General features: G+C 61.7%; 5 protein-coding genes and 1 long non-coding RNA gene across 24 annotated transcripts; 4 read left to right on the top strand and 2 right to left on the bottom strand.

The window, feature by feature from the left end:
• Positions 1-3963: 3963 nt before the first annotated feature.
• On the top strand, positions 3964-32642 carry CIC (capicua transcriptional repressor). 4 transcript variants are annotated; one of them, XM_043535244.1, is made up of 21 exons: positions 3964-4033; positions 9083-11628; positions 19571-19720; positions 20042-20255; positions 20601-20730; positions 21588-21770; positions 22082-22247; positions 22327-22514; positions 22823-23042; positions 23297-23397; positions 23814-24948; positions 25104-25291; positions 25368-25498; positions 25575-25759; positions 27132-27371; positions 27634-28082; positions 28632-28885; positions 29118-29272; positions 30388-30519; positions 30657-30788; positions 31494-32642. In XM_043535244.1, the coding sequence occupies exons 2-21, from the start codon at positions 9117-9119 to the stop codon at positions 31787-31789; spliced, it is 7161 nt and encodes a 2386-aa protein (XP_043391179.1). In that variant the 5' UTR covers positions 3964-4033; positions 9083-9116; the 3' UTR covers positions 31790-32642. The 4 variants fall into 4 exon arrangements, with proteins under 4 accessions (XP_043391179.1, XP_037738752.2, XP_037738750.2 ...); XM_037882824.2 differs by lacking the exon at positions 3964-4033 and adding an exon at positions 6462-6709 and having other exon boundaries at positions 29121-29272; XM_037882822.2 differs by lacking the exon at positions 3964-4033 and adding an exon at positions 6462-6709.
• An 823-nt stretch (positions 32643-33465) lies between these two features.
• On the bottom strand, positions 33466-36228 carry PAFAH1B3 (platelet activating factor acetylhydrolase 1b catalytic subunit 3). Of its 2 annotated transcripts, XM_043535245.1 has the most exons (7): positions 36074-36228; positions 35252-35346; positions 34808-34897; positions 34587-34703; positions 34180-34302; positions 33829-34101; positions 33466-33669 (listed from the first exon to the last, which is right to left on the bottom strand). In XM_043535245.1, the coding sequence occupies exons 2-6, from the start codon at positions 35330-35332 to the stop codon at positions 33835-33837; spliced, it is 678 nt and encodes a 225-aa protein (XP_043391180.1). In that variant the 5' UTR covers positions 35333-35346; positions 36074-36228; the 3' UTR covers positions 33466-33669; positions 33829-33834. The 2 variants fall into 2 exon arrangements, with proteins under 2 accessions (XP_043391180.1, XP_037739387.1); XM_037883459.1 differs by having other exon boundaries at positions 33466-34101; positions 36074-36227.
• Positions 36229-62512: 26284 nt separating this feature from the next.
• LOC114021795 (guanylate-binding protein 1) lies at positions 62513-87620 on the top strand. Of its 13 annotated transcripts, none has more exons than XM_043535096.1 (19): positions 62514-62665; positions 63437-63640; positions 64767-64870; positions 65668-65780; positions 66152-66339; positions 66732-66950; positions 67932-68017; positions 68476-68580; positions 68988-69044; positions 69162-69369; positions 80855-80982; positions 82154-82263; positions 82507-82709; positions 82860-83093; positions 83710-83990; positions 84270-84482; positions 84855-84957; positions 85431-85624; positions 86021-87620. In XM_043535096.1, exons 2-19 carry the CDS (start codon positions 63466-63468, stop codon positions 86138-86140), a joined length of 2841 nt encoding a protein of 946 aa, XP_043391031.1. In that variant the 5' UTR covers positions 62514-62665; positions 63437-63465; the 3' UTR covers positions 86141-87620. The 13 variants fall into 13 exon arrangements, with proteins under 13 accessions (XP_043391033.1, XP_043391027.1, XP_043391031.1 ...); XM_043535093.1 differs by having other exon boundaries at positions 62518-62636; positions 63433-63640; positions 68473-68580; XM_043535094.1 differs by having other exon boundaries at positions 62519-62636; positions 63433-63640.
• Positions 87621-93526: 5906 nt separating this feature from the next.
• Positions 93527-108082, top strand: LOC102940780 (guanylate-binding protein 1). Of its 3 annotated transcripts, XM_037883667.2 has the most exons (12): positions 93527-93754; positions 95945-96006; positions 97954-98157; positions 98382-98509; positions 101277-101386; positions 101802-102004; positions 102329-102571; positions 103868-104148; positions 105861-106073; positions 106702-106804; positions 106926-107119; positions 107380-108082. In XM_037883667.2, the coding sequence occupies exons 3-12, from the start codon at positions 97971-97973 to the stop codon at positions 107593-107595; spliced, it is 1878 nt and encodes a 625-aa protein (XP_037739595.1). In that variant the 5' UTR covers positions 93527-93754; positions 95945-96006; positions 97954-97970; the 3' UTR covers positions 107596-108082. The 3 variants fall into 3 exon arrangements, with proteins under 3 accessions (XP_037739595.1, XP_037739594.1, XP_037739593.1); XM_037883666.2 differs by lacking the exon at positions 95945-96006 and having other exon boundaries at positions 93528-93754; XM_037883665.1 differs by lacking the exons at positions 93527-93754; positions 95945-96006 and adding an exon at positions 97687-97821.
• LOC119564280 lies at positions 104653-109262 on the bottom strand. Its single transcript, XR_005223076.2, has 4 exons — positions 109201-109262; positions 106907-107056; positions 105854-105944; positions 104653-105331 (listed from the first exon to the last, which is right to left on the bottom strand). It is a non-coding gene; the product is annotated as an uncharacterized LOC119564280 (long non-coding RNA).
• Positions 109263-112189: 2927 nt separating this feature from the next.
• On the top strand, positions 112190-125602 carry LOC102940556 (guanylate-binding protein 1). Its single transcript, XM_037882851.2, has 10 exons — positions 112190-112702; positions 113963-114172; positions 114280-114407; positions 116049-116158; positions 117169-117362; positions 120289-120531; positions 121461-121735; positions 122139-122351; positions 123746-123848; positions 124453-125602. Exons 2-10 carry the CDS (start codon positions 113998-114000, stop codon positions 124881-124883), a joined length of 1872 nt encoding a protein of 623 aa, XP_037738779.1. The 5' UTR covers positions 112190-112702; positions 113963-113997; the 3' UTR covers positions 124884-125602.
• The last annotated feature ends 8555 nt before the right edge of the window (positions 125603-134157 follow it).

The following is a 134157-nucleotide window of genomic DNA, read 5'->3' as shown; positions in this document are numbered from 1 at the left end:
CTGCAGGTGTCTGGGAGCGTGTGTGCAATGTGGGGGTGGGGGTGCGTAGAGGTGGGGGGGGGTGCAGTGCCAGGTGTGTGGGGTGTGCAGGGAATCCCAGGTGTGTTTGACTGTGCAGTGGGTGTGGGGCATGCAAGGTGTGTTTGAGTGTGCAGGTAAAGGGTGTGAGTGTGCAAGGCTGGGTGTGTTTGTGACGTGTATCCATGTGTCCATCCGTGTGTGTGTTCGTGTCAGTGTCATGTTTCCCTGTGTCTGTCCATGTGTGTGTCCGTGTCTGTTTCGCATGTCTGGGTTGTGTGTGTGGCGCGTGTCCGTCCATGTGTGTGTCTGTGTTGTGTCTGTGTGTGTGTGTGTGTGCGCGCGTGTGGGTCTCCCCGGGCCCTCCCCCCTCACGTGGGGCCCGGTGGGGGTAATTATAAAGGTGTTTGTTTTCGATTGCCTCATTTAGACACAAGTGGCTTTTGTTTGGTGTGTGCACGTGTGTGTGTGTGTGCGCGTGTCTGATGCAACCACTCAACACTCACAGAGCAGGAAACGTTCCCCCCCTCGCACAGGGGGCGGGGGGAGCCCTGACCCCGCAGCCAGGGGTCAGAGGCCAGGGGATCTCACCGTCCTCATCTCCCCCCCCCCACCCCCGAAGTAAGGCCCAAATTACTGGGGGGGAGGGAGGGATTCTGGTTCCTAAATCAGGTGCTGGGGGGGAGGGGGGGGGAGGACACCTGCTCTGAGACAGAGACAAGATCACTATTAATTGGGTTGTTACCAAGGCCTGAGGCAGCTGCCGTGGAGAATTTCTACATGCATGTGCAAGCTACAGAGGAGTGTGCAAAAGGAGAGGAGGTGTGAGCAGGTGTGTGAGAGAGGGGGAATCTGTGTGAGTGTGCGAGGGAGTGAGTATGTATCCAGAGGGGATTTGTGTGTGCAAAGGGGGTGAGTGTGTGTGCAAGGGGATGTGTTAGTGGCTGTGCACAGGGGATGAGTGTGCATCCTAGGGGGAATCCATGGGTGTGTAAAGGGGGCAGGTGTGCATGCAAAGGGGCTGAGTGTGTATGCAAAGGGCCATGTGAGTGGGTGTGCAAAGGATGATGAGTGTGCATGATAGAGGAGGAGGAGGAGAAGGGATGAGTGGGTGTGCAAAGGGAGAGAGGGTGTGGGGCCAGCCATGGAATCTGTGTGTGCAATGGGGTGTGATGGCCTGGGGGTGCCCCCTCCTTTGCAGACGTGGGGGTACCCCAACCCACCCTTACCTTGCCCTCTCCAGGTGGATCCATCCTGTCTGTGCTCCAGGGAGGGGCACCTGCAGTGCATGCCACGGGCTGGGGGGGAGGGAGCTGGCGGGACAGAAGTGGGGGGGTGGTTACAATGCACAGGAGACCCAGGGCAACCCGCCCAGAAAACCCTTCCGCTGGTGCCCTAAAGAAATACCACCTGTGAAAACTCCCCTCCCTGGGCCCCACCTCAGTACGGCTGACCCAGCCCCCTGGAGCCAGGGCTCCTGCCCCGTCCCCCCACAATGCCCCCTGCTGCGGGAGGCTGGGGCTGGAGTAGCCGGGAGCTCCCCTGGGGTCCCCCTGTGTTGCCCTATGTCCCCCAGCCCTGGGGGAAGCGCCCCCTACTGGGTGGACACCTCCACCCTGCACTGCCCTTGTGCCTAGTGGGGGGAGGGGGCGGGGAGCAGCGGGCCGGGGCTGGTGCCGCTGGTTCTGGGCCCCAGGTATAAATAACTCTCTTATAAATAATGCAGCGTTATTCTCGCTATAATTATCGGCTGGGAAGCCTGTGGCCGGGCGGATGCATTAGGCGCAGTGCCCCTGCCCCTCCCCCTGTGCCCAAACACCCCCCCCCCACCAGCCAACCCCCGACCTGCTTGGGGAGCTGGCAAATCAGAGCCCAGGTACCTAGCAAAAACAGCCCTTCTCCCCTGCACCCCCAAACTGCACTGGAAGGAATGGTGCTTGTCAGGGCACTGCCCCAGGGAAGCTCCCGGCACCGGGTCCCCGGCTGAGCACTGCCCCAGGGAAGCTCCCGGCACCGGGTCCCCGGCTGAGCACTGCCCCAGGGAAGCTCGCGGCCCCGGGTCCCCGCCTGGGCACTGCCCCAGGGAAGCTCGCGGCCCCGGGTCCCCGCCTGGGCACTGTCCCAGGGAAACTCGTGGCCCCGGGTTCCTTTTTCATTCTAAGATTCGAGGGCATGTGATTTAATAAGAATCATTGTTGCTAATTATTGCTGCCCTCCCCCTCCGGCTGCAGGGGCATTTCCCAGCCCGAGGAAAGACAGCATCTCGCCCCCATTTTCTAGGTGAGAAACTGAGGCATGGACTGGCAAAAGGACTTGCCGTATCTCAGGCACTGAGTCAGTATCAAAGAACCGAGGAGTCCTGGCTCCCAGCCACTAGCCCCCACTCCTTCCCCAGAGCAGAGGAGAGAACCCAGGAGTCCTGGCTCCCAGCCCCCTGCTCTAGCCCACCAGCCCCCACTCCCCTCCCAGAGCCATGAGAGAACCCAGGAGTCCTGGCTCTCAATCCCGCCAAATACCCAATAGTAGGAAAAGCTCCAGGTCACTTACAGAGCGAGCGAGCGAGGAAGAGGATGAATGTGGCAGGTGTGAGAAGGCGGCGGGGGGGTGTGTGTGTTGTGTTATCGCTTTCCGATGCCCCCCACCCCACGGGGAGGAGCACCGCTTGGGCGAGTGCAGGGGGGGGTTCCTAGGAAGGAGGGAAGGACAGCGTGGGAATGGGGAGGGTGGGGCGGGGGGCACAGGAGGTGGGGAGGATGCGGCTGGTGCTGCAGGGTGGGCGCCGGCGGCAGAAATAGCCACGGGAGGCAAAAGGAAAAGTTTGTTCCTGCCGCTGAATTAGCAGGGGCTAAAAACAGCTGCTGTGAAATCTGGGCCCGTCCCCAGCCCTGGGCGGCAGCCAGCTGGCAGAGCCCCGGCCCAGCCCTGCCCTGCCCTGCCCTGGCTGCCAGGCTGTCGGCAAGGCAGAGTCCTCACACGGGCTCGCACCAGCCTTCTCACGCACAGGGGAGAGGCACATGCCTGCAGGGGCTCGCATGGGCACAAGGCTTGCCTGGCACCTGGATGTGCACCAGCGTGCTCTTGCACACATGTGCACTAGTGCCCTCTCGCACAAGCAGGGGCATGCACCAGTGTCCTCTTGCACACTTGCTTGCCCAAGCAGGTGCCACATGTGGTCATGTTGCACATTCACTGACACAATCAGGCAGAGTCATTCTTTCACCCTCTCATTTGAACAAGCAGGCATGCACACAGGCATCCTCTTGTGCATTTGCACATACACACTCATAGACCTACAGCCAGGCTCGCATAAGCAGAAACTTGGTCACTAGCTGGGGCACTGTTGGGGAGAAGCTCGAGCATCAGAGTTCCCAGCTGGGGCACTGCTGCAGGGAAGTTCACAGTGCCAGTGTTCCTGGCTGGGGGCACTGCTGAGGGGAAGCTCGCAGCACTGGGGGTGACCCTGGCTGGGGGCACTGCTGAAGGGAAGCTCGCAGCACTGGGTCCACTTCTTGGTCTGCAGAGAGAGGAGAGGTCTGGGGCAGTGCTGGAAGGGTGGCTGGGGGGACTGAAGGAAGTGGAGGGGCAGGCGGGAGCAGGAATACAGTTGAGGAGGGGGAAGAGAACCCAGAGAGGTTGGGGTTAGGGATGCCAGGTGCCTGGTCGAAAAGAGACCCTGGCGGCTCTGGTCAGCACCGCGGACTGAGCTGTTAAACATCTAGTCGGCAGCGCAGCGGGGCTAAGCCAGGCTCCCTGCCTGCCCTGGCTCCGTGTGGCCGCCATGTCTGGCTCCTAGGTGCAGGGAAGCTCTGTGTGCTGCCCCCGCCCCCAGCGCCAGCTCTGCATTCCCATTGGCCGAGAACTGCAGCCAATGGGAGCTGCGGGGGTGGTGCCTGCAGGCATGGGCAGTACACACTGCGAAGAGCCGCCTGGCCGTGCCTCTGCCTGGGGGCCGCTTCTGGGAACAGCGCAGAGCCTGGCTTAGCCCCACTGAGCCGCCAACCGGGAACCTCCTGAGGTAAGTGCTGCCAGGTTGGAGCCTGCCCCAGGTCGGAACCCCCTCCTGTACCCCCCCTTGCACCCCAAACTCCTGCCCCAGCCCTGAGCTCCCTTCGGCCCCACCTCCCAGCCTGGAGCCCCCTCCTGCACCCGAAACCCCTCATCCCCAGGCCCACCCCAGAGCTCACACCCCCAGCAGGAGCCCTCACCCCCTTCTGCACCCAACCCCCTGCCTCAACCCGCAGCTCCCTCCTACACCCTGAACCCCTAATTTCTGGCCCCACCCCAGAGCCCACACCCCCAGTTAGAGCCCTCACTCCCTCCCACACCCCAGCCTAGTGAGAGTGAGTTATGGTGGAGAGAGCAAGCGATGAAGGGAAGAGGGCTGGAGTGAGTGGGGATGGGCCCACAGAGAAGGGGCTGGGGTGGGGCAAGGGTGTTTGGTTTTGTGCAATTAGAAAGTTGGCAGCTCTAGTTGGGGTGGGGCATGGGACCCCTCCCCTTGGAATGCACTAGCCCCGATGACAATTTACCATCCGGGTTCTTAAAGGGCCAGCACAGTCGTGGAGCCCAGACCCCCATGGTAGCCACCCCACGGGGCAGAATGTACATTGCATTGCTTCCACTAACGCAGTGGTTCTCAAACTTCTGTCCTGGTGACCACTTCCACCCAGCAAGCCTCTGAGTGTGACACCCCCACCCCCCAAAAAAAATTAAAAACACTTTTTTATATATATAACACCGTTATAAGTGCTGGAGGCAAAGTGGGGTTTGGGGTGGGGTGGAGGCTGACAGCCCATGACCCCCCATGTGATAACTCTCGACCCCCTGAGGGGTCCCGACCCCCAGTTTGAGAACCCCTGCACTAAGGGGGGCATGTGCATGTGGGTGGAGGCAGGGTGTGAGGGAAGTAAGTTGCATTGTGCACATGGGGAACTGAGTTACAGTGCAACCAGCCGTGGCCCTATGGATGTGGAGTTGTCTTCACCCTGGGGTGGAGAGTGGCCTCACGTTCACTGGTAGCTGCGTGTGTATGAAGCAGCGGCGAGCAACCTGCAGTCAACGTCAGCAAAATGTCTTGCGGCCCGCAAGCAGATTAGCCACAGGTTGCCCACCACTGGTCGGGAGCATTGCATTTCCTGCACTGTGGGGGTCGCACTGCATGCACCAATGTCTCTGTGGGGTTGCATTCGGTCTGCATGTGTGTGTGTGTGCGTGCACATGACATATCACAGTTCCTCTGTGTGTGGATGGGGAGTTTCTGTGCACTGGGGCAGGAGGGAGTTGTATTCCATGCACCGGTTTCTCTGCATACGTGGATTTGCATTTTGTGCACTGGAGTCTGGGTGTAGGAGACTTTTGTGACCTGTGCTGGTGCTCGAAGTTGTGTTGCATGCATATACACGGGTGGGGGCAGCTGCATTTCATGCTCTGTGCCCGCGCAGGGGATATGATGCAGGCATCTGTATCTGTGTAGGAGGCTGCATTCCATGCATCAGTGTTTCTGTATAGAGGGGGTTGCAGTGTTTGAACACAGTGATGGGCATTTCTACCTGTGTGTGAAGGCTACATGGCATGGATTGATGAAAGGAGCTGTAGTCCATGAACCATTTCTGTGGAGCGGGGGAGGGTAGAGCAGCATTGCACCTGCCAATGTCTGTGCATGTGGGGGGGGGGTGGCATTGCACTGCATGGGCCAGTCTGTGTGGGCGTTTCTCTGCAGTCTATGCACTGGTGTCTGTGCAGGGGGAGGGGAGGGGGATTGCATTGCCTGCACCAGTGTCTGTGCACAGGAAGTGAATTACATGCATCTGTGTCTGGGAGGAGGCGTTGCATTGCATGCATCTGTGTCTGCACAGGGCGATGGTGTTGCATTCCATGCAACAGTGTGTACAGGGGTTGCATTGTGTGCAGCCATGCCTGCGCAGGGAGGGGGGTATTGCATAGCATGCATCAGTGTGTGCGTGGGAGGGTTTGCATTGCATGCAGCACATGTGTGCAGGGGTTTATTAAAATGCAACCCCCCCACACCCTTGCATGCAACGCGTGGACCAGTGTGTGGGTTGCATAGCGTGCCCTGGTGCACGTGTGGGGTTGCACTGACAAAAAGCAACCCTGCACACACCAGTGCATGTCATGCAACTCCTTTGCAGGCATGTCGGAAGATGCAATGCATGGCCCGGTGTGTGTGGGTGGGGGGGGCAGTGTATGCATCGGGGCACGCGCAGGTGTTGGGGAAAGGCGCTGCGTTGTATGCACCGGTGCGCGCGGGGTACGTATGTTGCATTGAACGCCCCGGTGGGCGGGGGGGTTGCATTGCATGCACCGCGGGCGCGCGGCGGGGGGATACCAGCGGCCGCGGCTCCCAGGCTCCAGCGTGTCACACACACTCCGCTCCGCCTTCCTCCCTGGCCTGCCGAAGGCGGCTTCTGATTGGACGAGGGCTGTGCCGCCCCTAGCCAATGGGAGCACAGTGCGATGACTTCATCCTTTGGTCGCCCCGGGCGCGGATTGGCTGGGGCCAGCCCCGCCCCCGGCCCCCACGTGGGGCGTGTGTGTGTGCTGGGGGCGGGGGGGTTCCCGGTCCGGGCGCTGATTGGCCGCGGTGCGGGCCGCGGCGGCTCCGCTGTTGCCGAGAGGAAGCGCGAGGGGCCCGGACGAGGCGCTACGGAACCGGGCCGGGAGAGACCGCCGGGTGAGCGCATGAATATGTTAATGAGATGCAAATGACCCTTCCCCAGGAGGGCGTCCGGAGGGGGCTCCTGTCCTCCCCCCTTGGAGTTTCGCTCCCAGGCCCTGCGGGGGGGGGGGGCGCCCGCGGAGCTGCCGCGGGGGGTGATGGGAGTTGTAGTCTTTCCGCGCGGGGGGGGCCGCCCAGTTGCTTCCGAGCGGCGGGTCAGGGCGGGGACTACGTCACCCAGCGCGCACCGAGCGGCGCCTGGCCTGGCTTGGGGCAGGGTCGGTCGCGGGGGCTGCTGGGAGATGTAGTGTGGGGAGTCCGTCGGCGGGGACTACGCCTCCCGGCAGGATCCGCGCCGGGCGGGAAGCGGCCGCGCTGCGTACCGGGACCCGTAGCCGTCCCGCGGAGAGGGGGCGCCGGGGCTCGCGCCGGGATGCGGACTACAACTCCCATGACACGCCGCGCGGCCTCGCGCTTCCCCCCTCGCTCCGCGCCATGTAAACAAGTCTGGGCCTGGCCCCGCCCCGCCCCTTCTCTGCTATTGGCTACTGTACCTCCTGTGCCGGCCTTATCTATCCGCTCTCGGCCTCTCATTGGCTACTGTAAGTGTCACTCGCTGGGAAGGGGCAGGATGAGCCTGGGATAGTAACCGCCTCTCCTCGCCTCTGTTTGGCCACTGCCACTGCTAATCTTGGGGGGCGGGTCATGCCCAGGTATGCCTCGTGTCCGTTGGTCCTCCCAACTGCCAGTCAGGGGTTTATGCGCGCTGATTGGACGGCGGCTCCAGCTGGTCCAGATTCATTCACCATTTTGTCTGTTGGAGTAAAAGGGGCTCGGAGGGGCCGAGAGGGGCTCGGGCTGGACCATCCCGTGGTGCGGGGGGGACCGGGCTGTACCAACCCCCTGGATAGGGGGCAGGGCTGTACCAGGCTCCCCCTCGGACGGGGGGGGCAAACAGGTAAGGGGGTCCCCGGGGCGATACCAACCCTCCGTCAGAAAATAGGGGGAAGCCCCCCCGGCGGTACCAACCAACCCCCCCGCTCTGAGAATGGGGGGAGCCCCCCCGGACGGTACCAACCAACCCCCCTATGAGAATGGAGGGAGCCCCCCCGGACGGTACCAACCAACCCCCCTCTGAGAATGGGGGGAGCCCCCCCGCTTGGTACCAACCAACCCCCCTCTAAAAAATGGGGGAGCCTCTCCTGGGCGGTATGTACCAACCCCCCCGAAAATGGGGGGACCCCCCAGGGTGGTACCAACCCCCCCGAAAGTGGGGGGAGCCCCCCTGGGTGGTACTGACCCCCTCTGAAAATGGGGGGAGCCCCCCCGGGCGGTACCATCTTCAGTAGTGTGGCAGGAAAGGGCTGCACCATTTTTTGCAGGCTGGGCAAGGGGGTTGCGTTGCTATTATGGGATGGGGTTTACCAGGTGAGAGGGACCCCCTGCTATTATGAGTTGGAGAGTGGTGAGCCACTCAGGAGACCCCAGCATGTGTGTGTGTGTCTGGAGAGCTGGGGGTGAGGGGGATCCTCTGGGCCTGACAGACTAGGGGAAATGGGGCCCAGGGCGTGGGGTGTCAGGATGTCCTAGGGGGCCTGGGCAGTCGGTGTTGAGGCGGGGGGAAGGCTGGAGCTGGGGAAGATGAGCTGGGGGGGGTGCAGAAAAGGCAGACGGGGCTGGCATTGTGGGGGTGGGGGCTGGCCCGGGGGGGTGTTGGGATTGGGGTTCCCTGGTATTGGCGGGGTTGGCGGTTCTGGCCCCATTTCCTTCCAGGGATGCTCAGAGGGGCCCTGCTAGGCCAAGTGGCCCAGGACTCCGGAGGATGCAGGCAGGGCCCAGCTGCTCTCCCTCCCTCAGCCCGTCTTAAGGGGGGAGGGGGTGGTGTTCCAGCCACTCTTGGGTCTCTGCCTGAAATTGGGGGCCAGGAATCGTCCCGGGGGATCTCAGCAGCTGGGACGTCCCACACACCTTTACACACTCTTGGGGGGGCTTTAAGATCTGCACATGGGCAGAGAGATTCCCCTTCCCCCCCACCTTGCTTAACCTCTCCCTGCCTGGCGTAGGTTGGGCCGGGCCAGGATTCAGGGCAAACAGGTATATGAGGGGCAAATTTAGCCCCGTTCCCAGAACAGGGTGTATTAGGGGATGTTCCTCTCCCACACAGGGGCTTACTGCCCCCCCGCAGGAACCCACTTTCCCCCATGGTGGACATGAGATCCCAGCACTCCCTCTGGCCCCCCCACCCCGGGACTATACACACAAACTCCCCCCTGGTAGTTGGGATGTGGGGGGAGGGCTGTGGGTCGGGGTTCAGGGGCCCCAGTAGAAGGTCTGGTTGTCCAGACCTCACCCCTTGACCTGGTCTCCCCCCCGCCCCTGCCCTCCCAGGTCCTGTGAGTTCACCCTGCCTGGAGGCTGGAAGATGAAACCCGCGAGGAAGGCTGCCAGCTCCTCTTCTTCCTCCTCGTCCAGCAGCAGCAGCAGCCGTTCTCCCCCGTCCACTCGGGCCAAGACCCAGAAGCGCAGGACGGCTGAGGGGGGGCCCAAGCCGGCAGAGGAAGAGGAGGGGGGCGGGGGAGGTGGGGAGGAAAGCCCTGCCCAGCCCCCGCCCTTGTCAGGCCCCCATCTCATGCCAGTGAAGATGGACCCCGGCTCGCGGGAGCTGCCTGGCCAGCAGAGTGATCCCTACGAGACACCCGAGGGGGAGCCGGGGTGCGACGACCCCCCAGGGGAGCCTCCTCTGAGCCGCAAGACGGCCACCTTCAAATCCCGAGCCCCCCGCAAGAACCCGGCGGCCGGGGAGGAGTGGAGCGGGTCCGAGGGCTCCGGGGTGCCAGGCGAGGAGGGCGCTGGGCGCTGCCCCTCCTCCAGCACCGACACAGCCAGCGAGCACTCGGCTGACGAGGACGCCAAGGGAGCTGGGGGGGAGCTGTGGGGCCCAGCTCCCGGCCCCAGCGACTATGACCTGCGGCTGCTGCGCTCGCAGCGGGTCCTGGCCCGGCGCCAGGGCATCTTCCAGCCGGCTGTGGTCAAGCACGTCCGTCGCGGCCAGGACCTGGGAGTTCAGTTCGCCGGCGACCGGGCCGTCACCTACTACGAGGGGGCGCTGGGCTCGGGGGCCCTGGACGTGGTCCTGGACACCACGCCCTCTGCGGGCGCCGTGGCAGTGGGGGCCCGTGTCTGCGTCTGCGTGGCCCCCGAGGAGACGACCTACTACGAGGGCACTGTGATGGAGGTGAGCCTGAAGCCGGCCTCCTACAAGGTGCGTTTCGCCGGCCCCAGCCCGGCCCCCCGCAAGGACACGGTTTGGGTGCCACGCTCCGGCCTGCGGCTGCTGCGCCCACCCTGGAACCCAGCTGCCGCCGCGCCCCCCAAGCCAGAGGAGGAGGAGCCCCCTGGCCCTGAGCCCAAGCAGCCGGAGGACGCTGAGGTTTCCAAGATCAGCGCTGGCGTGCGGGGGGCCGGGGAGGAGAAGCCCTCGGCTGCCCCCCCGCAGCTGCTGTCGCCCCCCAAATCCCCGGCCTTCGCCCGCCTGCCGGAGCAGGCCTCCCCGCTGCTGAGCCCCGAGGCGGGCGGCAGCCGCAGCAGCAGCGTGGTGTCGGTGGAGAAGTGCAGCACGCCGGGCTCGGGGCGCTCCCGCACGCCCCTGACGGCCGCCCAGCAGAAGTACAAGAAGGGGGACGTGGTCTGCACCCCCAACGGCATCCGCAAGAAGTTCAATGGCAAGCAGTGGCGCCGGCTCTGCTCCCGCGAGGGCTGCATGAAGGAGTCGCAGCGGCGCGGGTACTGCTCCCGCCACCTCTCCATGCGCACCAAGGAGCTGGAGAGCCTGTCGGAGGGCCGGGCCAGCGGGCTGCGGGAGGGCAGCGCCGAGTTCGACTGGGATGAGACGTCCCGCGACAGCGAGGCCAGCAGCGCCCGCGGCGACTCCCGCCCCCGCCTGGTGGCGCCGGCCGACCTGTCCCGCTTCGAGTTCGACGAGTGCGAGGCGGCCGTCATGCTGGTATCGCTGGGCAGCTCGCGCTCGGGCACCCCGTCCTTCTCGCCCGTCTCCACCCAATCGCCCTTCTCGCCCGCCCCCTCGCCGTCCCCCTCGCCCCTCTTCGGCTTCCGGCCCGCCAACTTCAGCCCCATCAACGCCTCGCCCGTCATCCAGCGGGCAGCCGCCCGCAGCCGCCACGTCAGCGCCAGCACGCCCAAGGGGGCGGGGGGCGGCGTGCTGAGCCCCGAGATGCTGCACCACGCCCCGCACCGGGAGCGGCACTCCTCGGGCATCGTGCCCACCTTCCAGACCAACCTGACCTTCACCGTGCCCATGAGCCCCAGCAAGCGCAAGGCGGAGGCGCCCCACGGCGGGCCGGGTGGGGGCGCCGACTTCCAGAAGAGCGACAGTCTGGACTCGGGGGTGGAGTCAGTCTCCCACACCCCCACCCCCTCCACGCCCGCCGGCTTCCGGGCCGTCTCACCCCCGGGCCCCGGGCCCTTCTCCTCCCGCTCCCAGCAGGCCTCGCCGCTGTTGCTGCTCTCCCCACCCGCCGGGCTGACCTCCGACCCCAGCCCCATGGTGCGCCGGGTGCCGGCCGTGCAGCGGGACTCACCTGTCATCGTCCGCAACCCCGACGTGCCCCTGCCTTCCAAGTTCACGGAGAAGCCGCGGGAGGGGCGGGCAGGCAGCCCCCGGCTGGGCAAGGTGGGCACCAAAGAACAGCTGCAGGTGCCGGTGCCCATCAATATGGGGCGGGCGCTCCCCTGTAGCCAGGCCAGCGCTGTCCCGGCCCCTGAGCAGGCACCCCCCGTCTTCAGCGTCTCCTCGCCCTTCCAGCCGGTCGCCTTCCACCCCTCCCCGGCTGCCCTGCTGCCCGTCATTGTGCCCAACGACTACCCTGGGCCGCCGGCCCCCAAGAAAGAGATCATCATGGGCCGGCCTGGCACAGGTAAGGGACCTCCGGGGCGCCCTCAGGCCTGGCCTCAGTGCGGTGCTGCAGGGAGTGGGTCGGGGCTTCGGAGGGGGCGCTCTGCCCTCTGGCATACAATGGTCTTGGACCTGTGGCTGCATATTTCTGCTAGGACAGGAGCTCCTCTATGAACAGCTCCTGCGCCCCACCCCAGAGGGGCTGCATCCCAGTGCCTGGCGAGGGGTCCCTGTTTAGACAGCCCCCGCTCTACCCCAGAGGTGGCCACATCCCAGCGCCGGGCGAGGGATGCCGGGTTTGGAGTTGTGCCTTTGTTGGAATACTAGTTTGTCAGCTCAGCTCTCGACATTGATCTCTAGCCTCGTTCAGCCTAAAAGGCAACCCCCCCCTGCCCTCTGGCTGCTGAGGGGGGCTGGGGTCAGCGGGTGGGACGGGAGTAACGTGGCTGCGTGTGATGCTGAGCATGCACAGCCTTGGGTGTGTGTGCGAGAGATGCCAGTGCCCTGAAGGGGACGCCGTGTGCGTGTCAGTGCTTCTGAGTGTGTGCGTGTGTCTCACGGTGCCTGGCCCTGGGGGCTCAGTCTCCCTCCGGTTCCCCCTGTGGCTGTCACCAAACCCTGCTGGCCCCCACCCCCATTGTCCGTTGCTGGCCATGCACACTCGCCTAGGCTGGATGTGGGGCTCCTCGGCGATTCTGCATGGGGCTTTTTCTCTTGTACGCTTGTTCTTACCCAGGCCTGGATCCCCGGTGCAGGGCTTGCATGTGGGACTCGTGTGCTCAGTTTTCACAGCCTGGGGCTCTTGGGGCAGCGTTTGCACCATGGGCTCATACACTAGCCCTCTCGTACGCTCATTCTTGCACTGGTTTGGGGTTCCCAGTGCAGGGTTCACACACTCTGCTCAGAGGCCCCCATCACCAGCCATTGTGGAGCTGGCTGTGGAATCCCTGGGGGGTGGGGCCTAGCTCCCTGCCCCAGGGGTGTGGGTGTGAACGGGCAGCTCACTCGCTCCCCTCCCATCACCATCCCTGCAGTATCGGGGATGTAGTTTGCCGTCTCCTGGCAACCGGTAACCAGAGCGACCATCTGCCTGTGCTCCAAGCCCCATCTCTATTTATATTGGAGTGAGAGGGGTGGGTGTGCAAGTGGGCGTGCGATGGGGTTGCACGAGTGCAGGGGACATGACAGAGCTGGCCTCTCCACCCTCCCGCGGATAATGCTCGTGCACAAGCTCTCCCACAGTGCCCGTGTGGCTGGCATAGATGAGCACAAAAGCAGTTGCACACATGACATACTTACACGGATCACACTCATGAACACAAGTGTGTTACGCCCAGTTCACATGTCACTTGCATGTTTCACAGACCCCCCCCACCTTAGTCACAGCCCTGGGGTGCACACGTGGCTCTGGCACACCTAACACACCCCAGACTTGGCACAAACACTGCGCTCACACCTTGCCCGCTGTTCCTGCACACTTGTGCACACCAGGCAGCTCCAAACTGTCAAACGTGCACAGTATGTATACAGATGCCTCCCCCTTCCCACAGACACGAGTGTGTTCTGCACACGGATGCTGGCCATGTTATCGACACCTGGGTCCCATAGCAGTGGGGCTGGGGGTTCGCCCGGAAATCTGGTTCTGGGCGGGCGCAGGCTCACGCCAGCCCTCAGCCACAGCGCCACGCTTGCCAGGCTGGAGCAGCTGCTCACGCGCACCGGGTCCTGGTGGCGCTGGGTCCTTCTGGTCCAGCTGAGCCCTGGCAGCTTCACAGGTGGTGGCTTTGTGGCACGCACGCATTGCACGTTCGTCTGCCATCTCACACTCTCTTGCACCCCTTTGCGATCCCTCTGTCCCTCCCCCATGCGCTGGCCTCTGCTTCTGCACGCTCGCCTCCCCTGCGGGGCGTCTCGCACCCTCACGCTGGCATTGCTGGGTGGGTACTTGGGCTCTGGGTCGCCCTGGAGACCCCACGGACTCCATGGCAACCCCTGGGGGGGGTGTGTGTGTGTGTGTGTGTCTGGGGTTGCCATGGAGACCCCATCCTTCCTGTGTGGGGCAGGGTTGCCCCAGAGTGGGCAAGGGGGAACAGGCTGCCCCCTAGTTCCTTTCGTGCTCTCATGGTCGCCGCCCCACCAGTCTTCCTAGCGGGCCCCCTGGCTGCGAGACTCATCCCTGGTGGCCACTGGAACATCCCACAGGCCATCCCGTGTTGCTGCCCCCCAGAACTGCATGGGGGGGAGTGGACCCCAAGACTGTGTCCCTGCCGCCCCCTGCTGGAGGGGCTGAGTCCTGCTCTCTGTGTGTGTGTGTGTCCCTCCCCCCCCCCCCCCCCCCCGGAGGGGATGGGCCCTGCGCTCTAGTCCGTCTCTCTTGCTGTGTGTGTTACGCTGTACATTGTGGGCGGTTCTGTGTGTGTTGTGGGCTGTCTCTTGCTGGCTGTGTGGTGTGTGGGTTATTTTTCTGTACAGGATGTGTGTGTTCTTATACGTTGGGTGTGTTGCCACGTTGGTAATTGTCTTGCTCTTGTTGTGTCTCTGCTCTTTGTGTCCGAGTGTATTAAACTGCATTTGCAGGTGTGCGCAGTGTGGTGTTACAGTGCATTGGCATGTGTGCGTCCCTCTCAGTGTATCTTGTCTCTTTTGTGGGGTGTAGGTGCGTGTGCATGTCTCCTACTGTACATTCGTGTCTCTCTCTGCGTGGGTGTCTCCTCTGTGTGTGTGTGTGTGTGCGCGCATGTTTTGGGGGGGTGTTTGGGAGGAGTTTTGTGTGTCTCTTGCTTGCAGCGTGTGTGTTGTGCATGTCTCTCTCACTGGGTGTGTTTGTGTTTCTCTCTCACATGTGTGTTTGTGCCCGCCCCCGTGAACTCTCAGCCCAGGGCTGGGGGGCATGGAGTGGGGTTGCTGGGTTCTCTCCGACCCCTACTCCATTGATCTCCCCGGGGTGTGAGCAGAGGCCGTGTTGACTCAGGCTGCCGGGCCCGGTGTATGTGGGGAGCGTGCACGGGCCCCGGGTTAGCAGGTCCCCGGGATGTGGGGGCCCACCCGGCAGGGCCGGCTCCTGCCCCTCGCCCCTGGGTGTGTGAGGGAGGTTATCCCAAGAATGCAGCTGGGCCCCCAGCACGGCCGGCGGGCAGCCAGCGAGGAGCCAGCGGCCCTGGGAGTGTGCGTGTGTGAGATAGAGAGCAGCTATGTGTGTGTCGGCCTGTGTGTGTCAGTGTGTGGTAGAGAGTGGGTGTGTGTCAGCATAGCCAGATACGTCAGTGTCTGTGTGTGAGCACGGGGGGCGTGTGTCTCCAAGTCCGTGTGTGAGCGTGTCAGCATGCCTAGCTGTGTGAGTGAGAGCGCGCATGTGGGCAGCAGCATGCCCGTGTGTGCGCACGTGGGTGTGAGGAGCGTGTATACATATGCACAGCTCTGTGGGGGAGTGAATGGGCACAGCTGTGTGTGCAGAAATGCTGGTGCACACCTCTCTGGGCACGTGTTCGTGCCTGTGTGTGTGTAAAGGCAGGTATCGGGGTGAGAACATGTGAGCATTTCGTGCCCAGGAGGGGCAGCTGAGCGGGATGCCTGGGTGGGCGTGTGGGTGAAGCGCAGGCGAGCGTGGCCAGGGAGCACACACTGCTGCGAGCGTGTCAGCTGCGGGGGTTTGGGGCAGGGGAATGTAAGACGCGCACAAGAGCGTGTGTATGACGCACGAGTGAGCGTGTTAGAGGTGCACAGGAGTGTGTGTGGTGCGGCTGCAGGCGTGTTAAGCGCACATGAGCGGGTGTATGGAGCGGGCGTGTTAAGAAGTGCACGTGAGTGGGCAGGCGTGTGCAGGAGTGAGCGTGCCCGCCCGGCCGGCCCACGTGACCCCCTGTCCTGCCGTGCCCGGAGGCCAGGGTGAGGGGCGCGGCGCCGCAGGACCCAGGCTGAGCAGCGGCCCCCCCCCTCCCAGCGCGGGCGGGGGGGCGGGGGAGCAGCCAATCGCTGGCGCCGCCGCTCCCGGCCAATCGGGAGCCGAGCCGTTGATTCGCCCCGCGGTGACGTCGGCGCGGCGGCCAATGGGCGGGCGGCGTGTGTGAGCGCCGCTCATTTGCATGTGAATGACCCGGGGCGGCGGCGGCCAATGGGGGGGGCGCTGGGGCCTGCGTGACGCGGGGCGCGCGCGGGGGGGGGCCGCCCTCGTTCCCAGGCGGGGCCGGGACAGGCGGCGACAGGCGGCGGCGGGCGCCGGGCAACGGCGACAGGCGGAGACCCCCCCCCCGCGCGCGCCCGCCCCCCCGCGCGCCCCGCCCCGCGCGCGCCCGCTCGCTCGCCCCCCGGCCCGGCGCGCGCCCCCCCCCGCCTGGGGGCGGCCCCGGGCGCGCGCGCAGGGCTGAGGCGCCCCCGGCCGGCAGAGGGGGCGGGGGGGGCATGACCCCCGCCGCCGCCCCCCCGCGATGTTCTCCGCGGAGCGACCCCCGGCAGCGCTGCCCCCCCCCGCGCCGCGGCGGGGGCTCGGCATGTTCGGTCAGTGGGGCGGGGGGGGGGCAGCCGGTGACCTTTGAACCCGGCGCGGTGGGACCCCGAGAGCTGCCCGCGACCGAGCCCCACCGGCAGCCCCGGGGGCGGGGGGGAGGAGTGGGGCGCGGGGCCCCTCCCCTCTGGGGGGCGCCAGGTCCTGTCTGGGCGCGTGGGGGGGGAGTGGCGGGGGGGCAGGAATGGGGCGTGTGGAGCCCCTCCCCTCTGGGGGGCGCCAGGTCCTGTCTGGGCGCATGGGGGGGGAGTGGCGGGGGAGCCAGGAATGGGGCGTGGGAGCCCCTCCCCTCTGGGGGGCGCCAGGTCCTGTCTGGGCGCATGGGGGGGGAGTGGCGGGGAGCCAGGAATGGGGTGTGGAGCCCCTCCCCTCTGGGGGGCTCCAGGTCCTGTCTGGGCGCATGGGGGGGGAGTGGCGGGGAGCCAGGAATGGGGTGTGGAGCCCCTCCCCTCTGGGGGGCGCCAGGTCCTGTCTGGGCGCATGGGGGGGGAGTGGCGGGGGGGGGCAGGAATGGGGCGTGGGGCCCATCCCCTCTGGGGGGCGCCAGGTCCTGTCTGGGCGCGTGGGGGGGGAGTGGCGGGGGGGCAGGAATGGGGCGCAGGGCCCCTCCCCTCTGGGGGGCGCCAGGTCCTGTCTGGGCGCATGGGGGGGAGTGGCGGGGGGGCAGGAATGGGGCGTGGGGCCCATCCCCTCTGGGGGGCGCCAGGTCCTGTCTGGGCGCATGGGGGGGAGTGGCGGGGGGGCAGGAATGGGGCGCGGGGCCCCTCCCCTCTGGGGGGCGCCAGGTCCTGTCTGGGCGCATGGGGGGGAGTGGGGGGGGGGCAGGAATGGGGTGTGGAGCCCCTCTCCTCTGGGGGGCGCCAGGTCCTGTCTGGGCACATGGGGGGGAGTGGCGGGGAGCCAGGAATGGGGTGTGGGGCCCCTCTCCTCTGGGGGGCGCCAGGTCCTGTCTGGGCGCATGGGGGGGAGTGGCGGGGGGGCAGGAATGGGGTGTGGAGCCTCTCTCCTCTGGGGGGGACCAGGTCCTGTCTGGGCGCATGGGGGGGAGTGGCGGGGGGGCAGGAATGGGGTGTGGAGCCCCTCCCCTGCCCTCTAGGAGTTGCCAGCTCCCATCCGGGTGCCTGGGGGGTCTTGCTGGGCCAGGACAGGAGTGGGGCACGGGGCCCCTCCCCTCTGGGGCACTGGCCCTGGCCCAGCGCTGGCCTGGGGGTTCGGGGCAGCTCAGTGGTTTGAGCATGGGCCTGCCAAACCCAGGGTTGTGAGTTCAATCCTTGAGGGGGTCGTTTAGGGAGTTGGGGATCGGTCCTGCTTCATGCCGGGGCTTGGACTAGATGCCTCCTGAGGTCCCTTCCAGCCCTGGTATTCTGTGGATGTTTGGGTCACAGCCCCAGCTCAATGGCTGAGGACTGGACGGGCCACTGGGGCCCCTTGCTCCCCCGCTCCCCAGCGCAGAGGGTCCATCGATGCTGGGGCTCTCCTTGCCCCCTCCCTGAGCTCCCCTGAGGCAGTCGGGCTCTGGGGGCAACTGAGGTGGTGCCGTCCCCAGAGCCTGAATTAACTTCCCAGCGCAGACCTGCCCCTCGCCCGCCAGGTGCAGCGCACAGGACTCCTGGGTTCTGTCCTGGTTCTGGGAGGGGAGTGGGTGTAGTGGTCGGGGAGTGGGGGGCTGGGAGCCAGGACTCCTGGGTTCTCTTCCTGGCTCACTGTGTGACCTTGGTCAGTCCCTTCCCATCTCTGTGCCTCAGGTTTCCTGCCTGATGCTGCTGCGTGCTCTCGGGGCCGTGACGCGTTTTGGGGGTGCGTGTCTGTGCCCCCGTCAGCCCTGCAGACCCATCCATGCTGGGAGTTCGGCGCCATCATGGGGGACGGGGAGGAGTGACAGGGGGCTGCAGCGACACCCCCTCCCTGCTGAAATCCTCTTCCATCCTGTCCCCCCGCCCCGCGGGGGATGTGGTCACCGGCCGGAGAACAGGAAGGCAGAGCCGGCTTCCCGGCAGCGCCCCACCGCCAGCCACTTAAGGGCTTTAATAATTGAGTTAGCCGCGCACGCGCCGTGCTCCCGGGACGGACAGCGGGGGCGCTGAGGGGGTTGGGGGACCCCCGGCGCCACCAAGGGCTGGCAGTGGGCGGCTGGGTTGGTGCCCTGGCAGGTGGCTGGGGCGAGGATGCTGCGTCGTGGGGGGGTGGCTGTGGCATGCCGCCCCATTGCCTGTGGGCAGCCCCCCGCCGTGGCACAGGCAGCTGCGGGGTGGGCTGGCTTGCTGCAGTCGCGCATGGGGCACCTGCCCCATCTAGGCTGGCCATGTGGGGGCTGCCCTGGGGTAGTTGCCCGTCTGGGGCCTGAGGGGGCTGTGCCCTGCAGGGGTCAGGCCGGGGCCTGAACAGCCAGGTGTGGGGAGCAACCTGGGCTCTCGCTGCTAGGGTGCGCAGGGGTGTCTGGTGGCGCTTTGTGCGATGCAGGTGGGGCAGGGCTCGGGTTGCCGTGGTGTGTTACAGGATGTCCTGGTGTATTTGTGTTTGCCAAGCTGTGTTGCACTGCAGGTTGGTCTGTGTGTGTTGTGTTATGTTGCATTGCTGTGTAGTGTTGCAGTGTGTGGCACAGCTCTGTGTGTGTTGGATGCCCCAGCTGCATTGTGTTGGGCCATCTGTGTGTGTCAGGGCTGTGATATGTTGTGGGACATTGTGTGTGTAGCATTGTGCTGGGGTATGTGGCAGGGCCTTGTTGTGTAGCTCGGGTGTGGCAGGGCCGCAGGTGCTGTGTGTGTGTGGTTGTGTCCCTGGCCTCCACCCCCCAGGAGGAAGTGCTGCTCAGCCTGAGAGGCCCCACAGGAAGGGGCGAAGGGGATCATCTGGGGCTGGGAGATGTGGGGGTGGGATGGACCTGGGGGTGACTCAGTGCTGCATGTTTTCTCTGTCCTGCGCCCTGAGCTACCCCCTCCAGGGAGTGGCATGGGGTGATGCCCTACTCTGGGGGGCATTGGGGGGCTGCTGGCTCCCCTTGCCCCCAGATCAGTGGTGGGGGGCTCCCCTCCCCCTGTACATCCCTGGGTTTGGCAGCTGCTGTGGGTCAAAGCAGGTCACCATGCCTGCTCTCCCCTCCTACAGCCAGCACCTCTGGGGCTCCTCCCCGCATTCACCCCCAGGTTGTGGGGAGGGAACCTGGTGCAAAGGAAAACTCCAGAGTCCTTCCCCATTGCTGGGGGGCATGGGGGGCTATCTGAGCATGGGGTAAGGCCAGGGAGCCCCAATACTGGGGGTACGGTACAGGGCAGAGTGACCCCGGGGGAGAGAACCCAGGCATCCTGGCTCCCAGCCTCTCCTGCTCTAACCCACCAGACCCCACTCCCCTCCCAGAACTGGGGAGAGAACCCAGGAGTCCTGGCTCCCAGTGTCCCCCCAGCCAGGAGAGAACCCAGGCATCCTGGCTGTGTGTTTAACCCTTTGTCTGCTCTCTCCCTTCCAGTCTGGACCAACGTGGAGCCGCGCTCTGTGGCCGTGTTCCCGTGGCACTCCCTTGTGCCCTTCCTGGCCCCCAGCCAGCCGGACTCTTCCGTCCAGCCCAGCGAGGGCCAGCAACCTGTCAATCACCCCGCAGTGTCCAATCAGAACAAAGGTGAGGGTGGGATAGCCCCATGTGGGCCAGTTGGGGAGAGCAAGGGGGGCCGTGAGCCCAGCCAGTTCCTTGCCAGCACAGGGGAACTGCTGGCTTTTGTGTGTGACCCACCAAAATGGTGCCCGCGCAGCAAGCAAGGAGTGCAGCTAGCAGGGGGAGCTCGTGTTGTTGCATTTCGGTGTGACCACAAAAATGGCCTCTGCTTTGCTGACGGTGGTAGGGGATGGGCATCCTTTGCATTTCAGTGTGACCCACAAAAACGGCCCCTCTCTGCCTGGTGTGTTCTCATGGGCTGTTGCCCTTGACCTTTGCCCCCACCAGAGCCTCCAGAATCAGCGGCTGTTGCCCATGACCTCCCGGGGGTAGCGTCAGGGGCTGAGCTGGGAAAACGGGAGGCTTCCCGCCCCGACAGCCCAGCCTCAGCCCCCCAGGCCACGGCAGCGACTGGAGGGGCAGAGGGCCCCTCCCAGCTCGTGGACGAGGCCCCAGGGCCCCCAAGACTGGACAGCGAGACAGAGAGTGACCACGATGACGCGTGAGTGGGGGAGGGTTGGGGGACATGGTGCGAGGGGGATGGGGGGACGGGGCTGGCGAGGGGGCTACGAGGGGGATGAGGGGACATGGGGCTGGTGCAGGGTTTTGGGGAGGAAGGGGAAACATGGGGCTGGCAGGGGAGTAAGGAGGGTTGTTTGTGGGCACATGGTCAGGTACGGCAGGGGGACGTGGGTTGGGGCCTTGGGGCTTGTGGGGTGGAGGCAGGGGCAGTACAGCTGGTGTTGGAAGGGTTGGGGGCAGGCTGTGGGGGGATCTGGGGCAGGGACCAGGCCGGGGGAGGATCGAGGGGCAGCAGGGTTACAAGAGTGACGTCCGCCCTGCACAGGTTCCTGTCGATCGTGTCCCCCGAGATCCAGCTCCCTCTGCAGCCCGGGAAGCGCCGGACGCAGTCGCTGAGCGCCCTGCCCAAGGAGCGAGACTCCTCCTCCGAGAAGGATGGGCGCAGCCCCAACAAGGTGAGAGAGACTGTCCCCCCGCCGTGTGCATGGAACAGTCCAGAGACTCCATCTCCCCCCCACTGTGTCCATGGAACGGTCAGTCCCCACACAGAGACCATCTCCCCACCCGCCATGTGACTAGAACAGGCCAGAGAGACACCCTCCCCCGTGCTGCCATGTGGATGGGATAGTCCAGTGAAATCCGCTCCACCCCCCATACGTGGAATGATCCAGAGAGGGCATCCCACAGTGTGCGTGGAACAGTCCAGAGAGACCAGCTCCCCCCCATCCCTGTGTATGGAATGGTACAGAGACAAGCGTGCCCCCCCCCCCCCGCAATGCTGCGTGCATGGAACAGTCCGGAGAGACTTGCACTTCCCCAAGGCCAAGTGCATTATTCCCTACATGGCATGTGGCACGAGAATTCACACCCCCCCCTTTAATTTCCACATGGAACGCACCATGACACCTCATGCCCCCCTTTATCCCCCATCTGGAACGCTCCATGGTAACTCCCTCTTCCCCTCCGTCCCCCACATGGAATGCTCCACAAGAACCAGCTCCCTTAATCCCCCGCATGGAATGTGCCATGAGAACTCATCCCCCCCTGTATTCATACATGGAACACTCCATGAGGACCCCCCATAGGCCCCCCTCCCTTGGGGCGGGGTATGATTGGCTGCGAGTGCGTTGCTTGTTTGCATACTGACCCCTCCCCTAGACCCCCCAGTTTCCCTGTTGGAGGGATGTGATTGGCCGTGGATGTGTTGCTCTTTTGCATACTGACCCCTCCCTTAGACCCCCTCCTGTTGGAGGGATATGATTGGCCGTGGGTGCATAGGTCGTTTGCATACTGACCCCTCCCTTTCCTGCAGCGGGAGAAGGACCATATCCGGCGGCCCATGAACGCCTTCATGATCTTCAGCAAGCGGCACCGGGCCCTGGTGCACCAGCGGCACCCGAACCAGGACAACCGCACCGTCAGCAAGATCCTGGGCGAGTGGTGGTACGCGCTGGGGCCCAAGGAGAAGCAGAAGTACCATGACCTGGCCTTCCAGGTGCGGGCACCGGGGCGGGACCTGGGCTGCGGGGTGGGGGTGGCAGCGGGGGGGCTGTACTGCAGGGAGTTGGACAGCAGGGGGCACCATGTTGTAGGGGGCGTCCACGAGGGGGTTGGGGAGCTCAGCATTGGGGTCAGCAGGGGGTGCTGCGGTGCAGGTGGTCAGTGGGGGGCTTGGGGGCCAGCGAGTCGGGCAGGAGGACTCGGGGGGACCAGCGAGTCGGGCCGGGGGAGCAAGGGACTTGGGGATCCAGTGAGCGGGAGGTCTGGGGGGCCAGCGGGGTGCCCCCTAACGTGGTCCGTGCGCAGGTGAAGGAGGCGCACTTCAAGGCACACCCCGACTGGAAGTGGTGTAACAAGGACCGGAAGAAGTCGAGCTCGGACACCAAGCCCTCGGCACCGGGGCCTGGGGGGGGCCCCAAGGAGGCGCGGGAGCGCAGCATGTCGGAGACGGGCACGGCTGCCGTGCCGGGAGGTGAGACCCGCCCCCTCCCCTCTCCCCCTCATGGGGCTCCCCCCACAGCCTGCTCAGCCCCTCTCTTCTGCCCCCATAGCCTCCTCGGAGATCCCGGTGCTGGCAGGGCCAGAGGGCAAGGCAGGGGGCACGGGGCACGTGCCCGGGGAGCGGCTGATCCACGTGGTGGGGACTGGGGCGCAGCGGCCCCGGGCCTTCTCTCACAGCGGGGTGCACGGGCTGGACACTGGGGAGCTGGACAGCCAGGCGCTGCAGGAGCTCACACAGGTACTGGGGGGCCTTGGAGTTGGGGGGGGGGGCTGGGAGCTCATGGTGGATTGGGTTCTGGAGGGGTGGTGAGGGGATGTATTGGGTCCCCTGTGGGGAGTCTGTGTCTGGGTTGGAGGTACCTACTGGGAGGGGAATGGGATCCCTGATGGGAGGGAGGGTCTCGGGTCTGAGTTGGGGGGTCCTGCTTGGGGGTGGGGGGGAATAGGATCCCTGATGGGGGGGAGGATCTCAGGTTTGGGTTGAAGGGGCCTGCTGGTGGGAGGTGCAGGAGTCGCAGCCCCCAGTTGCTCCCCTCTTTGTTGCAGATGTGCTCCAGCCCGTCACCCTACCCCGGCGGGAAGGGGCAGTATGGGGGGCCGGGCCCCTCTGGGACCCCATTCGCAGCTCCAGGTGAGGGGCCCCGGCCCCCCCTACTGCCGCCAGCCCCCCGTGCCGCCCGCTCCCAGCGCGTGGCCAGCGAGGACATGACGAGCGACGAGGAGCGTATGGTCATCTGTGAGGAGGAGGGGGACGATGATGTAATTGGTGAGGCCCCCCCCCCCGAACCCCTCAGAGCTCCCGGCTCCCTCGGAGCTCGTCTAGAGCCCCTGGACTCCCCACTGCCCCCCAGAACTCCCTTAGCCCCCCCCCCCCCCATGGCCCCGCTGTATGGCCGCACACCCCACAGATGTGTCTTCCCCCCCACCCCGGCACAGCTCTGCAGGGAGGGGGTTGGATCTCCGGGCAGTGAGGGTGGGGCCTCGGGGGCATCACTGACTCTGCCCCCTCCTGCCCCCCAGCGGACGATGGGTTCAACCCGCCCGACATTGACCTGAAGTGCAAGGAGAGGGTGACGGACAGTGAGAGCGACACCTCTTCAGACGAGGAGCCCGACGGCAAGGTGGGGGCTGGGGAAGGGGCAGGGGGGCTATTTAGAGGGCAGGAGGAGCTATATGGGATTGATGGGGGTAGGGGGGCTGATATGGGGCAGAGGGAGCTATGGGGGCAGAGAAAAGCAGGAAGGCTGTTTGGGAGTTGATGGGGGCAGGGAAGGGCTGTGGGGGGCAGGGAGAGGCAGAGGGGTTGTCTGGGGGTTGATGGGGGGCTGATGGGGGCAGGGAGAGGTGGGGGAGCTATGAGGGGCAGGGGGAGCTATGTGGGGGTTGATGGGGGCAGGGAAGGGCTATGGGGGGCAGGAAGAGACGAGGCTGTGTGGGAGTTGATGGGGGGCAGGGAGAGGTGGGAGAGTTATGAGGGGCCGGGGGAGCTATGGGGGGCAGTACCTAACCTCCCCCCCGTGTCTCTCTCTGCCCCCAGGACTTTGGGCGGAAGCTCTTCTCCCCAGTGATCCGCTCCCCACCGCTGCCCCCCTCCTCGGGTGCCTTTGCCCCCTGCCGCCCGCCAGCCCCCCCTGAGCTGGACCTGCCCCATGGCCCCGACCAGCCACCCCTGGCCAAGCCCTACAGCCCCTTCCCGCTGGCGCCCAGCCCGTTCAAGGCCCAGGACTCGCGGGGGGCCCCGCCCCCCGCGCCAGCCAAGCGCCCTGAGCCGGCACCCCCTTACCGCCGGAAGCGGGCTGACAGCGCTGGGGGGGCGGAGACAGGCGCCGCCGGGCCCTCGGTCATCTCCCCCCCCGGGGGGACGCTGCAGGCGCTGGTGCTGCCCGACCCGGGGCGCCTGTCCGCGGGCACGGTGCTGGTGCCGGCGCCCTCGCTCAGCGGCTACGGCGGGGCGCCGGTGCGCCCAGCCTCCACCGTGGTCACCAACGTGGTCAAGCCGGTGAGCAGCACCCCGGTGCCCATCGCCAGCAAGCCCTTCCCCCGGGGGGTGGGCGAGGGCGGGCCCCTGCTCAGCCCCCCAGCCCTGGAGCCGGCCCCGCCAGCCCTGGCCGTGCTGGGGGGCGCCAAGCCCGAGGCCGTGCCTGTGGGGCGCATCGGCCTCCTCTACGCCGACAAGAAGCCCCCGCCCCCTGCCAGCCAGGCCCCCTCCCCCCACCTGGTGGCCGGGCCCCTGCTCGGGCCGGTGCCCAAGGCCCCGGGCAACGTGGTGACCAACCTGCTGGTGGGGCAGGCGGGGGGTGCGGGGGCCGGGCCGGCCCCAGTGACCGTGCTGCCACCGCAGCCCTCGGTGCAGTTCATTACCCAGAACCCCTCGGGGTCCGGGCCCAATGGGCCGGTGCCCCTGGGCATCCTGCAGCCCCAGGGCCTCCTGTCGGGGGCCCCAGGCAAGGCAGGGAGCATCACCCAGGTGCAGTACATCCTGCCCACCCTACCCCAGCAGCTGCAGGTGGCTGGGGGCAAGGGGGCAGGGGCTGGAGCCGCCAGCATCCACTTCACCCTGCCCCCCACCAGCAGCAAGGTGCTTGCCACCACGCCCCACGGCCTGCCCATCCTCCAGCCCGGGCCTGGCAGCGCCAGCACCGCCGTCACCGTCGTCTCCACCGCGCCCAAAGGTGAGGGGGGCGCTGGCTCCAGGGCGGGGGGGGCTGGCTGGCTCGGGGGTGGGGGATGGGGGGGCGGGGCTGCCTGGCACGGGGTTGGGGATGGGGCGGAGGGCTGGCTCCCTCTCCCCCACCCCATCCTGATGCGGCCCCTGTCTCCCCCCCAGCCCAGTCAGTGTCTCCGGTGCAGGCCCCAGGCCCCGGAGGCTCTGCCCACCTGGTGCAGGGCAAGGTGCTGGTACCCGTGGCCGCGCCCCAGGTGACGGTGCGGCCCGGGGGTGGGGCCGGCCCGATGGCCCAGGTGGCGCCGCCCTTCCCGGTGCCCCTGCAGAACGGAGCCCAGCCTGCCAGCAAGGTGAGTGCATGTCTGTGCCGGGGGGGGCGTGGCGGCGGCTTGGGGGTCCCTCTAACCCCGCTGCTCTACCCCCCAGGTCATCCAGCTGACCTCGTTGACCCCTGCTCCGAACAGTGGCGCCCTGGCGCCCCCCCTGAGCCCAGCCACGGCCCTCGTGGGGCCCCCCGGTCAGGCCCAGAAGGTGCTGCTGCCCTCCTCCTCCACCAGGTAGGGACCAGGGTCGTGGAGGGGCAGGGCTCTGTGTCCCCCCGCCTGCCTGTAACGCTCCCCCCTCTCTGCCCAGGATCACCTATGTGCAGTCCACAGGCGGGCACCAGCTGACCCTGGGCACCTCGGCCTCCCCCTCGCAGCCTGGCGCCGCCCCCGCTGCCACCTACGTGCAGGCCCCTGTGGGGCCGGCCCCCATGGCCCTGGGCTTCACGGCCATCGGGCCCAGCGGGCCGGCTATTGTACAGCCGCTGCTCTCGGGTAAGGGGGGAGGGGGGCTGTGAATGCGGGGGGGTGGGTTTGCAATGCGGGGGCGTTGATACACTCAATCCAGACCTCTGCTCCCCTCGTGTGTTTGGCGGGGCTGGCCCTGGTGTGTCGGTGCCAGGGAGGGGCAGATAGCTGGGTTGGGAACGTAGCGGTGAGGGGGGCTGGGACTGGGTCAGGGCATGCGGGGACTGGTGCTGGGTGGGAGCTGGGACTGGGTTGGGTGACCTGCGGGGGCCAAGTGCCAGGCAGAGGGCTAGTTCGGGGACGCAGGGGGCTAGGTCAGGGCTGGAGCCGGGGGCTAGTGCCAGATGGGGGCTGGGTCTGGGTCGGGGGGCTGTAGGGTTGTCAGGTGTCCGGTTTCTGACCATAACACCCGGTCGAAAAGGGACCCTGGCAGCTCTGCCCAGCAGCCGGACTAAGACAGACTAGTCCCTACCTGGCCTGGCTCCATGTGGCCTCCGGAAGCAGCGGCAGGCCCCCCCCCCCCGCCCCCCCCCAGCTCCTACGCGTAGGGGCAGCCAGGGGGCTCTGCAGGCTGCCCCAGCCCCGAGCGCTGCTCCCGCAGCTCCCTTTGGCCGGAACCGTGGCCAATGGGAGCTGCGGGGGCGGCGCTTGCGGAAGGGGCAGTGTGCAGCAGAGCTGCCTGGCCTCCCCTGTGCCTAGGAGCCGGAGCGTCCCCCCCCCCCCCCCCCCCCCCATCCTCCTCCCGTCCTCCGAACCCCTCGGTCCCAGCCCGGAGCCCGCACCCCCAGCCGGAGCCCTCCCCCTCCCGTCCTCCGAACCCCTCGGTCCCAGCCCGGAGCCCGCACCCCCAGCCGGAGCCCTCCCCCTCCCACTGCACCCAACCCCCCCAGCCCCACCCTGGAGCCTGCACCCAGAATCTGTACCCCCTTCCGCACCCCAACCCCCTTGCCTCAGCTTGGAGCCCCCTCCCGCTTCCGAACCCCTTGGTCCCAGCCTGGAGCCCCCCCCAGCTCACTCCAAACCCCTCATCCCCCAGCCCCACCCCAGAGCCCGCACCCCCAGCTGGAGACCTTACCCCCCCCCCCCCCGCACCCCAACCCCCTGAGTGAGTGACAAAGGGAGGGGAATGGAGTGAGTGGGAGCGGAGCCTCGCAGAAAGGGCGGGCAAGGGTGTTTAGTTTTGTGCGAGTAGAAAATTGGCAGTCCCAATAGACGGGGGCAGGGGGCTGTGTCGGGGGTGGGGCTGTTGCCAGATGGGGGCGGGCGTGGCTGGTGCTGGATTGGGGTGGGGAGGGGCTGGCACCAGGCAGGGGTCAGGGGAGTGTGGGGGGCTGGTGAGGGACGGGGGCAGGGGGGTGGATCCATCCGTCCGTCTCACCCTTGGTGTTTCTCTCCCCAGGGCAGAGCCCCCTGCTGGCCCCGGGGCAGATGGGGGTTTCCCCGCTGCCCAGCCCCCAGCTGCCCCCCTCCTGCAGCGGCCCGGTGATTACGGCCATCTACCCCGGCCCCCCAACCGCCGGCCCCGCCCCGTCACCCGCCCACGGTCTCGTCTACAGCGTGGCCAGCCCCGCCCCTGCACCCATCCTGCCCAAGGGGAGCAGTGCCGGCAGCCAGGGCACACTGGGGCCTGGACCTATGGGTATGAATGGGGTGGGGCTGGGCAGGGCCCCACTCCCACCCACCTGGCTACAGAATGGGGGTGGGGTTATGGAACAGGGGGTGGGGCTGGGCAGGTCCCCAACACATGGCTACGGAACAGAGGGTGGGGCTGAGCTGGGCCAGATTCTTATGGGTATGGGGTGGGGGCAGAGCTTTGGGGTGGGGACAGGGCTTGGGGGGTGTAAGTGGGGGGGTCCCTGTGGCTCACCCAGTCCTCTATGACTATCTCTCTCCCCCCACAGGCCCCCTCGCCTTCCCCCCGGCGCCTGCCCGGCCCCCGCGCCCTCCGCCGAAGCCCCCCCAGAAGGTGAAGGCCGCCATCGCCAGCATCCCCGTGGGCTCCTACGAGTCGGCCCCGTCACCCGGCCCTGCCCGGCCTCCAGGAGGGCAGCAGACGGAGCCTGGGGGGCCCCCCCGCGTCTCCCGGGAGCTGGAGAGCCCAAGGGAGCCTCCGGAGCTGCCTGACCCCTCCCCTCCGCCCCAGCCCCCCAGACCCGGCCCAGCTCCGGAGCCGGACAGCTGGGATGGGCGCCCCCCCTCGCCCGCGCCCCCCCAGCACCCAGTGCCTGAGGCTGAGAGCGGTGAGGGCTGGAGCCAGCGGGAGGCCGTGCCGGGGGCCAGCGAGGAACGAACGCCCCGAGAGCAGGCGAGCACCCCCGGAGCTGCCCCGGGGGGCAAGGGGCCGGAGACGGTGAGTAACCCCACCCCATCATCCCCCTGTCCACCACCCTACCCCCGCCCCACCCACTGCTCCCAGGGGGCAAGGGGCCCGAGATGGTGAGTGGCCCCCCCCATCATCCCCCTGTCCACTACCCTACCCCCGCCCCACCCACTGCTCCCAGGGGGCAAGGGGCCCGAGATGGTGAGTGGCCCCCCTTCATCATCCCCCTGCCCGCCACCCTACCCGCACCCCCACCCCACCCACTGCTCCCGAGGGGCAAGGACCCTGAAATGGTGAGTGACCCCCCCATCATCCTCCCCGCCCGCCACCCTACCCTACCCCCACCCCACCCACTGCTCCCAGGGGGGCAAGAACACTGAGATGGTGAGGGAGCCCCCTGCCCCACCCTATCGTACCTCACCCGCCACCTCCCCTGAGGTTGCGCCTGGGGTTACGAGCACTGGGACGGGATTAGGGTTAATAACCCACCTCCTGTCCCCCATCAGTCCCCTACCCCGAACCCCCCCCAACCTCAGGGGCCTTTCCTGCCCCCGGTGCTGACGCTTCTCTTCCCCGCAGACCCCCCGGGTGCCTGTCTCCCCCGACTGGAGGGTCCCGGGTCCTGAGAGCCGCCCTGAAGTCCCAGCGCCCCCTGCTGGCTCCTCGTCCTCCTCTGCGCTCAGCCCCGCCCCTGCTGGCTCTGGGGAGGGGTCCCGGGGGGCAGGTCCGACCCCCGGTGCACCCGAGGGCCCAGAGCGCAAGGAGGGTGGGGGCGGCAAGAAGGTGAAGGTCCGGCCTCCCCCGCTGAAGAAGACCTTCGACTCGGTGGACAAGTGAGTGACGGGGGGGTCAGTGGTCTGTAGGGTTCTGGGTCACCTGGGGTCAGGGGTCACAGGCCCTTGAGGGGTCAGGAGTCACTCGGGGTCAGGGATCACAGGGCTCGTGAGGAGCTTGGCCTGGGGCAGACACCCGGGACCCCCACCCCTGGGCTCAGGCTGGGGGGAGAGGAGGGGACCCCGGTGTCCGGGAGAGCGGGTGCATGACGCGCCCCCGCCCCTCCCCCAGCAGGGTTCTGTCGGAGGTGGATTTCGAGGAGCGCTTCGCCGAGCTGCCCGAGTTCAAGCCCGAGGAGGTTCTGCCCTCGCCCACGCTGCAGTCCCTGGCCACGTCGCCCCGCGCCATCCTGGGCAGCTACCGCAAGAAGCGCAAGAACTCCACCGGTGAGCAGGGGGGTGGCGGGGCGGGAGCGAGGGGCACCGGGGGGGCGGGAGCGAGGGGCACCGGGGGCGGGGCTGCGGGGCGGGAGCGAGGGGCACCGGTGGAGCTGGGGGGCAGGGCTGCGTTGCGGGAGCGAGGGGCACCGGGGGGCGGGAGCGAGGGGCACTGGGGGGCGGGGCTGCGGGCGGGAGCGAGGGGCACCGGTGGAGCTGGGGGGTGGGGCTGCGGGGCGGGAGCAAGGGGCACCGGGGGGTGGGAGCAAGGGGCACCGGGGGGCGGGGCTGCGGGGCGGGAGCGAGGGGCACCGGTGGAGCTGGGGGGCGGGGCTGCGGGGCGGGAGCGAGGGGCACCGGTGGAGCTGGGGGGCGGGGCTGCGGGGCGGGAGCGAGGGGCACCGGTGGAGCTGGGGGGTGGGGCTGCGGGGCGGGAGTGAGGGGCACCGGGGGGTGGGAGCAAGGGGCACCGGGGGGCGGGGCTGCGGGGCGGGAGCGAGGGGCACCAGTGGAGCTGGGGGGCGGGGGTGTGGGGCGGGAGCGAGGGGCACCGGGGGGGGCTGTGGGGCGGGAGCGAGGGGCACCGGTGGAGCTGGGGGGCGGGGGTGTGGGGCGGGAGCGAGGGGCACCGGGGGGCGGGGCTGCGGGGCGGGAGCGAGGGGCACCGGTGGAGCTGGGGGGCGGGGGTGTGGGGCGGGAGCGAGGGGCACCGGGGGGCGGGGCTGCGGGGCGGGAGCGAGGGGCACCGGTGGAGCTGGGGGGCGGGGCTGCGGGGCGGGAGCGAGGGGCACCGGGGGGTGGGAGCAAGGGGCACCGGGGGGCGGGGCTGCGGGGCGGGAGCGAGGGGCACCTGGGGGGCGGGGCTGCGGGGCGGGAGCGAGGGGCACCGGTGGAGCTGGGGGGGCGGGGCTGCGGGGTGGGAGCGAGGGGCACCGGGGGGTGGGAGCAAGGGGCACCGGGGGGCGGGGCTGCGGGGCGGGAGCGAGGGGCACCGGTGGAGCTGGGGGGCGGGGGTGTGGGGCGGGAGCGAGGGGCACCGGGGGGGGCTGCGGGGCGGGAGCGAGGGGCACCGGCGCCCCATGCCGGAGGGGCTGGGGGGCTCATTAGCCCTTCGGCCTCCCCAGACCTGGACTCCTCCGCCGAGGACCCCATCTCACCCAAGCGGAAGATGCGGCGCCGCTCGAGCTGCAGCTCGGAGCCCAACACGCCCAAGAGCGCCAAGTGCGAGGGCGACATCTTCACCTTCGACAAGACGGGTGAGGGCTGGGGGCAGGGCCGGCGAGGGGGCAGGGCTGGAGGGATGGGGCGGGGCCTGCAGGAAGGGGGCGGGGCTCACCCTGGGGCGGGGCCTGCAGGAAGGGGCGGGGCGCAGTCTCACAGCCCCTCCCCCCAGGCGCGGAGGCGGAGGACGTGCTGGGGGAGCTGGAGTACGAGAAGGTCCCGTATTCGTCGCTGCGCCGGACCCTGGACCAGAGGCGGGCGCTGGTCATGCAGCTCTTCCAGGACCACGGCTTCTTCCCCTCAGGTCGGTGCTGCCGGGGCCGGAGCCAGCGCGGCGCTAGGGGTTCCCTAGGGGGTGCCATGGGGCAGGGAACGGGGGGAGGGAGTCAGTAGGGGGCACCGTGGGGCGGGGAGCTCCATAGGGGGTACCATGGGGTAGGAGGACTCTTCATGTGTAATGTAGGGATAGTTGTGGGCTCCCCGGTGTGTTGACTCCAGGAGTGGGGCAGGACCCCGGCCATTCTGTGGGCCAGCGTCAGGGGGATGCAGGCGTCTCCATCGTGTCCTCCGCCAAACTGCTGTGCAGCCCCACCCTGCCCACCCCCCAGCGCCGGGCGAGGGGCCCCCGTGGAACCAGCCCCTGCCCAGAGGGGCCGTGCCCCGGCGCTGAGCGAGGGGCCCCCGTGGAACCAGCCCCCGCCCAGAAGGGCCACGCCCCGGTGCCAGGCGAGGGGCCCCTGTGGAACCAGCCCCCGCCCAGAGGGGCCACACCCCGGTGCCAGGCGAGGGGCCCCTGTGGAACCAGCCCCCGCCCAGAAGGGCCACGCCCCGGTGCCAGGCAAGGGGCCCCCGTGGAACCAGCCCCTGCCCAGAGGGGCCGCGCCCTGGCGCCGGGCGAGGGGCCCCCGTGGAACCAGCCCCCGTCCAGAGGGGCCGCGCCCTGGCACCGGGCGAGGGGCCCCCGTGGAACCAGCCCTGTGTCGCTGACGCGGTGTCTCGTCTCCCGCAGCCCAGGCCACGGCCGCGTTCCAGGCCCGCTACTCCGACATCTTCCCCACCAAGGTCTGCCTGCAGCTGAAGATCCGCGAGGTGCGGCAGAAGATCATGCAGGCGGCCACCCCCACCGAGCAGGCGCCCAGCACCCCCGAGCCGGGGGGCCCAGGCGGTGGCGGAGCCGCTGAGGGGCAGCCCCCGGAGCCCGCGCCCCCCCAGGACTCGGACCCGGGGGCAGAGGCGGGTGGCAGCACCAGCTGGGACAATAGCCAGACATCTCCCCCGGGGGGCGCCGCAGGCAGTGGCAGATGAAGGGCCTTGAGTGGCACGGCTGGAAGCAAAGCATTCTGGGAGCTTCGCCCACCTTCCTGCTACGCCCCGGCCTGACCGGGGGCCCCGGCAAAGACGTTTCCTTGCTCCCCTGGGATGGTCCGCTCCACCATGGACTGCAGCGCCCCCCCGCAAGGATGGTCTGCTCCGCCACGGGCACCAGCGCCTGCCCCCTCCCCGGCTGGGATGGTCTGCTCCGCCATGGATTGCAGCACCCCCCCGCAGGGATGGTCTGCTCTGCCACGGGCACCAGCGCCTGCCCCCTCCCCGGCTGGGATGGTCTGCTCCACCATGGACTGCAGCGCCCCCCCGCAAGGATGGTCTGCTCCGCCACGGGCACCAGCGCCTGCCTCCCCCCAGCCAGGATGGTCTGCTCTGCCATGGACTGCAGCGCCCCCCTGCAAGGATGGTCTGCTCTGCCATGGGTATCGGCACCAGCACCTGCCTGCTCCCCCTCCGCCCACTGGGGTGGTCTGCTCCACCACAGATGCCAGCGCCTCCTCCCCCCCCAGCCAGGATGGTCTGTTCTGCCATGGGCACCAGCGCCTGCCCCCCCCCAGCCGGGATGGTCTGCTCCGCCACAGATGCCAGCGCCTCCCCCCCACGCTCCACAAGGATGGTCTGCTCCCCCATGGGCACCAGGGTGTGCCCCTACCCCCCTGCTGGGATGGTCTGCTCCACCATGATGCCAGTGGCTACCCCACCCCCACTGTGGCACCCAGACCGGCCCATTGCAGGCTCCCGGCCCCGCCCCTGTTGCCGTGGGGACTGCGGGGGGGACATGGACACCTGGAAAGTGACGACTTTTAATAATGTTAAATATTTTGAGACCTGATGCGCTTGTGGCTTGTGTCAGCCCCTGCCCCACCCTCACCTGCTCCGCCCCACTGTGCTGGGGGTGGGGACTGTGCCAGGCTCCGCCTCCTGCCCTGCCCCAGCCATGCCGGGCTCCACCCCCAACTACTCTGCTCCCAACACCCCCTCAGCTGCCTGGGGGCCCAGGGCTAAATCCAGGCCCTGCCGCCCCCCCCCGGCCCCATCAGGGGCTCTGGCTTGGCCCAGCCGGGGCATTGCACGGCTCAGGCCCACGCACCCGCTGCTGGATGCGCCACGAGCACCTGGCCCCACCAGCCACACGTGGCTCATCTGGGGTCTCTGCCCCCCGGCGCTGGCAACGCTGTGTCTGTCACCCCCTCCTTGGGGCCTGCTCCCTGCGTCGCCCCCGGCCATATTCACCCTCCCACTTGGCACCTGCTCCCCCCAGTGCCCCCTCCGTCTTCCTCACCCTGGGGCCTGCTCCCTGTATCGGTCCCCCACCTCCCTCTCCCCAGCACCAGCTCCCTGTGTCACCCCCCCTCCCCTGCTCCCCAGGTGCCCCCCCCCCATTCTGCTCCCTGTGTCACCTTCCCAGGGCCTGGTCTCCGCATTCCCCCATCCCACATTTTGGGCCTGCTCCTCCCCCAGGGCTCTGGTGATGGCAGCCCGCACCCCTTAGGCTGCTCCCCCAGCCCTGTATGTGGGCTCTCTTGACCCCATGTCTCAGGTCGATGTCACTTACCCCCCAGCGCCCCTCCTCTCTCCTGCCTTTGTCCCCCGCCCACGGGGCGCAAACCTCCCCCAGACCCGGGGGCCAGGCAGATAATCGGCTCCAGCCGGCAGACAGCAAATCAGCGTTTAATGCCCGTGCGGTGCAAGGGTTCCTGGGCAGTCGCGTGCCCGAGTGGGATGGTTGTGGTGGTGCAGTGATGGGGGGGCCATGGCTGAGCGCTGTGGGGTGTGGGGGGAGGGACAGTGGTGGCTCACAGCCCTGCACGGTGATGCAGTGGCACCCCCCCAGTGGCAGCAACAACTCAGGGCCTGGCCCAGTTACGCCCTCTGGCGGGGCAGCTCAGGGCCCGGCCCTCTGCCCCCCCCCCCCCGCCCCGTGGTGGTGGCAGCTCAGGGCCCGGCTGACCCCCCCGTGGCGGCGGCGGCTCAGGGCCCGGCCCACTGGGCCCCCCCCCCCCCCCCGTGGCGGCGGCGGCGGCTCAGGGCCCGGCCCGGTGGCACTCTCCCAGCAGGCGCAGCAGCAGCGCGTGCAGCCGCGGGCACAGGCGGGCGTAGCCGTGCCGGCTCAGGTGCAGGTAGTCGTACATGTCGTGGTGGCTGATGGCGCCGTCCGAGTGCACGAAGCCGGGGTCGGCATCCAGGAAGCAGGCGTTGGGCAGCCGCGGCAGCCGGGCCTCCAGCAGCTCGTTCACCCGCCGGTTCCTCTCCCGCAGCGGGTTGGGGCCCTGGCCCCGGGGCAGCAGGCCCTGGGGGGAGACGTGGCACCGTCAGGCCTGGGGGAGGGTCCCCCTCCCCCCACCCCCCCCGCTGTGCCCCCTACTCACCAGCACCACCACGCGCGCCTGGGGCTGCTGCTGCTGCAGGAGGCGGACAATGGCCTCAATGCCGCCCACCACCTGCTCGGCCGTGTGCCCGTGGTTATTGGTGCCCACCCAGACGACCACGATCTGCAGGGAGGCCAGGAGTGAGGGGGGCTGGCGGCTGCCCCCTAGGGAGTGACCAGCCTCCTATTCCCCAGGCCTCATCCCCCCAGGCCTCATCCCCCCGCCCCTCACATCCCATTCACCTGCCCTCTGTCATCCCCCCCCCCCCCCGCCCCCGCCCCTCACATCCCATTCACCTGCCCTCTATTAGCTCCCACTGCCTCCCGCATCCCTTTCACCTGCCCCCTATCAGTGCCCTATTCCCCTCACACCTCGTCGGTGCCCCCCGGCCCCCTGATCCCCCGCACCTTGGGCCGGATGTGCTGCAGCTCGCCCTGCTGCAGCCGCCACAGCACGTGCTGCGTCCCGTCGCCCCCAATGCCGAAGTTGAGCGCGTGCAGCGGGGAGAAGAGCTCACGCCAGATCTAGGGGGACAGAGAGTCAGAGCTGGGGTCCTCAGGGTGGGCCGGGGTCCCCGTACGGCCCCCACAGCCTGCCGGGGCAGGGCCAGGGCGAGTGTGGGGCTCACCTCAAACTGCTGGAGCAGCTGCACCAGGGCGTCCCCGATGAACACGACCTCGGGCTCCTTGTCCTTGCTGTCTGCGATGAAGCGATGGTGCTGGGGGGGGAGACAGGGTCAGGCAGGGCCGGGGAGCAGCAGGGCCTCAGAGCCTATGTCAGGCAGAGACTCTCCCTTACAGGCTGACGGGCCCGGTGCTGGGACGTGGCCCCTATGGGGTGGGGTGCAGGGGGTCAGCTGCATGGGGACCCCTCATCCGCTACCATTGCAGCCCCTGTGGGGTGAGGCAGGGCCGTGCGGTGCCCCTTATGGGGCAGGTGGTGGTGTTGTGCAGGGTCCCCATGGGATGGGGCAGGGGTGTCTATGCAGGGTCCCCATGGGGCAGGATGGGGGTGTCCGTGCAGCACCCCCCATGGGGCGGGGCAGGGCTGTCCGTGCAGTGCTATCCCTCACCAGCGCCAGCCAGCGCCCGTCCCCCTGCACGTCGGCCAGCGGCGTCGGGGTGCTGGCCGGGTTCTTGTCCCCGTCACTCATGGTCCTGGAAGCTCCTAGGAGGCAAAGCCAGCAGGTCAGAAACAGCAGGACTCCCCCGCTTTGATAATGGTTCTGTCCAGACCCAACCTCCCCTCATGTGGGATAATGGTTGGGTCTGCACCCTCAAGTCCCATGCACGGTGGATAATACCATTCCCTAGGATGGGGGACAGGAGTTTTGGCCCTTCTCCATTCTATCCATGCCCGTGAATAATGGTTGAATCCTCTCAGCCCACTGACGGACTGTACCATTGTGGGTACGTTTCTCAGCTACATCATTCCCCCTTACGTGGTATAATGGTTGGGTCCACCCCCCAGACTCCCATGCACAGTGGGAGATACCATTCCTTTGTGAGGGGGACTGATCCTATTAACCTCCCTTCCCCCCCGGTGTATATTGACTGATCCGTACTCCTCAGGTCCATGCAGGGCGGGGTCAAACTCAGTTTCCAGGCTCAAGTATGGGGAAGGCTGACTCCTTCATAACACCCCCCATGAAGACTAATGGTTTGGTCCGCCCCTTGAGGCGGGGGGCATAGGAAGGGGGTTTATCCATCCCCCCATGGGGACAATGGCTTGGTCGGCCCCTCGAGCCCCCATGTAGAATGGATAGGACCATTCGTGGAGGGGGAGAAAAGGGGCTGGTTCCCCTACCCTCCCGTGGGTATAATGGTTAGATCCACACTGAGCCCCCCCGATGCATGCGGGTGGTACCATTCCCCTGGGCCGGGGGGAGGCTCACCTAAGAGGCTGGCGGGGGAGGGGAGCGAACGGTTCCGGAGCCGCCGCAGCCGCCCGCACGTTCGCTCTGCGTTGGGCAGCAGCGGGCGGCCTGGGCGGAACCATGTGACAGGGGAGGGCTGGGAGGAAGTGCAGACGCTCCCACCGCCGCGCGGAGATGGTATGAGCTAGTCCGGCTCCTCCCCACCAGAGCCCGGCTGTTCCCAGCACCCCCCCTTCCCGGGGTCCGGCTCTTCCCTTTACCCTCCCCACCAGAGCCCGGCTGTTCCCAGCGCCCCCCCTTCCCGGGGTCCGGCTCTTCCCTTTACCCTCCCCACCAGAGCCCGGCTGTTCCCAGCGCCCCCCCTTCCCGGGGTCCGGCTCTTCCCTTTATCCTCCCCACCAGAGCCCGGCTGTTCCCAGCGCCCCCCCTTCCCGGGGTCCGGCTCTTCCCTTTACCCTCCCCACCAGAGCCCGGCTGTTCCCAGCGTCCCCCTTCCCGGGGTCCGGCTCTTCCCTTTACCCTCCCCACCAGAGCCCGGCTGTTCCCAGCGCCCCCCTTCCCGGGATCCGGCTCTTCCCTTTACCCTCCCCACCAGAGCCCGGCTGTTCCCAGCGCCCCCCTTCCCGGGGTCCGGCTCTTCCCTTTACCCTCCCCACCAGAGCCCGGCTGTTCCCAGGGTCCGGCTCTTCCCTTTACCCTCCCCACCAGAGCCCGGCTGTTCCCAGCGCCCCCCTTCCCGGGGTCCGGCTCTTCCCTTTACCCTCCCCACCAGAGCCCGGCTGTTCCCAGCGCCCCCCCTTCCCGGGATCCGGCTCTTCCCTTTATCCTCCCCACCAGAGCCCGGCTGTTCCCAGCGTCCCCCTTCCCGGGGTCCGGCTCTTCCCTTTACCCTCCCCACCAGAGCCCGGCTGTTCCCAGCGCCCCCCCTTCCCGGGGTCCGGCTCTTCCCTTTATCCTCCCCACCAGAGCCCGGCTGTTCCCAGCGCCCCCCTTCCCGGGATCCGGCTCTTCCCTTTACCCTCCCCACCAGAGCCCGGCTGTTCCCAGCGCCCCCCTTCCCGGGGTCCGGCTCTTCCCTTTACCCTCCCCACCAGAGCCCGGCTGTTCCCAGCGTCCCCCTTCCCGGGGTCCGGCTCTTCCCTTTATCCTCCCCACCAGAGCCCGGCTGTTCCCAGCACCCCCCTTCCCGGGGTCCGGCTCTTCCCTTTATCCTCCCCACCAGAGCCCGGCTGTTCCCAGCACCCCCCTTCCCGGGGTCCGGCTCTTCCCTTTACCCTCCCCACCAGAGCCCGGCTGTTCCCAGCGCCCCCCTTCCCGGCGTCCGGCTCTTCCCTTTACCCTCCCCACCAGAGCCCGGCTGTTCCCAGCGCCCCCCCTTCCCGGGGTCCGGCTCTTCCCTTTACCCTCCCCACCAGAGCCCGGCTGTTCCCAGCGTCCCCCCTTCCCGCGATCCGGCTCTTCCCTTTACCCTCCCCACCAGAGCCCGGCTGTTCCCAGCGCCCCCCCTTCCCGGGGTCCGGCTCTTCCCTTTACCCTCCCCACCAGAGCCCGGCTGTTCCCAGCGTCCCCCTTCCCAGGGACCGGCTCTTCCCTTTACCCTCCCCACCAGAGCCCGGCTGTTCCCAGCGTCCCCCTTCCCGGGGTCCGGCTCTTCCCTTTACCCTCCCCACCAGAGCCCGGCTGTTCCCAGCGCCCCCCTTCCCGGGGTCCGGCTCTTCCCTTTACCCTCCCCACCAGAGCCCGGCTGTTCCCAGCACCCCCCTTCCCGGGGTCCGGCTCTTCCCTTTATCCTCCCCACCAGAGCCCGGCTGTTCCCAGCACCCCCCTTCCCGGGATCCGGCTCTTCCCTTTACCCTCCCCACCAGAGCCCGGCTGTTCCCAGCGCCCCCCTTCCCGGGGTCCGGCTCTTCCCTTTACCCTCCCCACCAGAGCCCGGCTGTTCCCAGCACCCCCCTTCCCGGGGTCCGGCTCTTCCCTTTACCCTCCCCACCAGAGCCCGGCTGTTCCCAGCGCCCCCCTTCCCGGGGTCCGGCTCTTTCCTTTACCCTCCCCACCAGAGCCCGGCTGTTCCCAGCACCCCCCTTCCCGGGATCCGGTTCTTCCCTTTATCCTCCCCACCAGAGCCCGGCTGTTCCCAGCGTCCCCCTTCCCGGGATCCGGCTCTTCCCTTTACCCTCCCCACCAGAGCCCGGCTGTTCCCAGCGCCCCCCCTTCCCGGGGTCCGGCTCTTCCCTTTACCCTCCCCACCAGAGCCCGGCTGTTCCCAGCGCCCCCCCTTCCCGGGGATCCGGCTCTTCCCTTTACCCTCCCCACCAGAGCCCGGCTGTTCCCAGCGTCCCCCTTCCCGGGATCCGGCTCTTCCCTTTATCCTCCCCACCAGAGCCCGGCTGTTCCCAGCACCCCCCTTCCCGGGGTCCGGCTCTTCCCTTTACCCTCCCCACCAGAGCCCGGCTGTTCCCAGCGCCCCCGCTTCCCGGGGTCCGGCTCTTCCCTTTACCCTCCCCACCAGAGCCCGGCTGTTCCCAGCGCCCCCCCTTCCCGGGGTCCGGCTCTTCCCTTTACCCTCCCCACCAGAGCCCGGCTGTTCCCAGCGTCCCCCTTCCCGGGATCCGGCTCTTCCCTTTATCCTCCCCACCAGAGCCCGGCTGTTCCCAGCACCCCCCTTCCCGGGGTCCGGCTCTTCCCTTTACCCTCCCCACCAGAGCCCGGCTGTTCCCAGCGTCCCCCTTCCCGGGGTCCGGCTCTTCCCTTTATCCTCCCCACCAGAGCCCGGCTGTTCCCAGCACCCCCCTTCCCGGGGTCCGGCTCTTCCCTTTATCCTCCCCACCAGAGCCCGGCTGTTCCCAGCGTCCCCCTTCCCGGGATCCGGCTCTTCCCTTTATCCTCCCCACCAGAGCCCGGCTGTTCCCAGCACCCCCCTTCCCGGGGTCCGGCTCTTCCCTTTACCCTCCCCACCAGAGCCCGGCTGTTCCCAGCACCCCCCTTCCCGGGGTCCGGCTCTTCCCTTTACCCTCCCCACCAGAGCCCGGCTGTTCACAGCGCCCCCCTCCCCTGATTGCAGCCTCTGTGTGACTGTGGCTGTTCTCATCACGCCACCCCCCCATCCAGCTGCATTAACTGCCCCCCTCTGGACTTCGGCTTTTAAGTCATTCTCCCCCTAAGTCTGGCTGTTCCTTTTACCCCCTCCCCCTAAATCCAGGTGTTCTGTTCACTTTCCCCTCCCCGTCAGCTGGCTCTTGCTGTGCCATCCCCCCCCCCCCCCCCCAGCTGCCTCCTGGCCCAGAGGTGCCTCGTCCCGTCAGTGCTGCTGCGCCCCCATGGCACGATGCCGCCTCGCCCCCGCACGGCTCCCCAGCCAGTTTCTGCAGTGACCCCCAGCCCTGCCCCACACTGCGCAGGGTCTCGCCTGCTCTCTCTCTGCGTGGGAGACCTAGGGCCAGCGCAGCGCGAGGGAGGGGCTGGTCAATTTCTCATGGGGAGGGGGATCAGAGGCCCAGCTCAACCCCCCCCAAATCTCCCCCACCTGTGGTCTGGGCAGGAGAGGAGATGGCCTTTGGCTCCCTGTCCCAAAGTGCTGTGGGGTGTCGCCATTAACCAGTGGCCCTGCCTGCCCCAGACGTGGCCGCATCTCAGTGCGGGGCTAAGGATCCTGTATAAACAGCTTCCCCCCCAAGCATCATACACATAGTAACCCCAGAGGAAGGGACGCTGGGCCTGGGCCCACACTAGCTGGAAAGCTGCTGCAGACACACAGGAGTCTCCGGGAGAGGAGCAGCAGCAGGGACGGACCTACCCTCCTCTCCAGTTTCTCATGTTTGGCGATGCCAATGCAGTCCAATGGCACAGTGGGCACCGCTCCCTGTCTGCCGCGGAAATCACGGACCTCCCCGGACTGCTGTGTCAACTGCAACAAAACGTTGTCACTTGAGCCTGTTAAAATTCAAAGCACTTTTTAGAGCCGCGGCTGCAGCTCAGGGAAACTAGTAGTGCGAGGACCAGACGGCCAGGCGAGCTCAAGGGGCTTAGGGCAGAGGCATTTACAGGCCCCCAGATCATATTGAATCAAGCACCAGGCCAAGACAGGAAATACTGGGGTGGGAGGGAAGAGGGTCCCTCAACTCCCTGGGCCTCTTTTGAAACCCTTCACCTCAGGTCCTCATCGCAAGTTGGTCCCTGGAGGTGAGCAGCCTCAGGCCCCTGGTGTCCCTGCGTCCCAAGGGCTGCAAATCTCTCTCACTCTCGCAGTGGCTGTAAAACTGAGGGCGTGTCCTGCCTCTTGCCTTGCAGAGGGCAGGCCAGGTTAAGGACGCCTCGTTTATTTTAAGCTTGCCCAGCTGATGTTACTGTTGTAAGCTCACGGGGCAGCAGGCAGCAATGCAAAACCTGGGTCTCCCCGATCCCTGCTGCACCAAGGAAACCTCCAAACCCCAGCAGCGGGTGCCGGCGATGAGTCTCAACCTGCGGAGATCTCGCTCTGGCCAGCACGCGCCGCACTGCCAGCCAGGAGGAGACTGCTGAGCGTCTCGCCCGCCCTCCCACGTCACACAGGCCAGGAGTGCCCTGCATGGGTCCTTGTTGGAGCTAGAGCCGGGCCTGTCAAAAACATCCATGCAAAGTGTAAAATCGCTCTGTTGTCTCCATTCTGCCCCCCGAGGAGGCAGCTCCCCTGGCCCTGCCGCTTGTGGTCCCTGAGCCCTGCCCTGCCCCACTGGACCCTAGGTCCAGCTTGGCATGGCAGGGAGGTCTTGCCCTAGCTCCCTGTCCATGGGGCGGGAGCTCACTCCTGCCCCTCGTGGCAGCAGGCTGGCTTGAGTGGCTGCACACCCTCTGCCCTGGGGGTCAGCCTGGCATAGGGCTCTTGCTTGGGACGCTCACGCTGCAGGGTTGGCCCCGCTCAGGGGTCAGTCTCCCCCCAAGGGTCAGCCCTGCGTAGGAGGGGTCACGCTCCTCTCTGTGGGTCTGTCATGTTCTCCCCATGCGGGTCAGCCCTGCGCAGGGGGGTCACAGTGCCCCCAAGGTGGGTTGTCATATTTGGGGGTCATACTGCCCCATGGGGTGGGTGGGGCTTGCTTGGGGGTCATACTGCCCCATGGGCTGGGTGGGGCTTGCTTGGGGGGGCCACAGTGCCCCCGGGGTGGGTCAGTTGTGCTTGGGGGTCATGCTGCACCATGGGGTGTGTGGGGCTTGCTCGGGGGGGTCACAGTGCCCTGTGGGGTGGGTGGGGCCTGCCTGGGGGTGACACTCTGCCCAGTCCAGGCCAGCCTAATCTGGATCCAACCTGTCCAGCCCACGCCCTTCCCTACAGGCTCGCCCCGGCAACCGGCCAGCCAGTCAGGGTGTGGCTGCCAGAGCCGCGTGACCAATCACCGGGCGGCAGGGGGGCGGGGACAGAGCGAGCCCGGAGCGGCCGTTTCCCCTTCAGGCGGGGAGGGGGCGGGAGCAGCGCGAGGCACCGTTGGCGGTTGTTACTGCACGTGGCAGCCGCCTCCGCACATGGCCCCGCCCCCGGGGGCACGTAGGGGCTGGCCGCTTCTAGAATCTTCCAACGTCAATGCCCCCCCCCATGTCACGTGGGACAGAGACTCCCCAGTGTAACCCCCCCCCGGCACAGAGACCTGCCCCCCCCCGTAACCCTAGCACGTCTCCTGCTCCCCCCTTGCACAGAGACGACCCCCCTGATTGCCTCCCAGTGTAACCCCCGCCCGCATATCCCAGCCCCCCAGCAGAGACGGCCCCTGCTCACCCACCTCTGACTACCCCCCCAGTGTAACCCCCCAGCATGGAGACGTGCCCCCCAGTGTAACCCTAGCACATATCCTGCTCCCCCCTTGCACCCCCCAACCACCCCTGACTGCCCCCCAGGGTAACCCTCCACGTACCCTGCTCCTCGCAGCACAGAGACATTTCCCCTGACTGCCCCACAGTGTAACCGCCCCCCACGTACCCCACTCCCCCTGCACACAGACATCTGCCCCCCATGCCTAACATCCCCCCGGGCTGTTCCCTCTTCATATAAAGCAGGCTGCAAATGCCCGTCTACAGTCACAATGCTTCCCACTGCCCCCCAAATCACCGTGGGGCATGGAGAGGCCAAGTCACCCCACGGGCGGGCAGCACTCCTTGCTTCCTAAGCGTAAATAACCGTTAATAGGTACAGCAGCCCTCTGAAAGGAAGCACGTGGGATTAAGGCTGGCGCCCAGTATCCCCCACTCCCGGCAGCTTGACGCCTCCCATCGCCAGGCTGGGGCAGCGGGGTCGGTGACGGGGTGCACCTCCCACTGCCCAGCTGTCCCTTGGCAGTTAGCGATCAAATCCAGCTTAGCTGCAGACGTCACGGCCAGGCAGCTGTGGTCGGGCTTCGGTCGGACAACACCCAGAGAGGAACCCAAACCCTGCACCCGCCCCAGTGACGTCAAAATATCCAACCCTGCCCTATCCTGATCCAGATAGGAGCCTAATGCGATTTTCAAAAGCGCCATATGTGTTTAAAAATCTGGCCTAATCCCTCCATCCATGGACAATAACGCTCATGATTAGTGATGTTTCAAACTGTTTCACAATGTTTTATTGGCAACAAACAGCGGGACCCGCTCATGGTGTGAATTTCACGTCCGCTCATTCCCAAAAGAATAAACCCCACAAATTCCCTGGCAACTTGGACATGCCAGAAGGGGGATAAATCCTTCAGTGCAGCTCGAAAGCGGCTTTTAAATAAACAGGCCAGTCTTTAAAACCATACATTTCAATCCCTGTTAATTTCAGGAGGAACTCAAACTACTCAATACAATATTGTTAAAAACCCATGCCCCTAACGACATTAAAAACACACTGCTTTAACATGCCCGTGACAAACACAGCTGTGTGCCGTGTCTTCACTAGGGCCAAGGTTTGTTCTTGACTCACGTTAGCTAGCACATGGTAATGAATGGTGAAATCCTAGGCAAGACAAGACAGACCCTCGGCTCCCCTATCTTCGTACCTCAACCCACTACAGTGGGAAAACTCCAAGCTGCAGTGCCTTGTCTTCACTGGGATTTTACCTTGCACTAGCTACCTTGAGTTAAGGGCACACCTCTCTTCCCAGTGAAGATGCACATGGAGGGTCCCCGCACACCCCACACTGCAGTCCGTATGTTCCAGCATGGTGCTGGCCTGGCTTTTTACATTTCTACAAGGAAAGCAGGACAGGCAGTTTAAAAACCAACAAGTGGCCCTTCCCCCAAACCTCTTAAAAACAAACACCAGCAGGGAGGTAGGGTGAAATTCCCTCCCGCTCCCCATGATTGTCCATCTTGGTCCCCGTGGCCTTCCTCTCAGTGCCGTTCTCCTAAAGGCAGGGCCTGCTGCATCTCCAGTCCCCAAGGAGCTGGGGAAGGAGATGGAGCTCAGCTGGCTGATGCTCAGTGTGGCGGATGGAGAGGCGCTGGGCTGGAGGAGCAGGTGAAGCTGGGCAAGGCTCCCTGGATGGAGAAGCTGCATGTTTGCTTGGGGACGAGGAAGCCAGTCCCTGCTGTGGCGGGATCTAAACAAAACACACGAGTCAGCATTACGTTCCAGGACCTGATCCCTGCACTCCCTCCCCCTTCCACTGTTCAAATCCCAGGCTGGCCAAGCAGGCCAAGCTCTCCCCCAGGACAGGCTGGTAACTCTCCTTTGGCGCTGCCCAGGGATGAGGAATGGCCCATGGCTGTTGGGATTTCAGTGGCTGCACCTCCCCGCACAGGAGGCAAGCTGATACTGAGCAAGCCACAGAGAGTCCCCCTGACTTGGGGCATGAATATGGCCACTCACTGCCTGGCACGTGGGCAGGTCGGTTTTGTACCAGAGGACTGAGGGTATGTCTAGACTGCGCACTCAGCTCGGGCTCTGATTCAGGTTTGAGCCAAAGCCCCCTTTCCGTCCATACACATCAGTCTGACTTGGGTCAGTGAGCACTCAGGACCCAGGTCCTAGGACCCTGCTGGGGGGTGTATCAGAGCCTGAGTCCCACTGTGACTCAGGTCATTTTGCAGTATGAGCAGCTCAAGTCGCAGACCCCTGTCAGAAGGCCTGTGCAGCGTAGTGTGGACGCATTAGAATGGCTGTGAGGAAACCCAAGTCCAGCAACCGTAAACTCAGATGTACAGTGCAGGGTGGTGGCTAGAAATGGCTTGGAAACACCAATTCCACTAGCTGGGGTCCCACTGACTCAGGTTTACAGTGCAGGGTGGTTGCTAGAGCACGACTTTGAACCACTGAGTCCACTAGCCGGGGTCCCACTGACCCAGGGGTGACACTCCGCACCCCATATTCATCACAGTGGTAGGAGTATGATTATGACATAATTATGCTGCATCTTGGACAAAATATGTCCTGTGAGGCGTCTATGGAAAAGTGATGGGTTGCTGAATGTGATTATCCTATTTATATAAATGTATCATTTTTGTATCTGGAGTTATGAATATTGACTATGTAGGTGCTTGCACCTGGGTAACTAGCCAGCACACCATGAATGGCCTGTGTAAGTTGACTGGCTCATCAACAAAGACAAGGGCCATGGGAAACGCTTATCCTCACCTGGGGAGGTTTCAGTCAGCCCCTGGATAATGGCTGCCATGACTCAGCGAAGTACACAAGGCCATGTGACTAGATCACATGATACTGAACTCCATTTTGGTACCTGTATTTTTCCACAAACTGGGCTGGGACTTGGCTTGGAACAGAGGGGTTCCCGCCCTATGGAAGGAGCTATAAAAGGGGGACGTGACATCACCAATGGGCCTCACTCCCCACCCAAGAGAATGCCTGGAAACACCTGAGGATAGGGTTGCCCACTTTCTAGTTGCACAAAACCGAATACCCTAGCCCTGCCCCTTCCCTGAGGCCCCGCCCCTGCCCTGCCTCTTCCCCTAGACCCCTCCCCCTACTCACTACGTTCCCCCTCCCTCAGTGGCTCACTCTCCCCCACCCTCACTCACTTTCACTGGGCTGAAGCAGGGGGTTGGGGTTCAGGGGGGGTAGGGCTCTGGCTGGGGGTGCTGGCAATGGGGTGGGGCTGGGGATGAGGGGTTTGGGGTGCAGGAGGGCTTCCAGGCTGGGGAGTGGGGCCAAGAGATTTGGAGTGTGGGAGGGGGGCTGTGGGTTGAGGCAGGGGGTTGGAGTTCCGGAGGGGCTGGGGATGAGGGGTTCAGGGTATGGGAGGGAGCTCTGGGCTGGGGCAGAGGGTTGGAGTGCTGGGGGGAGGTGAGGGCTCTGGGATGGGGCCAGGGATGAGGGGTTTGGGGTGCAGGAGGGGTCAGGGCTGGGGTAGGGGGTTGAGGCTTGGGGTTGGGGTGTGGGCTTACCTTGGGTGGCTCCCGGTCAGCAGTGCAGCGGGGGGGCTAAGGCAGGCTGCCTGCCTGTCCTGGGATCGCACTGCACGCCCTGGAAGCAGCCAGCAGGTCCGGGTCCCAGGCGGGGGTGCTAGGAGGCTCCATGCACCACTATCGCCTGCAGGCACCCCCCGCCCCCAGCTGGTGCTCAGGGCCGGGGCAGTGTGCGGATCTCTGTGGCCCCCCCGCCTAGGGGCTGGACCTGCTGGCCGATGCCAGGGCACAGCGCAGTGCCAGCCAAGCCAGGTAGGGACTAGCCTGCGATAGCACCACAGCACTGCCGACTGGACTTTTAACATCCCGGTCGGTGGTGCTGACCGGAGCCGCCAGGGTCCCTTTTCAACCAGGTGTTCCCGTCGAAAACCCGACACCTGGTCACCCTGCCTGAGGACAAAGACTGAACTGGGGGAAGTGCTGGTCCCAGGCAGGAAAGAAGGAAGCCTGCCTGTGTAGAAAACCTTGGTGGACTTTTATACTATTTAACAGGGTGAGACGCTGCTTAATTCAAATCCTATCTAGTATAAGCTTTCGTGAGCTGCAGCTCACTTCATCGGATGCATACTGTGGAAACTAATTATAATGTCTTCTGCAGTTTCCACAGTATGCATCCGATGAAGTGAGCTGTAGCTCACGAAAGCTTATGCTCAGATAAATTGGTTAGTCTCTAAGGTGCCACAAGTACTCCTTTTCTTTTTGTGAATACAGACTAACACGGCTGTTACTCTGAAACCTATCTAGTATATTAGGCTTATATTGTGTTTTTGCTTATTTGCTAGGTAATCTACTTTGATCTGTTTGCTATCACTTTGCTGCTTGTCACAATGTCACAGTGTGAGAGGGAGCCCAGACTGGTAAAACAGGGGGCTCAGCAATCCCCCAGTTCCAGGTTGCACTCCGGGGTGGGGAGGGGTCACACCGAGTTTACAGTGCAGTTTGGTCTCTAGCATGGCTTGGAAACACCAAGTCCACTAGCCGGGATCCCACACACCTGGGTTTACGAGGCAGTGTGGACATGGAAATGGGATACAGGCATCTGTTTCAACCCAGTCCCAGGGGACAAGGCTGGCTGGTTCAAGGGGGGCAGGAAATGGGATATGCAGCTTGTCCCTTCCAGGGGGTGCTGGGTCTAATCCAGACTCCGGTCTAGGGTTGCCAACTTTCTAATTGCACAAAACTGAACAACCTAGCCCTGGTCCTTCCCCAAAGCCACTCCCCTTGTCCCCCCCTTCCTCAAGACCCTGTCCCCCACTCACTACATTCCCGCTCCCTTGGTGGCTTGCTCTCCCCCACCCTCACTCACTTTCACTGGGCTGGGGAAGGGTTTGGGGTGTGGGAGGGAGTGAGGGCTCCATCTGGGAATAGAGGCTCTGGGGTGAGACTGGGGATGAAGGATTTGGGGTGCAGGAGGGGGCTCCAGGCTGGGGGGTAGGGAAGAGGGGTTCAGGGTGTGGGAGGGGGCTCAGGGCTGGGGCAGGGGATTGGGGCTCGGGGTAGGGGCACTGGCTTACCTCCGGCGGCTCCTGGTCAGCGGCAAAGGGGGGGTAAGGCAGGCTTCCTGCCTGTCCTGATTCTGCGCTGTGCCCCAGAAGCGGCCAGCAGGTCCGGCTCCTAGGCAGAGGTATGGCAGGTGGCTCTGCACGCTGCTCTCACCCGCAGGCACCACCCCCGCAGCTCCTATTGGCCATGGTTCCTGGCCAATGGTAATGCGGAGCCGGTGCTCAGGGTGGAGGCAGTGCATGGAGCCCCGTGGGCCCGTTGTCTAGGAGCCAGACCTGCTGGCTGCTTCCAGGGTGCAGCGCGGAGTCAGGACGGGTAGGGATTAGCCTGCCTTAGCTCTGCAGCCCCGCCGACGGGACTTTTAACAGCCCGGTTGGCGGTGCTGACTGGAGTTGCCAGAGTAACCAGGTGTTCCGGTCGAAAACTGGACACCTGGTCACCCTACTCCAGTCCGGGGGACTGGCTAGCTCAGGGGGGTGGGCAAAGGGACATGGAGCTTTTTCCTTCTAGGGGGCACCAGTTTCAGTGTTGTCCTGGTGGGCTCAGGAGTGAATGCTGTTCTGATCTTACAGCCGTTCAGTGGCCTGAGTGGGAGCTGAGTGTGCTGGGTCTCTGTTCCTGAGCAGGCTGGACCCCTGGTGGGAAGGGTCAGGAATCTGACACGTGCCCTCAGTGATGGGAGCAGCCGAGTGGCTTGCACTGTACCTGCCAGGCCCCGGGTCCCAGGTGCCCTGCTTCTGCTGCTCTCCTCTGCCACCTGCCCCTTGCTTCCACTGCCGCTTCCCTGGCTTGCAGGGCCCTGCTGTATCTTGTGCCTTGGGGCAAGCACAGTGTCTGGGAGGGGCTGGTGGGTAACAAGGTATGGGCTGGGAGTCAGTAAGGACAGCCGGGGGAGTGTGTGCACTTCCACCATGACAGGGGGGATTTGTGTGGGCAGAGGGGAGATGGGCATTTCTGCGGGAGGGGCACACAAGGGCAGGGGGTGAGGGCTGCTGAGAGCAGAGGCAGCTCGAGCTGGATCCGGGGCGGATGCAGCTGTCTCTGGAATCCCACTGGGATCTGCAGCCTGTGCCATGCAGAGGGTCTGTGGACTGGAGCCCAAGGAGTCAGAAGGGGCGGCATCATGGTTGGGAATCCCCCGGGGGCTGGAACTAGGTTTGAAGACCTGGATGTTGGAAACCATCAGGGTTGTGGCTGCCTGGGGCCCCCAGGGTGGCGCTGTCGAGACCAGGCGAAAGTTCTTGCGAGGCTGAGGAAGAGTGCTGCAGCGCAGCAAGGGGGGGATCACACGTCCTGAGCCCTGCTGCCCACCAGCGCCAGCCACCTCAGCTGGCAAAGCTTTGTCCCCACGGGCCTTCAGGGCCTGCTGCTCGGTGGGATCAGATGCCCCCATGTTACCGGGGTCTCCAGGGGGAGGGGTGAAAGCAGGAAAGGCCAGCAAGGGGGGTGCAGTGCCAGTGAGGGGCAGGAAGTTTGGCATGGCAGCAGAGGAGGCCAGCTGGGGGGAATTTCTCAGGACCATCAAGGCCTCGGCAGCCTCCTTCTGCAGCTGCTCTTCGGAGACAGGAGAGAAGACAAGCCCCCTGCTGCACCTGAGTGGGAGATGAGCCGAGGAGAAAGGAGGCTGAAAGAGAGGGAAGAGACGATTCCCACATCAGGGGACGGACAGACACTCGAATCCAGCTGAAATCAGGACAGAACCACAGGCTGAGGCCAGGACATACGCACCCCAGCCCAATATTATCCCCCCATTACACAGTTGCTGAGGGTGGAGCTGGCTGCCTGGGATACGGGGCCCTGGTTCTAATCCAGCCCCGGGTCGGCGCTGGCTGAAAGATGCCCAGTTGCCTCTCTCTGTTCCAATCACTCTATGCCGGGGCTGGAGAACCACAACACAGTCCTGTGCAGCGGACTCCCATTCCTCAGGGACCGGCTGAGGCCCTGGGGAGCCATGGACACATATTGGAAAGGAAGAAGAGAGCCAGCCAAGTCCGGGACGGATGCCTGAGCTTTACAACCGTCCCCTGAGACCTGGAGCAGTGAGGGACCAAGTGTCAGCATCAGGAGGGACACAAAAGGGGGTCTCTCGGCTGCCACATCTCAGCCCTCTGAGGAGGACAGGTCTCAGAGCTACGCACCTGGGCTCCTGGCAGTGTCGACTCCAGGTGGCTGCTCAAATCCATGTTCCCATCCAAGGGACTCAGCACCATGCGGCTGGAACAGGCAAGAGACAGTGCATCAGAAAACACGGTGCTTGGCAGCTTGTCTCCCACTCTAAGAATGCTGAATCAAAAGCCACTGGCTGGGGAGCGTCATTTCAGTGTCTGTTTATGGCCCGTCTCCCATGCCGGGTCTCTGGTAGGCAGGCGCCCAGCACTGCTTGTCCTTGGGATCTTACCCACCTCCCATCCCTGGCTTTCCCATGACATTTACAAATAAACTGTCATGGTGGGAGCCACCAGTCAGCTCTGGCTGGGACACACATACGCAGAATCTTACAGGTTATTTTTTTCTTAATGTGTGAGCAAGTTTTCAGCCTTTGGAGAAATACTGTGGGGTTAGTTTTGTCTGTGCAGATGTCAGTGACAAGCTCGGTTCCAGGACTGGGTGCACACAGTGCAAATAAAAGACGTTACCCATAGAGAGTACTCAGACTCCTTGTCACTGATTTTTCCTCCACGAGGAAGGTGACCTGCAAAGCCCCAGGGTTTTGCTCCTGCTAGGCCGAGGGGTAATGCTGATATTGGCAATGAGACACCAATACTGAAAGAAGGGGCAACAGCACTCTACGGAAATCTTTCCAGCTAGATCCACATTAACCTCTGGCCCTTTAAGAGGAGATGGTTCCAGGTATGTGTGACACCCTTAGCTCACCTCCCCAGGTGGAGAAAATTAGCAAAGTTACATGATGACAGGCAGGTCATGTGGCTAGATCAGGCCTCTGGCAGAAGCCTGTGGAGAAAGAGAAGGGAGGCTCTAGAGCAGTGGTTTTCAAACTTCTTTTCTGGTGACCCAGTTGAAGAAAATTGTTTATGCCCATGACCCACCAGAGTTGCTCCTGACCAATGAGAGTGCGGAGCCGGTGCGAGGGCAGCGCAGAGAGCCCCGTGGCCCCCCTGCCTAGGAGCCAGACCTGCTGCTGGCCGCTTCCAGGGCGCAGCGTGGTGTCAGAACAGGTAGGGACTAGCCTGCCTTAGCCGGGGAGCACCACCGATGGGACTCTTAACGGCCTGGTCGGCAGTGCTGACAGAGCCACCGCGACCCAGTGCCTTCCATTCTGTGACCCAGTACTGGATCGCAACCCACAGTTTGAAAACTGCTGCTCTAGAGAGCCTTGGGATGGGAGCCCAGGGGAGAGAAGACAGACCCTCAGGAAGGAGTGCTGTGCCCAGCTTGAGACTGGACGGGGAAGACTTTTAGTGTTTGTCTACACTGGCAACTTTTGTCACCAAAAACTGCCTTTTGGTGACAATACAGCGATAGCGTATACACTGCAATGGGACTTTTGTAGAAAAAAACACCCAGTTTTGGCGACAAAAAACTTCCACCCCGCGAGAGACTTTTGTCTTTTCCCCTCCCTTTGTGGTCGACAAACAGCAAGTGGAGACACCAAGCCTTTTTTTTTCGGTTTTATTGGCCTCTGGAAAGTGTCCCACAATTCCCATGTTGCCACTCTGGTCAGAAGTTTGAACTCCGCTGCCCTGCAGCCAACCCACTCCTCCCCCTTGCAAGACCCGGGAATTTTAAATCTCATTTCCTGCTTGCTGGCTTCCCAGGTGAGCATAGCTGGCTGTCACACCTAACACGCTCCCACTTGGACCACCACAGAACTGTTGGATCTGATCAGTATAGGGGGCGAGGAGTCTGTTCAGTCGCGGCTGCGAGTGACCCATAGGAATCGGGACACATATGGGTACATTTCTCGAGGCTAGTGCGAAAAGGGCTGTGATCAGGACATGCAGCAGTGCAGAGCGAAGACAAAGGAGCTGAGGCAGGCATACCATAAGGCCAAACCATCACTCTGGTGGTGCACCTAGGACCTGCCGCTTCTAAAAGGAGCTGAATGCTATCCTCGGTGGTGACCCCAACTCCATCGCTGATTGTCCCGTGGATACTTCGGAGGCAGCAGAAAGAGGGGGTAATCCGGAGGCTGAAATTCTGGAGGAAGAAGTGGAGCTAGAAGAGGATGTGGAGCTCCCAGTGGGGTTGCCTGGTGGAGCAGGCAGCCAGGAACTTTTCTCCACTCCAGAAGTGCTCAGTGGGGAGCAGGAAGCAGATGAGACACCGGGTAAGTTGCTGTGGCTTGTGCAGGGAATCGAAAAGTGGGAGGCAGGTAGCATTTTATGTGAGCTGAACATTGCCCTGTGTAGCTAATCTGCATGGCCAAGCAGGGTGTTGATGGACATCAAGAGCTGCAGGGAATCCTCCAGAAGGAGGCTCTGGAAAGTTTCCAAGAGGTACTTGTTAATCCTCTGCCGCAGATTCCAAGGGATTGCAGCCTTGTTCGTTCCCCCATTGTAGGAAACTGTACCATGCCATTTAGCAATCACTGGTGCTGGGACCAAAGCAGCACACTGCTGAGCTGCCTATAGACTGGGTTGAAAGCTGCAAGCATTCAGCAGCTGTGCCCTGGTTTCTTCTGTCACCCGCAGCAGTGAGATCTCAGCCAGCAGGTTGGCTGCCTGTGAAAAAGTGTGGGATAATTTTAGAATGAGTTCCGTGCAAAGCTGCCCTGCAAGCTGTGACGGTTTTGTCCGTACGCACAACCGCCTTCCCCCCACTCCCGACACTCCCCATGATTGGGGTGCCCGCGGACCTGTGTGCCTGCCTAGAGTCAGTGAGAAAGTGATAGCTACTAGTTGCAAAAGGCCCTTGTTACTGAAATGTTTCAATCGTTTGCTGGAATGTAACAGTCCCTCTTCTGTGAACTGTCCACAGCAGCCAAGACGTTGTGGAATACACCACGCACCCCTGCTGACCGACTTCGGCAGATAAGGAAGAAGCTGAGACGCAGCAAAGACGACACGTTCAGGGACGTGCTGCAGCGCAACAAGAGACAGACGAGGGACAGAAAAGAGAATGCACCAGGCAAGCGACAGAGCAGATGATACAAGTGATGGAGGATCAGACAGAGATGCTCAAGTCTTTGATCCAGCTGCAGACTGAGCAGATCCGTGGTCGACCTCCACTGCAGCACGTGCACATGCACAAGTCTTTACCAACCCCACCCCACTCTACGCCCACACATTCCTTTTCACTCCACAGCCCTCCTGAGTTTCCCCATCACTCCACCCCTTCTCACAGCTTGGACAATGATCGCTGGAGCTACACCCAGTTGTGAGGTTTTACCCTTTTTAACAATAAATAAAGGCTGAGATATTTAATGGTACAGCATTTTTATTCTGTGTTCTACAAAAACACAGCAATCAATTCAGTCTCGGGAACAGGCTTCTAAATCATTTTGTTGCATGGATCTTGGGCCCCAAAATTGTACATGGATGCACCAGGGAAGCAACTCCAAATCAGACATGTGTTAGTGCCCCTCATTGTCAAAGTGATTCCTCAAAGCCTCTCTGATGTTAATAGCAGCCCTCTGGGCTCCTCTGACAGCCCTAGCATCTGGCTGTTCAAACTGTGCAGCCAAGTGCTCTGCCTCAGTGCTCCACACCTAAGCAAACATTTCACCCTTAGATTCACACAGATTATGCAAAGTGCAGCCTGCAGCTATGACCACAGGAATCCTCAGTAAGGTCTAGCCTGCCAATGAGACACCTCGAGCGAGCTTTCAAACAGCCAAAGGCATGTTCGACTACCATGCGGCACTTGCTCAGGCTGTTGTTAAAATGCTCCTTGCTGCTGTCCAGGTGTCCTGTGTAAGGTTTCATGAGCCAGGGCTGTAAGGGGTAAACCGGGATTACTATGGGCATTTCTACATCCCCCACTGTGATCTTGTGGTCTGGAAAGAAATTCCCCACCTGCAGCTTTCTATACAGGCCAATGTTCCTGAAGATGCGTGCGTCATGCACCTTTCCAGACCAGCCTGCATTGATGTCCGTGAAACGCCCCCGGTGATCCACAAGTGCCTGCAACACCATGGAGACGTATCCCTTCCTATTGATGTATTCTGAGGCAAGGTGGTCTGGTGCTAAAATTGGAATGTGTGTGCCATCAATCGGCCCGCCACAGTTAGGGAAACCCATCTCTGCAAAGCCAGCCACTATTTCATGCACATTTTCCAGAGTCACGGTCCTCCGCAGCAGGGTGCGATTTATTGCCCTGCACACTTGGAGTAATACAGCCCCAACAGTGGACTTCCCCACTCCAAATTGATTTGCAACTGACCGGTAGCAGTCTGGATTTGCCAGCTTTCACACAGCAATTGCAACACGCTTCTCTACCGAAAGGGAAGCTCTCAATCTGGTGTCCTTGTGCTGCAGGTCGGGGGCCAGCTCAGCACAGAGCTCCACAAAGGTTGCTTTACGCATCCTAAGGTTCTGTACCCACTGGTCTTCGTCCCACACCTGCATGACAATGCGATCCCACCAACCAGTGCTTATTTCCCTAGCATAAAAGCGACGGTCTACCGTATGCAGCTGCTCTGTGAATGCCACTGATAAGTTGCTGCTGTCCATATTACACTCGGGTGCCTGAGATTCATCCTCTGTCAGTAACTCTGCGAGTAACTCTGCTGCCATGCACGATGTCCTCACGACAGCTAACAGCGCATAGGAGAGAAGTGCGGGATCCAGCCTGTCTCACTGCAGATGCTGGTGTGCACTACAAGGACTGACAGTTGGAAAAACGGTGTGAAAGGAAGCCAGAAACCATTGGAGGGCTGGGACACAAAGCAATGCATGACAGGACATTTTGCATGTCCCAGGATGCACTGCGCTCCCTTTCCGCCTTCCCACAACACCTAAGGACAGATGTTGTCGCCAGGCACTGTGGGATACATACCCACAGTGCATTGCTCACGCCATTGACAACGGTGCCCCGAATGTGGACATGATCTGTTGACACAGAGGGCAAATGCAGACTTGCTTTGGTGCCTTTGCTTTTGTTGATTTTTTCATGTCAACATTAGTTTCATTGACAAAACTTGCCAGTGTAGACAAGCCCTTATTTCGAACCCCTGGAAGGGGTGGACTTGTTTCTTTCATGACTTAGCTGCAGGGTGAAGAGGCTGCAGCAGCCAAAGCAGGCTGGATGGTTGGGAGATCGAACCTGCATCAGGGGGAACTGAGGTAGCAGCTAGATCAGGCTGGTGGCACTGCTACACCTACCCTGAGGGTTTAAAGTTGATGGAGGCCCCCTGTCTTCACCATGGGGACCAATAGGTTGATTGCCTTAGCCTCTGGCTAATCCCCAAGCCCTCCCCATGTGTGATTAACCAGACGGGTGGTTATTGGTATGTGTAAACATGGCATCTCTCTCGCCATACAGCTCTGTTCCAGGGGGCAGGTGTTGGGTTTGCTGCTTACAGTGTAGGACGGGTCTAGGCTGGCGTTTAGTGGAACCAGGCAGGAGAGGGGATGACTCTGGAGTATCTTAGGCTGCCTCCAGCCCGCAGATATTGAAATACTCCAGTTCAGAAGTCGCTTCCCATGCAATTTCAGGTTGCTTCTTTTATACGCTGTGAGTGTGCTCCAGCCAGGGCTGCTGGCCCGGCAGAAATACACACCCAAGCAGTTCAGTGGATGCAGAGGCTGCTGGTGGAAACCAGGGGGGGCTTGGTGCCTGCTGGAACAGTCGTCCTGGGGCCGCCACGAGACCCCCTGGGGCATGTGTCACCTCGCCGCCATCACAACCTGCTAGACAAATACCAGCCGATGTCAGTCAGAGCTGAGCAGCTGAGGAGCCGGCAATGGAGGCAGCTGGGGCTATGCGGCACTGTTGACGCATTCTACTCCTGGCTAAGGGAGAGTTGCACAGCCGAGCTGTCACACTGACAGAGCCCACAGAGTCACCTAGCTCCGTAGCCCTCGCCCCGAAGCAGGCCAGTGGCCTCGGCTAGCCAGATATCACTCCCTTTTCTTGCTACGACTGGTCAGACCCACAGCCTGGTATCTTCCCACCATCCCCGCCACCTCAGTATCCCCCAGCACCTCTGTATCCCTGCCCCGCAGATTAGACCAGTGAGCCCTTCTGAGTCCTGCCCAATCCTCCCCGCCCAGACTGTAACCTTTCATCCTGCATCCTAAAGAGACAAGAAAACACCAGAGGGCACTTAGGCCCCGGGGCCATCCTGGAGATGGAGCTACCCACCTGGGTGAGCTGTGAAGCATAGGGGAGGCTCCTGGGGCAACACCTGGCAGGGGAAAGGTGGTGGCAGGGGAAGAGCTGGCAGGAACCAAGGTGTGTAGGGTGGCTGGCATTCTCCAAGGGGCCAGGGCAGCTGAGTCACCTCAGGCTGGTGGGGAAGAGGCAGCCAAGGGCTTTCCTAGAAAGCAATGCAGAGGACACATACATACGACTCAGGAAACAGGCAGCTGCTTGGAAACAGCAAACACTGGGCTGCAGCAGCCTGATCACACAGACGAGTTCAAACCCCTCTATAAGGGGATTTCGCCACGTCAGGGGACTGGCAGCATCAAGGGGAATTGAGAAATGGGATATGGGCCCTTTCCCCTCCAGGGGGCACCTCAGTTAGCAGGACTAGATGGTTCTTGGGGCATGTGGAATGGATTAAGGGGCCTTTTGCCTCTCGGGGGGTGCTGGTTCCAATCCAGACCAAGGTTAGTGGGACTGGATGGGCCTGGGAAGGTGATGGAATGGGTTATGGGTCCTATATATAGGTTATATAGCACAGTACCCATGGTACAACACCCTCTATGGGGCACCAACTCCAATCCATACTGGGCTTAGAAGGACTGGGTGAGTTGGGTGTCTGTGGAATGGGTTATGGGGACTTTCCCTCTATGGGACGCCAGTTCCAATCTTATCAGGGCCACATGCAATACTATTCCCCCTCGGCACCCTTCTGGCAGGTTGACTCTGACAGCCGGTGGGCCCTGCAGTCCCCTGATGGGTGTGTCTGTCCGTGGAGCCCGGCTCTGCGTTTTCCTTTTTGGCTGCGGAAGGAGGAGAGCGTGTGAGTTTCTCCAGCAAGAGAAGCTGGATGTGAGCTCTAAAGGGGCCATTAGCCCATCTGCAGGTGTTGGTGGGGTAGATACACACCTGCGGCTGCTTGCTCCTTTGGCTTGGCCCCTTCGCAGGGATTGGCCAAGCCCAGAGAGGCCGCGGCACAGCCATCCCTGAGCCGCAGCAAACCTCTGGCCAGCTGCTTCCTCAGCTCTATCTCCTGCTGCCTGCGCAGAGCCACCTGGGCAGCCATGACACGCCGGCGCTGCCTGTGGGGAGCAGAGTAAGGGAAGGGCCTTGGAGGAGCAGAGAGAAGACAGTGCAAGCCCAGAGCTCCCCCCACGAGTGTCTCCTAGAATTGGGCATTGGGGCCAGACTGACTGCCGGGGAGAGCCTCCCCACCCTGTTCCCTGCAGCACTGTACCACCCAGCAGCACGCTGGGGCATTGGGCCAGCCCTGACTGCTGGGGAGGGTGCCCCCTACTGAGCCCCCACCCTGCTCCCCGCAGCACAGTACCCCGAGTATTGGGCTCAGCACTGGCTCCGTGGGGAGCACGCCCCGGCACGTACAGAATGAGGATGCACTTGTCACACTGGCAGCCCTGGAACTGGCAGCTCTTCTTGTGGCCCTTGAGCAGGACCCGGATGCCGTGGTTGCGGCAGCGGGCACAGGTTGGGGAGCGGGCGGGGGCAGGCGGGGCACAGTCACCCTGGGCTCTGCCGTCGTCTGTGGTGGAGTCTGAGGGGCAGCACTGAATGCGTGGCCTTGCCGTGGCGCCAGGGTTGCCGCTCTCCTCCATGGTCCCTGAGCCTGAAGGGGGGAGCAGCAAGTGAACACAGGGGCCATTCCTGACCCCAGAGACAGAGCCCGGGCCCTAGGCAGCTCCATAGCTGCTCAGCTCAGATAAAGCAGGGGGCTGGGGCCCTGCCTCAGGATCTGCCCCCAACTCCCCTCATCTTGTGCACCAGGGTTATGGCTTGTATCAGGGTCACGATCATATATGGGCCATGCATCCTGCACTGGGCAGGGGCCTGGCTGCCCCGTTTTCACTCTGGCCCGAACACGCTACCCCCACCTCCCACGTAATTCTGTGGCAAAGGGGTGGGACTGTCGGGAAAGTGGGAGAGCAGGGAGTGATAGTTGTTATAGGGCGGCACTGTTGGCTGAACAGGAGTTGACGTCCCCATGCGGTGGCCAGGGTTGCCTTGACGTCACAGCGGGGCATCTGTTGAGGAGGCACACGTGGGGCTGGGAAATGGTGCCACCTGTGTCTAGGTGGGTGAGGGTTCTTCTGTGGGGAGGCAGACAAGATAAGTCACCAGAGAGTGGATGTGTAGTGGGGTTGCTGTTGCCATGAGGCCTAGCATGGCCTGGCATCACTATGAGGGAAGAATCTTTTGTAAGGCAGCTGTGGGGGGGTTGTTGTCAGAATGGGGCGACTGTTGGGGAGGGGGTCTCCTGTGGAGTAGCTGTGCGTGGCTTGGTGTCAGGATGGGGAGACTGTTGGGGCAGGGGTCTCCTGTGGAGTAGTTGTGGGGAGGTTTGATGTCAGGATGGGGCGACTGTTGGAGCGGGGGTCTCTTGTGGAGTAGTTGTGGGGGGTTTGATGTCAGGATGGGGTGACTGTTGGGGCAGGGGTCTCCTGTGGAGTAGCTGTGGGGGGTTGATGTCAGGATGGGGCAACCATTGGGGCAGGGGGTCTCCTGGGGAGTAGCTGTGGCTGGGTTGGTGTCAGGATGGGGCGACTGTTGGGGCAGGGGTCTCCTGTGGAGTAGCTATTGGGGGTTGATGTCAGGATGGGGCAACCGTTGGGGCGGGGGGGGGTCTCTTGTGGAGTAGTTGTGGGGGGTTTGATGTCAGGATGGGGTGACTGTTGGGGCAGGGGTCTCCTGTGGAGTAGCTGTTGGGGGTTGATGTCAGGATGGGGCAACCGTTGGGGCAGGGGGTCTCCTGGGGAGTAGCTGTGGCTGGGTTGGTGTCAGGATGGGGCGACTGTTGGGGCAGGGGTCTCCTGTGGAGTAGCTGTGGGGGGTTGATGTCAGGATGGGGCAACCATTGGGGCAGGGGGTCTCCTGGGGAGTAGCTGTGGCTGGGTTGGTGTCAGGATGGGGCGACTGTTGGGGCAGGGGTCTCCTGTGGAGTAGCTGTGGGGGGTTGATGTCAGGATGGGGCGACTGTTGGGGCGGGGGGTCTCCTCTGGAGTAGCTGTGGGGTTTGATGTCAGAATGGGGCGACTGTTGGGGCAGGGGTCTCCTGTGGAGTAGCTGTGGGTGGGTTGGTGTCAGGATGGGGCGACTGTTGGAGCGGGGGTCTTCTGTGAAGTAGCTGTGGGGGGGCAGCTCTTGGAGGGGTGTCTCTTGTGGGGGCTGACATCCCCTCTGTGTGAGGCGGCTGTGGAAGGTTTGGCACCACTGGCACTGGGTGGGTGTCAGTGGGGGTGTCTTCCGTGGGATAGCTGGGGGGTTTGACATCCCCTTGGGATGAGGCAGCTGTGGCAGAGTTCATGTCACTACAGGAGGCTGCTCGGGGGGACATCTCCTGTAGGACTCTGGTTTGTAGGTGGAGGGTGGCTTAAGGTCACCATGAGGAGGCTGTTTGTGTGTCTTCTGTGGCCAGGTTGACAAACTGCAGTGGGTGGCGGTGGACGTGTTGGCGTCACCACAGGGAGGTTGTTGGTGGGGGCGTGTCTCCTGTAGGCATGTCCCCACAGCACCATAGGGAGACTTTTGGAGAGGATAGACATCTGCTGTAAGGTGACTGGGGGTGGGGGGCCGGCGACGTCACTTATGGAGTGGCTGAGGCAGGATGGCTGTGGAATGATTGATGTTGCCGTGGGGCAGCTGTATGTGTGAGGAGGGGGGCATGTCCTAGGGAATGGTGTTGCTGTTGCTATGGGAGGTTGATGATCCCTGGGGGGTGGTTGCTGGGGGGATGTCTGTGGAGGGACTGATGTTGCTATGGGCCAGCTGTATGTGGGGACACTTCGCAAGGAATGGTGTAGATGTCCCTAGGGGAGATTGATGACTCCTGAGGGTGGTTTCTGTGGGGAGGACGGCTGTGGAGCAATTGATGTTGCTGTGTGTGTTTGTGTGGAGGGACTGAGTGTGTGTGTGTGTGTGTCCCCCAGAGAACGGTGTTGACAGTCCTGGTGTGTGTATGTTTGTCCTGGTGTATGTGTGTTGATGGTGCTGGGTGAGGTGTCCCAGAGAACGGTGTTGACGGTGCTGGGGTGGCTGTGGAGGGGTTGAAGTTGCCATGGTGTGAGGGCTATTTTCCAGGAATGCTGTTGACATCGCCATTGGAGACTGATATCCTCTTGAGGGGGATGGCTGTGGAGGGGATGACATTGCCAGGGGCGGTTGTGTGTGGAAGACTCCCAGGGACATCGCCATGGGAGGCTGATATCCTCTTGGGGGGGATGTCTGTGGCGGGGTTGACGTTGCCAGGGGGTGGCTGTGTGGAGATGTCTCCCAGGGAAGGGTGTTGCCATTGCTGTGGGGGGTTGATATCCCTGGGGCAGTGGCTATTGCCAGTCAAGTGCTAGCTGTGTGCTGGGGTTGACATGACTGCAGGGAGAACGGCCTAGCTCTATGGGGGGCAGCCCTTGGTACCTCAGGGCTCATTAATTTGCAAAGGCTCTATACCAGTCCCTTCCCCCTCCACTGACTGAACCTAACCAACCCTGCCTGCCGCAGAGAGCCAAGGAGCCAATCACAGCACCTCTTTCAGCCGCCTTTCCTCGGTGGACCAATCGCCCTTCTCCTTTCGTCTCACTTTCTAGCGGATGCCCAATCAGAGGCGATGACCCTTTTCCCGCCTTCGGGCAGCTAATCAGGCTCGCGCTCCCCACAGGGACAAGGGTGGCTCGAGCGGCCGCTCTATTCCCGCGCTCCCTGGGAGCCAGCCAATCAGCGGCGGATGCGCCTCAGACGGGCTAATAGGGGAGGAGAGAACCTTCTGCGGTCGGGACCGAACCATCTGGCAGAAGGAAAGGGGGAGCCAGTGAGCTGAACCATTGTTCATGTAGGGCGAGCTGCTTCCTTGTGCAAATGGGGACAGAACCATTTTTTTGGGGGGGATAAAAAGGTAGAGATGGGGACTGAACCACTGGTTAAATAGGGGGCTGAAACACTGCCCCACAGAGGTGCCATCCCCCAGGATGCACGTCTCTGGAGGGGCCCACCAAGGTAATAATTCCCAGCATGCAATGCGCCAGTGCAGCCCAGGGAGGTGGGGGCTGCCAGCAATCACTGCTCCCAGAGGCAATAGCTCCCAGCATGCAATGCTGCAATGTAGCCTGTGGGGATGACAGCTCCCAGAATGCACTGCTTCATCTGAGGTTTGCCCTTTGAAAGTGTCATACTCTGCAGGAACCCATGGAGGTAAAGTGTTCCCAGAATGCACTGCTCCTACATGACCTAGAGCAGGGACAGTTCCCAGCAGGCATTGCTTGTGTGGGGCTCATGAAGGCAACAGCTCCCAGCATGCACCACTGCAGAGCGGCCCAGGGAGGCGGCAGCTCCCAGCATGCACCACTGCAGAGCGGCCCAGGGAGGTGGCAGCTCCCAGCATGCTCCACTGCGGAGCGGCCCAGGAGGAGGCAGCTCCCAGCATGCTCCACTGCGGAGCGGCTCAGGAGGAGGCAGCTCCCAGCATGCTCCACTGCGGAGCGGCCCAGGGAGGTGGCAGCTCCCAGCATGCTCCACTGCGGAGCGGCCCAGGGAGGTGGCAGCTCCCAGCATGCTCCACTGCGGAGCGGCCCAGGGAGGTGGCAGCTCCCAGCATGCTCCACTGCGGAGCGGCCCAGGGAGGAGGCAGCTCCCAGCATGCACCACTGCGGAGCGGCCCAGGAGGAGGCAGCTCCCAGCATGCACCACTGCGGAGCGGCCCAGGAGGAGGCAGCTCCCAGCATGCTCCACTGCGGAGCGGCCCAGGAGGAGGCAGCTCCCAGCATGCTCCACTGCGAAGCGGCCCAGGAGGAGGCAGTTCCCAGCATGCTCCACTGCGGAGCGGCCCAGGGAGGTGGCAGCTCCCAGCATGCTCCACTGCAGAGCGGCCCAGAAGGAGGCAGTTCCCAGCATGCTCCACTGCGGAGCGGCCCAGGGAGGTGGCAGCTCCCAGCATGCACCACTGCAGAGCGGCCCAGGGAGGTGGCAGCTCCCAGCATGCTCCACTGCAGAGCGGCCCAGGGAGGAGACAGCTCCCAGCATGCACCACTGCAGAGCAGCCCAGGGAGGTGGCAGTTCCCAGCATGCTCCACTGCGGAGCGGCCCAGGGAGGTGGCAGTTCCCAGCATGCTCCACTGCAGAGTGGCCCAGAAGGAGGCAGTTCCCAGCATGCACCACTGCGGAGCGGCCCAGGGAGGTGGCAGCTCCCAGCATGCACCACTGCAGAGCGGCCCAGGGAGGTGGCAGTTCCCAGCATGCACCACTGCAGAGCGGCCCAGGGAGGTGGCAGCTCCCAGCATGCTCCACTGCAGAGCGGCCCAGGGAGGAGACAGCTCCCAGCATGCACCACTGCGGAGCGGCCCAGGGAGGTGGCAGTTCCCAGCATGCTGTGCTGCAGCCTGACCCAGCAGAAATGGCAGAGTTGTCCTGGCCCTAAGGCCAGGACCGTTTCCCCCGGGTTGGGGCGTTGACCTGAATTCTCCACTAAATCCCTGCTGGGGGACTCAGCTCAGCCTCTGACTCCCTTTGCACAGTCAGCGGGTAAGACATTGACCTTAACTTCCTGTCCCAAAGTGCTATTGGTCATGGGGGTACGTTGCTGCCGTGCCCCATCCCAGAGGGGCTGCATCACAGCACCAGGTGAGGGGTCCCTGTATAACCAACCCTGCCCCACCCCACAGGGGCCCCATCCGAGTATCAGCTGAGGGGTCCCTGTATAACCAACCCTGCCCCACCCCACAGGGGCCCCGTCCCAGCACCAGGTGAGGGGTCCCTGTATAAACAGCCCCCACCCCAGAGGGGCTGCATCCCAGCGCTGGGTGAGGGCTCCCGGTATAACTGACCCCTGCCCCACCCCAGAGGGGTCGCGTCCTGCGCGGGGCGAGAGGGTGTCTGCTTGAGGGGGGCTGCCCGCCTAGCGTTTGTTCACCAGCGGGGGCAGGGGAATCGTTTCTCCTTCTCGTTTAGTTCCTGACGGTGGCAGCAGCGACATGAGCAATAACGGTGCAGTGCTGAACACAGAGCTTCAAACTCCCCTCCCCGAGCCAGGGAGAGAACCCAGGAGTCCTGGAGCCCGCTCCCCTCCCCGAGCCAGGGAGAGAACCCAGGAGTCCTGGAGCCCACTCCCCTCCCCGAGCCAGGGAGAGAACCCAGGAGTCCTGGAGCCCACCTCCCTTCCCGAGCCAGGGAGAGAACCCAGGAGTCCTGGAGCCCACCCCCCTCCCCGAGCCAGGGAGAGAACCCAGGAGTCCTGGAGCCCACCCCCCTCCCCGAGCCAGGGAGAGAACCCAGGAGTCCTGGAGCCCACCCCCCTCCCCGAGCCAGGGAGAGAACCCAGGAGTCCCTCCCCGCTTCCTCCCATAGGATCATGGATTTAACACTGCTTCAGGGTGGGGAGGAGTCGGCAGAGAAAGTGAAAGCAAAAGCCTCACTTCCCCCAGCCCGGGGACACTTCAGTGCTTGCTGCACCCCAACTCTGCTCCAGCCTGGGGCTTCTGCCACGGCCCCAGCCAGGTTTGAACCAGGACTCCTGGGTTCTCTCCCCAGTTCTGGGAGGGGAGTGGGGTCTCATGGGTTACAGCAGCGGGGCTGGGAGCCAGGACTCCTGGGTTCTCTCCCCAGCTCTGGGAGGGGTGTGGGGTCTAGTGGGTTACAGCAGCGGGGCTGGGAGCCAGGACTCCTGGGTTCTCTCCCCGGCTCTGGGAGGGGAGTGGGGTCTAGTGGGTTAGAGCAGCGGGGCTGGGAGCCAGGACTCCTGGGTTCTCTCCCCGGCTCTGGGAGGGGAGTGGGGTCTAGTGGGTTAGAGCAGCGGGGCTGGGAGCCAGGACTCCTGGGTTCTCTCCCCGGCTCTGGGAGGGGAGTGGGGTCTAGTGGGTTAGAGCAGCGGGGGCTGGGATCTGTCCTCAGCCCTGCCCTTGTGTGGCTTTGGCCCAGTCTCTGCTCTGTGTCTCAGTTTACCCCTCTTTAAAACAGGTCTGTCAGCTCCTGCGGAGGGGCCGTGTGGCTGGAGAGCGGGTCCTTCTGCCCCCGTCTTGTGCAGAGCAGGTGCCCTGGGGTGGGCTTGGTTCTGGTGGTACCAGCTGGCCGAATGCCTACAAATCCCTCCTTCCGCAGCACAGGCCTGGGGATGGGGCCCTGGGCTGGTCCTGCTCCCAGAGAGAAGATGGGCCCGAACTGTTGGCCGGACGCCCTGGCGCTGTGGCTCCCAGATATGGGCCAGGCTCTGTGGGCCACAGGCATCTCCGCTGCACAGCCTCTGGTGTAACGCTGCCCTCTCTCCTCCAGCCCCGTGCTCCGGACCCCACACCGAGGCCATGGAGCCCGTTTGCCTGGTAGAGCCGGTGCCCAGCTCTGGCGCCCTGCGGGTGAACCCGGCCGCCCTGGGCCTGCTCCGGGGCCTCACCCGGCCCCTCCACGTCCTCGCTGTCTTCGGGCCCCGTGGCACCGGGAAATCCTTCCTCATGGACCGGCTGGCGGGGCAGGGCGAAGGTGATGGGTCCCCATTGCTCCCCCTTCCCTATGCCTGGGCCTCCACCATCCCCCTATGCCCTCCGCCTGGGCCTCCCGAACCCCTGCCTCCCCCGACTCCCCACCTGGGCCTCCCCTGACCCCCTGCCTGTGCTTCCCCCCACCCTCCGCTGGGCCTCCTGGGCCTCTCCCGACCCCCCGCATGAGCCTTTCGAACCCCTGCCTGCGCCTGCCCGTATTCACCCGGCCCTGGACAGAGCCGAAAGCTGGGTTTGGGGGGTCCCCGTGGGACCAGCCCGCCCAGCGTCTCCGATGTCTGCGCCCTGATGCGAGGAGCGTGGGGAACGCAGAGGGGGAGTCCTGGCAGGCAAACCGAGCTGTGGCTGAGCTGGCTGCCCGGAGCCGCGGCGGGATCCCTGGCACAGCTGGGGCGTTGGCCAGAGGGGTCCGGCCTGCTGTGGAGGGCCGGGCGGGGGGAAGGGAGTGAGGGGCAGCGTGCGGCATGTCGCTGTGGGAGGAGGAAAGGGGGAAATGGGCAACGCTAGGGCGGGCGCCTACACAGGCCCTCCCAGCTCCGCTCGCTTGGGGAGGAGCTGAGTCAGGTGAAGAGGGTCAGAGCAGAAGCCCGAGGATGAGACTTCAGAAGGGGGGACGCGACCCATGGCGGGAAGGAGGGAGGGGAGCCCTGGGGGAAGGGGAGCTCCGGGGGGAAGGGGAAGCCGGATGTATTCAGGCTGGAATAAGGTATCAGCTGTGACTGGTGCGGGGAATTAACCAGGGGAGCAGTGTGCTGAGCGTCTCCATTGCGGACGGGGCGGGTCTCCGGGTGATCGGCTCTGGGCTGGTTTGGGGGCCGGTCTCTGGGCTGGGCTGTCAGGGGTCAGGCTGGATGATCACAGAGTCCCCATTGGCCTGGGAATCGCAGCATTGGGGCTTAGACAGACCCTGTCAGGGCTGGTCTCGCTTTACTGGGCCCTGCCCCAGTGCCGGGGGATGCCGGCGACGGCCTCGCCAGGGCCCTGCCAGCCTGTATTGCTATGTTTCTATCCCACCGCTGGGCCTCGCTGAGCCTCCACCGATGCCAGGCTGACCCCCTGTCTCCCTGACCCCTCTGCCTGGGCCTCCCCTGACCCCCCGCTCCCCACAGGTTTCCCCTGCTCTCCGGGGATCTGGGTGTGGTGCCTGCCCCACCCGACTCAGCCTGACCAGGCCCTGGTGCTGCTGGACACGGAAGGATTCCCCGAGCAAGAGGTAGTGGGGTCCAGTGGTTAGGGTGTGTGTGTGTGGGGCGGGGCTGGGAGCCAGGACTCCTGGGTTCTATCCCCAGCTCTGGGAGGGGAGTGGGGTGCAGTGGTTAGAGGGGGGAGCTGGCAGCCCAGACTCCTGGGTTCCCTCCCCGGCTCTGGGAGGGGAGTGGGGTGCAGTAGTTAGAGGGGGGAGCTGGCAGCCCGGACTCCTGGGTTCCCTCCCCGGCTTTGGGAGGGGAGTGGGGTGCAGTGGTTAGAGGGGGGAGCTGGCAGCCCAGACTCCTGGGTTCCCTCCCCAGCTCTGGGAGGGGAGTGGGGTGCAGTGGTTAGAGGGGGGAGCTGGCAGCCAGGACTCCTGGGTTCCCTCCCTGGCTCTGGGAGGGGAGGGGTGCAGTGGTTAGAGGGGGAAGCTGGCAGCCCGGACTCCTGGGTTCCCTCCCCAGCTCTGGGAGGGGAGTGGGGTGCAGTGGTTAGAGGGGGGAGCTGGCAGCCAGGACTCCTGGGTTCCCTTCCCGGTTCTGGGAGGGGAGTGGGGTGCAGTGGTTAGAGGGGGGAGCTGGCAGCCAGGACTCCTGGGTTCCCTCCCTGGCTCTGGGAGGGGAGTGGGGTGCAGTGGTTAGAGGGGGAAGCTGGCAGCCAGGACTCCTGGGTTCCCTCCCTGGCTCTGGGAGGGGAGTGGGGTGCAGTGGTTAGAGGGGGAAGCTGGCAGCCCGGACTCCTGGGTTCCCTCCCCGGTTCTGGGAGGGGAGTGGGGTGCCACGCTTAGGCCCGCTGTTCATGTGCCTCTCTACGCCATTGCAGGGCGACAACACAAAGCTCTCCCAGCTCTTCCTCCTGAACGTGCTGCTCAGCAGCGTCTTGGTCTATAACACCAGGAGTGAGGGCGACCCCCAGAGGCAGCTCGACCGCCTGACGTATCCTTCCCAGCATGGCCGCCTCATGTCCCATTCCCTGCCCCTCTGTGCCAGCTGGTCCCCTCACCTTGGGGCTGGATCAGGGCCGGCGCCCCCTAGAGGGGAAAGGCCCCCTCTCCCGTTCCTACCCCCCTGAGCCAGCCAGTCCCTGCCCTGGGGTCAGATGGGAACCGGCGCTCCCTAGAGGGGAAAGGCCACATGCCTCATTCCCCATCCTCCCCCACAGCCAGTCCCCTGCCCTGGGGCTGGATGGGAGCCGGTGACCTGGAGGGGAAAGGCCCCATGTCCCATTCGCCCCGCCCTGCTCCACCCCAGCCTGGTTCGGTTCCCGTCGCTTGGCCCTGTCTTTTCCTTCACGGCACCCCCTGCAGGTACGTGAGGGATCTGCCCCGGGTGGTGCAAGTGCTGGACGAGTGCTCCTGGGAGAACAGCTTCCTCCTGAGCAGCGTGCTGCCCAACTTCGTGTGGTGCCTGCGAGACGTGGCACCCGACCCCTGCCTGGATGAGGTGCTGAAAGCCACGGGCCATGAGCTGGACTCGGCTCTCAGCTCCCCGCAAGGTGCATGGCCATCGGGGCCCTTCCCCCAGGGGAGGGGAACCCTGGCGTCCGGGCCGGTCCCCAGCCTGGCTTAGGTTCCATCCTGCCTCCCCAAGTCACCCCTGCCATCTCAGAGGGGTACAGGAGCCCGCTTCACTTCCTGTCCTAAACGAGCACTGGTTTGAAACAGCCTCTGTGTTCTGCCCCACAGGGGCCGCATCTCTGCGCTGGGCTAGGGGTCCCTGTATAAACATTCCCCACTCCACAGGTGGCTGCATCTCCATGCTGCATGAGGGGTCCATGTATCAACAGCCTTTGTGCCCCGCCCCAGAGTGGCCACATCTCTGCCCTCAGCATCCCCTGCTGCTCGGTGTGACCCCAGGATTCACCCGCCGCCCCCCTTTCTCTCGCAGATTTGGAGGACTCCCCGTCCAGCTGCGTACAGAGGTTATTCCCCTGCCGCAAGCTGTTCCGTTTCTGCTCCCCCCGAGCAGATGGAGGGCACGGTGAGCCACCATCTCCCGCAGACCAGCTGCACCCCACGTTCCAGGAGCAGATGGGGCGTTTTAAGGACTACGTCCTGAGCCAGAACCCTAAGACCGTGGTGGGGAACAGAGTGGTGGATGGGGCATGTAAGTGTCTGGCTGGGGGTGGGTGGGCAGCCTGTGGGGTGTCTGTACAGTGCCTAGCGTAACGAGGTCGTGGGCCCGACCGGGATGCCTCAGTGCTACCATAAGACACCTAATAAATAGCAATCCTAGTGTACAGCGCCTAGCGCAACCAGGGCGTGTGCCAGGACCAGGGCGCCTGGGCGCTACCGTAATACACCTAATAAATAGCAGAGATAATTCTAGCTGAAAACTCAGGAACGTGGGTACTGCTGGACGAATTTTTTTGGTGAAAAATGCAGCTTTGGCAGCAGAGACATTTCCCCTGAATTCCTGTCGGTTTCTCCATATTGTTGGTGTAGGGGGAAAAAACCAGAAAACTTCCCAAAACGGCAGAAGTCTGGTTTTTGGTTCAAGACAACTTTCCATTTTGAGATTTCCTATTTTATTTAAGCCGCAAAACTGTCCCCAAAGCCTTGGGCTCTCGGGGTGTTGGCGGAATGTTTCCTTTGACCTGAAACGTCGGGTTTTGGGCTTTTTCTATTGGCTGGAAGCTTTGAACAGTTTCACTCTTTTGTTCAACCCAAAACAATTTTATTTTATGTGGAATTGCCAGGACCTGAAAGCCCGTCAGTCGCCCACTTCTGGCCCCGTCCTTGGGCTGGAAAATCACCAGCCTCAGTTGCTGGGAACAATGGGCTCAGCTGCCTGTAACGATAACGATCCCTGGCTCTTCTCTAGTGCTTCCCAGCCATCCGTTTCCAAGAGGGCAGCACCTTTGTCCTCCTTGTACAGCAGGGGAAACTGAGGCACAAAGCAGGGCCGTGACTTGCCCTGGCTCCTCCAGCAGGCCAGCGCAGTGCCTGGACCGGAACCCAGGAGTCCTAGCCCACGCTGCAGCAGCAGCAGAAACCTCAGTACCTGAGCCAGAGTGGGGCAGGGGGGAGGGGGTGACTGGACAGGAGCCACCGGCCCACTGAGTCCTGGTCTGTCCTCTCTCTCCAGTCCTGGCTGATTTCCTGGAGCGTGTCGTGGACCTGCTGTCCCGGGACAAGCCCGTTCTCTTGAGTGAGCTCTGCAATGACCTGCAGGTGAGGGAGGGTCTGGGGGGAAGCGGGCCGGGTGCTGGGAGAGCAGAGGGGCTCATGGCGGGGCAGGGTGGGGGGTCCCATGGGATATGTGCGGGGGCCGGGTGCTGGGAGATGCAGAGGGGCTCATGGGGGGACAGGGTGGGGGTTCCATGGGATCTGTACAGTGGGTGAGGGCTGGACACTGGGAGATGCAGAGGGGCTCACGTGGGGATGGGGGAGGGGGTCCCTTGGGATCTCTGTCATGGTGGGGGAAAGGGGGTTGGGTGCTGGGAGAAGCAGAGGAGCTCACACAGGGGGAGGGGGTCCCATGGGATCTGTGCAGTGGGTGGGGGAAGGGGGCTGGGTGCTGGGAGATGCAGAGGGGCTCACGTGGGGGTGGGGTGGGGTGCCATGGGATCTGTGCAGTGGGTGGGGGCGGGGCAGGCTCCAGTTAATGCAGAGGTTTCTGCTCCAAGCAGGAAGGCGATGATTACTCTGTGGGGTACCCAATGGACCCCACGGGAGGCGCCCCACCCAGGAGAGCTGCAGCCAGCGTTGCCCAGCCTTCGGTGCCGGAGCCCAAGGTCAGTCGGGGGCAGCCCCAGGGACTGGGGGGAAGGGGCTTCAGGGGAGTGGGGGGCCTGTTCCTGGTTCCAGCAAGGCTTAGAGACAGCTGGGGGTTGGGCCGTATGGGGCGGGGGGGCTTCCTGCTAGGAACTGGGCTGAGACCCAGAAACTAATGTCACACATGGAACCACTTATAGCCATGGAGCATGTAGCTAAGTGGGAGCTGGTGTCCCATTCCCCGCCGCCCTGAGCCAGCCAGCCCCTGCCCTGGGGTGCCTCGGGGCTGGCGCCCCCTAGAGGGGAAAGGCGCTGAGCGGCTCTGCGGCAGGTGGTGGGGTGCGTCAGCCCTTTGCCAGGCGGTGGATCTGGCCATGCTCTTTCGCTCTCCGTGATGTGTCTGCCCCCCGTTGTCTTTCCCGGACAGAGGGAGCGCGTGGTCCCGCTGCAGGCGTCTCGACCCGCCCCGCCAGTCCTGGCCCAGGTGAGTGGCCCCTGTCAGTCCAGCCCCAACACCCTCCTGGCTGCCTTTGGGGGGAAGCAGAAATGGCCCCCTCCGTGCCCCCTGCTCCCAGCCTCATTTATCCCTGCTGTCCCCCAGGCTGCCCCCGGCACGGCACAGCCAGGCGCCATGGAGGAGCCGTTGTGCCTGATCGAGAACTGGTCAGGCGGGGAGCTGCAGCTGAACCAGCGAGCCCTGGACCTGCTCCAGAGCTTCCGCCAGCCCGTGGTGGTGGTGGCCATCGCCGGGCTGTACCGCACCGGCAAGTCGTACCTCCTGAACCGACTGGCCGGCAAGGACCGGGGAGGTGAGCACTGCAGGGTGCTCGGCCCAGCTGGGGAAATATTGGGTGGATGGGGCCATGGGGCTGATCCAGGGAGCGGGGAGGATACCAGGGTAGACAGGCCTGTGTGGCTAATCCCAGGGGAGGGAGGGGGCGGGATATCAGGCTAGATGGGCCTGTTACCTGCACAAAATTCTCTGTTACTCACCCACTCTAGGGGGCACCCACCCTTACCCAGTTCCTGGGGCTCAGGGCGTGGGTTTTGCAGGTCTGCAGGACCTTTTCCCAGTGAAAGAGTCTTACACAGTAATATCCTTCTCCTCTATTTATTAACAGTTATCCAGCAGAATACACATGCTAATCCTTATGGGTTTTTCAACATACCCTAAATGTAACCATGCTGCCCACCTCTTACGGAGCGTTTGTATGTGTGGGGCACATTGAGGCACGACCTTGGACACATTTAACCCGGTGAGGTCCAGCTCAGTTTGCTTTAGAGATCGTATTGGTGATATAATAACTGGTTCCATACGTGACAGGATCCCCAGGGTGCAGCCTGGGACCGTGGGACTGCTGTGCCACCCTTATTCTCCAGCCTGGGCTGTCTCCCACAATGCTTTGCTAGTGACCAGCAGCAACCCCTCCCTGCGCTGTGCTCGCTCAGCACAGTCGCACATGGAGCCCCACACCCAGCTAGGTTGCATGAATGCTCCCAGAGCCACTCATGGATCACACAGAGAAAAGCACCTGCCAAATCCCCCCAGCTCCCAGCCTTGCACCTCGGGAATATACCATCCAGCACTGCTCAAGACAAGCAGTGCAAATTTATTAATTGGTTCCCCACTTCAATGGAAAGTGGATGTACACCAGCCTTTGTAACCTGAGCAGATTTACCACACACTTCAGGCAAACTCACTGGTAAAGATAAACGGTGAAACAAATTTATTGACTACAAAAGATAGATTTTAAGTGATTATAAGTGATAGGGAAAAAGTCCAGAGTTAGTTACCAAACGAAAACAAAATATAAGCACACAGTCTAAACTTCCAATCCTGTTAGCCTGGGCAACATCTAGACCAGGGGTCGGCAACCTTTGAGAAGTGGGGTGCCAAATCTTCATTAATTTAAGGTTTGGTGTGCCAGTAATACATTTGACATATACAGGTGCTGGCGGATGGAACCCCAGACTGGCAGCGGGCTGAGCGGCGCCGGCGACCAGGAGCGCTCAGCCTGCTGCCGGTCTGGGGTTCTGTGCACCGGCCCTGCCAGGCAGGGTCCCGGCCGCCGGCCCCGCTCAGCCCGCTGCCGGCCCTGGGTTCCGTTCATCCAAGCAGGCAGCGGGCTGAGCGGGGCCGGTGGCCAGGACACTGGCTGGCAGCAGAATGCCACCAAAAATCAGTTCGCATGCCCAGGTTGCTGACCCCTGATCTAGACAAAGCAGGTTTTCTCACCCTACTGGATATTGCAGTTCATAGAACACAGCTTTCACCCTTGAAACCTGGGCCAGTCCCCTCTGCTGGAGTCTTCAGTCTTCCGAGTGTCCTTGTTGCTTGCAATGTAGTGTGGGGGAGGAGAAAGGCCCAGCATGGGGCCCCTGTGCTCTGTTTTATACCCTTAGTCCAGGTGCTCGGAGAACGCAAGTCCAGGCGTGTCTGGGGGGCATTGCTGAGTCTCCAGGCAAGGCTGAGCAGTTCCCCTGGTGTGGCCTCCTGCCAGTGAGTCACTGAATTGTAGCTCCCTTGCTGGACAACGGCTGTTGATGGTTTGACACCCACCTGGGCATTGGTTACTTTCCTTGACATTGTCTCTGGGGAGCTAGTACCTGGGTGCCTCCCAAACCCACAGCGTATCTTGGTGACAACCACACAGCACATTCTCATAACTTCACATGCATGGATGATACACATATTTAGATGGAACAATGGTTTTCAGCAGATCATAACCTTTGCCATGATACCTCATGTCACAGACTCACAGGACTCGTGCTCTCTCTTGGCTCCGTACGGTCCCTGTGGGGAGCCCCCTTCAGAGCGACAGCCCTTCCTGGGGGTCCACTCTTTCTCGTGGGTTAAGCCCCTCCACCTCCTGGAACTGCATCTCTCTGAGCCTCAGCACGCCTGTCTCTGCTGTGGGCTACCTCAGGGAGTCCCCTCGCTCTGGACCCCCATGGCCTCCACTCCCAGAGGGAATAATGCAACCCTGTTCTCTAGACCGGAGTGACACTCAGCCAGCGTAACACAGGAGGGTTTATTGAGCATCTGAACCCAGCATAGGAAACTCTCTGGCCTCAGGCCTGGCCTCCCTCAGCACAGCATACCTAGATCTGTCCTGCCTCCAGGTGGGCTCTCTCCTCCTAGCCCAGCAGCCCCCTCCTTCCGTCTGGGCATCCGATATCACTGTCCCCCAAGCGCCGCCTCTGTCCTTTGTCTTCTGTCCCAGGTAAACAGGGTCGCCTGGGTCTCCTCTCCTCTCAGCCTCTCCTCTCATCCGTCCTTTGTTTCCCCACTGGCTGGAACTGGCTGGTCCGGTGACCGGGATCCTCTCCCCACAGCCCATGTCCTCCCACTGGCCAGAACTGGCTGTGACTCCCGAGCTGGGCCTCCCGGTCACCAGTCGCTGAAGTGTCCATTCTCCAGGCCGTTCTCTGTCCCTCTGTAACAACAAACTCCCTCTCCCGCCACCTTGTTAAACTAGTAACACACAGGGAAACTCAGTCCTACACTCTGCACGCAAACCATTGGAAACAACAAGAAAACCCCCCGCTGCGTCACACCTCTCACATGGCATGTTTTATATGCAATATCAGCATTATATGTAAATGAGGAATATGGGGGTTACAGGATGCTCCCACAAGGTATAGTATGTCACACCCTATGATCCAATTTTACCACATGTGGTCCATTTATTGGGTGTCTTCTTGATTTTTGCAAATCCAGTTTGGAGGCAATTATTTTAAAATTTAATTTTACCTAGATGTTTTGCAATGTATATTCACCTAGTTGGGCAGGGATATTATGAAAATTAGTCAGACGCTGATATTGTAATGGAACTTTAGGTTGATTTTTAGTATATTCACTGCCCTGGGTTTCTCTAATCCATTCTGGGGGGTCCATCTCACCTATATCCCGATATCCACCTGCCCAGGCGCGTTGGGGCAGTTTCCTGATATTTGCAGTTGTTGCCCTGAGGGAATAGTCAGTGTGCTGGGCCTTGATTCCCAGATTTGAAGCAGGTGAGGCTCATTAAACCCCATTAACATCCTAATTTCAATGTCCCCTCCTGGCTGCCAAGCAAACCCCATGACCTTCAGTATTCCACATTTTGGGGTGGATACAGGGATACTAAGAGGATTGACCCCGTCTTGTTTCCGTGTGAGCTTAAGGCAGTCAATATTTTATATTGTGGCTTTTGGTCCCGTACAATTTCCCATCACAGTGTTAGAATATCCAGTCATTAATGACAAACTAGATTGGGATGGGGCTTCTGGTGACGGCCTGCCGGCTGTTACGTTATGATAATGAGCAAATCCCTTTTCCCAACACAAGCAATAGCTGGTGGGATTGAATACTGATGGATTAAGCCAACATTGTACCATCATCCAGCAATTGTTTCTCCATACATTTACTGCATGGATGTCAACAGGCCAGCGGATTGGGTTGGCTACCTGACAAACAACATGTAACATAAAACACGCACCCGCACACAGTCGCGACAGCAGCTTCTTTATCATGGTGCCCAGGGCACTTGTATTCTGCTGGCACCAGCCTTTTCTTGGAACTCTGAAAGACAAAATAAAAAATTTTAACGCCCTCCTTGGTGGGGCTGATTAGAGGTCACTGCTTGGAATCCCCTTTCCATGGTTTAAGCTGTGCCGAATGGAACCATTTTAACTTTGGCTTGTTTAGTCTTTCTGTCCAGATTTCTCCCTGGTATGCTGTTGGGCTGGCCTTTTTCCACAGTGTTCCCTGCGGCCTTCCCATTTCATTCCTGAAGAGTGAGCTTGTTCTGCACATTTCCGATGCGGCACCTGGCCTCCAACCTTCCCACTCAACGGGCTTCTTCACCCAGCCCAGACTTTTACCCACCTTTTTTATGGGAACACCCAATTGTTCTGCTACGTTCTTGTGGGTTTCCGTTAGTGCCTCTGAAAGGGACTGGATCCACTGGTCATTTAGCACTCTAGGTTGCCACCCATCTGGAATATCTACATCTAGCCACCACTGTTGGGGTGTTCTCATGTCCCTTCCCGTCATTGCTACAAAGGGACTATAATCATGACTCACTCAGACTGACTTTAAGGCCATTACAATCATAGACAATTTTTCATCCCAATCTTCTCCATTTTCTTTTACCATTTTTCTTAGAGCATCCTTTAGAGTGCGGTGAGTTCGTTCCACTTGTCCTGAGGATTGCGGGTGGCCTGCAATGAGGAACCTTTGCTTAATGTCGAGTATTTTACGCAGTTCCTGCAGCGTTTCCCTAATGAAGTGTGGGCCTTGGTCCAAATCAGTTTCCTTGGGCAGCCCCCACCGGCTAAACACCACATTAAACAATAGCCGGGCTGTACTCAAAGCTGTGTTAGTCTTTGCTGGAATGGCATCTATCCATTTTGTAAAGGGATCTACAATCCCCAAACAATGCTTGTTATTTCACGTGGTGACTGGTAGGAGTGCAATATAGTCTATCTGTAACCGGGCCCACGGACCCTCACTCCTTTGGTGAGCAATGGGACCCTTTTGTACCTGAGGGTCTGCATTGACCATAGCAGATTGCAAACAATGATTACAGCACCGCTTTACATCTTCCCTTATGCTGGGTCACCACCTTGTATATTTGATCCTTTCTAGAGTTTTGTCCACCCCCAAATGCCCTTGCTCATACACATATTGAATCAATTCAGTCCTGGTTTTCTGAGGCACTAGCCACCTTCTAGGCCGTTCCCCAGGGTCTGAGTCATGCTCCGTGACCCACACTTCCCCTCTGGGTTTTTTGTGTACATGTCATTTTCCTTGGATTGTTTCTTGCTTCAGTAATTGCTCCATTTCTTCATCCCCTTCCTGTAGGGCTTGCGGATCCAGCGTCTCTGGGCTGGTCACCTGCCTTCGTGCTCTGGTTACTACACTAACTACATTAACTTAGGCTTGAATAGAGACTGGGAGTGGATGAGTCATTACACAAAGTAAAACTATTTCCCCATGTTTATTCTCTCCCCCTCGCACCGTTCCTCAGACGTTCTTGTTAACTGCTGGAAATGGCCCACCTTAATTATCACTACAAAAGGTTTTCTTCCCCCCCCTCCCCGCCCCTCTCTCCTGCTGGTAATAGCTCATCTTAAGTGCTTCGGGGTTCGTTCTGGGAGTCACAGGAACCTTGTCAATCAATTCCTCTAACTGGGCAGCCCTCTGCAGTAACTCACTTGTGGGCTTTCCGTCCCATTTCTCTTTTGATTCCCCTGCCATCATGAGTTTCCTCCATGCCTCCCCTCTCAATGTACCTTTCCCACCTTCAGCCAGACATCCTCTAGTCTGCATCTGATACCCCCGTCCAGATGCATTTCTTCCTCTTGCTCCTCTGTTACCCAGTGCACCTCCCTGTCCTCTTCCTCTAACATGCCATTGTGCAGTGGGCCCCGAGATCTGTGGGCCCGTTGTTGGCAAAAGTTACCACCTGTACAGGTTCCATTCTCCCGTTCCTATTTCCTTTTCCCGTGTGTCCCTGCATGTCTTGAAAAACTACAGCTGCTTGAAAAATCTCCTGTTTCAACTCCGAGTATCCCCGAGCTGGATCTATGGTTCCTAAAATCACTTTCATTCTTGAATTCAAAACATCTAACAATGCAGTCTTAAAAATGGAAGTATTGAAATCCGGTGGGGTTCCAATTCCTACTGGCACAACCCCAGCAGCCATGGCCAGTATCTCCTTTTTAATAACATACACTTCTGGGGAGTCACATGGCCCTGTTCTGTTACATGGAACAGTTTCCCCAGTTGTCAGGCCAACATCCCTACCTTCATTACTTCCTTCACCCAGTCCCGTCCAGGGGCAAGAACACCGCTCGCACCTAACTGCCCCTCGGCACTGCGTATTGCTGCCCAGTCAGAAGCACTAGAACAGACCTGGGCTAGAACCTCATAATCTGCTGGCCTCCACCCAGTTCGTGCCAACACCTTCACCAGCCAGTCCAGACGCGTGTCCCTTTCTAGGGGTCCCAATAACTGAGCAGCTGCCTGTACCTGGTCTGGGGTAAAATCAGAAATCTCTGTAACATTTTGCCTTATTTCCCTTCGTTGTTGTGCATCGTTGGGTCAGTTCTGTTCTTGTTACCACCCTTGTGGTAACTGGAACCACAGGATTGAATTGTTGTGCTTTTAATTTCAAATCCTTCAAGTCCCTTTATGCGGGGGCATAGGACCCCTCAGGAAAAGCGCCAAGCCGTATGAGCATCCAGGATCTTTCTCTTCAGAATCCATCCAACTGTCCCACTCCAAGTGTCCTCCCAGGTGTCTGTATCCCTCATGCCCACACTCACGCCTCCCCTTACTACTGCTACTGTGCCCCTCTGGGCTCCCACCACGTTTTCCAGTTTCTCTGTTCGCTGCCTGCAGACTGTGTGGTCACTGCCTGTCTGGGCCCAATCCTTATTTTCTTGTAACACCGTTATGACAGCTGCCTGAGCACCCCCTGCTTCATTTGCAATGTAGATCCTCCCCATTCAGGTTTTCTACTTTCCGTTTCAGTTGCTCACACTCTCCTGTTTTCGCCTGTAGGGCTGTTACATTCTGTAATGCTGAAGCCGCACTAGCTCACTGAGATGCCTTATACTGAGCCAAATTATCCTTAACTACATCCAAATCGAGTCTGTAATCCTTCAGTTGTCTTTCCTGGAGTGCTACCAGGCTGGAGAGATTAGTGACAGCTTTGCACAATGCCCACCCAGCTGCTGCTTTGATAGCCTTTTCCTTTGGTTTTGGCTTCATGCACTCACAGAATGCTTCAAACCCCTTCCAGGCACACTCAGGGGCATCCCTCCCCTGGAAAGAATCTTGTCCCCATAGGCATGGACCTTGTTCTGCTACCCATTTAGCAAGGAGGGGGGGCTCTTCAGCTAACCCCCACCCCTCCTGGTCCCTTTGCTTTGTTTCCTTTCCCTCCTCTTGCTTCAGGGTGAACAATCTGCCAAGCAGGTAGCGACCCTTTTTGACAAATTATCACCGGTATTCTGCTGCTGTGTTAGGCTAGATCAATTCGGTCCTAACGACTTTAGGCTGCCCGCATTCTCCACCAACTCTGTTACCCATTGCAACTTGAGACCATTACTCCTCGTTCTGTCATCTGCTACCATTGAGAACAGTCTAGAGCCATCCTCTTTGGAACCCCCTTTCAGGTAGTTGAAAGCAGCTATCAAATCCCCCCTCATTCTTCTCTTCTGCAGGCTAAACAATCCCAGCTCCCTCAGCCTCTCCTCATAAGTCATGTGCTCTAGACCCCTAATCATTTTTGTTGCCCTTCGCTGGACTCTTTCCAATTTATCCACATCCTTCTTGTAGTGTGGGGCCCAAAACTGGACACAGTACTCCAGATGAGGCCTCACCAGTGTCGAATAGAGGGGAACGATCACGTCCCTCGATCTGCTTGCTATGCCCCTACTTATACATCCCAAAATGCCATTGGCCTTCTTGGCAACAAGGGCACACTGCTGACTCATATCCAGCTTCTCGTCCACTGTCACCCCTAGGTCCTTTTCCGCAGAACTGCTGCCTAGCCATTCGGTCCCTAGTCTGTAGCGGTGCATTGGATTCTTCCATCCTAAGTGCAGGACCCTGCACTTATCCTTATTGAACCTCATCAGATTTCTTTTGGCCCAATCCTCCAATTTGTCTAGGTCCTTCTGTATCCTATCCCTCCCCTCCAGCGTATCTACCACTCCTCCCAGTTTAGTATCATCCGCAAATTTGCTGAGAGTGCAATCCACACCATCCTCCAGATCATTTATGAAGATATTGAACAAAACCGGCCCCAGGACCGACCCCTGGGGCACTCCACTCGACACCGGCTGCCAACTAGACATGGAGCCATTGATCACTACCCATTGAGCCCGACAATCTAGCCAGCTTTCTACCCACCTTATAGTGCATTCATCCAGCCCATACTTCCTTAACTTGCTGACAAGAATACTGTGGGAGACCGTGTCAAAAGCTTTGCTAAAGTCAAGAAACAATACATCCACTGCTTTCCCTTCATCCACAGAACCAGTAATCTCATCATAAAAGGCGATTAGATTAGTCAGGCATGACCTTCCCTTGGTGAATCCATGCTGACTGTTCCTGATCACTTTCCTCTCATGTAAGTGCTTCAGGATTGATTCTTTGAGGACCTGCTCCATGATTTTTCCAGGGACTGAGGTGAGGCTGACTGGCCTGTAGTTCCCAGGATCCTCCTTCTTCCCTTTTTTAAAGATTGGCACTACATTAGCCTTTTTCCAGTCATCCGGGACTTCCCCCGTTTGCCACGAGTTTTCAAAGATAATGGCCAAGGGCTCTGCAATCACAGCCGCCAATTCCTTCAGCACTCTCGGATGCAACTCGTCCGGCCCCATGGACTTGTGCACGTCCAGCTTTTCTAAATAGTCCCTAACCACCTCTTTCTCCACAGAGGGCTGGCCATCTACTCCCCATGTTGTGATGCCCAGCGCAGCAGTCTGGGAGCTGACCTTGTTAGTGAAAACAGAGGCAAAAAAAGCATTGAGTACATTAGCTTTTTCCACATCCTCCGTCACTAGGTTGCCTCCCTCATTCAGTAAGGGGCCCACACTTTCCTTGGCTTTCTTCTTGTTGCCAACATACCTGAAGAAACCCTTCTTGTTACTCTTGACATCTCTTGCTAGCTGCAGCTCCAGGTGCGATTTGGCCCTCCTGATATCTTTCCTACATGCCTGAGCAATATTTTTATACTCTTCCCTGGTCATATGTCCAACCTTCCACTTCTTGTAAGCTTCTTTTTTATGTTTAAGATCCGCTAGGATTTCACCATTAAGCCAAGCCGGTCGCCTGCCATATTTACTATTCTTTCGACTCATCGGGATGGTTTGTCCCTGTAACCTCAACAGGGATTCCTTGAAATACAGCCAGCTCTCCTGGACTCCCTTCCCCTTCATGTTAGTCCCCCAGGGGATCCTGGCCATCTGTTCCCTGAGGGAGTCGAAGTCTGCTTTCCTGAAGTCCAGGGTCCGTATCCTGCTGCTTACCTTTCTTCCCTGTGTCAGGATCCTGAACTCAACCAACTCATGGTCACTGCCTCCCAGATTCCCATCCACTTTTGCTTCCCCCACTAATTCTACCTGGTTTGTGAGTAGCAGGTCAAGAAAAGCGCCCCCCCTAGTTGGCTCCCCTAGCACTTGCACCAGGAAATTGTCCCCTACGCTTTCCAAAAACTTCCTGGATTGTCTATGCACCGCTGTATTGCTCTCCCAGCAGATATCAGGAAAATTAAAGTCACCCATGAGAATCAGGGCATGCGATCTAGTAGCTTCCGTGAGTTGCCGGAAGAAAGCCTCATCCACCTCATCCCCCTGGTCCGGTGGTCTACAGCAGACTCCCACCACTACATCACTCTTGTTGCTCATGCTTCTAAACTTAATCCAGAGACACTCAGGTTTTTCCACAGTTTCGTACCGGAGCTCTGAGCAGTCATACTGCTCCCTTACATACAGTGCTACTCCCCCACCTTTTCTGCCCTGCCTGTCCTTCCTGAACAGTTTATAACCATCCATGACTGTACTCCAGTCATGTGAGTTATCCCACCAAGTCTCTGTTATTCCAATCACGTCATAGTTCCTTGACATCACCAGGACCTCCAGTTCTCCCTGCTTGTTTCCAAGGCTTTGTGCATTTGTATATAAGCACTTGAGATAACCTGTTGATCGCCCCTCATTCCCAGTATGAGGCAGGAGCCCTCCCCTCACAGACATTCCTGCCTGTGCTTCCTCCCGGTATCCCGCTTTCCCACTTACCTCAGGGCTTTGGTCTCCTTCCCCCGGTGAACCTAGTTTAAAGCCCTCCTCACTAGGTTAGCCAGCCTGCTGGCAAAGATGCTCTTCCCTCTCTTCGTAAGATGGAGCCCGTCTCTGCCCAGCACTCCTCCTTCATGGAACACCATCCCATGGTCAAAGAATCCAAAGCCTTCTCTCCGACACCACCTGCGTAGCCATTCGTTGACTTCCACGATTCGACGGTCCCTACCCAGGCCTTTTCCTTCCACGGGGAGGATGGACGAGAACACCACTTGCGCCTCCAACTCCTTTATCCTTCTTCCCAGAGCCACGTAGTCCGCAGTGATCCGCTCAAGGTCATTCTTGGCAGTATCATTGGTGCCCACGTGGAGAAGCAGGAAGGGGTAGCGATCCGAGGGCTTGATGAGTCTCGGCAGTCTCTCCGTCACATCGCGAATCTTAGCCCCTGGCAAGCAGCAGACTTCTCGGTTTTCCCGGTCAGGGCGGCAGATAGATGACTCAGTCCCCCGGAGGAGAGAGTCCCCGACCACCACCACCCGCCTTCTCCTCTTGGGAGTGGTGGTCGTGGCAGGTGGACTTTCCCTGTTGGTTGGGCAAGGTCGGTCTCGTCGGGATTCTGGCTGCTGCCCGTCACGGTCGTGCAGAGGATTCTTAGCAACTTTGAGCTTAGGCCATGTCTTGGGGGTGAGTTCTTCTTCTTCCTGGTCTTTCCTTCTTCTCCTTCTTCTCTTCCTTCTTTCCTGGCCTCCTTCTTGGACCCCAGTTTATATAGTGAAACTTGAGTCCTGCTTAGCTGTACTTTAACCAATCATTTTACTAAAATTTTACTAACCAATCCTAACATAGTGTAACAAAATTCTTTAACCAATCATCCCACACCACCTTAATTAATTTACACCTAGTCAAGTTAATTATACAGCAGACAGAAGCAATCAAAGAACCAGGCAGAGATCATCCAGACAAACAATAGGGAAGTGGGGACCATAAAGATAAAAAAATACAGAAATGAGGATTTCACAACCACAGCTGTTGATAAGTGGTTTCTTGCCAGACACACTGTATCAAACTACGTTTTCTTTAACCATCTTAAGATCTGTTTCTTTATGGGGTGATAGTGGGGGCCATTAGGACGGGGTCTCCTTCTTAACAGCCTGATGGAATGTGAGGATGTGACTTCCTGCTTCTTAGCTAATGGCTGCAGACAAGGGCCTTATCCTTACAGGCCCGTGGGGTGATCCAGGGTAGTGGGGAAGGGTCGACAGAGGTGACAGGTCAGCGCCAGCCAATTGTTCCCCTGGCCCCTCTCTGCCCCCAGCTCTGGGAGGTGAGTGGGGTCTAGTGGTCAGAGCAGAGGGGCTGGGAGCCAGGACTCCTGGGTTCTCTCCCTGGCTCTGGGAGGGGAGTGGGGTCTAGTGGTTAGAGCGGGGGGAGGGGCTGGGAGGTAGGACTCCTGGGTTCCATGGCTCTGCGTCTGTCCCAGCTCCACCCCTCTTTCCCCAGGGTTTTCGCTGGGCGCCACGGTGCAGTCTCACACCAAGGGCATCTGGATGTGGTGCCTGCCCCACCCCCACCGGGCCGGCCACACCCTGGTGCTGCTGGACACCGAGGGGCTGGGGGATGTGGAGAAGGTGAGTGGGGGGTGATGGGAGGGGCGGGGCTGGGTCTCGGCTCCAGGGATGTGGAAGGGCCTCTGGATGTGGGAAGGGCCTCTGGGCCTGGAGGTGGGTGGCCCAGGCATCAGCATAGGTCAGTCTCCCCTGCCCCATATCCCCCCACCCTGTCCCTCTGCAGTGGGGTCTGGTGGGCCATGCTCCCCACCCCCAACCTGCAGGGGAAGTTCCGGCTCTCTGCCCCATATCCCCCTGTCACAGACTCCCAGGCCTTGCGCTCTTTTTGGCTCCATACAGACCCTGGGAGGAACCCCCTAGTGTGACAGCCCTTCTTGGGGGTTCACCCTCTCTCTGGGGTTGGGCCCTCTGGCCTCACCGCCTTCTGGGACCGCACCTCCAAGCCCCCAGCAGCCTGGCTCTGCTGGGGCCCTCTCAGGGAGTCCCCTCGCTCTGGACCCCCGGGGCTCCCACCCCCAGAGGGAGCAGCGCCCCCCGATCTCTAGCTGCAGGGACTCCCAGTCAGCGTCACACAGGAGGGTTATTGAAGATCTGGACCCAGCCCGGGCAGTTCTCGGGGCCCTGGGGCCTGGCCAGTCTCAGCCCCAGCCAGCTCCCCATGGGCGGCGGCTGCTCCTTGTCCCCAGCCCCCTAAATCCCCTCCCCCACCAGCCCCTCCTCTGTCCTTTGTCTTCGGTCCCAGGTGAACAGGCCGCCTGAGCCCCTCTCTTCCCTCCTTTGTTCCCCTCTGGCTGGTCAGGTCCCCAGGCCCCTCTCTCCTCAGCCCATTGTCGTCCTCCCTAGCCAGAACCGGCTGGCTCCCAAACTGGGCTGGGCCTCCATCACATGTCGCTGGGTTCCCCATCTCCAGACAGTGTTCGGGGTCACGGCTGCTAGGCAAGGTCACACCTGGTCCCCTGAAATTACAAGCCCCCTCCCCCCACCACGTTACACATGCAGCACACAAGGAAACTGAGGCACACACAGTGTTCACATAAAACACTAAGAAAATCCCCCACTTTGTCACACCCCACAACCCTGCTTCTCTGCAGTGGGGTCTGGTGGGCTGTGCTTCCCTCTGTGACCTGCAGGGGGAGGTCCAGATCCCTGCCCTATATTCTACCCACCCCGCCCCTCTGCTGGGGTCGAACACTGATGCCCTGCGATTTCCCCCCCTCTACCTTCCCCGCAGGGCGATACGAAGAATGACGCATGGATCTTTGCACTGGCCGTGCTGCTCAGCGGCACCCTGGTCTACAACAGCCTGGGCACCATCGACCAGTGCGCCCTGGAGCAGCTTCAGTATCCTGCCCCTGCTGGGAGGGACCCAGGAGTCCGGGAGGTGGGGGCAGCTGGGATTCCCCTCCCATAACTGGGTAGCACCTGTCGCACCCTGATGGGAGCAGGGGTCTGGGGTGGGTGCCAGTAGCCAGTGCCACTGTTGGGTGCTGTTCCCAGGGGCAACAGGGTGAGGGCTGCGGGCGCTGGGCTCAGGGACCCCTTGCAGGGGGGCGCTGCATCTCCAGTTTCTTAGCTGGCCCCCAGCTATGTGACGGAGCTGACGGAGCGCATCAAGGTGAAAGCAGCAGGCGAGGGCGGCCAGCAGGAGGGGGAGGATTCGGCCGAATTTGTGCGGTTTTTCCCAGCCTTTGTGTGGGCCGTGCGGGATTTCACGCTGCAGCTGAAGCTGGATGGGCGGGAGATCACCGAGGACGAGTACCTGGAGAACGCCCTGAAACGCAGAGAAGGTGCCACATGTGGGTGGGGACTGGGCTAGGTGGGCCAGGGGTCTGATCTGGGAGGCAAGGAGGGGCTGTGGGTCTGAGGGGGCAGCAGGGCAGGGCTGGGGGTACCAGGCTGGCTGGGCCCGTGGGTCTGACCCTGGGGGTCTCTCCCAGGCCAGCCTGAGAAGCTGGATCTGCCCAAGAAGTACCTGCGCCAGTACTTCCCCTCCCGCAAGTGCTTCGTGTTCGACCGCCCGGCCCCGCGCCACGACCTGCCCCGGCTGGACGAGCTGCCCGAGGCAGCGCTGAGCCCCGAGTTCCTGGAGCAGGCACAGCGCTTCTGCAGCCACGTCCACCAGCATGCGGGCACCAAAACCCTCCCGGGCGGCCACGTGGTGACGGGCACCTGTGAGTGGGGATCGGGGCGCAGCCCTTGGGGGGGGATCAGGGCATGGCCCTCGGGGGATGGGGTGCGTCCTGGGGGCAGGGGATGGGGATTGGGGCATATCCCCAGAGCGGGGGATAGGGAGTGGAGCGCATTCTGAGCGGGGCTGGGGACAGGGGATCCCAGTGCGGGAGGAGGGATGGGGGCGCATCCCAGGCTTGGCATATGTGCTGCAGGGTCGGGTCAGGTCCAGGGCTGCTGGCCAGGGCAGGGAGCTGCTGGCAGATTGGAGGGGTCCAGGGCCAGTATGGGCAGGTCGTGGGAGGGGCTGGATGGGAGGAGGGTGCCCCGACCCTGACCCCTCTGGCCACGCTGGGCCCCCTGGCGCTGACCCTGCCCCTCCGGCAGTGCTGGGGACCCTGGCTCTGACCCTGCCCCTCCGGCCGCGCTGGGCCCCCTGGCTCTGACCCTGACCCCTCTGGCCACGCTGGGCACCCTGGCTCTGACCCTGCCCCCCTCTGGCCGTGCTGGGGCCCTGGCTCTGACCCTGCCCCTCCGGCCGCGCTGGGCCCCCTGGCTCTGACCCTGACCCCTCTGGCCACGCTGGGCACCCTGGCACTGACCCTGCCCCTCCGGCAGTGCTGGGGACCCTGGCGGTGACCTACGTCGACGCCATCCGCAGCGGGGCGGTGCCCTGCATGGAGAGCGCGGTGCTGGCCCTGGCGCAGATCGAGAACTCGGCGGCGGTGGGGGAGGCCGTGGCTGTCTACGAGGAGCAGCTGGCGCGGCGGGCGGCGCTGCCCACGGAGAGCGTGCAGGAGCTGCTGGAGCTGCACGCCCAGTGCGAGCAGGAGGCGCTGCGGGCATTCATGGCGCGCGCCTTCAAGGACGAGGAACAGCAATACCAGTGGCAGCTGAAGGTACTAGGGACCCTGCGATGGGGGCGCAACCCCCCCTGCCCCAGCCTGGGGCAACCACGGGAAGAGGGTACGGGGCATTTCCCCTCCAGGGGGTGCTGGCCCCGATCCGGCCCCAGGGCAGGATTCTGGTTGGCTCTGTGGAGTGGAGACTGGGGCACGGGGGCTCCAGGAGGCGCCGGCCCCCGGTCAGGGCACTGGCTGGCTCTCTGGGGCAGGAAATGGGGCACGAGGTCTTTCTCCTCCAGGGGACCCTGGCTCCAACGTCCCCTCTCTCCGCAGGACAAGCTGGACTCCAAGCGCTCTGAGCTCTGCCACCGGAACGAGCTGGCGTCGTCGGACCGGTGCACGGCCGTGCTCATGGAGCTGTCGCAGGAGCTGGAGGAGCGGGTCTGCGAGGGGAGCTACTCGGTGCCCGGGGGCTACCAGCGCCTCCTGGACGACCAGCAGGAGATGGTGGAGAAATACCAGCTGGTGCCAGGGAAAGGGATAATGGTGAAATGGCTGAATAGCATTAATTGGGGCTGGGAGCAAGGAGTCCTGGGTTCTATCCCTGGCGCTGGGAGGGCAGCAGGGTCTGATGGGTTAGAGCAGGGGGGGCTGGGAGTCAGGACTCCTGGGTTCTGTCTCTGGCTGTGGCTCTGAGCTGCACACACAGCCTGCGCGCACCCTGGCGGGGGAGGTACCGATGACGTCGCTGGATCCCGCTGCAGGTTTGTGGTCCAGGCTCGTCCTTGGCTGACGGGATGAGAGGGCAGCGCAGAGGCTCCCACTGGTCTGGGGCCCCCTCTGTACATGGGTCGGGGGAGGTTCAGGCAGGAGGGGCTGTGGGCTCCGGCTCACCCCCTTTCTCCCCGATTCCCCCAGGCGGCTGAGGTGCTGCAGCAGTTTCTGAAGTCCAAGGAGATGGTGGCCCAGGCCGTCCTGCAGACGGACCAGAGCCTCACGGACAGACAGAGGGAGATTGAAGGTGACTCCAGAGATGAGGCCCGTAGTCCTGTGACCCCCACGGCCCTATGGATCTGGTGATGTCTTGGCCCCAGACTCACCCCCTTGAACGCCATGGCCCCATAGCCCAGTGACCCCTGGCCCTCATGGCTCCATAGATCCTGTGACCCCTGAAGCCCACAAGTGCCAGGGCTCTTCAATGCCATAGATCCGGTGCCTCAGGGTACAGGCTCTATGGCCTCCCAGGCCTGGTGACCCATAGATCCGGTGACCCCAGCACCCCATAGATCCAGTGATTCCCAGGGCCCCATACATCCAGTGCCCCATGGACGCGGTGACCCCAGGGCCAGGGCTCTGGCTCCATAGATCTGGTGACTCCTGGGTGCCGATTACCCAGTGACCCCGGGCCAGGGCTCTGCACCCCAAGCCCCTGGTCCTGATCGTGTCCCCCCCCCCCCCCCCGTCCCCTCCTCCCCCCTGTCCCCCACCACTCAGAGGAGCGGACGCGAGCCGAGGCGGCCGAGCGGGAGGCCCAGCTGTGCCAGGAGATGCAGACCAGGACGGAGCAGCTGCTGAAGGACCAGGAGCGCAGCCACGAGGAGCATGTCCGGCAGCTGACGGCCAAAATGGAGGAGGACAGGAGGCAGCTGCTGGCCGAGCAGCAGAGAGCGCTGGCCTTGAAACTGCAGGTACCTTCCCCGGGCCCCTGGGGAGCTGGGACTGGGCTGCCTAGAGCAGGGGGGTGGGAGCCCCCTGGGTTCTGTCCCCAGCTCTGGGAGCTGAATGGGTCTGCGAGGGGAGCTACTCTGTGCCCGGGGGCTACCAGCGCTTCCTGGACCACCAGCGGGAGATGGTGGAGAAATGCCAGTGGGCGCCAGGGAAAGGGGTAATGGTGAATTGGCTGAATGGCATTAATTGGGCCTGGGAGCCAGGACTCCTGGGTTCTTTCCTGGTTCTGGGAGGGGAGTGGGGTGGGGTCTAGAGGTTAGAGCAGGGAGGGGAGGTGGGAGCCAGGACCCCTGGCCCCCGCTCCAGACCCCCACAGCTCTGTGTCAGTGGCGCTAACCCTCGGCTCTGTCCCCCAGGAGCAGGAGCGGCTGCTGCGCGAGGGGTTCCGGGGGGAGGTGGCGCAGTTGGAGCAGCAGATGCAGAACCTGAGGAGGGAGATGAGCCGGCCCCAGCGCTCCCGCTGCGTCGTCTGCTGAGAACAGAGACCCAGAGGGACTCGGGGAGCTGGGCTGGGCCGGCTCCCCTCCCACCAGCCTGTCTGACACGGGGAGGATGCTGGCCAGAGCCAACCACTAGGGTCGCTGCACGTTTGCGGGTGGGGGGCTTCTGGCTTTGCACTAAGTGATGCTTGTTGTTTACTGAGCATTTGATACAGGAAAGCTGTACACACTGGTGTGTTATTGTAGGGTCTCTCATAAACACCAGAGCTGCTGCTGGCTCTGGTTTGTTATTCTTAGAGACCCCAGGGCATGGCCACTAGTTAAGTGGAGGGGATAAAAGGCCACAAGTCTAGAGGAAGTCTCCCTGCTGAAGGCCTAAGGGCTTCTTCTCAACCCCCCTTAATAGAACTCAGGCCTGGCTGGTTTGAGTAAGCTGTTTTGCTCTTAAAACAATGTTGCAGCCGCAGATAAGGCCTCATCGTGTAAGGTTTGCTGACGCCAAGTTAAAGATAGTAGGAGAGAGCTACAAGGCCAGACAGAATGTGCTGGTTGTTTAAGTTGCTAGAAATGCTTGTTAGAGGTTGCAAAAAATAAACATTGTTGTAACCCATATAAAAAAGGCAGAGTATTTGCGCAAAGTTTTAATTGGCTGATGTGTAGTGCAGTAGCATTAAGGAATATAAAAGTGTGTGTAATCACCTGCTCTGGGGTGCAGGATTTGAGATTCTGTTCTCCCTGGACCTTGTTTGCAGCTGGAAATAAACTTTTCTGCTTCTCCACCCCGTTGTGATTATTGAGTGACGCACACCGGGCAGTGAACCCCTGCTGTTGTTTTGCCTCTCGGCACTGGGTGCCGGCAACATTATTGTAGGGTCTCTTGTAAGCCTGCTGTTGCTGCATGCAGTGCTGTGTTATTGTAGGGTCTCTCATAAACACCAGAGCTGCTGCTTACCCTAGAGTGTTACTGTGGGGTCTCTTATGTATTGGGCCCTACCAAATTCACAGTTCACTTTGATCACAGCCAGACCGTTTTAAAATTGGCCAGTTTCACGTTTTCAGCTGTTTACATCTAAAATTTCACAGTGTTATAACCATGGGGGTCCCAACCTAGAGGTACCCAGAGGTGGGTCTGATCTTTCCCCCAGAGTGGCCATGCAGGGGAAGGACAAGTCCCGTCCCACCCCAGCCAATCTCGGGTTTGCAGCGGGAGCCCCCCAGCTGGGGCGCTCCCAGTAGCCCGGGGGAGATCAGGGCTATTTCACGGTCCGGGACACGTTTTTCACGGCTGTGAACTTGGTAGGGCCCTACTTATGTATGCTGCTGCCACTGGTGTGTTATTGTAGGGTCTCCTTTAAACCCTGGTGCTGCCATGTGCCCTGGTGTGTTATTGTAGGATCTCTCCTGTGTTACCAGCTTTGCCTGTTACTTTGGGGTATGTTTATCGAATGCATCCCATGACGTGAGCTGTAGCTCACGAAAGCTTATGCTCAAATAAATTGGTTAGTCTCTAAGGGGCCACAAGTCCTCCTGTTCTTTTTGTGGATACAGACTAACACGGCTGCTCCTCTGAAACCTTATTTATCACAGTGACTCTGCTGGGAGCGGGGTTCTGTAATTCTATCCGTGTACTGCTTGTGTCACTCGCGTTCTCATACGGAGCTCTGCTTCTCCCTTCTGCAAGTCCCCTCCCAATGGAGCTTCCTGCCGGACCTCGGTTCCCCAGGGCTGGGTTCCTCCAGCCCCAGAATCAGACGAACACACCCACGTTAACAGAGCGCGTCTGAGAGGACCGGGTCCATCAGCACTCCCAGGCTGCCACCCTCCTATGCCCCAGGTTCAGCACGTCCCTATCCCCACTTCCACGTTACCATTGTTCTGGTCGTAACCCACTGGATGAGCAAACCCCACAGGACTTTTGGGCGCTGCAGGGATCTTTAGCTTAGGTACGAGGAGCGTTGCTGCAGAGTACATGGGGAAACCAAAAAACACCCACGAGGGGGAGGGAGAGAGAGAAGCAACCAACTTAACCATGAAAGTTATTTATTGCCAGGTAATGAGGGGAGCCAAACAAGCAAAACAGGGATAATATTAAATCCAACTTAAAATTGATTATAAAAGTCAAGTTTAGAAAATTATTACTGATCCCACAAGTCAGGGTCAGAAGGCTACACAGAGAGAGAGAGCGAGAGCGAGCGAGCTGGGTTCGCACCACTCCGTGAAGCTGGAATCGATCGGGGGGCCCAGGTGGCGATGGTAGCTGAGGGTCCGGAGAGCTGGAGACAGGCAGAGCCCCCAGCATGATCAGTCAGGAGAAGATGAAGTCCCAGTGGAACGGATGCAGATTTTGGATCCAGGCATCAGAGCACTTCCTTGAGCGTGGGTCGGGGTTTTTGTAGGGAAAGAACAATGGTGCAAGGGAGACACTAGATTTGGTTATGTGGAAACAAGGGAGAACACCAGCGTTGATTTGTTCAGGCTAGACATGGGAGCTGGTCATTCCTGGCTACGGGCGGTGTTCCTTGGAGGGAGCTCACAATGCAATTAGGGAGCTTGAGTATTTTGGATCCCAATAAAGGATTTATTACTAGGAAATTTAGATTAGAAATTAGACGAAGGTTTCTAACCATCAGAGGAGTGAAGTTTTGGAATAGCCTTCCGAGGGAAGTAGTGGGGGCAAAAGATCTATCTTGCTTTAAGATTAAACTCGATAAGTTTATGGAGGAGATGGTATGATGGGATAACATGGTTTTGGAAATTAAATATTCATGGTAAATAGGCCCAATGGCCTGTGATGGGATATTAGATGGGGTGGGATCTGAGTTACCCAGGAAAGAATTTTCTGTAGTATCTGGCTGGTGAATCTTGCCCATATGCTCAGGGTTTAGCTGATCGCCATATTTGGGGTTGGGAAGGAATTTTTCTCCAGGGCAGATTGGAAGGCCCTGGAGGTTTTTCGCCTTCCTCTCTAGCATGGGGCACGGGTCACTTCCTGGGGGATTCTCTGCTCCTTGAAGTCTTTGAACTACGATTTGAGGACTTCAATAGCACAGATATAGGTGTGAGGTTTTTTTGTAGGAGTGGGTGGGTGAGATTCTGTGGCCTGCGTTGTGCAGGAGGTCAGACTAGATGATCATAATGGTCCCTTCTGACCTAAATATCTATGAATCTATGATAACTACTGAGCTGGGTATGTGCAGGCGTGGAGCAGAGATCCCCCATCATGCAGTGCTGCCCTGCTTTTCCGGTCCCAGGGTTCCCTGCGGTTGTCCCAGGGGTCTAGGTGTGCCTCCCACGGCCTTTCCAGTGCTCTTTGTAGGTCTTTCGTGAGTCCGACAGGCTGGGTGCTGCGCCCTGGTTCCCCAAGAACACAGAGCTGATGGGTAACACCTGGCTCCAGGGAAGGCGGAGGATGGGCTGGGGAGGAGGCTTGGCAGAGTCCTTGTACCAATCTAAGAAACATGTATTTTAACCGCCCCCCCCGGCCCCTTGAGGCTTGGGGGGGGTGACAGGCTGGGCCGGGGGGGGTGGCGACCTCAGGTGATTTCTCCCTTCAATGACTTCCTGGTCCACAAAGCCCCCCTCCCCACATCAGCCCAGGACAGAAAGCAGGACAGAGTGGGCTCCATCTGCCCAGGCCCTTGGCTCTGGGAGGGGAGTGGGGTCTGGTGGTTAGAGCAGGGGGGGCTGGGAGACAGGATGCCTGGGTTCTATCCCCAACTCCTGTACTGTCATCCTGTGTGACTTTGAGCTAGTCACATCACAGTCCAGTGCCTCAGTTTCCCCCCGCCTCTCGGGGCTGTGAGGACGAAACCGTTGTTTATCAGGTGCTGAGCGGATGGTGCTATCGACACACATGGTGTTAACACGGGGATCTGCAGCGAACAGCTGCGATTCCCCTTTGTGCCCCTATGGCCATGTAAATGCACCCCTGCTCCCAGGGCCCTCCACCCTGCTGGCACTGTAATGGGGCCTCCGGGTGCCCTAGAGCTCAGGGCCAAGGTGTCCTGGAGTGGGGGGAGAGGTGGGATGATTGCTGGGTACATCTGGGTCTGCTCCCAGCCCATATCTGGTGGTCGAGCTAGAGCGGGGCTTTCAAAGGCTCAAGTGACAAAGCCCCTGTCCCGTCCCCAGCAAAGCCTTCTGCAGGGAGGGGGGTCCACCCACCCCAGGCGATCTTCATTCACAAGGGCGCTGACCTCCTGTGCCAGCTGCCCCAGAGGACCTAGGAGAGGGAGGGGGAGCATGACTCTCTCATTCCCCCTTCCTTGAAACAAACCTACCGGGTTGGAAATGAGCCCCTGGAAACTCCTTTTGGAAGGCGGGCGGCAGCCGGAACCCCAGCGGGGAAGGGGAAGGGTTGGGTTTGGCCCATTTTCCAGCGGGTCAATTCACGCGGGCGGGTCCCAGCCTCAGGCAGCCGCTGTCCTCGGGATGGGGGCACTCGCACGTCTCAGCGCCCGTGCACGCTGGCCCCGGGCGGCTCCCGGGGGCGAGTTCACCTCGCTCGGCTCTATGGCTGGGTCGGCCCAGAGCCAGGAGCACTTGGGGGTGGGGGGACCGGAGCTGGGGGGAGGCGCTGCCCGGCTCCGGAGGAAAACACGGCTGGGTGGCCGTGGTGTCGGCTGCGGTGCCTTGACCCCGGCAGCCTGCGGAGGACGCCCTGCAAGGACTCGCCGTGGCGCCCCTCCTGCCGCAGTGAACCCCCTGGCGCGCCCGGCAGCCGGGCCGCGGCGGGTCCCTGCGCACAGACTGAGGTGCAGAGGTTGGGGCTCCTCCGCGCGCAGCCGGGCCCGGGTTTGCTCCAGGCTGGCCCTGCAGACCGAGTCTGAGCCTCCCTCCCGAGCCCAGGCTGGGGATTTACCGCACCCGCTCGTCCTTCGCAGGTTTCGCTACACCCCGGTCTAGCCGCTGGGGCAGCGCCCGCGCCAGAGTCCTTCCCTCTGACGACACCCTGGGCAAACCCGACGGAGCCAGAGAAAGCTGACTGAAGTAAGTTTAATGCCTTTGGGGTCCACTAACTCCCAGCCCCCCCTGCTCTCACCCACGGGGCCCCACTCACTTCCCAGAGCCAGGGATAGAAGATCCCATGAGCCCTGCTCCGTGTCTCCCACAGGGCATTAGGCGCCTGCTCCGGTTGGAGGGTGGGGGCACAGTACAGTGGGGAGCGAGTCGGGAAAGAGCTAACTGTTCTCAGGGTGTGAAACGGGCGAGGGGGTCGCAGCATCCCGGCCTGTGTCGCTCAATGTTAAAACCTCCCTGGACACACTGGGCCAGTCTGGGAAGCCCCCGAGGCTCCCCCCAGCCAGCACCCTGGGAAATCAGCCAGGGCTGCTCGGTGCCCAAACCGCCTGGCCAGCTGCTGGCAAAGGCCCACTGCAAAGGCCGTGCCAGGGGGTCGCCCGGCCCCAGGCCCAGATCCTGTGCTGGGGTAACTCCACTCCGTGGCGACTTTGCAGCAGCTCGACGCTGGCTCAAAGCCCGCCCTGCAGGGCCAGGCAATCCCCGGCAACGGGACGTTTAAATCTGGACTGGACCTACTGCTCCGTCCGGCACAGCACAGCTACTGAGTCCCCTGCCCCACCCCCTGCAGCGGGACATTCCCAGCCAAGCCCCCCGGCCCCTGCGGCATGGCACCCCCTACTGCCTCACTGGGCCCAGCGCAACCAGCTGCCAGAACATCAGCACAGCCAGACTGGGTCAGCCCCATGGCCCATCTAGCCCCACAGCCTGTCTTCTGAGCATGGCTGGTGCCAGCTGCTTTAGAAGGAGTGAACAGAACAGGTCATCATCACGTGATCCATCCCCTGTCACCCATTCCTAGGGACACCCAGAGCAAGGGGTTGTGTCCCTGCCCATCCTGGCTAATAGCCGTTGATAGACCGATCCTCCAGGAACTCATCTAGTTCTTTCTGAACCCCGTTCTACTTCTGGCCTCCACAACATCCCCTGGCAGTGAGTTCCACAGGTTAACGGTGCATTGGGTGAAGGAACGCTTCCTGTTGTTGGTTTTAAACCTGCTGCCCATTAATTTTGTCGGGTGGCCCCTGGTTCGGGTGCCATGTGAAGACACAGTTCCTTAGCCACTTTCTCTGCGCCAGTCATGATTGTATAGACCTCGATCATGTCCCCCTTAGGCGTCTCTTTTCCAAGCTGACCAGCCCCCATCTTTTCAATTTCTCCTCATAGGGAAGCTGCTCCACACTGCTAAATAGTTTTGTGGCCCGTCCCTGCCCCTTTTCCAGTTCTAACAGATCTTTTTTGAGCTGGGGCTCCCAGAACTGCCGGCAGCGTTCACGGGGTGGGCAGCCCCTGGCCAGCGGCGTGATGAGCGCGTGTCCGATTATCGCTCCCTCGCCTGCCCGCCTCTCCCGGCCTGTTCGCTGTTCGGGCTGCTGCTGCGCATGGAGTGGATGTTTTCAGAGAAATGTCCGTGGTGCCAACCCACATACCAGGACAATGATCTGAGCCTGGCAGCTCTAAATCCCCTGAATGTGTCTGAGTCAGATGGAAACCGAAAGCAGCTGGAGCCTTTCCTAGCCCAGGGCTGATTCCGGGAAACCCGGTGGTGAGGGTGGGAGAGAGGGTTGAGTCTCTCCGAGCTGGTGACCCCGGCTGACCCTGCAGCTGCCCAGCTGGTGGGGACGACCGGAGCCCTTGGGGCCTGTGTCTCCATCTGAGGGTGTTTAACCCCGGGTTTGCCTCGCTGGGTTTCCAGGCACAGAGGCAGATGCTGGCAGTACAGGGGCCGTGACACACAGCACAGCGGTCCCGAGGGCACCTAGCAGAAGGCCTTTCTGCAAAGCCTCCTGCTGCCACCCTGCTTATAGGGCAGAGTGTGCTGGGCTGGATGCTGTGTCCAAGCTCAGATACAGGCACTGCCTCGCCCCCCCTTGCCTCAGTTTCCCTCCCCCCCAACCCACTCCCTGCAGCTTGGCGCCCCTGCTGACCTCCCACTGCCCTGCTCCATGCTGCCTGACACCCCCTACCGACCCCCTGCCCCGCTCCCTGCCGCCCGGTGCCCCCTACTGACCCCCCACCCCGCTCCCTGCCGCCCCCTACCGACCCCCTGCCCTGCTCCCTGCAGCCCGGTGCCCCCTACTGACCCCCCACCCTGCTCCCTGCCGCCCCCTACCGACCCCCTGCCCTGCTCCCTGCCGCCCGGTGCCCCTGAGGACTGCATTGGGGCCAGCCTTGACCTTGAGGGTTGCGGGGTGGGGAGGGGGGCTGGGAGCCAGGACTCCTGGGTTCTTTCCCCAGCTCTGGGAGGGGAGTGGGGTCTGGTGGGTTGCGGGGCGGGGGAGCTGGGAACCCAGGGCGGGGGGGGTTTCCCCCGGGTCAGATTGGCAGAGACCTGGGGGGTGGGGGTTCGCCCCGCTCTGCAGTGTGGGGCACGGGGCACGCGCGGGTTGAACTAGGGGATTTGCTGTCCCCGGAGTCTGTAGCCGGGGCTGTGGGGCCGGTACCGGGGGGGGCTGCGCCGCCAGGGGGTCAGGCTGGATCCCGCGTCCCTGAGTCCGAAGCGGTGAAACCGGCTCCCCCCCCGCTGCTTTCGGTTTCAATCCGACTCGTCCCGTTTCCTGGCTCGGCTCGGGCCGCACGGCGCCGCTGGAGGGAGACGAGCGGACACCGGGCTCCCCGCGCCCCGGGCAGGTGGGTCCCGGCTGCTCCCGGCCCCCCGGGGCTCGGATCCACGGGGGTCAGGGCAGGGGGCAGCCATGGGCAGCGGGCGCCTGGGGCCATCGCCCGGGCACGGCGGCGGCTGCGGACGGGGGGTGGGCGCCGGGGCCGACCCGGGCTGGGCTGGGTGGAGTCTGGGGGGGAGATGGGGGGCTCCCCCGCACTGCAAGCCTCGGGCAGCCCGAGTGCCCCATGCAGGCGGAGCCCGGAGGCTGCGCCCGGCGTGGGCGCCGTGCCGGGAGTCAGAGCCAGGTCCGCGGCGGGCCGGGGGTGCCGGGGCACTCCGAGGAGAAAGGCTCCGGCCCGAGCCTGGGGACCCGCCGAAAGTGGTCGGGTCGCTTGCTGGATGCAAGGGGTGGCAGACACAGTCCCCCCGTCTCTCCTGGGGAGAGGGCTGATGAGTTAAGGCAGTCGATCCGAGCTAACCGGGTGTCCGGAAGGCTCTCGGTGCAGTTCCACCCCAGAGCTGACTAGTTACACTGGAGAAGAGGCACAGGCTGGTAGAGATGTGCTCTCCTCCTCTCAGAAGAGATAGGCCGGCTTTAGGAAGGGTGCAGAGAAGGGCAACTAAAATGCTGAGAGGTTTGGAACGGGCCCATCTGAGGAGAGACGAAAGAGGCGAGGACTTTTCAGCTGGGAAAAGAGGAGACTACGGGGGGAGATGATGGAGGTCTATAAAATCATGAGTGATGTGGAGAAAGGGAATAAGGAAAAGTGATTTACTTGTTCCCATAATATAAGAACCAGGGGCCACCAAATGAAATGAATGGGAAGCAGGTTTAAAACAAATTAAAGGAAGTTCTTCTTGACTCAGCGCACAGTCCACCTGTGGAACTCCCTGCCTGAGGAGGTTGTGAAGGCGAGGACTATAACAGGGTTTAAAAGAGAACTGGATACATTCGTGGAGGTTACGACCATTAATGGCTATTAGCCAGGATGGGGAAGGAACGGTGTCCCTGGCCTCTGTTTGTCAGAGGGTGGAGATGGACGGCAGGAGAGAGATCACTGATCATTACCAGTTAGGGTCACTCCCTCTGGGGCACCTGGCATTGGCCACTGTCGGTGGACAGGATGCTGGGCTGGGTGGACCTTTGGTCTGACCCAGGGTGGCTGCTCTTATGTTCTTATGTAAAATGGGGATTAATCTGAGAACTGGAAGGTGGGTAAGGAACTGGCTGAAGGGCAGACAGCAATGGGTCACGCTGAAAGGGAAACGGCCAGGCTGGAGGCAGGTTACTAGTGGCATTCCTCAGGGATCCATCTTGGGACCAACCTTATTTAACGTTTTCATTACTGAACTTGGCCCGAAAGGGGGGAGTTTGCTAATCAAGTCTGCGGATGACACAAAGTGGGGAGGCATTGGCAGTGCGGGGGAGGACCGGAATATCAAACGAGAAGATCTGGACGACCTTGTAAACCGGAGTAATAGAAACGGGATGAGATTTAACAGTGCGAAGTGCCAGGTCCTGCATTTAGGGACTCACAAGCAGAGGTGAAAGTGGGCCGATGTGGGCCAGGATGGCATACCAGTAAGAACCGGGGGGAAGGATAGCTCAATGGTTTGAGCACTGGCCTGCTAAACCCAGGGTTGTGAGTTCAATCCTTGAGGGGGCCATTTAGGGATCTGGGGCAAAAATTGGGGATTGGCCCTGTTTTGAGCAGGGGGTTGGACTAGATACCTCCTGAGGGCCCTTCCAACCCTGATATTCTATGATTCTACGAACCGGCCCCCAGTACCAGTCTGTGCACGCCTGACGGAAGCGCTTTAACACTGCTGCCCCTTTCGCTCCCCCCTGTGGTGACCCTACCGGCAGGGCCTCTGATGGGGGGAGAGCAGAAGGCGCAGTTACCCCTAGGCCCGGCGATTTCAAAGGGCCCGGGGCTCCCGGCTGCTGCTGCAGAGTCCAGGAGCCCTCGGCCCTTCAAATCACCACTAGAGCCCCAGGTCTCCGGCTTCCACCGCTGCAGCCCCAGGGCTCCTGCCCACTGGCTGGGGGAGTCTGCCCCCAGCCCCGCCCCTTCTGCCCAAGGCCCCACACCTTCCGAGGGCCCAGAGCGGCCCCCCCTTGCCAAGGATGCTGGCGCAGGGCGCCCCGGTAACTCCTCGGATTTACTTTCACCGCTGCTAACAAGAATGCTTTGCTCTATGTGGGGCCGTGTCAGCTGGAGGGGCCGAGGAGGAGAAACACCTGGGCGTGTCGCTGATCGCAGGCTGACTCTGAGCTGTGAGTGTGATGTGGCCGTGAAAAGGGCTAATGCCGTCGTGGGGTGCACCAGGCGCGGGATTTCCAGTGGGGACAGGGCGGTGTTCGTACGAGCCCTGGGGAGACTCATCTGGAACAGTGGGTGCGGTGCTGGGCTCCCGTGTGTAAGGAGGATGAATTCAAGCTGGGACGGGCAGAGAAGGGCCACTAGGATGATCCCAGGACTGGAAAACCGACCGTGCGAGAGGAGAGCGAAGAGCTCTGCTGGTTTAGCCTGACCGGACGCAGGCTGCGGGGAGCTCGGCTCGCTCTCTGTAGATACATCAGAGGGATGAACGCCACGGGGGGAGAGGAGTTATTTGAGTTCAGTGCCAATGTGAACCACGAAAACAAATGGATATAAACTGGCCCGGAAGTTTAGGCCTGAAAGGAGGCGAAGGTTGGACCGACCAGAGGAGTGACGTTCTGGAGCAGCCTCCCAAGGGGAGCAGTGGGGCAACACCCCGAACTGGCCTCACTCCTGAGCGCGATACGGGCATGCGGGGATGGGACGACAGGGCTGCCTGCAATGGCATATGGCCCATACCTGGCTCCTGTAGCAAAAATCCCCAAGGGCCGGAGATGGGGCACTAGCTGGGGAGGGCTCTGAGTTACTCCAGCGAATTCTTTCCCGGGGTCTGCCTGGTGGGTCTCGCCCACATGCTCAGGGTCTGACTCCTCGCCAATTTCCCCCCAGGCCAGATTAGCAGAGACTGGGGGGGTGGGGGGGGTGGCGCCTTCCTCTGCAGCAGGGGGCCCGGGTCACTGGCAGGTTTGAACGAGTGTCCATGGTGAAGTCTCTGTCACGAGGCCGTCCGTGACTCAGCTGGAGGTCGGGGTCTGTTACCGGAGGGGATGGGGGAGGTTCTGGGGCCTGCGAGGTGCTGGGGGTCAGACTAGACGATCGGGGTGGGCCCCTCTGACGTCAGTGGCGTCTCTGAGTACGGACAGACATGACAACTGTCACCCTGTCCAGCGTCCCACGAGTGACGTGCCCGGGGGTCAGAACACGTCGGTGTTGCACCTGGGCAGGGCTACGGTTTCGTTCATTTTCTCTCTTGACAGAGGAGGTAGACGCCGGGCTCCTGCCAGAGATTTCTAAGCTGTTATCTGCCAAAACACCACCGTTTCCTGTTGCCTAAGTAGCCCCTGGACTCACGGTCAAAGTTGTGCCCCTCCCCGTCCCCCCCAATCTGAAATAGCACCGGTGTGGGCCGGCCCCATTGGTCTGACTGGAGCCACCTCCCCAAATACAGAAATCAAACGATGCCTACGCAGGCTGGGGAGTGGGTGGAGGGCAGGGTCTGACCTGGCTGCCCTACCACCTCCCCCACCTGCTGAATGCTAACCCGGCCTCCTTCACCATGCCCCTAGCCCCATAGCCCTGCCCCATAGCCCTATCCCTAACCCCAGAACGCTACCTGCTATCCCTGAAACTCTATCCTCACCCCTTAGCCCTAACCCCGTAATGCTGTCCCAGAACCCCACAGCTCTACCCCCGTCCCCAGCCCTCACCCTAACTCAAACTCTCACCCCTTAGCCCTAACCCCATAACGCTGATCCAGACCCCTTCCACCGTAACCATATTGCTGCCCACTCTGGCCCCTGGGGGGTTAGACCTGACCCCGGCCAGTTTTCACTTTCAGCCACCACTTTCCCCAGGCATGCCCCAGGCTGGCGCTCTAACCACTGGACCGTCCAGCCTGTCCAGCAGCAGCCCCGCCGGGTGCGACTAAAGGGGCTCTGGCAGGGGGTCTGCAGCGATGCCCAGGAGCGCCAGGGCTTGTCTGCCCCAGGGTGAGCTGCCGTGGGCCGTGCTGGGGTCTGTACGCTGCACCCGGGGCGGGTGGAAGGGTCTCCCACAGTTTGGGGGGCCTGGCTCTGTGTCTCATCCCCTCACGCTGACCCTCCCTGCTCTGTGTCCCGCAGGCCCCCCCCCCGGCGCGATGGAGATCCCCATGCTGGCCCCCATCTGCCTGGTGGAGAACAGCCCGGCGGGGGAGCTGCGGGTGCAGCAGGAGGCGCTGCGGGTGCTGGCGGAGATCTCCCAGCCCGTGGCGGTGGTGGCCATCGCCGGGCTGTACCGCACCGGCAAGTCCTACCTCCTGAATCGACTGGCCGGCAAGAGAACAGGTGGGAGACGTGAGCCCTGCCCCTGGGCGGCAGGACTCCTGGGTTCTCTCCCTGGCGCTGGCAGGGGAAAGGGGTCTAGTGGGTCAGAGCGGGGGGGCTGGGAGACAGGACTCCTGGGTTCTCTCCCTGGCTCTGGGAGGGGAGTGGGTTCTAGTGGTCGGGGGGGCAGGACTCCTGGGTTCCCTCGCTCTGCGACTGTCCCAGCTCCACCCCTCTCTCCCCAGGGTTCTCGCTGGGCTCCACCATCCAGTCGCACACGAAGGGCATCTGGATGTGGTGCCTGCCCCACCCCCGCCGGGCTGGCCACACCCTGGTGCTGCTGGACACCGAGGGGCTGGGCGACGTGGAGAAGGTGAGTGGGGGCGGGGGGCAGTGTATGAGAATCAGCCAATTTGCAGAGCAGGATGGAACGGCCCTTGTAGTTCCCAGGGGATGCTGGGACTTGTAGTTCCCAGGGGATGCTGGGCATTGTAGTTCAGGGCAAGGCATGCTGGGAAAGGGGATGGGGTATTTAAGGAGCTCCCGCTGCTAAGGGACAGACTCAGTGAGCCCCATGTAGGGGAAGGAGGCTCTGTCTGATGTGGGGTGATGCCCTCTGAGAGTGCCAGTGCCAGGAGGGCTGGGGTTGCCGTGGCGGGGCTGGGAAGGGAGGCCCAGGGGTGTGGCTGGAAACACCTGTCGTGGCTGGGGAGAACTGTTGAAATATTGAAAATGTTCCCGTCCCGAATCGTGATGAAAAGTCAAAATGGGGGGAAAGTGTCAGGGCTTGAAAATCGGAAATGTGTCCTGGGTTCAGGTTACGCAAAAAAACGTGAAGAATTTTCAGACATTGCATTTTGATTGTCCACTTTTTTTTTTCTTTCTTAACTTGGTACAAATTTACCAAAACATCGGCAAGGAGACGTCATTTTACCTTGAGAAATGGAAAGTCTCCGTTTAGACAAACGGCCAGTCGGGCCCTTTCTACAATTCTGAAACTTTTTTCCCCAATAATTTTTCAAGTTGGGAAATATGCCTTAAGTGACCCTGTTTCGTGAGTGATTTTGGTGTCAACAATTCAATGTTCTTCAGTGACAATTTCCCGACCCGCTGTAGCGATGGAGGGCAGGCCTGGCATTCAGGAGAGCCAGGTTCAAATCCCTGCTCCACAGACCCCCGGTGTGACCTTGGACTCGGTTTCCCCACCCCGCCTGCCAGAGGGTGTGTGATGATAAATACATTCCATCTGGAGGGGGGCTCAGACACAGCCGATAAGATGGAAGGGCCGGTAACGCCAGCCACCAGGAGGCCAAATAAAGTTGGGACCCGAAAAATGCATGAGAGCAGCTGCAAACCCCACGCCCTGCAGTGGGGGCTGCTGCATCTGAACCCTGTGGGGTGGGGAGGTGCCGCCTTCCCAAAGCTTTAATGCAGGCACATGGGTTGGAAACTTACTTCAGTAAGAGAGGAGCAATGAGAGCTCCCACCTGCTCCCATGCCTCCGGGAGCTGGGGATTTCACGGGGAAATACACCAACCCTAAATAGTGACTCTCTGTGACAATGGTGCCTGTGGGAGCCAGCTGAGATCACTCAATTAGGGTGAATTCCAAACAGAACGGGGAAGACAAACTCCAAAGCTGGTGACAGGTTTCAGAGTAGCAGCCGTGTTAGTCTGTATTCGCAAAAAAGAAAAGGAGGACTTGTGGCACCTTAGAGACTAATCAATTTATTTGAGCATAAGCTTTCGTGAGCTACAGCTCACTTCATTGGATGCATCCGAAGAAGTGAGCTGTAGCTCACGAAAGCTTATGCTCAAATAAATTTGTAAGTCTCTAAGGTGCCACAAGTCCTCCTTTTCTTTTTCCAAAGCTGGTGGATATTCCAATATTTAGTTTTACCAATCCAGCACAAAACAGCCTTGGTAGGACCTCACTGGTTGCTCAGAAGTCCAAACAACGCAGCTCCCTTAAAGTGCCCAGCCTCAGGCTTCCAGCCAGGTACCCATGTCAAAATATGATGATTTCTGAAACTCTTATTTCATCATATAACAGAAAAAGTTCTTCTGATCCCAAAGGACCAGCCACATGCCCAGATCAATATATAACTTAGATCTTGCCCCAAAATCATGCTTATAGCCAATCTTTATGAACTAAACTAAAATGGATTGAAAAAGAAAAGAGAGAGCGAGCGTTGGTTAAAAGATCAATGTACATACAGACGTGAGGTCAGTTCTTGAGGTTCAGACACACGGCAGAGACGGTGAGCTTGTCGCTGCAAAGAGTCCTTGTAGAAATAGTCCGAGGTTATAGCCCAATGTCCATATTCAGGGTGATTCCAGCCAGTGACTGGGATCTCAGTTCTTATGGCTTAGGCTTCCCCTGCATGAAACCTTAAGCAGATCTGCGATAAACAGGATCAGGTCCCAAGGCTTTTTATACATCTCTAGCAGCCTCTTGACCATTCAGTCCTGGGTGAACAATAGACTTTTGATGTTACTCCTTGTTTTTCAAACACCATGGTAATTAATTCAAGGTAATTTGTCCATGAAGCTGTTCATACACAGTTTACCACAGACTTTGAAGAGACAGATAAACAATGCCACTTCTTCAAGGTGCCTCTAAAAGTTAGCCTTCCCTGGTGATCTCTGCAGCCACAGCCACGGTGAGAGACAGGAACTGTCTGGTCACCTGGTTTGCATCTACTAGATATGAGTAAACACACGTAGCTAGCGGTTCCCTCCAATTTCTAATCTACAGGTTTGCACTTCAAAGTTCTGGCCTAACTAGCACGGAATGGTCCTAATTATCATTGGCTCACTGTTCTCACCCGCCTCTATAGGTTGATTCTGGGTCAGCTGGCCTGCAGGGTGCTTAATTCTTTCTGGCTGTGGACGATACTTCAATGAGATGTTATATTATAGTCAGATAACGTCACACTCTCTGAGCTCCGGGAATGGGAATTCACTGTGGCCTGGGCTGGGACTCTGGAGAGCTGGGGGCTGATCCCCTGGCCAACCCTTCCCCGTGCCTCAGTTTCCCCCTCTGTGCCATGGGGCTGGGGATCCCGCCGTGCTCTGCGATGGGCTGGGAGCTCTGTGGCTGGGATGCACTCGGGCCGGTGACAGTGGGTGTCGTTCCAGGGCGACACGAAGAACGACACGTGGATCTTCGCGCTGGCCGTGCTGCTCAGCAGCACCCTGGTCTATAACAGCATGGGCACCATCAGCCAGCAGGCCATGGACCAGCTGCAGTATCCTTGCCTGGGGGCCGGGGCTGGGGAGCCGTGTCTGGGGGGTTTGAGGGGCCCCATGTCCCCACGGAAGGGCCCCGCGGTTCCTCCAAATGCTTCACCCCCAGCGAAATTGTGACCCACAGTGCAGGGTGTGCTCCATGGCCCCTTTTAATCGCCGCTCTGCATGATGGGGTAACAACCCACTACTGCCACCAGCTGACAGAGTCGCTCCTTCAGCTCCAGTGCTGCAGGGTTCTGCTCCGGAGCCTGGAGGTGGTGGGTTCGATCCCTGCTTCCGAGGGTTGTGATGGAATATCCTCCCCTTCCCCCGGTCCCTTCTGAGCCCCTGTTGCAGATGGGTAGGGGGGACTCTGAGGGAGTGGGACCTCCCTGCGTGGGGCACCGCATCTCCAGTTCCTTAGCCGGTCCCCAGCTATGTGACGGAGCTGACGGAGTGCATCAAGGTGAAGACGGCAGGCGAGGGTGGCCGGCAGGAGTGGGAGGATTCGGCCGAGTTCGTGCGGTTCTTCCCGGCCTTCGTGTGGGCCGTGCGGGATTTCACGCTGCAGCTGGAGCTGGACGGGCGGGAGATCACCGAGGACGAATACCTGGAGAACGGCCTGAAACTAAAGACAGGTAGGGGAGCAGTGCTGGCCCCAGGGTGGCGCCAGGGGGCGCTGGGCTGCAGGGGGTAGGGTGGGGCTCTCCCCTGGCCGTCAGGGCTGGCCCCAGGGTGTGGCTTTTGCTCAAGACACAAACCCAAGTGTGTCTGGGAGTTGGGGCGTTCGCTGTCCTGGCCACGTTGCAGCTTGGACGGTTCCCCAGCTCCCCTCAATCCCCTGTGGATAGTGGGGGTCTCTTTCCCGCAGTGGGGGAATCTGTCCAGCAGCCGCCGTGCTGCCCCCCAGAAGCAGCCACATGTCGGCGCAGGGCTGCTGCCCAGCTCCGTCTCCTCCCCAGGCAGCAGCCGGCGAGCCCAGCTCTACAACCTGCCCCGCGAGTGCATCCGCCAGTTCTTCCCGGCCCGGAAATGCTTCGTCTTCATCCAGCCGGCCGGCAGGAGGGACCTGCCCCGGCTGGAGAAGCTGCAGGAGGACGAGCTGGAGCCCGAGTTCCGGGAGCAGGTGGCCCGGTTCTGCCACCACGTCTGGGAGACGTCGAAGCCCAAGACCATCCCAGGCGGCCACGTGGTGACCGGGGCCAGTGAGTGTCGGTAGCCCTTGGGCCGGGGAGTGATGGGGTCAATGGGGCTCATGCAATGCTGGGCGGGATGAACCAAGCTGGGAGGGGGTCCCATGTGGCCAGCACTGGTGGGGCCAGCACTGGGGCCTGTGCCCAGCTGTGGGGTGCGCGGTTAGGAGGGGCGCTAGAAAATTGTCGAGGGGTGGAGAGAGGCAGAGCAGGGCCCCATGCTTGGGGGGTGAAGCCGGGCTTATCCCAACGAGAAACGAGGCACCAATTGCTCATGGAGAGGGGGGATTAGCGGGTATCTGGGGTGGGGAGCGGGGCACATCCTAGGCTCGGTGTCTGTCCTGCAAGGAGGGGCACGGAGCAGGTGGAGTCCTGGAGAGTGTGGGAGGAGCTGGGTGGGGACCTTACCCCTGCTCACCTTTGACCACACTGGCGCTGCCCCTGCCCCTCCGGCCATGCTGGGCCCCCTGGCGCTGACCCTGCCCCCTCCGGCTGCGCTGGGCCCCCTGGCATTGACCCTGCCCCCTCCGGCCGTGCTGGGCCCCCTGGCATTGACCCTGCCCCCTCTGGCTGCGCTGGGCCCCCTGGCATTGACCCTGCCCCCTCCGGCCGTGCTGGGCCCCCTGGCACTGCTCCTGCCCCTCCGGCCATGCTGGGCCCCCTGGCGCTGACCCTGCCCCCTCTGGCCACGCTGGGCACTCTGGCACTGCTCTTACCTCTCCGGCCGTGCTGAGCCCCCTGGCATTGACCCTGCCCCCTCCGGCCGTGCTGGGCCCCCTGGCGCTGACCCTGCCCCCTCTGGCCATGCTGGGCACCCTGGCACTGCTCCTGCCCCTCCGGCCGTGCTGGGCCCCCTGGCATTGACCCTGCCCCCTCCAGCCGTGCTGGGCCCCCTGGCGCTGACCCTGCCCCCTCTGGCCATGCTGGGGACCCTGGCGCTGACCCTGCCCCCTCTGGCCACGCTGGGCACTCTGGCACTGCTCCTGCCCCTCTGGCCACGCTGGGCCCCCTGGCGCTGACCCTGCCCCCTCTGGCCACGCTGGGCACCCTGGCACTGCTCCTGCCCCTCTGGCCGTGCTGGGCACCCTGGCACTGCCCCTGCCCCTCCGGCCGCGCTCGGCCCCCTGGCGCTGACCCTGCCCCCTCTGGCCGTGCTGGGCACTCTGGCTCTGACCCTGCCCCTCCGGCTGTGCTGGGGACCCTGGCACTGACCCTGCCCCCCTCCGGCCGTGCTGGGGACCCTGGCTCTGACCCTGCCCCCCTCCGGCCGTGCTGGGGACCCTGGCACTGACCCTGCCCCTCCGGCAGTGCTGGGGACCCTGGCGGTGACCTACGTCGACGCCATCCGCAGCGGGGCGGTGCCCTGCATGGAGAGCGCGGTGCTGGCCCTGGCGCAGATCGAGAACTCGGCGGCGGTGGGGGAGGCCGTGGCTGTCTACGAGGAGCAGCTGGCGCGGCGGGCGGCGCTGCCCACGGAGAGCGTGCAGGAGCTGCTGGAGCTGCACGCCCAGTGCGAGCGGGAGGCGCTGCGGGCGTTCATGGCGCGCGCCTTCAAGGACGACGACCGCAGCTTCCAAGGGGAGCTCATGGTACGGCCCCTCGCGCCGGCCCCAGGGGTTATGGGATAGCTGCCCCACTGCAGGATAGGCGGGACTGGGGCTCCCCTGCTCCCTGACCCCCCCTTCCCCGGGGGATCTCCCAACCCTGGTGTGATTGGTTCCCCCTGGGGTGCCACCTGGAACTGGGGTACCACTGAGCCCCCTGACCCACCAGCCTGGGCTCCCTCTCACCCTGTACAGCTGTGACAAGCTGCAAAGTCCTCCAGCTGTACTTTCCCCAGCATTCACACGGGGGGTTGGGGGGGCACACCCAGCTGCAGTTACACGCCGGGGCTCTGGCCAGCCCCTGCATGGGCAGGCTACTCCCAGCTCCTCAGCACGCACCCCCTCTGGAGCGTAAACCCAAAATCATACCGGCTTGCACTCTACGGTGAAAGCTCATAAAGTTCGCCCCCTCCCTCAACATGGAGAGGAATATGAAACAGCCTTTGCCCCTGAGTTAGGATTCCTGCACACTTCACTCCAACTCGCTGGTTTAGATAAAGCAAAAACAAGTTTATTAACTACAAAAGGTCGATTTTAAGTGATTATAAGTGAAAGCAAACAGATCAAAGCAGATTACCTAGCAAATAAACAAAACCGCAAACTAAGTTAATACACTAAAGAGATTGGATCTGAATTCGCAGACTCTCACCCTAAGGGATGATACAAGCCGGCTGCAGATCCTTAAGTGACAAGCTGCACTTGCTGACAGCTTGGAATCCCCAGGTGCTCCATCCCCAGGCCAGAAACCCCTTCAGCCTGGGCCCAGCACTTCCCCCAGTTCAGTCTTTGCTCCTCAGGTGTTTCCAGGAGTCTCTTTGGGTGGGGAGTGAAGAACCCCAGATGACGCCACTCCCTGCCTTATGTAGCTTTTACATCTGGCGGGAGCCCTTTGTTCCAAAACATGATTCTCAGACCAGTCTGTGGGAAAACCCTGACATCCCAAGATGGAGACCAGCATCATGTGGTCTTGTCACAGGTCCTTGGAGAGTCACAGCAGTCAGTATTTGGAGGCTGTGTGTAGGGTTCTCAGGAAGGCTCCCCAGGTGGGAGATAAACTTCTCCTAAGGCCTGTTGTTTTTTCCTAGTGGCCCATTGCCCTGAATAGGCCCTTCCCCACCCACTGTCTAGACTGAAAACGTCTTGTCCGGTGGGCGTTCCCCAGGTGTATCTACATTTGCAGGACAGACACATGGTCAATATTCGTAACTTCACATACAAAAATGTTGCATGCACACACATGGGATAACGGTTTTCAGCAAATCATCACTTTTCCAGGACACTGCACACGCCTTATCTTGCATAAAATACACCAAAATTATGCCATACTCATGTCACCCTAATATCCTGGAAGAATATGGGGTGCAGGGACACATTCGGCCCTGCTTAGCTGGAGACCCGAGATGCCAGGCCAAGGGGACCCGGCCCAATCTCCAGCCCCAGGCACATGTGGATCGGCTCACACCCCTGCCCCATTCAGGCCCTGTCATGGCTTGTACCTCTGCCCCATCTGCACCCCCTCCACTCTGGCTCACACCTGCCCTGTCTGTACCCACCACCCTGGCTCATGCCTGCCCAATCTGCACCCCCCACCCTGGCTCACGCCCACCCCGTCTGCACCCCCCACCCTGGCTCATGCCCGCCCCGTCTGCACCCCCGACCCTGGCTCACGCCTGCCCTGTCTGTGCCCCACCTGGCAGCGCCGCCTGGAGGAGCAGAAGCAGGAGCTCTGCCGGCGCAATGAGCTGGCATCCTCGGACCGCTGCACGGCCACCCTGCTGGAGCTCTGGGACGAGATGGACGACCGGATCAGCCAGGGGGTCTACTTGGTGCCCGGGGGCTACCAGCACTTCCAGGATGACCGGCAGCGGGTGGTGGAGAGATACCGGCAGGTGCCGGGGAAGGGGGTAAAGGTAGGAGAGGACTGGTGCCTGGCTCTGTGTGTCTTTGTGCCCCCTCGTTGTGCAGCCCAGGAAGCCCTGCTGAGAACCAGTCAACAGCTTCCCCCACCTGGACAGTTCCTGGATCCTCCCCAGAGTGGGGGCAGCATCAGAGTGTGAGCCTCCCCCCTCCCCCCACAGCCCTCCTGATTGCCAACGTGCCGGGGGTGCCTGGTTCCTGTGGCCCATCCAGCCCTCGGCCGCTCTGCTGGGGCTGCTGGCGGGGGTCAGTTATAGCCTGTGTGATGAGGCCGTTTGTCCTGTTACAAACCGGGTTCAGCCCCCAGCTCATCCGGAACAGGCGTCGAGGGTGTTGAGTGGAAACCAAATGCTGACTCTGGGGCTGGATGGGAGCTGGCGTCCCCGAGAGGGGAAAGGCCCCATGTCCCAGGCCCCGCCCCCCTGAGCCAGCCATTCCCTGCCCTGAGGCCGGATCAGGGCCCACGCCCCCTAGAGAGGAAAGGCCCTGTGTCCCAGCGCCCGCCCCCCTCGAAGCCAGCCAGTCCCATTACTCTCCAGTACCACGATCCAGAATCCTGACCTGGATCCAGCCCCACAGGACAAACCCCCTGACCCTGTGGCTCCCATTCTCCATCCCCAGGCCAAGGAGGTGCTGCAGGAGTTCCTCCAGTCCAAGGAGGACGTGGCCCAGTCCATCCTGCAGACGGACGAGGCCCTGACGGAGAAGGAGAAGGAGATGGCAGGTACCCACTGGGGGGACGTCACGCCGCTGGGCGGAGGGGGAGGGTGCTTGGGCCGCAGCCCAGGCAGGCAGAGTCACCATGGCCCTCCCCGTGCCAACCCACCTCTCTCTCCCTGTCCCAGCCGAGCGAGCCCGGGCCGAGGCGGCTGAGCGGGAGCAGGAGGTCCTGAAGCAGAAGGAGGCTGAGCTGCAGCAGAAGCTGGAGGACCAGGACCGCAGCTACCAGGAGAATCTGCGGCAGCTGGAGACAAAGCTGGAGGACGAGAGGAAGAAGCTGCTGGAGGAGCAGGGCAAAATGATGGATCAGAAACTGAAGGTACCAGGGTGCTTGGCGCTGCGGGGATGGATGGGCAGACCCGTCACGGTCGAACCTGGCCCCATGCTCTGGGGGGCTCCCTCACTTCAGCGGGATGTGGAGCTTGGGTGGTGCGGGGGCTGGCAGCAGAGCCCTGCTCTGGGCCCCCATTCCCCCCAGGCCAGCCCCACGCTGTTGCCATGACCTCTCCCTGCCTGTGGGGTGGGGGCTGTCCCATGGGGCGGGCTGGGGATCCCCCTCACGCTGTCGCTGCCCCCCAGGAGCAGGAGGCCCTGCTGAGGGAGGGGTTCCGGGAGGAGGCCGGACGCCTGGAGAGCGAGATCCGGCACCTGCAGCAGCAAAGTGAGGAGATCCGGAAGCCGTCATGGATCCAATCGGCGCTGGGGATGCTGGGCGACGTGGCCTCCCTCGTGCTACCCGGCTTCGCCGGCAAGGCCGTCGGGGCCATCACCTACCTCGTTCAGCGCCTGTTCTGATGGGGACCCCAGTCACCCACTCGCCTCTGTACCCCAGCGCCCGTTCACCCGCGGAACCCCCCGCCACAGGACGCCCTGCTGGCGAGCAGCTTAGTAACGTCCAGCAAAGGCTCCCAACCTCCTTGCTTCATGGCCGGGGCTGGCCCCCCACTGTCGGGGCCAGGAAGGAATATCTCCCCCACAAGGCCTTGTAGGGAGGGTGCATTGTGGGAGACGTGCTACCTCAAGATGCACAGGTGCTGTTGGAGAGGGATCCTGGGGTGGATGGGCTCATTGGCCTGATCTGTGGGCACAGCCCAGGTGAAGTGCCAGAACACTACACCTGGAAACCCAGCACTCCCCAGAGCCGAGGCAGCCTTCTCCCCAGGTATCTCCCCACCCCAGGCCGAGGGATGGGAGCTGGCGGGGGGGGAGGGTGCCTCTCTCCTTGCCTTGTAGCTGGTTGCCTTTAAACTCTGCAATTAAATAAATGTCCCCACGAACCTCACTGCTAATGTGTCTGGGGTCCCTTTGCTGCTCTCTGGTGACATGAATCGATGCCCCTGAAAGAAACGTGCGGGATGCCTGTGTGCTGGGATGAGCCGTGAACCTGCCTTGGCTGCCCTGAACTTCTTGCTGCCAAGGCAGGGTCAGTGCTGTGAGATTTTTAAGCAGCAGGGTGTCTAGTGGTTAGAGTAGGGGGCTGGGAGCCAGGACTCCTGGGTTCTCTCCTGGCTCTGGGAGGGGAGTGGTGGCTAGTGGTTAGAGCAGGGGGCTGGGAGCCAGGACTCCTGGGTTCTCTCCCTGGCTCAGGGAGGTGGAGTGGTGGCTAGTGGTTAGAGCAGGGGGCTGGGAGCCAGGACTCCTGGGTCCTCTCCCTGGCTCTGGGAGGGGAGTGTGGTGTAGTGGTTAGAGCGGGATGGGGTTGGGAGTAGACAGCCACCCGGATGGCAGAGCTGTGAGGGGCAGGAGAGCCCAGGGCTGGGAGAGCAGGCGGCTGTTGGTTGGTTGAGGGGCATCGGCACCATGGGCCCGTTTCCAGGTGCGGCGCCTCTGGGGCATCCATCTGTTTGGATTCGACAGCCGGGGACGCCAGCCCAGCCAGAGCCACCCGGCCCAGCGCTTTCTCGCCGGGACGCCTGTGTGGAGTGGGGTGATATCGGGGCTCCAGGGGCCTGCAAGGGGCATCTCGGTTGTTTGAAATCCGCCGACATAACCCAGAGGCAGAGGAAGCTGAGGCTGAGCCGTGGGCGCTGCCTGGTGGGGGCGGCGGAGGGCAGGTCGCCGGTGATGCCGGTCTCGGTGCCAGCTGCAGCTGTGGTCCCTGCAGTGCCCTGGCCATTGTGAGCCCCCCGGTTCAGCCTCCACGCCCGGCGATCAGGGGCTTGCTCGTTAAAGTGTCCTATTGCGGTGGCGCCTAGAGTCTGGACCAGCTCGGGTCCCAAGGACCCCTGGGTGGCCCCTGCCTGCCAGTGCCCGCAGTGGGGCTGGCACACTGCAGGAGCTGGCTACGGGCTTGCGGGCTGTGTATGATAATCAAGGTGGGCCATTTCCAGCACAAATCCAGGGTTTAACAAGAACGTCGGGGGGGGGGGGGGTAGGAAAAAACAAGGGGAAATAGGTTACCTTGCATAATGAGTTAGCCACTTCCAGTCTCTATTCAAGCCTAAGTTAATTGTATCCAATTTGCAAATGAATTCCAATTCAGCAGTCTCTCGCTGGAGTCTGGTTTTGAAGTTTTTCTGTTGTAATATCGCAACTTTCATGTCTGTAATCGCGTGATACACATTGTAAGGAGAGTGGTCACTTTAGATAAGCTATTACCAGCAGGAGAGTGGGGTAGGGAGAGAGAAAACCTTTTGTAGTGGTAAACACCCATTTTTTCATGGTTTGTGTGTGTAAAAAGATCTTCTGTACTTTCCACAGTATGCATCCAATGAAGTGAGCTGTAGCTCACGAAAGCTTATGCTCAAATAAATTAGTTAGTCTCTAAGGGGCCACAAGTCCTCCTGTTCTTTTAAAGTCTAGAGTTGAGGCATTAACACGAGGCGTTGCCCAGAAACAGTTAATTGCAGCAGAGAAAGGGAATCCTGCCACAGCTACAGTGCTGATCATCCCCCATTTGGGGAACTGCTTGAACCCCTTTTATTCGGCGTGGGCTTCCATCACCACGGACTGGTGCATCTGAGGAAGAATACGCATGGACTACTCCATCCCGCTGACTCAGGCTGGCCACGAGGGAGAGCTTGTTGCAGCCTGCCTCAGACCCTGGCCCCAATACCCCTCCTCCTCAACAGTGGTCTTCCTCGCCACCCTCCACTACTGCCCCCCCACCCCCACATGCTGAGAAGAGCAAAACTTCTGTCTCTCATCCAGATGACAGGACACACGCCCTGAGCTCACCCACCAAGGAGCCACCCCCCAAAAAGCATCCCCAGCGAGATCGGTGGCTTCCACAGCTTCTGCAGTGGGACCTGTCTCTTCTGACTGCCCAAGTACCTCGGTACCGGCAGGTCTAACGACTGTAAGAGGGCAGGATCCAGGGGGGCCGGAACCTTGGGGGGGGGCCATGAGGTCCCACGCCCTCCATGGCTCTGCCCCTGCTCCTCTTCCACAGGGCTGGGCTGTGGTTAGCTGCCCCGGGAGCCCGAAGTGCAGTGGTGAGTCCCACGGGTGGCCCCTGGTTCGCGTGCCATGTCAGTAACACCTCGCTGGTCACTTCCTCGGCACCAGCCATGATGTTACAGACCTCGATCACCCCCCTTCGGCGTCTCTTTTCCAAGCTGACCAGCCCCCGTCTTAACCTCGCCTCGTGCGGAAGCTGGTCCAGCTCCTTCGCCAGGTTTGGAGCCCGTCTCTGCCGCTGTTCCGATTCGAACGTATTGCTTTGGAGCCGGGGCGCTCAGAGCTGCCCGCAGCGTCCACGGGGTGGGCGGCCCATGGGCAGCGGCCTTCGGAGCGTGTCTGTCTGATTATGGCTCCCTCGCCTGCCCGCCCCCCGGTTCTGTTCGCCGTTTGGGCTGCTGCTGCGGGTCCAGCGAATGTTTTCAGAGAAATGTCCGTAGTACCGACTCACATACCGTGGCCGGGAGGGGGGCAGGCGGGGGAGGGACGAGCTGGGGCTGGCTGCTCTAAATCCCGTCAATGCGCCAGTCAGAGCAGCCGGAGCCTTGCCTGGCACAGGGCTGATTCCGGGAAACCTGGTGGTGGGGGAGAGTCTTTCCAAGCTGGTGACCCCGGCTGACCCTGCAGCTGCCCAGCGCGTAGGGATGCTCCCACCGAGCGAGCAGGCCGGAGCCCTTGGGGTCTGTGCCTCCATCCTGGGGATACAGGGGTGTGGTGTCGAACCCAGGGTTTGATGTGCTGGGTTTCCAGGCGCAGAGGCAGATGCTGGCAGTACAGGGGCCATGACACACAGCACAGCGGTCCCAAGTGCACCCAGGGGAAGGCCTCACTGCAAAGCCTCCCGCTGCTCCCCTGCTTAAGCAGCAGAGATGAGCCCCAGTGTGCTAGGAGTGGGGGGACGTGTCCAACCTCAGATGCAGCTGCTGCCTTGGACCCCCCCTTGCCTCAGTTTCCCTCTTCCCCCCTCCAAAGTGCAAATCTTCCCTCCTCGGGTAATGAAATTCCTGATGAAACGAATCCACCGTCCTTGGCGGCCTGGAATCCCAGTGCTCCCCCCACCCACCAAGCCCCCACCCCTGCAGCTTGGTGTCCCCTGAGGCACAAGCATCCCCTCGCACCGCACTGGGCCAGCCCGGACCCTGAGGGTTGGGGTGTGGGGGCTGGGACCCAGGGGTTTTTCACCTTCTGCTGCGGTGTGGGGCACGGGGCACTCGCAGGTTGAACTGGTGGATTTGCCGTCACTGGAGTCTGTAACCGGTGCTGGGGGGCCGTCAGGGACTCTGCCCAAGGTTGGGGCTGGTACCGGGGGGGCTGGGTGAGGGGCTGGGGGCTGAATCCCGCGTCCCTGCGGGCGTGACCGTCCCTGAGTCTGAAGCAGTGAAACCGGCCCCAGCCCCTCCTGCTTTTTCGGTTTCCACCTGACTGGTCCCGTTTCCAAACCAGCTGCGGGGAAAGCCCAGCTCTGAGCCGGACGGACAGACGGACACGGGAGGGAGACCGAGGGGACACCGAGCGCGGCTGGCCCCCCTCACCCCAGGCATGTGGGTCCCGGCTGCTCCCCAGCCCCCCTGGGCTCGGATCCACGGGGGTCAGGGCACGGGGCAGCTGTTCCTGGCCAGGTGCCAGCCATGGGCACAGGGCACCTGGGGCCGTAACCCGGGCGTGCAGCTGAGAGCAAAGGGGGCTGCTAACGTGGGGGCTGGGTTGATCCGGGCTGGGGAGCAGCGGGGTCACCCCGGGTCGGCACTGGGGGAGAGGGTGGAGAGCAGGGTCGGACCCAGCTGCCCTAACACCCCCCACTCCTCGCACACTGGGGCTCATCTCTGCTGCCTAAGCAGGGAGGCGGGGTGAGGCTTTGCAGTGAGGCCTCCTCCCGCGTGCCCTCGGGACCGCTGTGCTGTGTGTCATGGCCCCTGTACTGCCAACAGCTGCCTCCGCGCCTGGAAACCCGGCGTGGCAAACCCGGGGTTAAACACCCTCAGGACGGAGACGCAGCCCCCAAGGGCTCCGGCCCGCGCCCCCGGCGGGATCGTCCCCACCGGGGCCCCCAGCTGGGAGAGACTCGCGCCTCCCCCTTCCCCTCCCCTCCCCCCAGGTTTCCCGGAATCAGCCCCCTGCTCGGAAAGGCTCCGGCAGCTTTCGGTTTCCATCTGAGTCGGACGCGTTCAGGGATTGGAGCCGCCAGACCCGGCTCGTCCCCCGCCCCAGGATGTGGGTCGGCAGCTGCCAGGGCTGGGCCGGGCTCCCTGTGCTGCGGGGAGAGGGGGGGCTGTCACTCACCGAGCACCCCCCAGCCAGAGAGAGAACCCAGGAGTCCGGTCCCCCAGCCCCGCCCCCGCTGGAGGAGGAGCAGAGGTGTCACGAAGCGGCCGAGCTGGGCTCTGGGGGTGTCTTTGCCTCCCACTTTCCAGACTGGCTGGGGCTGGTGACCGAGCAGGACAGACGCCGCCCGCCCCCCCGCCGCTGAATTCACCCGGCTTCCTCGCTGAGCGACCAGCCCCCGGTAAGAGACCCCCGGCTCTCCCCCTGCGCGACATATCTGCCTTGCTGGCCCTGGGAAACGAACCCAGGAGCCCTGGCTCCCAGCCCCCCAGCTCTAACCAGCAGAGCCCACTCCCCTCCCAGAGCTGGGGATAGAACCCAGGAGTCCTGGCCCCCACTTCCCTCCCGGAGCCAGGAAAGAACCCAGGAGTCCCGGCTCCCAGCCCCCAGCTCTAACCAGCAGAGCCCACTCCCCTCCCAGAGCTGGGGATAGAACCCAGGAGTCCTGGCCCCCACTTCCCTCCCGGAGCCAGGAAAGAACCCAGGAGTCCCGGCTCCCAGCCCCCCAGCTGTAACCACCAGAGCCCACTCCCCTCCCAGAGCTGGGGATAGAACCCAGGAGTCCCGGCTCCCAGCCCCCAATCCCCTCCCTGAGCCGTGCCTAGGGCCTGGCCCACCCGCTCCGTGGGGAGTTACCCAGGGAGGTCCCAGCAGTGCAAACGCCACAGGACAGTTTAAGCAGCGGGACTGGCTGGCCCACATGTGGGGCCGGGGGAGGTGTCAGGAAATGGACACGGAACCCAGCCCCCTCCCCGGCTGTGTGAAACCCAACCGGATCAGGGCCCTGCGGGGGGCTGTCATCTCCCTGGTGCTGGGGCCAAGTGGTGTTTAGCCTGCTCCGGTCCAGTGCTCCGGGATGGCTCTGGCCTCGCCCCCAGGCTCTGGGATCCCCCCACCATGCGGAAGAGGCACAAGGCCTGTGAAGGGGGCTTTTTGCCCATGAAAGCTTATGCCCCAGTACATCTTAGTCTTCAGCTCCTCATTGCTTTTGTGGATACAGACCGAGACGGCCACGCCCTGGGGCTTGAAGGGCTGGGTGTTCCTGCTGAAATGATCAGCAGTGACAGTGGGCCCTAGCGCCAGCGAGAATCCAGCCCTGCCCTGGCAGCCTTTGTGGCTGCAAAGAAAACATTTCCAAATGTGATCTCTTCCAGACAGGGTTTTCTGCCTGAGTGTGCAGAGAGCCTGAGCCGAATGCCCTGTGAGTGGCATGAACTGCCTTGTTTCTAGTGTTGGCCTATTAACTCTGAAACCTAATGATGACACAGTGACCTATTTCACTGCTCGTTCCAGCTATGGGTCGGCCCAGGCATAACACCTGAGGTTGGAGCCATTTGTTGCTGGGTGGGGGGGGATGTGGGAGAAATGCTCCCTTTCTGCGTGCCTCTGGGGCAGAGCGCCTTGGGCACCAGCTGTTGACACCCTCCTGTCCCTTGTGCAGGGCTCTCTGCTGCTCCCTCTCTTTAGCCCGTGGCCATGGAGGAGCCCGTGTGCCTGGTGGGGAACGGGGCCGACGGGGAGCTGGAGGTGAACCCCGCGGCGCTGGAGATCCTGCGTGGCGTGGCCCAGCCCGTGGTGGTGGTGGCCATCGTGGGGCTGTACCGCACCGGCAAGTCTTATCTCATGAACTCCTTGGCCGGGAAGAAGAAAGGTGAGAGGTTCCCAGCCCCCCTTCCCGTCGGCCCCAGGCTGGCGCCGGGAGCGAGGGGGCAGGTGCGCCCGGGCGCTGGGTCTCTACCCCGTCTCCTCTCTCCCCAGGGTTCTCGCTGGGCTCCACGGTGCAGTCGCACACCAAGGGCATCTGGATGTGGTGCCTGCCCCACCCCCGCCGGGCCGGCCACACCCTGGTGCTGCTGGACACCGAGGGGCTGGGCGACGTGGAGAAGGTGAGTGGGGGGCAGCAGGAGGGGGCTGGAGGAAGGGGCCATGTGGGAGCAGATTCTGAGATCCCAAGTCCAGAGGGACCCTGTGACTGTCCAGCCTGGGCCCAGGGCCGGTCTAAGGGGTGGGTGGCTGGGCCCCGGCCTGGGGTGCCGTACTCAAGGGGGCCCCGTGCCGGTACCTCCCACCCACTGGCCTGCCGAGGCGTTTAGAGGCAGCCGGCAGGGGCGGCAGTGTCTAGAGGGGGCGGACGGACCGAGCTGCGGGGGCTGGGGGGGCAGGTGGAGCAGCTAGGTGACTCCTCCCAAGTGGGGGTGCCCCTCCTCCCCCGCTGCCCTGCTCCACTGCCCCCCCACCCCGGGGGTGGAGCCACTGCCCAAGCTCGGACCTGGAGGCTGGTGGTGGGGGGGAGGTGCTGATGTGGGGGTGTCCGCCTCCCCCCCTCCCCCCCCCGTGTATCCAGTCGTGGCTGAGCTGGGGTGGGGGGCCCAGGGGGAGCCTGTCTGTCCTGCTGCCTCTGGCCAGGGTTGCCAACTGCTGAAAATTATATTTATGGACACTACAGAAAAAAATTACGGAGAACCCCATCTTTTACGGAAACATGCTTACGTACTATAAAGAGCCGGTGACGGCCCCGCTGTGACTTACCGGCGGGGAGCCTGTGGGTGGCTGCTATGCCCGGCCCGCTGTACCCCGACCCCCAACGCCCCCCGCCACGGGGAGCCCGGCAGAGGTGTGTGCTGGGCGCCCGCCTACCCGCCTCACCTTGCTGCTGAGCTGACCCTGGGGACGCCGCAGAAGAGTTCAAAGCCGGCGGCAGAGAAGAGCAGCCAGCAGCCGGTCGGAGGGACCCCCGCCAGGAGAATTCCCTTCCGCCCCCCGGCCCCGGGAACCGTGGACTCCCTGGGGCTGCCCCGGGGCCAAGGGGGAGGGACTCCTCAGGTCCACTGCAAAGCTCGTGGTTTTTTATTAATATCTGAATGGGTTTATGGAATTTATGGGCAGGTCCAAGTTTAGCGCTTTTTCACGGACTGTCCCTGAATTTACTGACGGTTGAATCCCAGGGTTGCCAAACGCTGCCAGGGACAGAGAATCCCCCGCGCCCCTGGGCCAGCTATTCCCAGGGTTCATTCCCCTCCCTGCTCAAAACTGGCACCTGATTTCCAGGCTGAATTTGCCTGGCTTCACCTTCCAGATGCTGGCTTGCACCCCCAACCCCTTATTCTGCTCATTGCCCTGAGCAAATCTCTGCTCCCCGCGTCCGGACGGACAGACGTGGATCGCAGTGCCCCGAAGCCTGCCCTGGGCCCAGCTCAACAGTGGGCGCCCTGGCCTCGCTCGCTCTGGGGCAGGGCTTCGAACCCTCGAATTGTCCTCGAGGCTCTGCTCCGGCCTCTCCCCAATGTATCACCAGCCAGCAGGGATGGCCGGACCCCAGAACTGGGCGCGGGAATCGCCAGGCCCAGAATTGGGCACAGGGATGGCTGGGCCCAGCACCGGGCACACATCCAGCGTGTCGCCTCCAGGCCAACCCCAAAAGGGAGATCCCCTCCCTGCTCCCACTGGAGAGCCCCCGTTTGGGATCCCAGGCTGGCGCTAGCGTGGGCGGCTCGTGTTTCAGATCCAACCCCTGCTTCCCTGCCCAGGGCGACACGAAGAACGACGTGTGGATCTTCGCGCTGGCCGTGCTGCTGAGCAGCACCCTGGCCTACAACAGCAAAGGGACCATCGACCAGTACGCCATGGAGCAGCTGCAGTATCCTTGCCAGGGGGGTGGCCCCTGGGGGCATGGGGCTGGGGGCTCTGGGGGATGGGGTCACGGAGTCCCCGGGTGATGCTCTGGAGCTGCTCCCCATGAAGCCAGGCAGGACTCTGGGGAAGTCTCCTCTCGGGGAGCAGCCTGTCTGCAGGACACACAGCTCCCCCGGCTCCACCTTCCTGGGTCTGACCTCGGACCATTCAGCCTCCTCTGCCCCTCCGAGCGCTTCCCACAGCGAGTCCGCCCAGGCGGGGTCCTGGGGGAGCCAGAGGGTCCTGCCCCCCAACTCCGCAGTCAGACGTGACTCTCAGCCAGCCAGTAACACAGAAGGTTTATTAGACGACAGGGACATGGTCTAACACAGAGCTTGTAGGTGCAGATAACAGGACCCCTCAGCCGGGTCCATTTTGGGGGCAGTGAGCCAGACAACCCCGTCTGCACTTCACTCCATGTCCCAGCCAGCCCCAAACTGAAACTCTCTCCAGCCCCCCCCCTCCCCCCCCCCAGGCTTTGTCCCTTTCCCGGGCCAGGAGGTCACCTGAGTCCTTTGTTCTCCAATCCTTTAGCTCTCACCTTGCAGGGGGGAAGGGCCCAGGCCATCAGTTGCCAGGAAACAGGGTGTCGGCCATTCTCTGTGTCCAGACCCCTGCACACACCTGCCCTCTAGAGCTCTGCAATGATCATACACCCTTATCCCACCCCCTAGATACTTAAGAACTGCCTAGGGGAAACTGAGGCACCCCCACACTATTCGTAGGAAACATTAAGAACAGTCCCGCTTCGTCACAGATGGGCCCTGAGGGATGTGGGGCTGGAGCTCCTGGGGGGTGGACCCTGGCGGGTACGGCTCTGGGAGTCCTGGGGGGTGGCCCCTGGGGGATGTTGGTCAGGGATTCTTGGGGGGTGATCACTGGGGGAAGTGGGGCTGGGATTCCCACCCTTTAGTCCAAAGCTAGGCAGTACCATCCAGGTCTGGCCCCAGTTTGAGTCCTCAGCCCCCGGCCCAGCTTTGTGTCGGAGCTGACGGAGCACATCAAGGTGAAGGCGCAGGGAGGGGACGACCTGGAGGAGGACACGGAGTTCGTCCGCTTCTTCCCCAGCTTCGTCTGGGCCGTGCGGGATTTCACGCTGGAGCTGAGGATCGAGGGGCAGCTGGTGACAGAGGATGAGTACCTGGAGCATGCCCTGGCCCTGAAGAAAGGTGAGCTGGGGTCAGCTGTGTGCAGGAGGGGCCCATCACGCCTGGTAACCTGCCTCCTCCCTGCCCCCGAGATCAGACCCATGGGCCCATCTACCCCGGCGTCCCAGCCCCTGCCACTGAGGATCATGGCCAGTCATGGCCCCGGAGCCCAGTACGCTGCACAAACACAGAACAAAGATACAGGCCCTGCCCCAATGAGCCGACGGAGTAAGAGACACGCGGTGGAGATAGACGGATGGGGTTTCCCTGGGGACAATATAGGGCCCTTTTTGGCCCTTGCGTCTGTGAACGTTCCTTAGCCAGGTCCAACCGAAACCCTAACCCAAGAGTGAGGAGTGCTATTCCTAGGAACCCTACCCCTATGTGACAGGTTCGGTCACAGAGACCCCTTGGGACTGTCACCTGACGTGCTGAATTTACCTCTGAGCCTGTTTTCCCTGCCAGCTTGGGACTCCAGAACCCGGCCTTGTTGAGCCAGACACGCCAGCCTGCTGCAACCCAGAGCCAGGGTCTGAACCATGTCCCCCAGAGCTGCAGACTTTAACCAACAACTGCTCAGCAGGTCACCTCTCTCCAGCACCCAGACACCCAGTTCCCAATGGCATCCAAACCCCAAATAAACCTGTTTTACTCTGTATAAAGCTTATATAGGGTAAACTCATAGATTGTCTGCTCTCTGTACACTGATAGAGAGATGCACAGCTGTTTGCCTCCCCCCAGGTATTAATCACTTACTCTGGGTTAATTAATAAGCAAAAGTGATTTTATTAAGTATAAGAAGTAGGATTTAAGTGGTTCCAAGTAACAACAGACAGAACAAAGTAAGTTACCAAGCAAACTAAAACAAAACATTCAAGTCTAATCCTAATATATTAAGAAACTGATCACAGATAAAATCTCACCCTCAGAGATGTTTCAATAAGCTTCTTTCGCAGACTAAAAGAACAGGAGGACTTGTGGCACCTTAGAGACTAACAAATTTATTTGAGCATGAGCTTTCATGAGCGTGCATCTGATGAAGTGGGCTGTAGCCCACGAAAGCTTATGCTCAAATAAATTTGTTAGTCTCTAAGGTGCCACAAGTCCTCCTGTTCTTTTTGCGGATACAGACTAACACAGCTGCTACTCTGAAACCTTTCACAGACTAGACTCCTTCCTAGTCTGGGCCCAATCCTTTCCCCTGGTACAGTCTTTGTTAGTTCCAGCAGACATCTTAGGTGGGAAGCTGGGGTGTTCTCATGACTCCAGCCCCCTTTGTTCTGTTCCACCCCCTTTTATAGCTTTGGTACCAGGCGAGAATCTTTTGTCTCTCTGGGTCCCCACCCCTCTTTCTAAATGGAAAAGCACCAGGTTTAAGATGGCTTCCAGTGTCATGTGACATGGTCACATGTCCTGTGAGACCCCTCCAGCCTCCATTCTTCCCTGGCTGGCCTACACATACTCAGGAAGGTTTGCAAGTAAACAGAGCTATTTACAACCAATTGCCCTAGTCGATGGGAGCCATCAAGATTCTGAACCACCATCAATGGCCCACACTTTGCATAATTATAAGAGGACCTCAGAGTTATACTTCATATTTCTAGTTTTAGATACACTCATACCGATAGGATGACCACACTCAGTAGATGATAAGCTTTGTAATGATCGTTACTGGAGACCTGTTGCATAAAGCGTATTCTAGTTACATTATGTTTACACTCATAAGCATATTTCCATACAATATTGTGGAGTGCAATATCACACCCGAATTCTAAGTGGCCTACCCACAGGATGCCTAATCCCAGCTTGATCTCCCCTACCCACGGGAACCAAAACCCTAACTCCACGTGCCTAAGAATCCTAATCCTGACTCCAAGTGGCCTAACCATAGGAACCCTAATGTAAGGGCGGGGAGCCCTCTTCAGAGGAACTATAATTCTACCTACCAGTGGTCTCCCTTTAGAAGCTCTAAACCTAGGGCAGGGATCCCTACCAATAGGAGCCCTAAACCCTAACCCCAAGTAGCCTCCCCACAGGAACCCTCACCCTACGGCACAGAGCCCTAGCCCTTACTCTAACTCTTACCCAGGGGAACCCTCACCCTAGGGCTGGGAGCCCTACTCGTAGGTTCTCTAACCCAAGGCACCTATGCATAGGAACCGTAATATAAGGGCAGGGAGCCCTATTCTAGGAACCTTAACCCTACCTGCAAGTGGCCAACCTATAGGAGCTGTCACCCTACTCCAAGTGGCCTAACCACGGAAACCCTAAACCTATCTCCAAGTGCCCTACCCATATGAACAAGAACCCAAAGGCAGGAAACCCTGTTCCTAGGAGCCTTAATCCTAACTCTCAGCGGCCTACCCACAGGAAGCCTAATCCCAGCTCGACATATCCTACCCATGTAAACCCAAACCCTAAGCCTATGTTGCCTCCCTCCGAGCTCTGCAACTACCACTGGAGAACGCGCAGGTGTCCGCATCTGCAGAGGGCCGGGCACCCCCGGAGCTCCTGAGCGGCGGTTGGGAGAGGTGTGTAGTTACGGCCGACCGTTTGGGTTTGGTGAAACCTGCAGATTAAGGTGCCATTTCACAGGTTCTGGCTGGGTTTGTTGACTTGTTCCTTTGGGAGGAATATAAATAATAAAAAAATCCAAAAAACTGGATTTTTTTCTATTGGTTTTAAATAACGTTTGGTTCCAAAATCTCCACTTGATTTTATTCCATGTCCCAACTCCAAACATGTTTAAAAATGGCTCTGATGAAAACACCAGGTTTCCTTTGGCCCCAAAGTAGGTTTTTTTCAGCTTTTCAATTTGCCAAAACTTCTCATTTTCCACCTGACCTAAGCCAAATTTTTCCATGATGTTTGGAAGCCTCCAATGACCCAAAACTCCTTTATTAGCCCAGTGCTGGGTGTAGCCTTCTGCTTCTCCTTGGCTCTCCAGGCAACAACAAGAAGGTGATGGACTACAACCTGCCGCGACAGTGCATCCGCAATTTCTTCCCCACCCGCAAGTGCTTCGTGTTTGTCCAGCCGGCGTCGCGGCAGGAGATGGGCCAGCTGGATTCGCTGCCCACCAGTGCCCTGGACCCGCAGTTCCTGGACCAGACCCGCCGGTTCTGTGACTACGTCTTCCAGTGCTCCCACGTCAAGACAGTTAAAGGAGGGATTCTGGTCAATGGGCAAAGTACGTTCGCCCTGCGGCTGCTCTGTGGAGACACAGACTGATGGCTTTGCCGGCCAATCTACCCTCTTTGGCTGAGAGAAACCCAGCCCCGAGGAGGGAGGGAATTTCCCCTGCGTGCCGGGCGGGGGTGGGGGGGAGGGGCTATTTTCAGAGAACATTTAGCAGGTGTTGGAGAATCGAACTGTCTGTGACTCCGGGAGATCCCCTGGTGCCCTGGGTCCTTGGTCTCTCTCCCTTTGTCCCTGTCTGGCAGCCGCCTTCTTGCCCAACACCCCAGGGGTGAAAGCAGAACCCTCACAAGCAGGAGTGGTTACCCCTGCAGTTAGAGAGACGAGGGTCCCCTAGCGAGGCTGTGACCACTCGGATCCCCTGTTGATGGTCATGGGGGGGCACCTGTAACACACTCTGCCGTGGGTTGCACCGGGTCTTGTAGCAGAGATGGAAACAGGGGGTTCTCCTGCATTCAGGGATCCTTGAGCCACTCGGCTTCAGATTCGGACAGATGACGACACTCACCCGCCTTGGCAATCTGCAGGTTAAACGGCCCCAGCCTGGTCCCAGCTCTGCAGAGAGGCCAGGCAGAGCCCTGCTGACATGGTGCTGGGTGTGACGGGTGCCTCTCCCCCCGGGCTGACCTGCTGCGGAAAGGAGCTTGTTCCGGGCCCGGCGATGGAGCCCTGGCTCTGCTCAGAGGACGCTCGTTTCGAGCCTCTTGCGCTTCGAATCCCAGATGAGCCCCGTTGGACCGGGGTCTCCAGAGCTAAAAGCAGGAGCTCTGTGTCTGCGACTGGAATAACCCCTATGCCCTGGGGGTCGGCGCGGAGGAGAATAGGGACAAACTCCCCAGCAGAGTCCTTGGGGGGCCAGGTGCTGTACAAATGTACAGTCCCCTCCCCCCAGCTCTTACTCCTCCCCCTTCCCTCGCCCAGGGTTCAGCTCCTTAGTGCAGAGCTACGTGGGCACCATCCGCAGCGGGCAGGTGCCCTGCCTGGACAACGCGGTGACCGCCATGGCCGCCATCGAGAACGAGGCGGCCCTCAGGGAGGCGCTGGCTCACTACGCGGCCGGGATGGGGGGGCTGCGGCTGCCGGCGGAGCTGGGCGAGCTCTCGGCGGCGCACGGGAGGTGCGAGGCGGACGCCCTGCGGCTCTTCATGCAGCGCTCCTTCAAGGACGAGGAGCAGGGGTTCCAGATGCAGCTGGTGGTAGGTGGGGGGTCCCGGGCCGGGCCCAGCAGCAAGGAGAGCCTTGCTGGGATGGATTTGCAGGGCAGGGGGGCCCGCTGGGCACCAGTGGTGGGTCAGGGCCCCGTAGTGCCACGTGCTGTATGGATACCCGACCGAAACCTGGTGCCTGCTCCAGGGACCGTCCAATCCCCGGGTGACCCGATTCGCCCGTGGACCATTGGCCCTCCCAATCCCCTGACTGGCCAATGAATCTGTGACCCTCTGATCCCCCGAGTGGCCAGTGAGCCTTCGGCTCCCCCAATCCCCCGACTGGCCAGTGACCCGCTGTCAGGCGCAGGTGTCAGCCGGAGGAGGCGGGAGGGCACTGGAATCCAGCCCCAGCCGTGGCTCTGCGATGGGGTTTCTCCCTTTCCTTGCCCAGGCCGGGATCACGGAGCGATACGCAAACCTCCTCGCAGAAAACGAGGCCGTTTCGGAGCAGACCTGCCGCGCCCTGCTGGAGGAGCTCTCGGCCGCCATGCAGCAGAAACTCAGCGCCGGGCGTTACTCCCAGCCCGGCGGGTACCAGGCCTACGACAGGGACCAGAACCGGGTGGTGGAGGATTACCGGGCGAAGGCCAACAAAGGGGTCAAGGTGAGTGTCTGAAATTAGCCCCCCACCCCCGCTCCAGCCTGGCAGTCACAACAGCGAGCTCAGCTCCGAGAGAAGGAGCCGGATTCTGCTCCGGTTCATGCCTCGCCAGCAGAGCTGGTGCCTAAACCCCGGCGGCTGAGTCAGGCTTCCCCGTTTCGCTGAGAACAAAGTAGAGGGGCAATGGCAGGGAAAGGCCGTGGGGCAACCGGGGTCTGACCAGTGACAGATTTAGAGTTATTGGGGCCCTGTGCTCAGCTTCATTTCTTTGGGCCTCCCCCCGTGGGGGGGAACATTCTCTCTTATCACCCCCACGGGAGATAAGTCGCGGCCGGAGGACTCAGGAGGAGCAGGGGCAGCCGGCGGCCGGAGAGAAGCGTCGGATTCTGCTTGAAAGCGTCGCTTCTCTCCGGTCGGCGCCGTGGCTGCCCTGCTCCTCCTGACTCTCCAGCCGCGTTTGCAGCGCTCCCGCCCCCTGCACGGCCCGCCTGCTCCCCTGAGCCTCCCTCCCTGCTCCCCTGCTCCCCACAGCTTCTGTCCCCGCAGCCCCCCTCCTGCCAGTGCTAAGCTGCCCAAGTGCCCGGCCCTGGGGCCCCCTGTTGTTGGGGGGCCCCGTGCCAGGGCACTGTGTGTTACATGGTAAATCCACCCCTGGATCTGATTGTGACCTGCAGTCACTGTGGCCCATGGTGGTGGACTCCGATCCCACACGGGGAGTCTGTGGTCTCGCAAAGCCCCTTGGTCATGGAGCTGCTTTTCTGAGCAGAAAGGCGCTGGGGGCAAATTCCCCCCAGGATCCTGCCCCGCTCTGCATGGGTCCAATCCAAATCTTTCCATTGACTGCGATGGGCTTTGGATCAGGCTCTGTATGAACAGTGACTGGGCCCTGGGTGAAATGACACCACATGTGTCATAGGTTCATTGATTCTCAGCCCACGAGGGACCCCTGTGGTCACTGGGTCTGACCTCCTGCATAGCACAGGGCGTAGGATGTCCCTGAAGTGCTTCCTGTTTGAATGAGAGCAGACCTCATAGAGAAACACCCCACATTCCCCAGCGGGTGCAAGCATTTTCCTTGCGAGCAGGCAGCTCCTCTCGACCCGGTCGCTTGCTTTCTAACCCAGCGTGCCATTGGGGAGCCCCCACCAAAGTGTCAACTTTCCTCCTCCGAGGGGATGAGGCCGCAGAGAGGTGGGATCAGCCCCTGTGCTGCAGCTCAGCTCCCATCTCCCCACCCCAGACTCCAGCCCCTGTGATCCCTCCAGCTTCGTGGGGAGAACATTTTGCCCCGAGGCGGAATAGAGTCCCCCTGAGAGGCCTGCTCCCCTGAGGAAGGAGGGAGCTCATTAGCATATCGATTGGATGAATAATCCAGCACTTGGCCACCTCTGGTCCAGGCGGAGGAGGCTCTGGAGCAGTTCCTGGCCAGTAAGAAGGCGGAGGCGGAGGCCGTGCTGAAGGCGGACAATCTGTTGACTGAGGCAGAGAAGCATGTGGCCGGTGAGCTCCTGCGAACGAGCTGCTGCCCCCGGTTTCTGTCGCTGCAGCGTGTCCGTGCAGTGCCTGGTGCCGCGGGGCCCTGGGCCAGGACTGGGGCTCGTGGGTGCTACGGCAGACTGCAAAGAATACTGGGGTCACACGCTGCAGAGCGTCTGTTGGCCAAACTCATTGCACCCACCAGGAGCTCTCTGCATCCCCCCCGCCCCAGCAAACTCCCTGGATGCCCCTTCCCAGCCCCTTTTATTTTAGAGACTCCCTGCAACCCCCTGCCCCTCCTCCCATGCCAGGTGATCTGAGTGCCCCTCACTTCTTCCCACACCCAGAGCTCTGCATGCCCCCCACTCCTCCAATGCCCAGGGCTCTGCATGCCCCCTACTCCTCCATGCCCAGGGCTCTGTGGGTCCCCATCCAAACTGCCCTTCAAGCCGTGGTTAGGTAGGTCCCATGCTGAGACGCTGGTGGCATGGGAATGGCTCCCTAGTTACCTGTCCCTGTCTCATGCCAACTGAGTCGGGGGCGCAGGTTTGCGTGGTGCCCGGGGGCTGCTCCGGGCGGTTGGGGGAGGGGTTGTGCCTCTATTTCCCCCTTTCTTTCCCCCCCAAAGAGGAGAAGCAGAAGGCTGAGCTGCTGGAGCAGCAGCGGAAGGCGGCGGAGGAGAAGCAGCTGCAGACGGAGCAGCTGATGAAGGACCAGGAGCGCAGCCACCAGGAGAACGTGAAGCAGCTGGAGGCCAAGGTGGCAGAGGAGCTGGCCAGTGCCCGGCAGGAGGCGGAGCGGGCCCTGGAGAGCAAGCTGAAGGAGCAGGAGGCCATGCTGCAGAAGGGCTTCGCGGAGAAAGCCAGGCTGATGGAGGACGAGATCTCGGGCCTCAAGCGGGAGATCAGCTCTGCCAGCAAAACTGACTTTCTGTCAGGCCTTTTCAGCACCATCAAGGAGGGGCTGAGAGCCGTCGCCAGCGTGTCCGATTTTCTGACATCCAGGCGCCAGCAGGGGAAGGGGACGAGTAACCCGAGTAAAACCCAGAGACGAAAGTAGCCGGGCCCCTGTGGGGTCCTCCCTGGCGGCAAGTCCCCCAAACGCTGCTTCCCTTTAGAATCAAAAGCTTCTGCTGACTAATTCCTGCGATCTGCCAGCCCCCACAGCTACTAACACGGCCTGGAGCTGTCTGCAAAAGGAAATCACAGGATTCCTGGGTTCGGTCCCCAGCTCTGGGAGGGGAGCAGGGTCTAGTGGTCAGAGTGGGTGGGCTGGGAGCCAGGACGCCTGGGTTCTCTCCCCACCTCCTACACTGTAATTCTGTGTAATTTTGTGCTGATCACATCACTGTTCCATGCCTCAGTTTCCCCTCTGTGAAATGGGGACCTTCCCTCTGGGTGGGGAGGACGAAGCGTTGTTTGTCTGTTAGGTGCTGAGCGGATGGTGCTATCCACATGCACAGTGGTAACACGGGGATCTCCAGCAAATGGCTCCGATTTCCCTCTCTGCCCCTATAAATGTGTAAATGCAACCCCACTCCCAGGGCTCTCCCCGCTGCCGGCGCTGGAACGTGGCTGCCGGGTGTCTAGGGAGAGGCAGCTGTGGGGATGTCTCCTTTCCCCAGCTCAGCATGCTGAAAGCTAGGTCATTATCCCCCCGGCTGTAACGGGAGCTGCTGGCACGTGGCTACAAGCTCTCCAACGCCTGTATCTCCCTGCGCCGGGAGACTCTGCGCCCTGCAGCCTGGGTATGAATTAAACAGGTTTGCATCAGCTGGAGCAGCCGTGTCCCAGTGTCTGTATTAACGACACTCCTGAGTCAATCGCAGTCGCTCTCCCTCCACCAGCCACACTGAGAAAACACAGAGGTGGAGGGGCTATTTCTCTCCTCTGCGGAAGCACGCAGCTGTCCCATGAGGCTTTGCAGCATTAGATTCCCCCTTGCACACTGACAGATATTGATATGGAGAAGATCCTACAATCGGAGCTAAACGGAAGGAGCAATTAAGCCCCTTCATGGAGTGAGATGGCCGGAAATTACAGAAGCCACTGTCCAAGGCACTGGGCCACAGGCCGAGGCTAGAGCAAAAATTAAAGGCAGGTAGTTTCCCTGGTTGCAAAGGCAGCGGCTGAGGTTTGGGGCTGATGTGTCTGTGGGTGTTTTAGAGCAGAAAATCCAGGAGAAAGGGAGAGAAGCAATGGCGAGCGAGCGTGAGCCCGAGCAGGAAGCAAAGGGACAGCTTCTTAGGCACAGATCTGGCTGGAGAGGCACACTGGGGATGTCTGAGCAAGAAACTTCCCACTATTGTATGTCTCCACTGCAGTCCAGGAGGCAGGCCTGGGTGGGCATTCGTTGTAAAGACACAGGATCGCACCCAAGAACAGACCTGACTCGTAGCTTCGATTTCTCCTCTTAATAGAAACAACCCTGCAATGCCCCAGTAATCAGCCAACCCCACGGGCCAGAAGGGCAGCAGCAGGTTTCTGAACGGCAGCCGGTCTGGCTCTGGGGCCCTGCAAAGATCCAGCGCTTCCCCTGGGAGCGTGTTCCCGTGGCTAATCACCCACCTGGTTAAATTGTCTTATTTCCAGCTGCATCGTGTCTGGCTTTAGCTCCCAGCCGGCAGTTCTTGTTCTGCCTTTCTCCACCGGCTCACAGGCAGGGACTCCGCGGGGGCGTCAGACGGCAGGACCCCCACTCCTGAGGGGGGGCGGGGCATAGTGTGGGCATTTAACTCGAACCACTTTGACCAGAACACCCCGAATGTTCACTAGGGATTCTGTGCTGCAGAGCCGGGCGCGAGGCAACCTGCCGGGGCGCGAGCATTGCCGAGCGTGCCGAAAAATCGGCTTTTAACTGAAAGCTCTGCACGGTTCATACTCTGGGCATTGCTACTGTGTCTCCAGTGTGTGTGTGTGTGTGTGTGTGTGTGTGTGTCCCTGCTGCCCCCTGCTGGAGGGGACGAGCCCTGCGGGGTGTGTGGGGGTGTGTGTGTGTGTGTGTGTGTGTGGGCACTTGTGCAAGACCGCTATCTATCTGCACATTGAAATAACAGCATCTGTTGTGGTTGCAAGTTGTAGGTTCACTCCAGCTGCTGGCTTGTGGGCTGGCCGGGGTCTTCTCTGACCCCTTTCCCCTTGAGACACTTTGGGGCTGATTTTCAGACTTGTCAGGCTCTGTGGGGGCTCGCCCCCCCCAAACCAGGCTGAGGGGGCAGATTGCCAAAGGGCTTTAGGCACTTAGTGGGATGCTCAGCCCGGCCTGAGCCCGTTGGGGCCAAACGCCCATTGATCTCGCTGGCCGTGCTGGGGAAGACCCAGCCCAGATAGTTCGTAGTGCTCTGCGTTAGCTCCCTGGCCAGCATATGCCATTCGCACTCAGGGTACGTCTACACTGGGAGGGCAGCTCGGGGGGCAGGCCCACTCCGGCTCTGCATCAGCCTGGAGACGTACAGCGGGAAGAACACAGAGGCGAGGCTCTGCCCTGAACGGTTAGACTGGTGGTGTATCACAGGCTATGTGAAAATGCCACCCTGTTGCTTTAAATCTTTGGGGGGTTTCCTGGGCCTGCTGGCAGGTCGGGGGCTCTGTAAGGAAGCATGCAACCCAAGCCAGTCTGCGGAGAGCGAGCCCGGAGCAAGGTGGGGGGAGCTGGGCTTCTCAGCCTTTGGGAGCAGCCTGCTTTGTCTCTCTCTGGTTTTGGTTCTTGTGTGTGATCGTCCTGGATTCTGCGCAATGAAGTCATGTTACTCTGCAGCCTTCCTGCAAGAGTACGTGATGGTTTTATCTCCCGTCTCTGCCTGCGTGGCATGAAGCATAACCGTGACAGAGTTCATTTCTGATGGACTGGCCCGTCCTATTGATAGACAATTATTACAATTCCCAGAGAAGTGGGCATGGCAGGGTTGGAATTTGCTCTGTGTGTTGTTCCCAGGCCCCAGTAAAATCAATCTTTCATATCCTGCTTTCACTTTCCATAAGAAAACTCTGCAGTGCAGCAGTAGCCGTGTCAGTCCCAGGACGCTAGAGAGACAAGGTGTGCGGGGCGGGGGGGGGGAATCGCTTTTATTGGCCCAGCTTCCGCTGGGGCGAGAGACGAGCTTTCGAGCCACACCGAGCTCCTCTGGAGGTCTGGGAAATGTACGAAGGGCTTCTCTGACCTACAAACTAAAAAGAACAAGTGGACTTGTGGCACCTTAGAGACTAACCAATTCATTTGAGCATAAGCTTTCGTGAGCTACAGCTCACTTCATCGGATGCTGTAGCTCACGAAAGCTCATGCTCAAATAAATTGGTTAGTCTCTAAGGTGCCACAAGTCCTCCTGTTCTTTTTGTGGATACAGACTAACACGGCTGCTCCTCTGAAACCTACAAACTAAGTTGATCTATGTTAGGTCGACTTACAGCAACTGCTGGATTTATGGCTGTGACGAAGCGGGACTGTTCTTAACGGTTCCTCTGAATAGTGTGGGGGTGCCTCAGTTTCCCCTAGGCAGTTCTTAAGTATCTAGGGGGTGGGATAAGGGTGTATGATCCTTGCAGAGCCCTAGAGGGCAGGTGTGTGCAGGGGTCTGGACACAGAGAATGGCCGACACCCTGTTTCCTGGCCACTGATGGCCTGGGCCCTTCCCCCCTGCAAGGTGAGAGCTAAAGGGTTGGAGAACAAAGGAATCAGGTGACCCCCTGGCCTGGGAAAGGGACAAAGCCCAGGGGAGGAGGGGCTGGAGGGAGTTTCAGTTTGGGGCTGGCTGGGACCTGGAGTGAAGGGCAGACGTGGTTGTCTGGCTCACTGCCCCCCAAAATGGACCCAGCTGAGGGGTCCTGTTCTCTGCACCTGCAAGCTCTGTGTTAGACCCTGTCCCTGTCGTCTAATAAACCTTCTGTTTTCCTGGCTGGCTGAGAGTCCCGTCTGACTGCGGAGTTGTGGGGCAGGACCCTCTGGCTGCCCCAGGACCCCCCCGGGCGGACTCGCTGTGGGAAGCGCACGGAGGGGCAGAGGAGGCTGAATGCTCCGAGGTCAGACCCAGGAAGGTGGAGCCGGGGGAGCTGTGTGTCCTGCAGACAGGCTGCTCCCCGAGAGGAGACTCCCCCAGAGTCCTGTCTGGCTTCGTGGGGAGCAGGTCCAGAGCATCGCCCGGGGACCCTGTGACAATGGCGGTGGTTCATGTCCACACCAGGAGCACTTCCACCACCCTACAGGGGCAGCGTGGGGGGCTGAGAGCCTGGGCTGCCCCCCGGGCTCTCAGCTCCCCACTCCCCACTGGGGAACAGGGATCCCAAAGTGCAGGTGGCTCCCAGGCTCTCTGTGGGGAGTGGGGAGCCCAGGCATCAGCCTGGCTGGGAGTAGGGAGCCAGGACCCTGGGGAGGGGGCAGCCAGGCTTTAGCTGCAGCCCCCCACTCGCTCTGGGGTGACAGCCTGAGCTGTGAGTGGGTTTCTGTCCATGTCACGGCTCCGAGCAGGGAAGCAGGGAGCCGTGAAACGGACAGGTGTGAGCAGTGGACAGCCCAGGTGAGTAACCCGCCGTGTCCGCACGGGGTTCACCCCACCGACGTAAGCCCTGCGCCGCTTTCAGAGGCGGTGTTATTCGTTCGGGGGAGCAGGTCGCGTACGTCGGCGGGCGCAAGGCGGGCATGTGGACACAGACCCAGCTGGGCTGACTAAGCTGCCTGACCCCGAACTCTCGGCCAGCCCAGGCCTCAGGTTCCCGCCCGGAAGAGGAGCGCTGGATAAGTGCGAAAGCGTCCCTCCCCCACAGAAGTGGGTCCCCACAAGCTATGCCCCCCCACCCGTCTCGCTCAGAAGCCACCCTCCGAGGGGCGAGAGGGGAGGGCGGCAGAGACCAAGCCACCGGCTGGGACGTTCCCTCCTCGAGCGGGGGAATTGCGGCTCTTCGGGCGAGCCGGGCAGCGACTCTCTTGCTCTGTGGCCGGTCCGGTCGCCCTCCAGGTCTGACCAGCCGCGGCTGAAGGCCAAAGGTTGGTCTGGCCGAGCTGCGGGATCCCAGCCGGGCCGGTCGGTAGCTCACGGAGCTGGTGGGGTGGAAAGGGAAGGAAGCGGGAAGTGCAGAGAAGTGTCTGGAATAAAGATCTCGGGGGGGTCGGATGGAATAAAGAACAAGGGGGAGGGAAAGTTTATCTCTTGCCACCTACATTTCCTAAGGTAGGATGGTCTTGTGGTTAAAGCAGAAGCATGGAAGCCAGGGCTCCTGGGTTCTTCTGTCCCCTGCTCCGGGAGGGGAGTGGGGTCTACTGGTTGAGGGGGAGGGGCTGGGAGCCAGGACTCCTGGGTTCTCTCCCTGCTGTGCCACTGACTTCATACGCAACCTTCAGCGAGTCGGTCCCCCCGCAGGGCCTGGGCAGGGCCGTCCTTAGGCATAGGTAGGCACCCAAAAATTTGGGGCACCACCCTGATTCCCTGGCTGCGGCACGGACTCCTCTCCGTTTGCTGTCCCTGCCCCTTGGCGGTGCCGGCAGGAGGGGATGGACCTGGAGAGGGAAGTGCCGGGGAGGGAGCGAGCTCCTCGCTGGGGTGGGAGATGGGCTCGCACCGGACACGGCTGGAGCAGCTGGAAACTCCATTTCGGGGAGAGGGAGGTGAATTTTCCCCGGGTCTCCCGGGCTGTCTCCGGCTGGCCGCATTTTGAAGGCGGGAGAGTCCGACCGGAGCGAGGCTTGAACACGGCACCTTCCTGCTCCCCCGCGGGAGAGACCGTTCAGACCGGCCGGAAATAACCCCGAACAATCCCGTGTGCTCCTGCGACGGGGCTGGTTACGGCTCCAGCCCCCTGTTCAAACTGGCTGCAGCGTTATCCCCAGGACAACCCCAGCGAGCGCGTGTGGCAGCCAGGGGTGCAAACCGGCCGGAAAGGAGCCTGGATCCAGTTCCTGCAGGTCCCGGCTCCTGGTCACTCGCGGGAGGGGAGGGAAATGGTCTAAGGCCATGGGGAGCCGATGGCCCAGAGCGCGGGCAGGCGGGGGCCTGGATGGGGGCTGGACTCAGCCATTGGCATCAGCTCTTTCCTTTTTGTCTTTCAGCGGCTTTGGGGTCCTGGCTGACATCCCCGTGGCCGCTTGACATGCGCACCGAGGTGCCCCCAGCCCGGGGGCAGAGGAGGGGAGGGCTGCAAGGTGGCCGGGCGGGAGCCGCCACCGTTATTGATTGACAGCGTTGGCAGAATTGTAAAATATGGTGCACAGCATTTAATTGTTTGGTGCTGAATTCCCTCCGGAATACGGGGCGTTGGGCGGGGGGGCTGTGAGAGGGGCACCGGGCAGTGGGGGGTGTCTGTGGCTGGGAGATTGCTGGGCATAGGGGTCTGCGGTGAGGGGCCACTGGGCATGGGGGTTGCTGGGCATAAGGGGGTGGGGGTACTGGGCGGGGGGGTGTGGCGGGGCACGCTTGGTTTGGGGGTGCAGGTGGGAGGGAAGTGCAGAGGTTCGAGGTGAAGCTGGTTTTAATACCGTGCCCGGGGCACGTTTTCCAATACTGCCCGCTTGTGTTTGTGTTGCTAAGAGCAAGTCGGGCCTAGGGGCTCCCGTTTAATGACCTGCGGCGGGCCCCATAAAGCCTCAGGCCGGCCCCGGGCCTGGGTTCCCCGGGGTGAGGGGGAGGAGGCGTCTCCCACGGGAGGGTCGCGAGGCCGCGCTCGTGCCGCGCTCCGCCGGTCCGCGGTCGCGTGTCTGCCGACGATTCTCCCGCCGGGGGCTGCGGGACCCGGGCAGCGGCCTGAGACCGGGGGTCTGGGCCGGAGGGAAGCGCCGGAGCCGCCCTCCCCCACTCTCCCCCCGGCGCCAGCTCTGCGCCTGCCGTTCCGCAGGGGAGCGCTGGAGCAGCCCGTGGGCCGCATCGCCAACCCGGCCGACGGGGGGCTGGAGGGGACGGGGCAGGCGCTGGAGGCCCCGCGCGGCCGGCCCAGCCCAGCGGGCTGTACCGCACCGGCAAGTCCTACCTCCTGGGCCAGCTGGCCGGCAGGAGAACAGGTGAGAGACCTTCTGCTTCCTGACCCCGTCCAGGATCCTTCACCTCCCGCTCTGGGCCAGCCGTGAACCCCCCCAGCCCGCTTGCAGCGGGGCACGTGAGTCTGTTATTGAGCCTCGGGAACGTGGGGCTGGAAGGGACCTCGCGGCGCCACGTGCAGCCCCCGGCGCGGAGGCAGGCCAGGAACAGAGAGCGGCCGGGACGGGGGTTTGTCCAACCTGTGACCAACGTGTGCTGGCTAGTGGGCGACCATCAACGCGGTGACCGCCATGGCCGCCATCGAGAACGAGGCGGCCCTCAGGGAGGCGCTGGCTCACTACGCGGCCGGGATGGGGGGGCTGCGGCTGCCGGCGGAGCTGGGCGAGCTCTTGGCGGTGCACGGGACGTGCGAGGGGGATGCCCTGCGGCTCTTCGTGCAGCGCTCCTTCAAGGACGAGGGTTACACGTACCAGAAGCGGCTGATGGCATGTGAATGCCAGGGGCCCTGCCTTCCTCCCTGCGCCGTCTGAACGCACAGCGCGGCCAACCTGCGACAAACGCCCCTGAGATTCTGAGGGCGAATCCCCATATCCTAAGGCCTGGCCCAGACTTAAACCCCTTCTGTCAGTGTAGACGTAGAGAATGTGGTGACCTCACTTATTTAGGCTTCCAAAAGGCTTCTGAGGTTAAAGGCGAAGTCGTCCTGGGGGCAGTGGCAAAGGATGGTCATAGATCGAAACCAGGCCACGGCACGAGATGGACTTTGGCTCTGATCTGGGGAGGGAATTCCTATGAAAACAGGACCCAAGGGTAACTAACGCCAAGCTAGGTGTCTGAGCCTGCAGAAAGAGCTCTGGGAGGTGGGACTTCATCCCGGCATGGTGTCAACGTGAATGTCAGAGGTGATACTTTACCTGGCAAACTTGGTGATGATTTCACTGAGCAGAGCAGGTGAGAAAGGGGAGGGTGAGCCAGTGACAATGACCTGGACCATGTCAGACAGGAAACCTCTTATTTGAAGTCAAAAATTGTCACGGCTCCTTTAGAGGTACCAGGAAAGTGAGAGTAAACCAACGTCTGGATGCCAGCAGAGCTGAGCCGATCCAATCTGTTCCCACCTGTTTCGAGAGCTGGACAGAGGAGAGTTGATCTTGCAGGGGAGCAAGATTTTCTTGACTTTGGTTTGTAAAATCCTTTCCAGCAGCTCATGGTCCCACGGCCAAGCGGGTGAGAAACACCGTGTGACTGTCACTGCCGCTCTCCCTTCCCAGCCATCGCCCAGTTTGTTCCCCGAGCCGGTGGGCTGGCTGGTGGCGGATGCTATTTTCCTTCCATGGCGAGACGTAGCCAAACCCAGCAAGAGCAGCCGGGCACGCGAGCCCCGCAGAGCTGGGGAGAGTGGTGTTTCCAGTCCTGGGAGCTAAGCCCGGTAGAGCTCGGCGAGCATGCGCCATTGTATGATGGGCGTCTGTCCGCGGACTGAGGGCAGCGCTGCCTTTTGGCTCGTTCTCTTTTGTTGATTAGGAGGCAATCAAGGAAAGTTACGGGCGGTTGTTGGGCCAGAACGAAGCTGTGTCCAAGGACTCCTGCCGCACCCTGCTGGAGACGCTCTCAGCCGCCATGCAGAGGCAGCTCAGTGACGGGGTCTACTCCCAGCCCCGTGGGTACGAACTGTACTGGAGCGACCGGAGCCAGGTGGTGGAAGATTTCCACAAGGCCCCCAGCAAAGGAGTCAAGGTGAGTCTCTGGAGCCAGCCCAGGCAGCGTGGAGTTTCCGAAGCCTCAGTGTTCCCACTGGCCGTGATCTCCCGGAGGGAAAGGGTCGGTATCGGACACCTGAGCGCTCACAGACGATTCCGAGCTGCGTGCTATGCGATCTCTTCTTCCCCGGCTGAGGAGGTACTGGAACAATTCCTGGCCAGCAAGAGGATCGAAGCAGAAACAGTCCTCAACGTCGACAAAAATTTGACTGAAGCAGAAAAGGACCTGGCCAGTAAGTCATAAAATCAAATGTGCTATTTTATAATATTGTACAAGAAATATTAATGCAAGAAAACATTCTTTTCCCTCTGTCCTCCCCCCTGAGCTGTGGAGATCACAACGCACATGCAGAGAAGTGAGATACAAACCATCCGTCCTCTTGCTGGAGGGTTGCACTGTAGCACGACTTTATTTCTGAGGATTTCAGAGCACACAAGGACCCCAAACCAGAGAGAGACAAACCAGGCTGCTCCCTAAGGCAGTGAGGCACCATTCACCCGCCTTGATTTAAGCTGTCTGCTCCATGCTTTGCTACAGCCTTCTAGCAGGAGCAGAGACCCCCCTACTCTGACGGTGAGAGCTTGCAATTCCAACACAGTCCTCAAGACCCCACCC

This window comes from Chelonia mydas, chromosome 24 (genome assembly GCF_015237465.2).
Source record: "Chelonia mydas isolate rCheMyd1 chromosome 24, rCheMyd1.pri.v2, whole genome shotgun sequence".
Lineage (NCBI taxonomy): Eukaryota > Metazoa > Chordata > Testudines > Cheloniidae > Chelonia > Chelonia mydas.
Note: the sequence above shows the minus strand (reverse complement) of the source record. Positions and strands in the feature narration are given on the sequence as shown.

Bases quoted from the DNA above. Each gene is read 5' to 3' on its own strand.
- PAFAH1B3 (XM_043535245.1), bottom strand. From the start codon at position 35,332: ATGAGTGACGGGGACAAGAACCCGGCCAGCACCCCGACGCCGCTGGCC. The intron at 34,303-34,586 runs GTGCGGGGGATC...GCCTCCCTGCAG, and splicing joins TGCAGCACATCCGGCCCAAG to ATCGTGGTCGTCTGGGTGGG. The intron at 34,102-34,179 runs GTGAGTAGGGGG...GTCTCCCCCCAG, and splicing joins AGGCGCGCGTGGTGGTGCTG to GGCCTGCTGCCCCGGGGCCA.
- LOC102940556 (XM_037882851.2), top strand. From the start codon at position 113,998: ATGGAGGAGCCCGTGTGCCTGGTGGGGAACGGGGCCGACGGGGAGCTG. The intron at 114,173-114,279 runs GTGAGAGGTTCC...CTCTCTCCCCAG, and splicing joins CTTGGCCGGGAAGAAGAAAG to GGTTCTCGCTGGGCTCCACG. The intron at 120,532-121,460 runs GTACGTTCGCCC...TCCCTCGCCCAG, and splicing joins GATTCTGGTCAATGGGCAAA to GGTTCAGCTCCTTAGTGCAG.
- LOC102940780 (XM_037883665.1), top strand. From the start codon at position 97,788: ATGCCCAGGAGCGCCAGGGCTTGTCTGCCCCAGG. The intron at 97,822-97,953 runs GTGAGCTGCCGT...TGTGTCCCGCAG, and splicing joins CAGGGCTTGTCTGCCCCAGG to GCCCCCCCCCCGGCGCGATG. The intron at 98,510-101,276 runs GTGAGTGGGGGC...GTGTCGTTCCAG, and splicing joins GGCTGGGCGACGTGGAGAAG to GGCGACACGAAGAACGACAC.
- CIC (XM_037882822.2), top strand. From the start codon at position 6,477: ATGGGAGCACAGTGCGATGACTTCATCCTTTGGTCGCCCCGGGCGCGG. The intron at 28,083-28,631 runs GTGAGTAACCCC...TCTTCCCCGCAG, and splicing joins GGGGCAAGGGGCCGGAGACG to ACCCCCCGGGTGCCTGTCTC. The intron at 29,273-30,387 runs GTGAGCAGGGGG...CGGCCTCCCCAG, and splicing joins GAAGCGCAAGAACTCCACCG to ACCTGGACTCCTCCGCCGAG.
- LOC114021795 (XM_043535090.1), top strand. From the start codon at position 62,520: ATGGATTTAACACTGCTTCAGGGTGGGGAGGAGTCGGCAGAGAAAGTG. The intron at 80,983-82,153 runs GTGAGTGGGGGG...CCTTCCCCGCAG, and splicing joins GGCTGGGGGATGTGGAGAAG to GGCGATACGAAGAATGACGC. The intron at 84,483-84,854 runs GTGAAATGGCTG...CGATTCCCCCAG, and splicing joins TGCCAGGGAAAGGGATAATG to GCGGCTGAGGTGCTGCAGCA.